We start from the raw sequence: 137,246 nt of genomic DNA, 5'->3' as shown, positions 1-137,246 counted from the left end.
AGGACAAAATATGTTTCGGAAGTTTGAGTATGTTTTTAAAAGTGTAATACACCGTACAGATGTATTCGATCTCTGCGTTTTTCTGATACAAATGTATATTGTAATTTGTTTTTATATACAGTACATCTTTTACTGGATGTATCGTTGTCAGTTGTTTCGTTTGGTATATGCCAAAGGGTTGTAGTAATAACTCACATGATATGTTATTAAATGATGACATTAAGGTTTTGATATTGCTACATCAGATGGGTGGCTATTTTCAGCGGCTTTCATTCACATGTGTGTCTTACTCATACCGATTTGAATACATGTATCGGGCATTATCATGAACACACCACATTGTTGTTTTCAATGCCATGTTGCTTTCATTTGATTTATCTAGGGATTTTTGTCTTTACGCTTTTACAGCCTATGATGATGTTTATTTGGTTCTAAGGTAACAACATTGTGTGTGGTGTGTATATGTGCTTTACGACTGTAGAGGAAAGACAGCTATAGTGTAGTGTTTATGTACATTCGTTCCAAATCCCAGCATATGTAGAAGAAAAGTGATTACAGCTGTATGTGCTGTGTTTAACAGTGTTGTAACAAAAGAGTGAATGAGAGTGGGGAGACCATGGTACTTACATGGTACGTAGGCCTACAGTAGTAGTGTTTCATACTGTGAGAAAAGGTAGAAAGTGAGGTAGCTACATGTGTTTGTATGATATTTGGTAGTTGACATTGTGAAATATTTTCTGTTTCATTTACACCGTAAAGTAGTTTGTTTTATTAAGTGTTGTTTTATGATTGGTAGAAGACGTTGTACAGGGTATGTATGAGGTTATACATGTATAGCATAGGTTATTGGTATTTTTGTATGGGCATGATTCTGATTGTTGATCCAGTGAGTAAGTACTGTATGATAGCAGTGCTTATCATAGTGTAATGTTGGTGTTTCATATTACTTGGTGTCAGTCAGTCCATCCAAGTTTCTAGAGACCGTGTCTATATGGGGATAATGTTTGTATTGATGTTATCAAATCATTGAGTGTTCGTAATGTGGTCTAGCTATCCACATCATTAGTCAGAAGTTTGATTGGTTTAATTCCACACACATTCTTGGCATATTGAATGTGCATGATTATTCCATAGCCAAGGGTTTCCCATTGTGTTATGTAGAAGAAGACAGAAAGAAGAAAGTGATCGCGCCAGTGTGTTGTACTGCCCTCTTACGGGCAGTGTTTGAGATGTATGTTATATTGTTGTTGTACAACCTTCGCCCCTTTTCGGCCGGCAGTTTGTGTTGCGTGAGCATAATAAAGTTTGCTTAAACCTTAACTATTGTGACTGGTTATCCATCCCCGAACAATGTTCTTTTAATGGCGCAGATAGTGATATTGATAGGGGCATTGTCGAATTGAGTGCCGGCCCTGGCATGGCTCAGCAAGGGCCGGGTAATGCTCCGCAATTGTGCGCTATGCCTCGGGAGGCGCTTGGGTCAACTATAAGCCGCGCGTTGCAGGTGAAAATTTGGAACAGCGAATATGTGGAAATGGGAGCATTGCTCAAGAATACCACAGTTTCGGAGAGCAATGCTCCCATGGTTTTGGCCTTATCGGGGTCTACTTTCCAGTTGCAACCTCAGCGAAATGTACCGCGCATAACATCGATTGAACAGTGGACGAGTGCCTTTTTGGTTTATGCATCAGTGTTTGTTGAGAAACACTTGGCTCGCGCGTCGGAAATGTTCAAGTACATGGACATTGTCCGTACCGCGGCTCGGTTTGGCGGCTACGGCTGGCGTGCATATGATGTTCAGTTTCGCCTGAGGCAGGAGAGGGAGCCTACGCTTTCTTGGGCCGTCGTTGATATGGAGCTATGGCTCATGACGGCTGCGGCGCATTACGTGCCCTCCCCTTCCTCCTACAGCGGCCGAGCCTTAGGCAGGGGCAATTTTCGCCGCTTTGAGCAGTCAAAGCAGCTGCGAAGAGGTGTCCAGTGCGATGCGCAGTCAAGTCGCAGGGCACGCAGGGCGCGCTCCGGCAGGGGCCGCGCCGGGTTTGCGCTACTGCTACGCGTTCAATGGAGGCAGATGTATCCGTCGGCCTTGCCTGTACGCCCACCGATGCCAGCGTTGTGACCAGACCTCTCACGGCGCTTCCCAATGCACACTCAAAGACCGTCAGCCTCAGGAGTCGCGCACCAACTCCAATTAAACTGGGCCACATGATCCCCTTTCTCAAGAGTTATGATAAGGAAGAGGCACAGTTCTTATGCGATGGTATCGCTGCGGGGATATGCGGCTTTTACTATCATTATTTATGTAGCCGGTGTATTATTTCGTTTGAGGACAGAAGGGATGTTTGATGCTATTAAACATTTTGTCATAAGTCGCTTGTTGGTTGGTTGTCGCCGTAGGCATTCTCGGGCTGATATGCGTTGTCCGATTACTATGTCCATTTTCACAAAGCTGTTGTCGGTTCTCTCTATAGTTTGTAACTCTTATGATGCCATTTTATTTAAGGCTTGTTTTTTGGTGGCCTTTTTTCGGGTTTTTGCGGATCGGCGAGTTTACAGCTTATTCCCAGGCAGCGTCCAGCATCAGTCTGGAAGCGCGAGACGTGACGGTGGATGGTATGGCTCCCAGGCGGCACATTCGGCTGCACATTCGCGCTTCAAAAACTGACCAACAGGGTCGGGGTGTTACATTTTGATTCCTGAAGCTGTCAGCAGTCTATTATGTTCCGTTCATGCTGTTCTCGCGTATCTTGCTGTCAGGCCGAAGCTCGGCAGCGCCTTTTTCTGTCGTTTTGACGGAAATAATGTGACCAGCCGGGAGTTCACTGCTAATTTGAGGAAGTGTTTGTCCTTTTTGGATTTTGTAGCATCACGTTTCGCCTCTCACTCGTTCCGGATAGGGGCTGCTATATTTGCAGCAATGGCTGGTTGCACTGCTGAGGAAATTAAGAAAATGGGTCGTTGGTCGTCTGATGTGCATAAGCGATATGTACGTACGAATATGTTACCTATGGTGTGAATTGTCATTTTATTCATGTATGCCCATTTACATTGTTAACAGTTTGCTGTATTGTTCGACACATTTCAGCGATTACTGTGTATAAGCTTGATGAGCAGTAATTGTTTTCAATAATATATGTAATTATATACCATAAGGAATCCCGAACGTAATTTCTTATTGTATATCGGGGGCTTTTAATTGCCTTTCATGCAATAGTAAAGTATTATCAAGTACATTGTATTCATATACCTGTTAATGGGCTTTATTGGACTATTTAACATGAATAAGAGGTCCCTACGAGTAATTTTTAGCTGCGAACAATGGGCTGCCGGAAGATTTCTTCGTTTTCAGTTGCAGGTTGCCAGCCACGCAGGATCCTGCTGGTGGGGGATTCCTTGATTCACTGGGTAGCCGTCCATGCAAGGTGTTCCGGGGAGCTAGACTTGGGGCTATCAGCGTCCGTCACTTGGAGAGGCCGCAGGGGGCTCCGCTTGGGTCAGCTCGTCGATCACGTCCGGCAAGTCCTCTCCCCTCTCCCAGAGTTGTGCCTGTCCCACATTTTAGTGCACGTGGGGACAAATGATGTGGGTCGAGGCAGGAAGCGTGAATTGATGTTGCTCCTGAATTCGACGTTTAGTGGGCTGCATGATCTCCTTCCCAATGCACGACTCATCTGGTCCAACATTTTACCTCGCAGGGAATATTACCCGTATAGCGATGACGACCAGCCAAGGATTGACCGTACACGCCTGACATTGAACAAGTGTGCCAGGTCCATATGCCGCAGAATGGGAGGCTATTTCGTGGAGCACCCGGAAATCAGGCATGAGCACGCAGCGCTCTTTCGCAGGGACGGAATTCACTTATCTCCAGAGGTAATGAACTATTCCTGCGCAGTCTTTTTTCGGGTTTGGCAAATATTGTCTAGATTTTGTATGGGGGTGATAGTATGGCTATTATAGTTTGTATGTTAATATTGACAGTGTTTATTTCATGGTATCCTATAGTTCTAGACACGTGTGTAGGTGCATTTGGATCTCATTTGTCAGGTCCCATGATCCCCCCGCAAAGTATGTGTTTTGATAAAGAATGGTACATACACGGGTGAGAGCCTTGTTATTAGAGTTTCCCAGAGACATGAAGTTTGACTTCACCTTGTTATTGTGTTAGCCCTTTTTTAATAGTGTTATTGTGTTAGTTTTTAGCTTTTAATAGTAAGAATTGTTATTGTGTTAGCCCTTTTTTAATAGTAAGTGTTATTGTGTTAGTTTTTAGCTTTTAATAGTAAGAATTGTTATTGTGTTAGCTCATTTTTAATAGTGTTGTAGTTGTATTTATTGCTCATCAGCATGATTGATTGGTTAAGCTTCATTATTGCCAGGTCATGTATGTGATTGTTATTCAGGAACATGTTGTGCAACATAGGTGGTCAAGCTCCGCTATGGCCAGGTAACTGATTGTGATTGTTATTCAGTTCACATATATCTTACATAGCTACTGAAGCTCCATTATTGCCATTGCAAGTGATTGACAATTTTAATTTTTCCAATTTACATTTAATATTATGTAATATGATTAAGCTTCATTTTTCATTTGCCAAGTAATCAATGATAATGGTAATGATGCAATTCACATGTGATCCTAAATGCTTTGTTAGGCTTCATTATTGCCAAGTAATTAACGCTGATTGGCATTATTCAATTCACAGATGATGTAAGGTACTTAGTTTTGTAAATCCCATCGCTGCCAAGTATTTGATTGTCAGTCAATTCGCATAAACTCATAGCTACGGGGTACTGCAAAGATGGTTAAGCTTCATTATTGCCAAGGAATTGATTGTTGGATGGCATTATTCAGTTTACACATGGTATACATATACATTGTAGCTTACCATCTGGAATTGTATAAAAGGTTATAAAGGAAATAACGTATATCGAGTATGTTGACATGTCATATTTCATTTGATGTTTAATATGTAGACCTAAGCAGCACATTGCAATTGCTTCGATGATGGTAGAAAACTTAATGAGTTCACCCTTTTTTAGTGAACAAGAAATTTGCTATTCATTTAGTTTGTTTTGACAGGTTGCCATTACATAATAGCCATATTGTTTTGATTGGTCGTCAACTGGTTATTTGGGTGCCTTTGTGATTTTGCCAAGTAATTGATCGTCGTAATTATTCAGATCACATACCATAGATAGCTAGGCAACAGAAAGGGTAAAAGGTGTTACCAGATATCCAGTATTTTAGTATGTAATAAGTCGTTAATATATGTGACGGTGCGACTCAAAACGAACATGAGTTCGCACGCACTGATTTTGCGTGAGGACTGAAAATAAGTGAAATGGGTCAATCTAGCCGAACTTGACCTTTTCATATTTTCTGAAAGAGCAGATCTTCTTTTATATTATGCTAAAATTGGGTATCATAAAACGGGCAGGAAAGTGTGTTTTTTAGCAGTTTATCTCGAACACTTTTGGTAGAATAGTGTGATTAGGTGTGTCTTTAGAATCCCTTTCTCATTTCTGAAAAACCTTGTCCACACTCTTCACTTTCAACTCTAATAACTTTTGAAAAGATAGTGCTACTGCTTTGAAAGTTGGCATTAATTATGGACAGAATGTGTTAATGAGGCGTTCCTAATTTCAGTCCAATCTGATAATCTCTTCATTGTTGTTACTCTGGTGGTTTACTTCCTGTTTTTGTCCCATTCATCGCACAGCCAGCACGGTTTGGTAAAGATTAAGCGCTTGAATAGACACTGTTCTTCAGAGCCTCTTTTATCAGTTCACACTTTTCCTGAGTTTGTGCTTTCTTTCCAATATTTAGACAGGTTAGGAGAATCCATTTGATTTGAGTTATACATCATTTTAAAGCTTAAAGTCTGTTCTTTCAGAATATGGTCTTAACTAGAAATTCATGTCTGGCGACTTTTTGTTTGTTTTGAGGTGCAGGGTCACATATTATATATAATTAAGTCCATGCTCAGTGGCGGCGGGCTATGCCCGTGTGGCGGAAAATTGTCATTTTTTCGCCCCTTCGCATTATTTGCATTTGTGGCACACCACAGTAGATTGCCTCATGGGAAGGTTGACTTTTGGAAACATGATTTGATTATTCTAATTGGCCATTGTTTCTTTACAGCACCAAGTGGTTTACCAGGCAGTTAAGTCCTGATGGCGGATAACCTGTACTCGCTGGTCGTATTTCTGTTCGCTTGTGTTTATTAAAGGCAGGGAACATTAGTGCATTTTTAAGGCCGGGGGGGGGGGGTTCGAACGCGTTATAACCTGTACTCACTGGTCGTGATGTTGTTCGCCTGTTTTTCATGCAGGGAACTCTATTGCATTTAATGGCCAGGGGGGTTATATGTATATTCGATATAGCCTGTAATCGCTGGTCTAAGTAATACTGTTCGCCTGTTCAATGCAGGGACTCTATTACTCAATGGCCAGGGGGGGCCGGAAGTACTCGACTGTTGGATGCAGTGAGTATCATGGTACGCACATGATGGTAATTCCATGTTGCGCATATGTATAGGTGCTGAAAGTTACAGGAAATAATTTTAAGAATGAAAAGATGATTTGGAAAAAATTTACCCGGGTCCTTCCCTGAGGGTAATCGTGGTAGTTTATATTCCGTACTTAAAATGAGTTAGGACAGTCATGCCAAGGATATGGGTATAACCTGGTTGTACCATGTGAAGTTTAAGTTGAAAATTGCTGATATTGTGAAGTTGATATGCACAAAGATATCCACCATTAAATCGTAGGTAAACGCACGAACATTGTTCTGTGTCATTTGTCACTGGAAACGTAAAATCCTCCAAATTTATTAGTGTAGTCATTCTGTATCTAATCAATTTGCATTTATCGTTTAACATTGTACCATACTGTCTTTGGAAATCAGTCTTTAACTTGATCCATCTTGTCAATAAGAAATGAATTGAAGATAATAGATATATGGTATTTTTAGTATGAAATATTTCTAATAAGAAATATTCGTCACATCGAGGTGATTCAAAAGATGGGAGTTTCAAATGGCTATAATCATTTTTGTTTGGATTAAAAAAGGAGTTACAGGGTGCGTTTTTTGTACCTTTGATTATGAGGATTGGTTTATTAATGTTATTTTATTCATAACATCTTTTAACGAGAACATTCCGTTCAGATCTGCTAATATCCAGCAGACCTGCTTTTCAAGGAAGGCATGCATGTGATAGGGAGGCACGTTTTCGATAACTTTTGTAATCATTTACATTTGGGGTTTGTTTGTTTGGTTTTTTTTTTTTGGTTTTTTTTAATCAATATTCAGTCATTAATAAAAGGCCAACTATCTGACATTTACTAATAACCCAGCGAAATAGGCGAAGAACGTCCATCTTACACGTACACATTTCGCTTTAATTATTAGTATCATCTTATTCTGACACACATGTACACATAATATACTCTCATACAAAGTCGTTGAGGCGTTGTTCTCATTTCTAAGCCACACGCTCAAGCACACACCTCAGGAGACATAGGCCTACACACATATACAATGTTAGATAATATTGCCATTCTGCGTTTTTCTTCTTTGCCTTTTCCTTCAGGATATATAAAAGGAATTGTAAAGGAAATGTAACAGTAGATGTTACCATTTTTGTATAGTTATTGTTGGAGCTGTCATTAAATCCAAACTCTTGTTATGATTAACCTCTCCTATATATTGCTACTTTCCCTCTTGCTATCGTTTTTTTTTTTTTAGTATGTCACTTTGCTATTTTTCTTTATCAGCAACACTCATCACCAGTCTGTCATGATATTTGCTATCTCAACATTATATCCCATATATTACTGTCATGCTTGATATTGTGTGCTTATCAATTCGAATGAATATTGTTGAGGGAAAGAGAACAGGAGTATCACAAATATCCAATTATTCAGACTGGAAGCCATGGCTTTATCCAAAGTCAGAATTTAGTCTGTTCATCAATTGGCGTGGAATGAGCAGAATGTATATATACAGAACCAACCAGCACAATCTTTGGCATTTGCCAGAGTTGCGTAGTTTGTCCGAAGAATGTAACTTAATCACGTAAAGCGTGCATGCCATGAACAAACAAAGCTGTGACAATCTGTCGGCCACTCCCTGGTGATGGTCTGCGCGTCATGATGCGCATGAAATATTCCTTATTTTGTCCTGTGTCACGCGAATTGATATGATGACCGATCATCGCTGCCCTTCTTGCTGCGAGAAATAAAAGTGAAACTTCACTCCGTGCTTTATATTGAGTTGTATACACCTACTCAACGAGGACGAATAAAGCAGTGAATGTCCCGTAGACTTGAGACAAAAGATTGGAAGGTTTTGCAGAACCAAGAATAATGTCGCCTAAAACGTTTCGCATTGGTTTACATCTTCATCTTTGACGACTTTCCATTGTAGTATTCAAATTTAATGAACAAGGAAGTTAAATCACGCAACAAACTAGTCTATAGGATTGCAATTATTTAGCTACAATGGCATCTCAAAGGGTTAGACAGTGTTACCACGCCATTGAATTATGCACATTTTATATTATATATATACAATAAATACCCACACACCAAAGAACAAGAAGAAGAAAATAATCATTTTTCCACTTCATTTTTTCATAGATTTTGATAAAAATGATAATGATAAAAAAGACCTATTCAACACGATTGGGAGACATGAATGAAATGGTAAAAATAAGTTCTTATTCCCTAGTATTTCGTTATAACCTCAAACAAAAACGAAGTAGGAAACTATGGGGGGGGGGGTTAAGAAGTTCATGTTAATTATGACTTCAGATGACACAGGAAGTAAAGCCACAAAGGTGATGACAAAATTTCTTTATTTCATTCTTTTTATCTAGGAATATAAGAATTCATGAGACAAATTCAAGAACCGAATAATATTTTCCAGGTTTTCAGATTTGAAATAACAATTCAAAGTTCTGCCATTTCTGTTAATATTGCTCCGTCTTGACAAAAGATTCTTCGTTCTCTTCCATTGTAATTTTTATCTTTTGGGCTATTATAGACATTATGGTGATCTTTTTTTTTTTTGCATGTTAATTCAGGTCTCTTGCTGCGTTAAATTTGTCTATTGTTCTCATTGTTATATGGAAGAGTATACACTTACGCAACAATGACAACTTGCTCATTTTTTGCAATTATTACTTTTGTGCCTTTGAAGGGAGAAACATGTGTTCACTCATGCATACAACTTCGTTCTTTTATTCACCTGCCAAGTTGATAGTCAATTACATTATCTTTAGTATTGTTGCGGGAAAATGTGTTGTTAGCATTGACTACTGGGTTTGTTTGTTTTTTTCAGGATGTAGGCCGAGCAGGAATTATACTCCCAATAGACAGGCAGATTTTCCGCAATGGAAGAGAGTAAGTTAATTATAAGGTGCAGATACATTCACGCAATTCGCCATCACGGTGACAAAGGTACAACATGAAGTTCAATTGGAAGAGCGTATTTCCGTGCAAACTGCTAGTTTATTGGCAAATACTTCTCGTTGACACACATGATCGACATGAGTTGTTACAGGACTTGTCTATAATGCACGACATAAACACTCTGTCGGAGTGTCCCTAGATGCAAGCAGTTCCAGATGCAAGAATTAATTCTCAAATGTCCCTTGCTTTGTCAGAGCAATCGATATTTATACCTCAATGCCTAATGTATTTCTTTAAACTTGCAAAAGTATTCGGGTGATTCAAATTATGTGGATGCTATGAGAAACATAAAATATTTGGGCGCATACCTTGATATAGGGTAAAACATAGAATTCTTCAGTGGACTATACACAATATAGAATTCCAAACGATGCAATTCGAGGAATGGTCAGAATTTACGGAATGGGCAAGGAATGTGTACTTTATCAGAGATTCAGGCTACAGCGGAAATCCATTTGTTTTGGAATGTGCCCTGCTTGATACTTTATGAGGTAGAGTTATGCCAGAAATCCTAATTTTTGGGGACAAAGGCCGGAAAGACGAGAAACCCTGAAAAGTGTCAACATGGAGGGGTGTGCTTAGCACGTGTGGAATGTAATAACATGGACCCCACGAGAATTTGCTGCGGAGGGCAAGGGTTTTCATATACTACAAGGCACAATTGTTCTGGTTTTTTGCTTATCCACATTCGTTACAGTATCTTTTATCATTGGTTTTTATTCAAACATTTCATGAGAAAAATTAACTTGAAAAAGTATGGGTTTTGTTTGTTTGTTTGTTTGTTTTTGTGGGGTTTTTTTGTTGAATGTGTAACATACACACACACACACACACACACACACACACATATATATATATATATATATATATATATATGAATAGTTGCACTTCTATGCATAGAGAAATTTGTCGGGAGAATTAAAGCATCACCACCTCAAATGGTCTTCTCCGGTCAGTAAGAATACAGGGTTTTTTCGAAGCAGACTTGAAAATCCACACTCTACAAAGAAATTCTATCGTGACTATAAGTGTTCATTATTCTACAATTGCAAGCTTTGTCCACTTCTCATAATCAAACTCTGCAAATATGATTGCTCCGCCTGAACAAAAAATCAGTTAGTTTGGGGATATAAAGACCTGAGCCTCATTTCCTAAAAGATTTTAGGATAATAACTCTTGCTGGAATGGCAACTTCCAACAGCATGGACAGCCAATCAGAAAAATGGATTATTGACCGGTAGTTAGTATGACAATTCCAGCTAGAGTTGCTATCAAATCAACTTTTTATGCAAATACGGCTCTGATGGGATTAAAAGTAATTGTTTGTGCCAGTCTACTATTGAAGTGACACGTGCATGACACCCTTTCAAGCCATTATTTACTATTTGCAGAGAAAACAAAAACCCAGCTGTAGTACGTCTAAAAAGTTCTTACAATATTTAAGGGACAAAAACAACCAGAGTAACATTATGTTGATCAGTATAATCAATGTCATGTGTTGTTAAACATGAAAAATGTGAACGATGATTACGATAAAATTGTTTCTAGCATAAACCGTCGATAGTTATGGTTTATTGAGAAAATAGTGATATTAAGTTTTATTGCGAAATTATGATGGGAATTATTATGATGTTTTGTGACACAACTAGCCGTACGATATGCATTTAATGTGATAACTCGAGCATTTTTTTAAACCACTGCGTCCAATGGTAAAAAATACCTTTAAGGATCCAAAAGCTTCATCACCCAGCTTGCTCTTATCGAATGACACTATTTGTATTTGTCTCTATATCAATTCAGGTTTGATTCATCCGCACAAGTAGAGCAATCAATATACCAGTAAAAACTGCGCTTACATATTCTAATGCATCTGCACTGAGCCAAAATTCATGAATGTCAGAATGACAATGCCGCGATTAATACTGTCATTTAAAGCTTCATCCAATAACTGGAGCTATGTTTTGGTATAAGGCAACGAAAATTGGCTAGTTGCATGAAGGACAATGTTCATTGACATTAATATCTAATAGTTCTGTAATATTGCACACGCACCCACACACACACACACACAGAAACAGAAGAGAAAGTAAGGTATCTGAAAAGAGGGTGAGAGTGATGAAACAACAAATTGTTCAAATTATCATGCAGGTGTAAAACATGTTATAAAAACATGCTCAGCCCCACATCAGACACCATGTGCCAGGTCACATCTCCAATGTACACATAAACAACATACTTATACACCTCCCCCATAACTAATCGTAATTCACAACAAACACAAACACATGCACACACACACACACACACACACACACACACTATGACGGGCCTGGAGTGACAAAATTCAACACAACCGTACAACTATACAGCCATGGAATGGATGTCAGGTTTTAACCAATCAGAACGCAAGAAACCGTACAACTATGCAACTGTGCAACTATGCAACTGTACAGCCCTAGAATGCCTGTATGGTTGTCACTCGTACGGGCCGAAGTGCCATTAACCGAACAACCATGCATCCCTACATGCATTACGGAACGCCTGTCGGGTTTTAGCCAATCAGGACGTGAAAAACTCGACAGACATACATAAATACATGAGTGTAGGAACGGCTGTAGGGTTTTAGCCAATTAGGACGCGAAAAACCTTACAGACATACAGGCATGGGTGTGGGAAAGACGGAAGGGTTTTAGCACACCAGAATACAATAAACTCGACAGACATACATACATGCATTAGTGAGGGACGGCTGTTGGGGTTTTAACCATTCAGCCTTTCCCTCTGCACGTAATTAGCCTTGGGGCTCTGCTAACCACTGAAATCCCCTGACAGATTTATGCCGTTGGTGCAATGGTCTCCATTCCTTTCCACATCAAGGGTTCATGATCTGCCCTCCTAAGGCAGGGACGTATACTCAGGGAGGTGCTTGGAGAGAATGAAACTATACATGTGTGTATATCTGTCGAGTTTATTGCATTCTCGTGTCCTAAAACCCTACAGCCATTCCCACACCCATGCATGTATGTCTGTCGGGTTTTTCGCGTCCTGATTGGCTAAAACCCTACAGCCGTTCCTACACTCATGTATTTATGTATGTCTGTCGGGTTTTTCGCGTTCTGACTGGCTGAAACCCGACAGGCGTTCCGTAGTGGGATGCAGGGACGTATGGTTGTTCGGTTAATGGCACCTCGACCCGTGCGAGTGACAACCATACAGGCATTCTTTAGGGCTGTACAGTTGCACAGTTGCATAGTTGCACAGTGGCATAGTTGCACGGTTTCTTGCGTTCTGATTGGTTAAAACCTGACATCCATTCCATGGCTGTATAGTTGCATAGTTGTACTAATTTTGACTCCCCTCGCCCGCCATAACACACACACACGCATGCACACACACACATTCACAGTTACGTAAACTATTCACAACCCAAACAGTCTCACTTGAAAAAGTGTTTTAGCACAGACATGCCCGGTGATATACAGCGCTGTGAATCTGACTTTTCTTTTATTGTATAATGTGAAGTTACCAATTGTATATAATCTTGTGTTGATATGCTCCTTTGTGTCTTTCTAATGTTGTTTACAGCGGGTCTAGGACTTGTCCCCCGGAGGACAACTCCCCCGGGGACTACTCCCACCTGACAACTCCCCCGGAGGACGTCTCCCCCGGAGGACGACTACCCCGGGGGACGACTCCCCCGGGGGACAACTGCCCCGGGGGACAACTGCCCCGGGGGACAACTCCCCCGGGGGACAACACCCCCGGGGAACCACTCCCCCGGGGGACCACTCCCCCGGGGGACCACTCCCCCGGGGGACCACTCCCCCGGGGGACAACTCCCCCGGAGGACAACTCCCCCGGAGGACAACTCCCCCGGAGGACAACTGCCCCGGGGACGTCTCCTGGGGGACAATCCCATACTGAACAGAGATTTGTGTGTGTGTGTGTGTCCTAGAAATTAGAATTAAATTCATCTGTCTAAAAACAGTATTCTTTTTAAATAAAATTTAAATTAAAGTTGGCGTTACCTAAGACACGTCCATCTTTATAACAAAGTTTTTGAAATCTCAGCACAAAGTTTTTACCATTTAACACGCTACATGTAATGTCGAAAAAAGTAGAAACGCAGGTCCATTTTATCACTGAAAATTGGTCAAGAGATAAACACGTTGACGGATACACGCTTTTGAGGGGAGAGTTCATTCCTTAGCATGTACCTGTTATTCTTCATTATTTTATAATATTTTAAGAAGTCCATTCTTTGATGATTTTCTTTTTCTTTTTGCAATTCATGATTATGAGAAGGAATATGTTAAATGAAAGAAAGATATCATTCAGAGGGGTGAAGGCTCAAGTTTTTGAGTTTCTTCAGTTTGTCTCCCTCTACAAAGGAATATGTTGTTAGAAATACCCTTTTAATGGGGTTATGATTTTTATCTTAGATTCTTATGATATATAGTTACTATTCTGTATGTCACTGTCAGTAATTTCATTGTGCAATTTTCGTTTGTTATGTTGACTGTGAATTTATCTGAACACCATTACAATTGTTAATGTCGGAGAAATAATTGACAGAAAAAAAAAAATATGAATATTCTGTTCCTGAAATGACTTGAACGTATTTAATGTAATATCTTCCAACCGGCATTAGGCACTACAATGCAGAAACAGTATTAGCACTGGTTGCACAGTTACCATGCATCCTGAATGCACCAGCCACATACCGGTATCTGCATGACACACGTATAACATAACCCTTGCTGTACTATTGTTGGTAGAAAACACCAAATTGATAGCTAGAACTTGTTATTAAGAGTATGGTAGTCAATACTACTTGAAAACATACAGAAAAAAATGCAAAAAATGGCAGTTGGGGTAGGGGTAAAAGGCAAGGAAATTTTATGCCTAAATATGGGCAAAAGGTTAGTATCATGTGGAAGATTAGGTTTTACACTAAAATTATCATTATAATCCATTTCCTTGACCCTCAAAACATGGGGTTAGACACCAAAACCATCACAATTGACCAAAAAATAGCCGAGTTATAACCAGAAATGTCTTTTTAAAGCCGAAACGGCGACCTTTCTTGGCCGCGGGGCACCCTGGATTTCGCATTTTTCGTTCTTTTTTTTTTTTTTTTCAAAAATGGTGTCAGTAGGCACAAAGTCATCAAACTAAGGTGTGATGAGCATGTTCTGAAAATGTCATCCTCTTTAGCCCATCTCTAAGAGATATCAAGGGATGACGACTGTAATATTTAGCCTGTTATTTAGAGAGTTCCTTAGTTGTTTCTTTAATCAGTCAGAATAAGCACACGATCTTGGCAGTAATTTGTGGAATCATGACGAGTTTGAACAATGCAAATGCTTTAGCGATATCGATTGCATCGGATGCCCAAGGGAAGAAACGGACACTGGTCAAAAAGTATATGTGCACATTTTGTTAACACGCAGGTGATAGGTTGATATGTTTTTATTCTTCTAGGTCTTGGGTGCAAGTAAGGAAGTTTGCTGAGGTAGCACATCTACCTCCGGGGTTTCTCGAGAGGGGTAACTATAGAGCATAGCAACAGCATCATCTCTGTGGGGATTTGTTGGTGCTGCATACCTAGGCACTAGTCTCTGCGTTCAAACTGTACTAATTTCAAACATTTGGCATCTCCTTTCTTTTTTTTTAGAAAAGTAAAGTTTCTCTTTTTCACACAGATTTTTTCATTTATCAACTACCACTGAAACTTAATTAATAAGCCATTGTCTTTTTAGGATTATCATGGCAATTATTTGATACGTTGTTCACACAATATACTTGTCCTATTCGAGTAATAATGGAAATACGTCTTGTATGGGCGTGTTTGACTTGCCATATCTTATATCTTACATTCAACTTTACTACATGTGTAATCATAGCAACACATCTTATAAACACAAACATTACTGATACTTGTAAAGTGAGTAACACTTCACTTCAATATTGAGATATCACGGCTTTGTATGACACATTACAACGCACTCTTATAACGGCGTAAGTTCAATCTCGCTCTTCACACTTGGAGGAACTATACTTGTGATTGTTTTGTAAACTGTACTTTTGTTCACTTTTAGAAATGTGTTATTTTTGTCTTTGAAGAAACGTTAATCATTGTTTCTCTTATAATAATCGACAAAGCTGTTACTTTTGATAATAAAGTTAGATGAAACACTATTATTGCACTCAAAATGTAACCAACTCTACTCTCCAGATGAATAGTTCAACATCTAAACATTATCACAATCCAGTGATCATTGCCATTTCATTTCCCGTCAAATTCCGGTATCTATCCTATAAAATAGATAAGTTTTTACACTGGTCCGTATTTTTGACCTGATCTTGTGATACGATATTATGTTGAGTCATCTAGCTTTGTTGCATTAAGGATTGTTTTCCGCTGTACCTCTTCTGATGTCAATTCTGTTTTGACAGGAGCATTTTTCCTTCACATTCCACTATGCAACTTCTTGGAAACTTTGTCTTTGAAACAACAACGCTTTTCGCTTCGATCAAAGTAATTTTACTGCACTGTTGTTTCTTGGTCAGCTTTGTTTGCACATTCTATATTACTTTGGTTTCAGCAGCTGACTAGCTGATGGCAGGGTGGTCCTTGTCCTCCTCTGCATCAACAATTGTGCAGGACTAGCATCTAGCCCATCGATCGGTGTGTTCCGATAGTCAAGAAATGCCAAACCTGGATCTGTTCCATCTCTCATTGCCTTTTTCATTAGACATTGCGATTTGTACTGTCTTTTCAACTTTCCCATTGCTATGTAGAAAGTGATGAAGACGTGACATGCTTGAATTGGTACTGACAAGCAAACTCTTTGAACTGGTCACTTGTAAACTGTGTACCATTATCTGATACCACAATATCCGGTATACCATTACGTGCAAAAGTGTTGTTTGCATACTTACTTCAATTACTCTTACGCTAGACATTTTTTGTTTGTTTTTGTTTTCCATGTTCAAACGTTATCAAATAAAACTGTGAAACAAAACTCAATTTTCAATTAATTGAAACTCGATTCATCCCATCTTTGTGGTTGAGAGATTTGTGTTGGTCGTGCGGGTGTGCTTTCCCAGGGCTGTTGGAAGATATTACCTTTTTACACGTTCAAGTCTTTTCAGGCACAGAATATTCACATTATTTTTCTGTCAATTATTTCTCCGACATTAAGAATTGTAATGATGTCAATTATTTCTCCGACATTAAGAATTGTAATGATGTTCAGATAAATTCACAGTCAACATAACAAACGAAAATTGCACAATAAAGTATTACAGACAGTGACATATAGGATAGTAACTATCATAAGAATCTAAGATGAAAATTATAACCCCATTCAAAGGGTATTTCTAACAACATATTCCTTTGTAGAGGGAGACAAACTGAAGAAAATCAAACATTTGAGCCTTCACCCCTCTGAATAATATCTTTCTTTCATTTAACATATTCCTTATCATAGTCATGAATTGCAAAAAGAAAAGGAAAATCATCAAAGAATGGACTTCTTAAAATATTATAAAATAATGAAGAATAACAGGTACATGCTAAGGAATGAACTCTCCCCTCAAAAGCGTGTTTCCGTCAATGTGTTTATCTCTTGACCAACTTTCAGTGATAAAATGGACCTGCGTTTCTACTTTTTTCGACATTACATGTAGCGTGTACAAAAGTAAAAAGTTTGTGCTGAGATTTCAAAAACTTTGTTATAAAGATGGACGTGTCTTAGGTAACGTTAACTTTAATTTAAATTCTGTATAAAAAGAATACTGTTTTTACACAGATGAATTCAATTTTAATTTCTAGGACACCAATAAGAAACATCTCTATGGGATTGTCCCCCAGGAGACGTCCTCGGGGCAGTTGTCAGGTGGGAGTTGTCCCCCGGGGGAGTTGTCCCCCGGGGTAGTGGTCCCCCGGGGGAGTGGTCCCCCGGGGGAGTGGTCCTCCGGGGGAGTGGTCCTCCGGGGGAGTGGTCCTCCGGGGGAGTGGTCCCTCGGGGGATTTGTCCTCCGGGGGAGTTGTCCCCCGGGGGAGTTGTCCCCCGGGGGAGTAGTCCCCCGGGGGAGTTGTCCCCCGGGGGAGTAGTCCCCCGGGGGAGGGAGTAGTCCTCCGGGGGAGACGTCCTCCGGGGGAGTGGTCCTCCGGGGGAGCTGTCAGGTGGGAGTAGTCCTCGGGGGACTAGTCCTCCGGGGGAGTTGTCCTGATACGGTTTACAGCACCTCAGTTTTGTTTGTATGTGTGATTAGGTAGTTATTAGAGGCCTATTTCCATTGTTTAAAAAACCTTTACACAGTATTCACTTTCAACTCTGATAACGTCTTGAAGCATAATTTTATTCCGGTGAATTTAAGTTCAGTCATGAGTGAAATACACTTAAGGAATGTGCAAAATTTTAGATTAATCTTATAATCCCTTGCATAGGGAAAACATGACTGGTCTAGTAGATGGTGATATTTGTTTTGAATTAGGAAATAAAAACATTCACAAAAAAAGCATCGTGTACTTTAAATATGTCTCCAGAAAAGAACATACGGGATGATATCATAAAAGTCCATGAGACTCTATCCAACCTGACACTGTTAACAGCGTCCACTTATTCTGACTGCCGAAATTCTAAGCCATCATTAATCACTTTTCTTTGCATAAGATAATAAGATCAAGGATCCAATCATGTTTACCATTGAAACATTGGTTGATAATTAAAATCATCAGAAATAAGCCAGTTCACGGTTGCAATCTGAACATGCGCAGATAAAGGTCATTGCAGAACTTTTCTTGAAATGGATTTGCAATTCAGGTATTCAAAACCTTGATAAGGCTTTATGACAACTGTGTTAAAAATGAACCATGAGTAGATTGGTATTTTCAGGTGAATGTGCATTCTTTTCAGGAACATTAACAAAAGCAATTCATGAGGGGGCGCTCTTCAGGCATTGTCGAGCATAATGTGACTTTCTCATCTCTTGCTTTGAAGCAAAATTTCACCGTGTGGTATAGTGATTAATTCCCCGGGATTTTCGCAATGGACTTTTAATGTGGTAAGGATTGTTTTGTTCAACAATGGACCCTCCAAAAGTAACTCATCAGTTGGAAAACACTCCAAACAAATCGTCCCCTTCCGCTAAGAAGCCGAAGATGTCTAACTGTAGTCCCACCGCTTGCAGTAGCCGTATGGAAACAAACGACGTAGCTGAAACTCCAGGTCAGTACGATAGCAATATGGCCGCGCCCTTGCACGGAGCCGAACCCACCGGCAATACACGACGTTCTCTAGACTTATCTTCAGAAGCACCCCCAGTGTGGTTTGTCACATTTTTCAAAGATTTCGAATCAAGATTTGACTCACGCATTGAAGCTCTGCTAGACAAAAAGCTCAAAGACATTTCACTGAAAGTATCTGATCATGAGGAAAAGATGAATAACATTGAGTTTGAAGTGGGCGCCCTGAAAGATTCAGTCAAACAGTTGGAGAAGGAGAAAGAGATCCTCGTAAATAAGCTTGATGACCTTGAGAATAGGGGACGAAGAAAGAATCTCGTACTCTTTGGTATCGCAGAATCTTCAAACCCAACAGCGGAAGATTGTATGAAAACAGTCACTCAATTTCTACAATACGCTGAGGTTCCAGAAGCAGATCTCTCAAAGATAGAAAAATGCCACCGAACGCCCACACATCAGCCTGTAGGCAAAGATGCGACTCATTCCAAGCAACCAAGAAGAATCCATGTCGCGTTTTCGACATTTGTAACCAAGGAACGGGTCAGGAAAGCATGTATCACGAAGCTTAAGCAGACCAGCTCCATGTACCATGATCTCAAGGTCTTTGTGGCAGAGGACTTGTCGCAAAGGGTTCTCCAATTACGCAGGAAGAAACAGGAAAAATTCAAGCGCCTGAAAGACGAAGGCAAGAGGCCGTTCTTCGCTTATCCTGATAAGATTCGATACAGAGATCAAACCTCCGGGAAAGTCGTTTCAGTGGACTAATTCCAGGCACTACTACGGCAGTTTAAGATTTCAAGAAATCTTTCACAACATCAGCTAATGAGAGAAAGAAATTATTAAGCAAAAACATTGAACTTTTTTTTTAGATAGGCCTAATGGAGTATACTTCGAAGACTTACCTAATAAGTTTATTACCATACAGCTGTAAGCTGTACCGGTATTGCTGAAAGAAAAGATGTATAAAGTAAAAACTAAATATTTTGACAAGTGGAGTGAACAAATGCCTTCTCCGAAATATCTCTCACTTTAACTATATGTACATCGTATTTACACGCAACTGTTGCCTTAGACCATAAGTAGTTGTAAGTGTACTTGAATGTAATACAAAATTTGGGGTTCATTATTATTTATTTTATTATAATGTTTATTACCAACTTAGTCATTTAAACTTCATCATGGCGAGTGATGTGGTTAAAAGGAAAAGAGTAAGAAAAATGTTTGAATCTTGGAGATTCATGATGTCTAGTTAGGACTTTGTTATGGTCCAGTCACCTTTTATATCTCCGGATTTCCTATGATGCTCGCTATATTCCGTTTTATTCTGAAAAGGGGATGTATACATATTTAATAGATGTGTGTGTGTTTTTTTTTTATTTTTTTTTATTTTTTTATATATATATATATTACTCAGCTCTCCCTCCTTTTTCTTTTTTTTTCTTTTTCTTTTTTTTTTTCTTTTCCGGGGAGGGGGGGGGTTCATTACAGTAGCTCATTGCGGAGAGTTGGGGGTCATCTGTTTTTAGGTGGTACTATTATACAGATGACGTGCCTTAGAGGTTTTTTTTTTTTATGTTCATCTAATTCTTCAGTTTGCTGTTGTAGCATTGTAACATTGCATTGCATGTATGGTAATGTGCCTTTTTGTTTTGGCTCTGTAGAAACTGCTTATTATGTGTTAAAAGAGGCATACAATAGTATTTATAGCCACACAGTGTTCTTTTGCTCAAAGTTGCTCTTGTTGTTGTTTGCACTTCCAGACCAGGGCTGAGGTTGATTTGAAGCCACTGGTCACCTATCTTGGTGCAATTGCACCCCGCTGTTGTTTTTGCTCAATCTAGCTTTTTTGTATACTGACTTTTTTTTCTGATCATGTTTAAATTCAAAGCAGCAATCAGTGCTTTTTGTTCGTTTCTTTTTATGTTTGTACATATAATGATATTTGATACTTTATATCAAGCAGCTCTATTCCTATATTTTGTTTCAACTACATGTATGTTATCTCCAGGCTACACCATGTTCTACAATGCAAATGCTTCTAGTGTTTGGTTTACGCAACTAGTGATATTATATCATGATTATCCATGGCACTAAAATTGAGTACATTTAATTGTCGAGGTATTCAAGATTTTGTAAAAAGAAGAAAGATTTTTCATTACTTAAGATCAATTGACAGTGATATCATTTTTCTTCAAGAGACACATTCCTCTGTTGAAGATGAAAAATTTTGGAAACAGCAATGGGGGGAACATGCATGGTTTTCGAGTCATACTTCCAATAGTCGTGGTGTTGCTATTTTGATTCGCAATCATGTTTCACCAGTAACTCATTCTTCATATTCTGATCCAAATGGGAGATTTTTGATTAATAATGTCACTATTAATGGTTTATCTCTCTTACTTGTTAATATATATGGACCTAATAATGATGACTCTAATTTTTTCCTTGAAGTTTTTGCTAAAGTAGAACAATTTAATTATACATCATTGATATGTGCTGGTGACTTTAATGCTGTGTTGGGCCCTCAAGATTACCGAGGAGCCAAACAAAGACATTCAAACACAAAAGTTAGTGAAATTATTCAAACTTTGATAGTAGAATACAATTTGTGTGATATTTGGAGACATTTTCATCCAAATTTAAAACAATATACCAGGCATCAAATAAACCCAAAGGTCCTATCCCGATTAGATTTTATTCTTGTTTCAGACAACTTTGTTAATAACTGTTTGCAATCAAAAATCATCTCAGGGATTCAATCAGATCACTCTGTGGTTACTTTGAATTTTAAGGATGATCAACCAAAGAAAGGACCTGGTTTTTGGAAACTTAATTGTAATTATTTACATAATGATGCTGAATTTGTGAAACTGATTAAAGAAAAGATAAAAGATTTTAGAATTGATAATAAAGATAGTCAATGTAATCCTAATATTATGTGGGATGCTCTTAAATGTACAATAACAGGTGTTTGCATAGAGTACGGTGCCAGGAAAAAGAAAGAAAGGAATGCCACTAAAAATAAGTTGTTTAGAGAGATAGATGATATTAACATGCATATAAATAATGATCCTGACAATGTTGTGTTTATTGAACGCCTTGAACATTTGAAAGCTGATTTAAATAAAATTTTAGAATATGAAACTCAGGGCCTTATTATCCGCTCAAGAATGCGTTGGATTGAAGAAGGAGAAAAAAGTTCCAAATATTTTTGTAATTTAGAGAAAAGGCATGGGGAGAAAAAAACCATTCATAGAATAAAAAGTTCTGATGATGAAATGATATCTAACCATAAGAATATATTAGAAGAAATTCATAATTTTTATCAGAATTTGTATAAAAATCAAGAAGGACAAGACAACAACAGCACAGATATTTTTTTAGACTCTCTTGAAATACCCAAATTAGAAGAAAATGATAAATTGTTTTTGGAACAACCTTTCTCTAAAAAAGAAATATATGAAACACTCACCTCAATGAAACACAATAAAACTCCAGGATATGATGGTTTACCGGTGGAGTTTTATGTAGTTTTCTGGCCTGATATTTCTGACTTGTTACTGGATTCATTTAATTTTTCATTGGACAGTGGGCTTTTGTCTTCATCACAACGAAACGGTATTATTACTCTTCTCCCGAAGAAAGATAAAGACCAGATGTATTTAAAAAACTATAGGCCCATATCATTGTTGACTGTGGATTATAAAATTTTGGCAAAGCTTTTGGCAAATCGATTGAAAAACTGCATTAATGAACGTATTCACTCGGACCAATCTGGTTTTTTAAAGGGACGAAATATTGGAAATAATATTAGACTGATTATGGATTTATTAGAATATACAGAAAGTCATGACATCCCTGGTGCCATTCTCCTCTTAGATATACAAAAAGCATTCGATAGTGTCAACCATGAATATTTATTAAAAGTTCTAAAACGATTTAATTTTGGGGATAAATTTGTTGACTGGATTAAAACTCTTTATTCCAGCCGAAAGAGTTATGTTGTAAATAATGGATTTTTTACTAAACCTGTTGTGATGGAAAGAGGAATCTTTCAAGGTTGTCCTATTTCTCCATATTTGTTTTTATTAGTTATAGAAACAGTGGCTTTAGCTGTAAGACAAAATAATGATATCAAAGGTATTCCTGTAGAAGGAAAAGAAGTGAAAATATCATTGTTAGCAGACGATTCCACATGTTTTTTAGATGGCTCGCTCAGTTCTTTTGATCATTTGTTTGATTTGCTTGAAAATTTTGCAGTATGTTCTGGTTGTAAATTAAATATATCTAAGTCGGAGGCAATTTGGGTTGGTGCTAAAAGAGGCTCTCAAATAAATCCATACTCTGAAAATGGTCTTATTTGGAAAACAGATACTTTCAAAACCCTTGGAGTTGTTTTTTCACTAGATGTCAGCAAAGTTTTTGCTCTTAACTACAAACCTAAATTGAAATCTATAGAAGCGACCCTAAACTGTTGGCGCGTCAGAAATTTATCCTTAATTGGAAAGATTTGTGTGGTTAAAACCTTACTATTACCTCAACTGTTGTATCTTTTTTCAGTATTATGTATAAAGATCCCAAAAAAATTTTTCAAAGAGTTAGACAGAATATTTTATAGATTTATTTGGAGTGGTGGAAGAGATAGAGTAAAAAGAAAATATGTTTGTAATGATTTCGCTTCGGGTGGGCTACGAATGATCGATCCATATGTTTTTGCCATGTCACAGAAAATGGCTTGGGTCAAACTTCTTTTGGACAAAAATTACAGTAGTTTATGGAAGGTAATTGAACTTTCAGTATTAGAAGATTTTAATCAGATGAATGATATTTTATGGAAATCTCATGTACCTGAATCTGTTTTGAATAAGTTACCATGCTCTCAATTATCCGATTCTATTAGAACTTGGTATTTTTTCAGGGAGAAAGCAGTAAATAAGGAGTTTGGTGTGAAATTTTCAGATTTAGGATCATGTCAATGTTTATGGTTTAACAGAAATATTAGATCCAAGTCAAAGCGATTCTTTTTTTATCAAGAGTGGTTTGATAGAGGTATAGTCTTTGTCAGTGATCTTTTAGATTCACCACTCCCTGGAAGCAAACTTTTTGAAGAACTTATTCTTGATTTCGGTATTTCGCCCACAGGAAGGAGAAAATTTAATTTTTTAATGAGCAATATTCCTCAAACATGGTTAACTGTATCAAATTGGGATCATAATGAAATTTTTGACACGATAGTAAATAACTTATGTTTAGCAAAGAAAGTTCCGAAATATGTTTACTCAATTATGTCAGAGGACTGTGCTCCAGCAAAACAAATTTGTTTTTGGAAAGACCTGTCGTTAAATCCAGATTCAGAATTGTGGGATAACATCCATCTGAGAAATTTTAAAAGTTCTGTTGACGCTCGAGTTCGTTCCTTTTATTTCAAGCTATATCATAGAGTTATAGCATTAAATGATTTTTTGCACAAAATCAAAAGGAAGGACTCCCCCAACTGCACATTCTGTCAGAGATTACCAGAAACTGTTATTCACATATTTATTGAGTGTCAGCACGTAAAAAAAGTTTGGGATGACATAATTAATGTAATAAATCAAAACACTAAGAAAAATTATAACCCCTCCGTTTTTGAAAAATTTTTCGGGTTTAAAGATGATAAATTTATAACTTATATTTTCCTTATCTTGAAATATTATATTTATTTGTGTAAATTCAGAGGTAACCAACCCTCATTTCAAGGATTTAAGATGTATTTAAAAACATGTAAAGATCTTGAGTATCGCATTGCTAATAAGAATGGAAAACTTGCACTTCATTTCCGTAAATGGAGATTTGACATATGATGTAAAGGTATGTTATTGCGGTGAACACTCTGAACTTAACATATTGAAGCGATATTATTGTTTATGACTGTACCATTGCATATGTACAACATTCTTATTGACTTTATTCTATGCTGCTTTGCTCTGATTCTCTTCATTTTTTTGACTTAATTTTTTATTATTATTTATTATTAGTAATATTTTTATCATTTCGAATTTTGTTGTGATATCTTTGTAATCTTGTTAATTTGATCAATAAAAACTCAATGAAAAAAAAAAAAAAAAAGCAATTCATGCAGCAGTGACATGTAAATTACCACTTCCTGCATGGCTGTTTTCAACTGCTCTTCTTGAAGACTATTCCATGTTTTGCAAAGTCTGTGTCTGGAGAGGTCATTGCAGAGTTGTGCTAACTGTGAACTGACTTATTTTTTTAGAATGGTATCATGTAAAGTAAGAATAAAACCCATATATAATAGAGAGAGAGAGAGAGAGAGAGAGAGCGAGAGAGTAAGAAGTACAACAGTTAATAAAATACCTGAAAGTAAAATGGACTAAAAATAAGATAGAGAAACAACAAAAATAAAAGAGTTGGTAGTAGATGAAAGAGGAGTAACAAATCATAGAATGATAAAGGTAAGGGGGTCAAAGCGTGGGAGAAAATGGCCAGAAACTCTGAATATATATTTCTGAAAATGATATTAGCAAATTATTCATTAGCACAGAGTTCATGCCATTACATGCCATTAAATAATGCAATTCAAAATACAGCTTCTTACTGCTTTCAAAATTCTGTGTAATGCAACATTGGGCAATGCATTGTATGAGTGGCGCATCTTTCCTTTCAAATTCAATCTTCTTATACTTGTACATGCATTTACATAATATTATCCTGATTAAAAAAATATTCAGTGTATGAGTGGCGCATCTTTCCTTTCAAATTCAATCTTCTTATACTTGTACATGCATTAACATAATAATTATTATCCTGATTAAAAAAATATTCAGTGACAAACGTTTACCTGTTCATGGGTGCATTAATGTCGGTTCGTGACACCTCTTCACATTCAAAATCATTGGCAAAGAAGTACACAGGCCTACAGACAGAAATGAAACTTTCCTCTATACTGATTATGAGAAACTCTCGAAGAGTTCTTTGCCACAAAAGTTATCTCTGATGATATCACTGATTTTCAGGTCCACCACAAGAGGGTCATGATGTTCATATCTGCCAACATTCGTGAACTAAGTGTGATCCTGTATTTCTTGATTTGTCACGGATTTGTCGGGAGTTCATCCGTACATGTCTGCTTGTTTCGAAAATAACATGGCCATGCGCTTCTACCGTTAGTGTTTCCCCTGGTTAGTTTGATAGCTGAATGCAGATTGTAATGGATCATTCAGACAAGTCGCAAAGGGGTAGCGTTCTTCATTTTCTACGGATATTCGCGTACCCAGGATAATCCTCCTTTGCTTGCTTCCCTGCGGATTGGTTGGGAGTTGCGTCCTCTGTATATGCTTCTAGAACAAGAGAGCCATTTTCATCCAACTCTGGCATTTCTTTTGGTTTGCTAAGGTAGACTAATGCAGAACGTAATGGATCATTCAGAGGAGTCGCAAGAGGGTCGTGTTTTGAATTTCTCCGGATATTCTCATACTTGGGATGATCCTGTGTTTCTTGGTTTGCTGTTGAATGGTCGGAAATAGTTTTGTCGGGATTTGCTTGAAGAAAAAGATAGGCATCTCCATCTATCAACTCGGGCATTTCTCTTGGTTTGTCAGGGTGAATTGATGTAGAATACAATGGATCATTCAGAGGAGTCGCAAGAGGGTCGCGTTTTTTATTTGTAGGGATATTCTCATACTCGGAATGATCCTGCAATTCTTGGTTGACTGCTGATTGGTCGGGAATCGTTTTGTCGGGATTTGCCTCAAGAAGAAGATAGGCATTTTCATCCAATTCGGGCATCTCTCTTGGTATTTCAGGGTGAAGAGATGTAGAATATAATGTATCATGCAGAGGAGTCGCAAAACGGACGCGTTTTCCATCTCTCCGAATATTCGCATACGAGGGATGATCCTGCGTTTCTGGGTTGGCTGTTGATTTGTCTGGAGTAGTTTTGTCGGGATTTGTTTCAAGAACAAGATAGCCATTTTCATCGAACTGGGGCATTTCTCTTGGTTTGTCAGGGTGAGGGGATGTAGAATATAATGAATCATTCAGAGGAGTCGCAAGACGGACACGTTTATCATTCCTTCGAATATTTGCATACTCTGCATTATCCTGCGTTTCATGGTCGAGAGTAGTTTTGTTTGGATTTTCTTCAGGAACAAGATAGCCATTTTCATCCAACTCGGGTATTTCTATTGGTTTGTCAGGGTGAATTGATGCAGAATAAAATTGATCATTCAGAGGAGTAGCAAGATGGTCGGGTTTTTCATTTCTTAGAATATTCGCATACTCGGGATTATCCTGCGTTTCTTGGTCGAGAGTAGATTTTTTTGGATTTGCTTCAGGAACAAGATAGCCATTTTCATCCAACTCGGGTATATCTATTGGTTTGCCTGAGTACATTGATGTAGAACATAAAGGATCATTCAGGTCTTTCGCAAGAGGGTCGCGTTTTTCATATCTACGGATATTCGCGAAATCATGGTAATCTTGTGGTTCCTGGATTGCTGTGGACTGGTAAGAAGCAGTTTCATCGGACTTTGTCTCCACAATGGGACAGCCAGCTTTATCTACCTCGGACATTTCTCTTCGTCTCCTTTGTCCGCGTTTTTCATTACTAACGATATTCATGTAGTCGGGGTGATCCGTTTCTAGGATGCGCGCGGACTGGTCGGACGTTAAGGACCTTCTATTTCTTTTGCCATCAGCGTCTGTCTCTTCACGACTTGCCTGAGGTTGACACGTCTTGACTTTAGTCACGTCGACATTGGGAAGCAGGTAATCATCTGCATCTAATTCATTTTTATCTACACCGTTATTTGTAGACCGAGGAAACTTAACGTCCACCTCATATTTCTTTGTCATGGTACCTGGCATGCTCACGTACAGCTCTTTTTCCCGGTCATCCTTTATCCTGACATCCTGGTGAGACAGCGAACTACAGCTCAAAGAAATTGAAGTACCTTTCTTGCTGCTCACTTTTCCCACAGTATAGTGATACTGATGAAGAAATGAATAAGAAAATGATACAATTTGCATGTAGAAGACTCTCCATAAAACTTCTGCTGGCATCATTTTCCTTAGAAACGAGCTACACACTGCCCTACTCTTAAAACTAGATCGGCTTAAATAACAAAACTGTTTTAACAAGTTGCATGTCGCAACATTGAGTAATCCTTTACGCACTTGAAGCATTCTCTATTCCCTTAATGGAATTTGCAATGAGGTTTAAGAAAGAAAAAAAACTCACTAGGTTTATAAAAAAAAAACATGAAACAAGAACAACAATATATGAATATAATATTCATACACACAATTTGAATATTTATATATGTGTGTATATATATATATATATACACACACACGCATATATATATATATATATATATATAAAGAGATGCACACTCAAAATATATGTTTCTGCGCTCATATGTTGCACATAACCTCACATACTTTGTATCATTGTATACACTTTGTCCCGATATCCTTGTTATGTACTTTTGCGTGTATTTCTCGTCGGTGGCTACTTTAATTTTGATTTCAATTTCAATTTAAATGGAGGTATTTCTTACTGGAATATTTGTGCTACGTTTCTTGATACACTTTCGAAGAATACCAGTACCAATCAGTACGAGAAGAAGAAGTCCCAAGACAATTGAGCCCGTAATAGTTGCTCTTCGCATGTACCATTCTCTCCTCATGGATCCACCCCATTCTGCAATATAGATGACATATTTTGTTATAAACGACTTGACTTTATGTGCCAATATATGCCGTTTTCCAACACAGGAAAAAGACTCTTAGAATACACAATCACGCACAAAATATAGACATTTTGTAGAAGAGTCATGAACATACATCCTTGTGTGATACCGGACGTTCGAATTATTATGCTCACTAACTTGACCCCCTATGAGCACAGTTGATGGCCGAAAGAAAACTGTAGATGTAAGATAATGATGCATATGATTTCCTTTTAAAAACTTGATGTAGTACCAAAGTTTCACACACTCTAAGGCTAATGGAAAATGTTAAGGCATTTTTTCTGATGTCCGCAGTTTAAAGGACGTTGTGTTTTTATATCCCATTCTGAATGTAAATATGCATGATTTTTTTTTCAGCTAGCTGTCTATCACTCAGTATCTTCAAAATTCAGAGAAGAAAACATCGTGCACATTTTGTTCTTCTTTTTTCTCTGAGACTAGGAGAAGCTCCCATTATCGTTAATTTGTTCATGATTGATGCGTTACACCGATATAAGTCCCGTTGCCATATTCAAAAAAGAAATCCATTCCAAAACTGTATAATTTCGCAAGAAAGAGAAAAAAAAACCCTCTAGAACTGTGAAAAATTATACAAATCGGATCAGAGATAAGGAAGTTATGAAATTTGTAAATTTGTAAATTTTGAGGAAACACTTCTTGAAGAGTCGTTATGAATATTCAAATAAGGAAGTTGATGATCCATGCTCTCACATTTCTTATTTATTTCATAAACAGAAATAACAAATATCTCATGTTTCAGCTTTATGATATGAAACTTCCCTTAACTCTTTATGTGCCACGTTCGCACCTCCGACTCAGTCGACGGCGTGCCAACTTCGCATATTCTGCTCAACAAACAAAGCCGCCAAGACCGATCGATAAACCGCTAATTACTGCTAATCCTGCGGCACAATGAAAGCGTTTCTCATGCTTTTGTTCCTCTCATATACTGCTTGCATTCTATGTGGTGATCGACTATCAAGCGACGTTCCCAACTAGATTTGCTCGTACATTCTAAGTTTCTCTCACGGTTTAATGTGCAAAAGTCATGCCTTTACAGTAATGTAGCAACTGGTCATTCAAAATAAAAATTGAAAATAGAGTCGTCATACAATATCGAAACAAAGCTTGGCATTCCTCTTTAACTTTGCCTACTATTATGCTCATCTTAACAGAAATTTGTAGAAGTTATACAAATTGGAAAAACATAATTCTTTCTCAAAGCATGACTACCTTCGTGTCTCAGAATAACGTGGCACTCAGGGGGTTTCCACCATGGCACATAAAGAGTTAAAGCCACCGGAAATATAAAAAAAAAGTAATTAAATGTTAACTTTGATATATTTTGGCATGGGGATATGCTTTAACTCGTATCACCTTTTAATAGCAATATTGCCGAATTTCATATAAAAACGTAGGATTATATAAAAAATTGTGAAGGCATGTCATCATCGACTCGCTCTTTTGTATATTCATAAGGACTCGTCAAGAAATATTATCCAAAGAAATGTGAAATTTCAAAATGTCAAATCTTCCGTTTTTCTATATTTTTTTCCTCCTTCTCTCAGAGTTTATTTATTTTTTGACTGGATTCCCCCCCCCCTTTAAAGCATGTTAAAGGAAAAGCAATGAGTAGTAAAAACATGCAATCTGCCTGTCTACTCACCTGCAGATGATGTTACAGTTTTTCGTATTCGCGTGATTCCCTGTGTAGGCTGGCTTGCACCTATTGATTGCAAGCAAACAGCAGGGTCTTAGGTCAGGAAGAAATAGCTTCATATATTTCACCCCCCCCCCCCCCATATTGCGTGTTTATTGGCAAAGCAATGTGCACACTCATTCTAACATAATGCACTCACTGTTCCAGAAGTCCAATTAGAACCAAATGTTTCATCTAAAATTCGGTGGTAAAAATCATATTCGGTGCCACAGCTATAGTCATCAGCAAGTTATGCAAATGCGATTTAAGTGAAAATACCAAAAACGATATCATTCGAATGTTGTTTACAGAAACAGAAGAATTCCAACTAAAGCTGGAAATCCTTGAAACCGCAGCCACTTATAGTGCAATTCTACCGGAAAAAAAAAAAGGATGAATCGAAATAATGAATTGCATTAGATGAAATCAAGCTTATGAAATGATAAATGTGTCAGCGTGATTGGTCTTTCTGTGATAGCCGACTTCACGACAGGGCCCGTCCTTACTTTTTTAGGCTGGGAATGTATTCCTGCTCACTTCAAAATTTAAAGGATGCAAAAAGACAAAAAAGTGTGTGGAATTACATACAGAAAAAAATTCCATTCGATTGTTGACTAGTATTAGATAGAACAGAGACAAGGATCGAGCATTTACCTTCAACTGCTATACAAGATGGGGTTGACGCGTTCCAGACTAGTGTGTGTGTCGATCGACTACCGCCTGGTGAAGTCACACAGAGCAATGTAGCACTACCGTTGAGGACATAACCTTCGTCACAATCCAGTGTTACAGTGGATCCAAGCAGCGTGGTGTTAATACCCCATGTTCCGTGCGATATATTACCAGGATGACCACAGTTCGATACGTTGCCTAGACGGAGGGAATAACGAACTAGACTTGGAATTTGTCAACACTGACAAATTAGGTGATTCGATCTGTTCGTAAATCAACGATTTGAGTCTCCTGATCCCAATAGGCATGACCATACCGGTTTCATCTGTGTTTAGTGGACATTGGCCGTGTGATGTTTGGATTCTCATTTAGAAAAGGGAGTCAGACCTGCCATCTATGGTACACAATTCCGTATACACTAACGAAGATACAGAATGAAGTATATTTGAACTTTGACCCACTTTGCACAGACAAGATGGCATCTGAGCAAAAAGTGGTTATTTTGTGAAATGATCCTTGTAACATGGTCTTTACGTGTGCAAAATATGGGAAAGATAGGACATGTATTCATTAAGATACAGGATGATACATTTATGACCTTTGACCCTAATTTACCTACCCAAGATGACGTCTGATCAAGTAGTTGTTATCTTATGAAATAATGTACGTGACATGAACTAAACATGTGCAAAATATGGGGGTGATAAGGCCTGTTTGTCTTGAGTTATTGTAAAGAAAGTTGCAGAAAGAAAGAAATATCTCAATACATCGAAGATAAGTTTTAATTTTAACCACGTTTTTTGACGTGATTCCGACATCGTATGAAAAATAGAGGGCACACTTTCGATAGCCCAAAGTCTCAGCTACAACATATTAAAATCTGGGAGAAATTCACCGAAGCATAAGTGACCTAGTGCTCGATAAAGACTATCATGTCAATTTTCACATCTACAAAAATTCCCTCCCATAGAGATAACACGTCATAACGAAGATAAAGAAAGAAGTACATATGACCTTTGACCCCACTTTGCACAGCCAAGATGGCATCTGAGCAAAAAGTGGTTATTTTGTGAAATGATCCTTGTAACATGGTCTTTACGTGTGCAAAATATGGAAAAGATAGGACATGTATTCACCAAGATACAAGCTGATACATTTATGACCTTTGACCCTAATTTACATACCCAAGATTACGTCTGATCAAGTAGTTGTTATTTTATGAAATAATGTACGTGACATGAACTAAACATGTGCAAAATATTGGGCTGATAGGGCTTGTTTTTCTTGAGTTTTTGTAAAGAAAGTTGCAAAAAGAAAGGAATATCTCAATACATCGAAGATAAGCTTTAATTTCAACCAAGTTTTTAGACGTGATCCCGACACCGTATGAAAAAACAAAGGGCACATTAACAATAGCTTAAAATGTCAGCTACAACATATTAAAATCTGGGAGAAATTCACCGAAGCATAAGTGAGCTAGTGCTCGATGAAGATAGTCAAGTCAGTTTTCATTTCCAGAAAAACTGCACTCCCATAGAGATAACACGTAAACTGGTCAAATTTGACAATGTTACTTTTAATCCCTTTTTACGAGGTGATGCCGTCGTCCAATCAAACTGTTGTTATAATATGACTGAAAGACCATTAAAAAAGCTACAACATATTGAAATTTGGATGAAAATCAACAAAAGAATAAGTGAGATACGCTTGAGTGAACTTAAAATTTGATGACGTCATTTTGAAAATTTACTTTTTTAATTTTATTAAGAAATTTGATATCTTTTAATCATTTTTCCAGCATCGCCAACCCATGAATTGACATGTACAACTCATCAGCTTTCAGAATATGTAAAGAAAATGGGGGGTCACCGTCCATCCTGACGAGTAAAATCGGATTAAAAATTGGCAGTTTTTTGGCATTGTTGGACTGTATATCGCCATTGACGCGCGCGCGGAATTTCAACTTTGACGGGTCCGTATGACGTCATATTGAGTCGGATTGACTTGAAACTTGGTAGAAATATTCCTTGATATCTAAAGCATCCGTTAAGTGCGAAAAAACGGGAAATTTCTATTGGGTATGAGCTGTGCGTGCGTATATGTGCGCGCGCGTACGCGTCCGTCCATTTTTTTCAATTTTTCAAAAAATGCTCCAAATGTTCTGAAACGTGTGCAAAAAAAAATTGAGCTCGATTTGAGCATACAAATATTTCAACGCGCGCGTACGCGCACGTTTTAAGAGAAAATGTGAATTGTGTTTATATGAGTAGAATGCGCTTGACCTGAAATATATGTGACGTAAATTTCATTGAAAATTTTCATTCCATTAAAGAGATATGATTGAGAATGTGTTTTCATATAATGACGTCATAGTGACGTCACGGTTGAATAATCACTATGATTTTATTATAAGGATCGTCTTTGGGACATGATACATGTATGGTATAATTTTGACATTGATAGGAAGAGGACTTTCCGAGATTAGCGTTACACAACTTTTGCGGAGAAAGAAGAAGAAAAAGAAGAAGAACAAAGAATCAGTACAGATACAGAAGGTGATCCGAGAGGATACTCGGATCACCTAACGAGAGGATACTCGGATCACCTAACAATGTGGTAAGAAGATGTAGGGAGACAAGGATTCGTATTTTGCTGTACTGCTACATCTTACTGCAAAATGCGTATATCCATAACAGCCGGTAGGGAATAACCGGCGTAGGGATACCATGCAGTACTGTAGGTTGACCCGACTCCGATTTCCGTAACGAATTGTGTAGGTGCCTGTATCTTTTAACTGATCTCAATGCAAGCACACAAAAAGCCGAAGAGTGTCGATTGTTGATTGTCGAACGTTACCAATGACCATGTATATATTAATTGGTGCCAGGCAATTCTATTCAATTCTTGCAGGCCTGCGTTTGTCTTGTTTTTTGTTTTTTTAATTTACCCCGATGGGCAATGAATAAAAAGCAATGGTATTCATTCAGGCCAACCTTCTCTTTATGTGTCAATCATAATCTATATTTACTCAGTGAGTGATGACTTCAATATTGTATTCATAGAACGTCGTATTGTTTAGACAATCATTTCTGAGGCCATTATCCTCCTAAAGCGTTTGCTTATGATGATGGTCTCCTGATTTTTTTTTTTTTTTATATCCAGAGTTGCTTAATTTGTCTTTTGAACGCAGATACAAAAGATCTTATGTTTGCATATATGCATAAAATGATACCTGCTTGTTTTCATTTTGCATCGTGTTAGAAAAATTTTGGATATCTGGATTAATTTTTTATCTGTTTTAACTGTCAGATTGAATTTATACTGTGCTCAATGAGTTTGTTCAAGTGACTTTGTATTACATTTATGCATGAAAAAGACATTCAGATATCAAATCAAATCAAGTAAGCATTAGATTTATTTCTTTTTCGTATTCTAAAAGTAAGACAAAAAAATTCCTACTACAATCTTTTTTGTTATCGATAATCCTAATCCTTATCATGATTGAGCATACTGAGTAAGAAACAAGTGTTACTGTATCTTGTTCCCTTGTTTCTAAGTGCTAACGTCATTAACAAACTCCCACATTCAGAGGATAGTGGTATTTCAATCTGGGAGACACGCAAAATCCTCAAATAAAGTAAACTGTTGTGATATATTAAAATGTTCACCGATATGAAATATCCTCCTTTCGTGCGTGTGCGTCGATATTTCTTTATTTCTCTCTCACTTTGCATGAAAAATGCATCAATAACATATATTTGAATATGTAAAAAATGCCATACTATTATTGGTCGCTTCTCGTTTTATGTACAAAACAAGAAACAACATGATAGCGATATTCAAGTCCCTAGAATTGGCTTCCCCCAAATCTTGGACTCAGCCTTGCCGTACATGGTTCAAACCCATCGACATCAGCGACAGTGGCTTTAAGAAAATGCACTCTGAATTATATACAACTGCTTTGAGATTTCTCGCTTTTCAAACCTTCGTTATTGGAAAGGTATTATTCGAACTAATTTAACTCTTAACGTGCCATGGTCGCCGAACGGCGACCTTAGTCCTGACGTGCCATGGTCGCCGATCGGCGACTAAGAACAGTGAGAAAAGCATTGATCATTTAAGTTCTTGTGGTACCATAATGTGTTACACCAAGCAACTGCCAATGATATGTACTGGTAGCTGATTAGCATAGCCATCGTTTCCACTAAAAATATGAGCCTGCTTACATTGGAAAATTTTGAGTAAATACACAATTTTTTAGCTAGATGTTTTTTTCTCACATCGGGAAAATCCGCAGCGGGCGCACCCTCTGCGAGATGTGTATGGATCAAAAGTCTCATAGGTAAACCACGCGTGTGTATGCTATTGACTCTGCGTGTATTGTCTATGCGGTTCCACTCGCATTGTTCCGCTTGGACGCTGTCCTGCGGGAAGCTGCTTTGATTTTGTCCCTCAAAGAGGGTCAGCTTTCGTTCGTCGGTCAAGTCTTTCATCCTTTTGTTTTGGTGAACGTCACTAATCATCCCCATGCTAGCATAGGAATTGCGCGTGGACAAAAGGCCTGCCGATTTCAATAGAGTACGCCCGCCCGCGGTCCGCGTAGACAAAAGGAGGATTAGCAGGTTCTTCCTTCTCAGGTGGACAAAAGACACTATTCCAGGGCCCGGGACAATTACTTTAGTTTCAAATACAGGATCTGGGACTAAAGGACTCAGATTTGGGAATGAATTACTGAGGCAGAAAGAGAAATTGCCAAGACAAAATAAACTGCTAGTATATTTGGAATCATACAATTCTAGAAGGCAATTTTGTTATCATTTGAAAGAGGAAATGTTGCTCTAAAACTTTCTCACAGAGTCAAGGGAGCGTTCCATTGAAGAAAAAACAAGACTGACTCTTTTTTTCCATACTACACAAAAATTTCTAATAATTTTTTTGATGTATCAAATATTTCTGCAATATTTCAGATTCAGATAGATATTGTGGCAATCTGACTGCATGGCACGAAAGAGCAAACATTTCTTGATATATGTTGTGTAGAACTCAATTCAAAACAGTCAATAGTTTCAGAGATATGGCGGTTTTAAATTTCATTGTCAGTCCAGTCTCGAAACGTTCTGGCGTTAGGTAAAAACCTCTGGCACGTTAGGGGTTTGGGGCCTGGCACATTAAGAGTTAAGGAACTCAGCAAAACAGAATATTATGGATGTTCAGGTTTTAATAATAATAATAATAATTGCATTTATGTGGCGCTTCATACTGACATTTCTAAGCGCACTTTGCTACTCATACAAATAAATTAGAAAACACAATAACATTAACAAAATCAGCGTTAACAGTAACAAAAGAAGAAGAAAGAAAAGAAAAGAAAAGAAAAATACATATGGTACAATGGTACAATAATTGATAACTGTGTGCGCCTCCAGGAGAAAAACAAATTACAACTGATTAAACAGGTGAGTTTTAAGAAGAATTTTAAATGATTCGACAGATGAGGCATTCTGAATATACAGAGGGAGTTTATTCCAAAGAGTGGGAGCAATGGAAGAGAAGGCTCGGTCACCATAACGGGTTTTTGTACGTGGGCCATGAAGTAATTGGAGAGAGGAAGATGAACGGAGGGGTCTGGCAGAAGAGGAGGAGCGGAGAGAGACTAGGTTTTGAAGATATATGGGTGCAAGATTACGTGTGATTTTGTACGTCAGAAGTAGGATCTTAAAAGTAATACGGGAATGGACTGGAAGCCAATGTAGTGAGCGGAGAACAGGAGATATATGGTCATGTCTCCTACTAAGGGAGACTAATCTAGCGGCTGAAGTTTGGATACGTTGGAGAGGGGATATGTGAGAAAGAGGGAGCCGGCAAGGAGGGAGTTGCAGTAGTCCAGATAGGAGGAGACGAAGGCATGGACGAGCCGCTCAGCTGATGATTGATCAAGCAGACGCCTGATCTTCCCTATTTTGAAAATACCCCATGATGCAGACTTACAAATGTTTGTGATATGGTGTTTAAGAGTTAGGTGTTTGTCCAAAGTAAAGCCAAGGTTTCTAACACAGTCAGAGACCTTAATAATCCCATCCCGAGTAGTTAGATCTGGTAGAGGAACTGTGCTCCTAAACTGTGATGAGAAATGGATGAGTTCAGACTTGTCTTCGTTCAGACGGAGTCTGTTGGCAGTGGACCAGGCTTTGATGTCATTGAGACATTCTCTCAGTGAATTAACAGCAGCAATCCTATCGCCAGGTGACATAGTTATGTAAATTTGAGTGTCGTCAGCATACATAGCGTAGTTGACTCCATGATGACAATTGATGATTCTGGTGAGTGGACCTGTATAGAGGAGAAAAAGAAGGGGGCCGGCAACGGATCCTTGCGGAACTCCGCAGCTGATAGGACTAGGACGTGAACAGGTCCCATTGATTATCACCCTCTGAGTGCGATCTTGAAGATATGACTTGATCCATTGGATGGCAGTGCCTGTGATGGAGTAGTCATTACTAAGTCGTTGTAGTAGCAACGTGTGGTCGAGCGTGTCAAACGCAGCCGAATAGTCAAGAAGAAGAAGAGCAGCCTCATTGCCCTTGTCGACAGCAAGAAGGAGATCGTTGAGCACTTTCAACAAGGCAGTTTCTGTTGAGTGGAGGTTGCGGTATGCTGACTGGTTTGTAGGAAGCAGATGATTACTGTCAACATAAGACATTAACTGTGTAGACACAATCCTTTCAAGAAGCTTACTCACAAATGGCAGATTGGCAATTGGTCGGTAATTGCTCAGGACATCGGGATCTAGGTTCGGTTTCTTCAACAGAGGGGAAACAAGAGATGTCTTGAAAGGTATTGGAACTATACCCGATGACAATGATGTGTTAATGATGTTTTTAAGAACCGGAAGCAGCTCATCAAGGCACTCTTTGAGCAGCCAAGTTGGAAGAGGGTCCAGAGTGCAAGATTTTGGTGGAGATAGCATGATGAGACGTCGAAGCTGTTCATCAGTGACCGGATTAAACTCGCTCAGGTTACAGTTCAAAGAGTTCTCAGGAGCCTGGACGGATAACTCCAAATGGTTCACGTCAGATACAAAGGAAGACACAATATCATCGATTTTCTTCATGAAGAATATACTGAACCTGTGCGCCAGTTCTGAATCAGATGAGTGTTCAGGATAAATAGAAGAGTCAGAAGGGGTGGACAGTTTCTTCACGAAGTTGAATAGTCGTTTAGAGTCAGCATTGGCGATCTCTTTTCTCAGGTACTGGGACTTTGCATCGGTAATCAGACTGTAGTACAGCTCACATTCTTGACGGTACAGGTCCATGTCAGTCTGCATGCCGGACTTCAACATGCGACGTTCAGCACGACGCCGACGCCTCCTGGCCTCCCTAATCTCATCAGAGAACCAAGGGGCATTGGGTCTAATTGTCACAGTCACGGTTTTAACAGGGGCATGCTTGTCCAACAGATTACTCAGCATGTCATTATACATTGAAATTGCTTCTCTAGGACAAGATGTACACTGGGAAGTCAACAAAGCCTGTTTAATATCATGGCGGAAAGAGTTGGTGTCAATATTGCGAAGCTTTCTAAAGTAACTTTCCTTCTAGGGTTTGGTGGGCTTTTAAGATTAATGGCGGAAAGAATGGCGGAGTGATCAGATGGCAAAGATGGCAATACAGTGATATGGGAAATAATATCTTCAGATTTCCTACTAAAGACTAAATCAAGTGTGTGGCCTGCTTGGTGAGTGGCACCCTTAACATGTTGATGAAACCCAAAGGCTTCAACGGCATTGAGAAAAGACTGAGCGAAACTATCAGCAGAATCATCTACATGTATATTAAAGTCACCAAGAAGAATGGTTGGATGAGCATCAACAGCAGCGCTCTCGAGGAGAGTTAAAAACTCATCAAGAAAGTCGTTGCTGGTAAAGGTGTGACGAGAGGAATGGGGTGGGCGATACATGCAATAAACCCGAACAGTAGATGAAGAAGTGAGATGAATCGTGAGATCTAGCAGTTCAAAAGACAAAAATTTGTGTGTGTCATTGACAACACAACGCGCAGCAGACCTATACAGGACGCAGATACCACCTCCTCTAGATGTCTTTCTGGGATGATTGATAATATTGAAATTTGGAAGGGATAATTTCAATTCAGCAAGGGTAGGCTCATCCCTCTGGTCACCTGAAAGCCATGACTCAGTGATGACTAACACATCAATATCATTATCTACAATCAGAGTTGACACTGCATCGACTTTATTCGTCAAGGATCTTGCGTTCCATAAACCAAATTGAGACCCACTGGAAGCATCACAAAGGGACTGTGACCTTGGAATCCTCCGCCTGCGGCGTCCCCTGTGAGTACGCCGCTGCTGCGCAATCCCAAGATCACATACCCTTCTCCAAACAGTCAAAGGAAGTAGATGACTGGGCTTCCCATTAAACTGATGGAGGGCATGTACATTATAAGTAATACGATTCGGTTGAAAACTACTGCAATACTCATTAGCATGTTGCATTACATCGACTTCAGTACATGGACCTGGGTTTGTTTGAATGTCACCGGACAGTAGGATGGCCAACTGAAAACATGCACATGTGTTGCTATAGTATGCAACAGGTTTACCACAGTGTCTGACAAGCCTGTGAACAGGAGAAAGTAGACTGTGATTACAGTTACAAGCATCAGTTGGCAGCATGAATACATGGTTCACGTTCAAGAGAGATACAATCAGAGGTATACAAAAGAATAGATTCCAGAGACGCCAGATCTTAATCCCCTCCATTCAGCTGTGAAGGTGATGCTATTGACATACACATGTGAACGGTGTTACAACAAAAGGTGCTATTGAAAGTACAAAGCAAGTACACATACAAGATGCATGAAGCAAGTGTACAACACTGGACTGGACACTGAAAATGGCAATACAGAGTAGGCAACAGTATCAAGATACAAAATTCATCTGCTTAAATATACAGCTAACTTACCAACAAATTGACTGGAAATGGTCTAGCAAGATCCTTGACACAAACAGAATACAATATAAACAACCATACTGCAAAAATGCAGCAAAAACCTGGTAAAAGAGACAATATAATCACAGCCCTAAATGAGTGGGGCTACCTATGGAGGCGCACACCAAAAAAACAAAAAAAAAATTGTATGCGGACAATTGCATCCATGACTAGATCAGCTTCAGAGAGGGAGACCTATCAGATTGAACATTTACCATCAACTTCTTGGCAAGATGGGGTTGATGCATTCCAAACTGGTAGGTATGCCAACGGATTGTCGTTGGATGACGTCACACACAGCAATGTTGCACTACCATTGACGACGTAACCATCATCACAATCCAGTGTTACCATGGATCCGGGCTGTGTGATGTTTGAATCCCATTTTCCGTGTGAAACGATACCAGGGTGACCACATTTCAACCTGTTACCTGAAAAAAGATAGAATGGTTTTAAAAAGACAGTTTAAGTAATGGGGATAGTCAGTAATATGGAAACATGTAAACGATTCTTTATTATGTCATGCTTTCCTACTCAATAAAAGTGTGCATCTATCATTGTCTATAATGGTATTCAGTCATCAGCTGGGCATCCTAATTCTTGGATTGGGACATAATTATAATAGAGTCACCTGTGGGTGGTGGAATACAATGACTTAGAAGTAAAAAAAAAAAAAAAACAAACAAACAGTGGAATAAATTTAAGTTTCATAGTTCAGATAAAAAAAGGAGAAGAAAGTACTCCAGGACATTGATTCTACACTCTGACAGGTTGGAAGGGATGCATTCCACACAGGTAGATTGCTGTCGGCAGAACTTATGCATCGCAAAGTGGCACTGCCATTGATGACGTAACTATCATCGCAAGTGAGAGTTATTGAGGAGCCAAGTGACGTCACGGTAGAGTTCTATTTTCCGTTAGAAATGTTAACAGGGAAATCGCAAAACCTCAGGGAGGCAGATATGAAAGAGGTAAAGGAGGGAGGGAGAGAAAATGATGGTGTTAATCACTGCCATTGCTTGCTCTAACAAAGGAACACTTACACGAAGTATGAAAACATATCATTGGCTTTCAAGGTTTGTTTTCTTCCATGTAGTCTTTGCGTGATAATTATAGATACCCTTTCCAAATTGCGCAAAGAGTGCAAACCCAATACATGCCCCCATGAATTAAATGGAAAAGTAAAGATTTCGTCCCTCATAAAAACTGTTGATTTGACCAATACGTTTCTGACCCCGAGAGTTGTTATAGTCTTCGTCATTTTGTTTTTAAGGAGAGTTTTGTCAGGAGGCATCCCAAGCTTGAGAAAAGGGGACACAGTGATTTCTTGGTGTCGATGTGCCCGTTGGTGAGTTTGTCAAGAATGTTGATATTAACATGCTGACCCTTACCTCTTATGTGCTACATTGCTGAGTTTGCCAAGAATTTTGATAATACATGCTTACCATTACCTATTGTCTCTGAGCTGTGCAAAGTGGTACGTTGTACCTCTTTGAATTCAAAATGAGAGCGCCATGTGATCAGTGAGTGCAATTCAAAAGAAATTAAATATGAGACTGGAAACGTACTGTCCACTTCTTTGCAAGTTGGTACCGACGAGTTCCAATCAGGAAAGTAAGTCGACTGTCCACGTAGTGTCACACACTGCAGTGAGGCGCTGCCATTGATGACGTAACCTTCCTCACAGGTTAGGTTTACAATGGAACCAAACCACGTGACGTTGGAATCCCATTGTCCGTGTAGGACGTCGTAAATTTGGTCGCAAAAGCCATAGGAAACTAAATTGTAGGCAACCAGAAATGAGCAAAAATTGTATGAAGTTATGAGGCACAAACACATGTTTTGAATCACCATTACGCAAGCTATTAATTTAATTGCCATGTCTAGATCCCACGTAGCCACACAAAGTTCTTCATGAATTAGAGTTCAGTGCTAAGGTATGTACTAATTCTAAACAAAGACATGGAAGACGGTATAGAAAGGTGAAGGTAAACGCGGTAAATGTAAATTAATATAAAAAGCTACAGAAATCATGAAGGAATCTAATTTGGAAACAAGACATCTAGTTTAAAATATTACATCCCTAAGATATAAAAAAAAAACACTCTTAAACGCCCCCCCCCCCCTCCCCGAAGAGAAAAAAATAGATTGATGACGGAAAATTATAGCCGTTACGTAAAATTTGAACATATACTCTCAAAATATACATTGTCTACAGTAAAAGCAGTGAAAATTACCGTTAAAAGCATAACACACAGCAGATTTGAATTCCAGTTCAGCTCTATCAGGAAATGTCCACTCATGAAGGTTGGTTTCTGAAGAGGATATGCTGGCAAATGACTTTGATGGGACGCACACGCATGCGCCTTGATGTAGAACAGCTACGTCCGCAAACTGCCTTTGTTCTCGGCAAATGGAAACACATTCCAGGTCGTGCTTGACGGTATGTCTGGAGAAATTCCGACTTAGAATATTGATCTGCGTACTTGATAGTTTCTTGTAACATCCGAGATAACCAGGAACTGAGGGGAGGAAGACCATAATTTTCCCGATAAAGAAATAGAAAATATTCTTCAAAATTAATTCGTGCTTAACTGATTTGTTAGGCATGAATTTGACGAATGTATTGTTTCATATTTTCGAGTTGTTGATTCATAAATTTCAAGGCAAAGGTGCTTGTAAATCTTCGCTGAAAGAAAAAAAAAACATTCGTTTGGGTAGTTTTGGCATAAAAAGTTTGTACGATTCCATAAACGAAGACGTTATGGTTAACGCGCTGCAACGTTGCTGAATAGTAAACATGTAATATTACAAGTTTCATGTTTGCCTTTAAACGCATTAAATCATAGTGTTAATTCGTTCATTAAATCGTTTGAAAAGAAAATGAAAAAAACTAAAGTACATGTTTTATAAAATTTTCAAGACAAGAAAACATTAGTCTGAAAGAGCTCACTTGCGTCTGATACTCAACTTTGTCGCAAGGTCTTGTGAGCTGTCATTAATATTCGAATGATACATTTTATACAAATTATGTTCATAAACTTACATAAAGGTTACATTTCTTGAGACTTCTCTTGAGTTGATATATATTTTATGGCACTCGTATTATCAAGGAAGATTTATAATGGAAGAAAGTATAAAAATGTATAAAATTTGTGCTCTTCTAACCGATGTTTCGTTACAGTGTAAAATCGAATAGTTATAATGTGGTCTTTTTTTTCCAAACTTGTTAGCACTCCATGGACTATTTTACTGTCTGCATGTCAAGATGATACAAACTTAACACATTCAGCCATAATCTCTTTTTTTTTTTTTGTTAACATTTCTCTCATGAATATTTACACAAATAAATGTTGGAATGACTGCTACTTTAAACTGAACTTGTTGAGAGTACCCGATACAGAATAAATATATCTCTCATCTGCATAATATTCAATATTTTTTTCTTTATATAGTCAAACCTAGGGACTTTGTTTTTGAAACTTTTGTACAAACAGTTGTTGCTTAATCAAAATCAAAACCAAAATTTAAAACCAAAAATAATATTTTCCAAACTAGATTTTATCTGTGCTCTAGAACCTTCATTCATCCATGTTTTTCAGTTTCATTCCAGATTGACTTACTAGTTTCACACTCATAAAATAAATGTACAATATCTTCCAGCTGCTTATTTAAAAACAAAATCCTATCTACTATTTTGTACTGAAAATATCTCAACCCAATGGCCATAGTAAAACGAAATATCATAATGTGATATCCCATTTCCATTTTGACAGTTTCAGGGGGACTATCCAAATGTCGTTCCTATTTAGAACATATCAAAGGTAAACATTTATAACGGGGTCCTGATTCCTTCCAATTCAAACTCGCTTCCCTAAGTGTAAACTTAAACTTATTAAACAACATTATATGCAATGTCATAGAGAACTGTAAATGACTTGTTTTCTAACGTAGGGCCTATTCAGTCCCATATGATTATCTAAGGCACTTTGGTCTGTGAATGTTTGTATGTCTGTTTGTTTAAGCATGACTATGTGAGTATGTCATGGATTTGAACACATTACATACGTCCTCTAATTTTTGTAATATGCTTCGAACTTGTAACTGAGAACACATTGTAAACAGAAATGGTGTGGATGAACAATTTGAAGCCTTTCTTGCCAAGTGTCTCTTGTTTTATAACGAGTGTTTTCCATTGCAGAAGTGGGTACACAGATTGAAAAAGAAGGATAAACCATGGTTTAATAGTACACTACGGAAAATGTGTAAAAAGAAATATTTATTGTATCGTAAGTATCTTAAGAATCGTAGTGTTGATAATGAACAGAAATATAAACAATATCGGAATATGGTAAATAAGGAAATACATAAGAGAAAACGTAAATATTATCATTGGGAATTTAACAACGTGCGTGGGAACTTAAAGAAAACATGGTCTATCATAAATGACGTCATGAATAAACAAAGACAGAGTAATTGTATAGATTCATTACAAATCAATGGTCATCTCATTGATGATAAAGAGTCTGTCGCACAACATTTTAATGAATATTTTTGCACTATAGGTAGCAATATTATTTCTGATGTATATGATTCATCTGAATCTATTCATACTTACCTGCACAAACCTGCACAAAGCCAATCCATGGAAAATGGTATATTCCCTCGGAAGCATAAAGTTGCGAAGGTAATTCCAGTTTTTAAAAAGGGGGATAAGCACTAATTACAAAACTATAGACCTATATCGCTGTTGTCAATTTTCACCAAATTGTTTGAAAAACTAGTCTATGCTAGATTGATATCTTTCATTGATAAAAATGATACTTTATATCATCATCACTTTGGATTCCGACATGGTTATTCCACTTTTATGGCGTTACTCAAATCAATGGAAAAAATATCAAATGCATTTGAAAATCATGAGTTTGTGGTTGGAATGTTTTTAGATTTAATAAAGGCATTTGATTGTATAGATCATAGTATACTTATTACTAAATTGGAATATTATGGAATAAGAGAGAGTGCTCTGAATTGGTTTAAGAGTTATTTATCATATCGTTCACAATATACAATTGTAAATGATATAAAATCAGATTTGTGTTATGTAAAAACAGGCGTTCTACAAGGCTCTGTACTGGGTCCCCTCCTTTTCTGTTATTTGTCAATGATCTGCAATTTGTAAGTCCTACTTTGTTGTCTATATTATTTGCAGATGACACAAACTTATTTTTCTCTGGTCGGGATGTTCATGAAGTCAATCATATGGTTAACACAGAAATGAAGAAAGCGTATTCTTGGTTTGCTGCAAATCGCCTGGTATTAAACATAGCAAAATCATGTTATATGATTTTTAAAACAAAGAAAAAGGTAATAGATGAAAATGTTTTACAAATATAAAAAGGTAATGTTAAAATTAAACAAGTGAATAATATTAAATTTCTTGGTGTGATAATTGATGATGGTTTAACATGGAAAGACCATATAAATGATGTTTGTATTAAAATAAGCGGAATTGTAGGTGTTATGAGTTATTTAAAATATGCACTTCCTTCAAAGATTCTTTTAACCGTATATCGCACGTTGATTTCCCACCACTTAACTTATTGTGCAATAGTATGGGGTCACACTTCATTGTACTTATTAAACCGTGTGTTATTATTACAAAAGCGTGCAATTAGAATAGTCTGTGACGTAAGCCCTTTTGAGCACACTGCAACATTATTCAAGAAAATGAAAGTTTTAAAAATTGATCAAATAGTGCAATTACAAGTGGCCATATTTATGTTTTCATATTTTAAAGGCGTTTTACCTGTAACCTTCCATAAGTTATTCGTTCAAAATAGTGCAGTCCATAGTTATAACACAAGATGTGCTAATAACATATGTTTACCTTTTTTTCCAATATCAGTTTTCACAGACTACAATTAGATATATTGGAGCTAAGTCCTGGAACGAACTACCTGTTATTATCAAAGAATGTCCTATATTATCATCTTTTAAACGTAGATATAGAATGTTTTTAATCCAAAGTGCAGCTGGATAATTATTGGGATATTTGCCTTTTTGTTTTGTTTTGCTTTGTATTTTGTGTGTATTTTGTCCTTTTTGCAATTTTGTGTATAATTTCTAATGGTATAGATTCATTCTAAAAATGTATATCTTTGATTGTAATTTGTAGCCTCATTTGTAAGGGAATCGGCCTTGATAAGTCCTATATGGTCTTTTTCTGATTCCCACACATGCTAATTATAGCTGTTTGCATCATTCCTTCTGTTTCTTATGTAAACCTATTGTGCAATATATGTTATATCCGTGTACATGTACTTGTGTTTTTTTATACGTTTTAGCATGTGGAATAAAATTGAATTGAATTGAACTGAATTGAATTTATAGCTTTATACGTAGATCAGCTTGTTTGACAGTGTGCCGTTTCAGACTTCCCGCAGTATTGTATTTGTTATAGTAATCAGAGTTGCAATTGTGACCCTGAATAACAAAACCACCAAAGTCGCCAATTATAAACAAGGACAGATTCCGAAAGAGCAGACTTAAAGCTTGAGAATTGCATGACCCATGGAAATGATTAGGGTAATCATGGAGTATACACACTATGCAAATGTATGTAATGAGAAGAGATGAACAGAAGTTTAGGGTAATATTCAAGTGCTTAATCACATCGAGTGGAGCTCAGTGCGATTTGTGGGACACAAAAGAATGCACGTATATTAAACTCCATTGCAATCAAAGTGAATATATTATCGTACTGGCTGAGTTAGGGAATCATTTTTTACATTCCTAAGTGAGATAATGTGGAGGGTAAATTGCTCTTTCAGAAAATGATAAATGAAAACGACAAAGATCGATTAGTTTCATCTATTTCACCAATACGAGTCCTCATTTAAAATAGGGTCCTGCACCACTTTGTTATTTTTGTGATGTTGTGTCATATCGTTAATATCTACCAAAGACGTAAAGAATCTTAACACTTTTCAACACGTTTCCTTACCTCGGCATTTCAAGTGTACGGCTCTCTGAGATGGACATTCGGTCCTTGTCCAAGAGCAATCCACCATACTTCGCGAATCTGTGAGACGAATTAAAAGAAACATAATTTTTTTTTTTCCTTCACCACAGATCAATCTTTGGATTTGCTTGTCATCTACTCTATTGACAGAAAAAAAAATGAATGTGCTCTGTAATACTCTTATATTGTCAGTGACTGTCAGACTGTTATAAGAGCTAGATGTGTATGCGGATACATTCAAATCTGAGAAGAATTCAAATATTGCTATTAAAGTCATAATGATGATGACAGGAGAGCATTAAACTGTATTTACATCGTAACATTTTAACTTTGTAAAGACTAATAACGTTACTATCACATCTTTTTGGAATTGTATATTTTGTTGATTTAAGAATCCAAAATGTGGTAAGGCATTATGTTTGCTTATAGAAGAAAACATTGTTAATTTTATCAGTCATTTCCCATTTGTTAGGACGTTATTTCATCTAATTAATCTAATTTTACCTAATTAAACTGAATACCTTATTACAAAGCATTCGTGATTAGTGACCACGAAATCATGAAGAAATTTGTTGCAGGACACTTTCCTGTAAAAGATAACTGTAATTATGAACAACAAAGAGTTTCTTGAAAGGTTCAAACTATCCAAATAACTTATGATGATTGCAAGTTTATAGTGATCACATACGTTTTTACACCAATCACTATCCTCTCTATGAATCGCAACCTGAGAAAACCAAACACAGCTAGAGAAAAGTTCACTTACGCTCGGGACAACTTTCAGCCTTCATCCAACTCCGTGCGTTGAAATAAGAGGGCAACTTGGAGCTAGTAATCTTATGATAGGAAGGAAAACCAAGTGCTCCACAGATCGAATCACCAACGTTTTCTGTAAAGTCATCACTGCAAACAAAGCTGTCCGTAGCAGATCCCCAAACTACCAGGCCTTCTAGAGGGGACTGTTCCCCGATGAGTTGCAGAGGAGGCAAGAGATGTGTACCTTAACAAAAGTGTATCACAAAAATAATAACTATAATTATACTCTATGAAAAACATAATTCAAGTTATGTAACGAAGATTTCACTTAGAGAAACTATATTATAGTCTCTCTAAGTGAAACCTTTGTTACATAAAATTAATCCTACTCGATGTTTATTAATCAAATAACTTAATAACTTAATTTACCAATTAAAATTCAATCGTTGTAGCAATTTATTTCGCACTCTGCCGAGTATCAGTGTTTAACTAAGGTTATTTTTGATGGGTGTTTTGCATTTATTATTGTTCAAGATTTTCTATAGAACGTGAACATAAAATGGTAGTTATCAATTAATGGCCATGATTCAATTTAAAATCAAATCATTTAGTGTAGATCATGACGGTACCAGCAATAACAAAATGGCACGTTTATTCATGACAAAAATGACAATGTCATTGTGTATCGCCCATGCCGAATGGAACAGGTTACCTTTTAAACACGTTGCGGTGATGTCAACTCTCACAGGATATGTGTATATGAATATGTCATGTATGAATATAATATATAGTCTAAGTCTCAGCATGTGGCCAAGTGAAAAGATGGGAGGAGATTTGCTGAAATTTTTAAGTTCAATTTCACTCTCTGTGGTAGATATTTCATCCTCTGTAGTAACCGTTATGTACTCGTTGTTGATAGACTGTATCCATACAACCATCCTTTGACCCTCGGGTGCTTGTATTTCCCACCTGTCGGCAATTACTCGTATCACGCTATCTGCCTGGATCGGAAAGATAGTGTAACCCATCGAACAGTCGAGAGTTTCTCCTGAAATCAGTGGCGAATATCAAGGAAATAGATATGAAAACATTATTTTACGTACCTACATGTAAGATATGTAAAATCACAACGATCACATTATCATTCATCATGTTGTCAGGGACGAGTAAAAACAAACAGTATCCGTTTTGACAAGTTATTCTGTATAGGCCTAGAACAAGGCGACATATTGTGTCAAGAGAGGCAACACCTTTGGCGGCATTGTGGTGTAAGGGATACACACATTTTTTTTTTCAAACTATGCCACCCTCTTGTGTGATGCATGTTTTCAGAGCGAGTATCTTACACGTGATCCACTTGTGGGTGTGGGTGATCCACCCCTCAGTGCACCTTTGGGATTCTTCGGGGTAAAGAATGTTTTCATTGTACGTGAACGGATGTAACAACTAGACAAAACAAATTTAAAAAAATTATGTACAGTTCTCCTGACACATATTTAATCTGCGAACTTAATAATCGTTCGTTTGGCATCGGATCATTGGGTGACGTTGTTCTCGCGTTGATGAATTTTCCAATTTGCGCTTGAAATCAGTGTCTTTAATACGAGAGGACAATTGTTATCGAATTGTGCGTATGTCCGCGCTTGGATTGACAAAAATACCATGAAAAAAAGAATTCTATAGCGTACGGTCTTACAGGATATGGGTGAAATTATTATCAATATCAATATTTTTTTTTTCAGGAGAATACTTCAGAGTTCAAAAGTAAACCATCGAAGAAAGTAAGTACTTACTCATCACGTCCGATGAACTTCGCGGAGGCAACGAGAATCCTATCACCATTGTCAGGAATATCCACTTGGCTAAACTGAGAGCCATGACTTTATTCTTCATGTTCCCTATTCAGAGTCAGACTCTGCTAAGCACATAACTTCTGTGATATATTAGCTTGGAATAAACAGCCTGTCTCCTCAAGCAGAATTTTCTTACCCAATATTTGTCTGAACAAGATAGCGTGATTTTAATATCCAGACAACAACTTCTCCCGGTGACTACAACGCAATAATCAGACTGTCACAATCTCTCTCCCGCTCGCTGTCCTGCGCGCGACAGTGCACGTTAAACATATTAAAGTGTCCCTACTCAAGATATGGGTCACTTGACATGGTATAATGACAACTCATTAAAGTGTACTGATATGAAATAACTATAGGCAACTAAACATTGATTAAAAGTAATTTTGTAACTTTATTGCGTAAGTTAACGGGAGGGGTTTTGAAAAGAGGATATCATTTGCAAAAGTGTTGATTACCGTCACTTATAAAAACGTGCGAAATACGAACTTACTTTTTTTGTTTCAGATTATCAGGTCTTAAGGGGATCAATTTTCAGAACGTAGCACAAAATCAAGTTCTTTTCAAGGTCGACTTGAAATTGACGCTATATGATTGTAACAAAATACAAGGCATCCATTATATCAAAATAACAAACGCTCATCACTTTAATAGTCAAAATCAAAAATAAAGTGTAATACTGATCCTTTAAAGAAATGTAAACGATTTTCCATATTAGAGCCTAAAAGTATATGCATTTGTTACTCCATTAACACAGGACCCTTCAATTGCAGCCAATTCTAGAATCTACTTAAAAACAAATGTCTTATGTTTCATTATTATGAAACCACAGTGATAACATTCTTCAAATCACGAACAATGAGTCCCTGGATTGATACTCTTGTCAGCACCATCACCCATCTTAGAATCTTTTCGAGTGCCATTATCATTATAAACCCACCATTGTATTCGTTTTTCACCACTTAAGTTTCACCACTTTGCTAAGTTCTTTTCCTTGTACAAAAAGTACATACTGTAGTGCTTGACCCTTGGAAGATAGAACTTGCGATCTCTTCGATAGGGTCACACCTGTATCACCCCTAAATGTAATATCGACCCTAAATGTAATAACAACCAAATGTAATACATGTTAACGCTAAATGTATTAATAATCGAGTCAAACCTAAGTGTAATACATTTTAACGCTAAATGTAATAACCGGAGACAACCATACATTTCAACCACGTCAACGCTAAATGCAATAACCGGAGACAACCGGTGAACCCTAAGTGTAATAGAGCGTGCAATCAACGCAGAATATTGGGCAAAAGATCAGGGGGTATACGAAGGGTATATGACGCAACTTTCTATAGCACTCTTGAAAGAGCAGCAATACTCGGTAGTTGCTTAGATTTGTTTTTGTTGTTTACCCAGTCTTATTAAATCCATTGTTTGCTGCAAGGTTAATTAGGTCCATGTGACATAGTTTTTAAATCTATTACCTTCATTATACAATCACACAAACATTTTGTATTCCAATCTGTATTTAGTATTCTTGATTGTTTACAGTTTTCTTGAAAAAAGAAAAAAAACGGGCAAAATTATGTCAGTTTGCTTTACTCATACATTCATATATCATAGGAAAGTCAATGATACAAATGGTGACTCAAAGGTGATAAAAAAGACATCTATTTCCTTTTGCTTTACGGCCATTTTCTAATTTATTTCGTGTGCCCTCCCCACGACCATTTGCCCCAGTTTCGTGTCACTAAGTATAGCAGTGATTGCCAGGAGTAGTGAACAATAATTATCATGAGGCTACTATTTCGGACATTGATTTTCTGCCATGTGAATGTGTGACAGATATTTCGTCATTGAAACATTATATAGATAATGATGGTTCATAAAAATTTTGCGAAATCTTTCTAACTCTTTCTAATTTCTAATTTTAATCTATTCGCTCTACCATCCCGTTTCATCAGTAGGCATATGTTGTTTTTTTCTTACAATATTATTCATATTCAGAATTTCCTTGCAAAGAATTTTTGCTCATTTTTTTCCTTTTCAACAAAACTGTAAACAATCATGAACACTGAATGAAGACTGGAATACAAAATGTTTGTGTGATTGTATGATAAAGGTAATACAATATATTGTAGATTTCGAAAAAAACAAACCTATGTCACATGGACCTAATTAACTGTGCAGCAAACAAAGGAATTAATAAGACTGCGTTATTTTTTACCTGGGTAAACAACAAAAACAAATCTATGTAACTATTGCTGCTCTTTCAAGAGTGCTATAGAAAGTTGCGTCATATCCCCTTCGTATACACCCTGACCTTTTGCCCGATATTCTGCTTTGGTTACACTCTATAATGAGGTTTTTAAATTTAGGGTCGTAATTACATTAAGCGTTAAAATGTATTACATTCAATAGGGTTGACCTGAATTACATTTAGAGTTAAAATGTATTACATTTAGTGTTGTTATTACATTTAGCGTTAAGATGTATTGCATTTAGGGTCGATATTACATTTAGGGTTGACATGTATTACATTTAGGGAATAAGGTGTATTACATTTAGGGTCGATATTTCATTTACGGTTAAGATGTATTACATTTAGGGACGATATTACATTTAGGGTTAAAAAGTATTACATTTAGGGTCGATATTACATTTAGGGTTGACACGTATTACATTGAGGGTTGTTACTACATTTAGGGTTGACACGTCATACATTTAGGGTTGTCTCCGGTTATTACATTTAGCGTTAAAATGTATTACATTTAGGGTTGACTCGATTATTACATTTAGCGTTAAAATGTATTACATTTAGGGTTGTTATTACATTTAGGGTTAAGGTGTATTGCATTTAGGGCCGATATTACATTTAGCGTTGATATAACATTTAGAGTGATACATTACCAACATGTCAACACGAAAAAAGCGACAAAATGGCAGTATTAACAAGGGAAAGATCTGTGCTTCGTCTTTTGCAAACTACACCTTTTCAGCAACAGCAAGTGATGTTTTGATTATCAAAATCATGACATCAATAAGATGAAACCAATAGTTATGGGGGAAAATGGTATGTGATCAATTTGTGAATTAGATCCTCATTATGAAACAGCGCCATGATCGGTGATGGACACGCAGTGGCAGAATTCAGAATAAAAGTAATGATTTGGCTAGTTTTCTTACCCATTATGATGTGAAAGTAACACGGAGAAGATTTATCTTGAACCTGGACAGAGTTTCTACTAAAGCGATTATTACAAAGGAATCTAGTACTGAGGTGCCATTATGTCAGGTACTTTATTTTCTGTGTATCCTTTTTAGTCTATGGGCCAGGCCAGATATTGGTGCCACCTGAGGTGGCAAATCCTTTTCGTTGTCATTTTGTTTGTCGGGCATAGATATGCTTATTAAGTTATGATAGCATTTCCAAATGAGTAGCTTAGTCATGATAAATGAATTCTTTACCAATTTGGTTTCGTTTTTATATCCCTATACTTCTGAATCGAGACTAACCGCTATACAAAGAAGAGCACTGTCTTCTGTAGGGCTCACACCTGTAAATAAAATGGACTGTCCCAGACCCCTTCACAAATTCGTACCAAAGATACCAAAATAAATGAATTTAAAAATTAATTAAAAATCAATGATGTAGTTTGGCAAAAAACTGAATAGCTGTAGATATTGAGTATGAATTCCAGTACAAACTGCATTTTGGTTGGAAAATGAAAGCTTTTCTGATGGAATTTGAGGGGACTATATTTCATTGGGTACGTGTACGGAAAACAGGTGATTTTTTGAGTGACAAGAACACGTAGTCTGGCTTTGCGGACCCTTGGACAGAATTTGAGCAGAAGAACCTACCCTGGAAATTTGATGGATGAATCCAGGTTAGTGAAGCTGAAACACCTCATTTCTCCCAGCTATTTTACAGAATTTTTTGACATTTGAATTTTAACACACGTCTCTATGGGGGATTATTTACCCGTGTGAGCCCTGTATGTCCCACAGAATAGAATTCTGTGGTATGCCCACAGGTGTTCTGTTGTAACCGCGGTGCGTTTAGTCTTTATTCAAGGCAGCGAAGGGAATATCCAAACGTTATGATGTCCATAGGTGTTCTGTTTTAAACGCGGTGCGCTTAGTTTTTATTCAAGACGGCGAAGGGAATATCCAAAGCTTATGATACAGTGTATATCCCTTTATTTAGAAACAAAAACAAAATTCCTCGTGGATTTTGCAGTATTTTCCAATTATTCATCATTTTCCGGTGAAAACATTATGGTGAAAATGCTAATGCCACGCCAATGTCGATTTATTTCCATCTAACAACGAAAGATAATGCAAAAACAATATACATGTACCGGTTCACTACAATGCATTATGATGAATAATATTGTAGATGACCCGAGTGATTTTTGTTTAAAACTGATGTATTTGTTGAGAGGGTAGAATAAAAAAGTATAGATAATTCCTTTTATTAGTAACTTTAGATGTGATAACGGTACATTGTTTTGTTTTTGTGTTATTCTTTTTGGCAGTGTTTACCAGAATATTGATGTTCATCAGGCAAAAAAAAAAAAAAATGATGAATAATTGAAAAATACGGCAAAATCCACGAAAAATTTTTTGTTTGTTTTGTTTAAAGATAAAGGGATATGCACTGTAGATCATAACCTTTTGGATATTCCCTTCGCTGCCTTGAATAAAGACTAAACGCACCGAGTTTACCCCCCCCAAAAAAAAAAAAAAAATAATAATAACTTTTTTATGTAAACGCGGTGCGTTAAGAAAAAATAACTTTTTAATGTAAACGCGGTGCGTTAGAAAAAAAAAATTAATTCAAATAAGCCGGAGAGTTTGTAAATGAAATTGTTATAAGATGTACGGAATTGAAATATAAAGTAATAGATATAAACTTTGAATGGATACCCAACCATTGTGGCATTAATGGAAATGAAGTCGCGGACAAAGAGGCTAAAGTTGCTTTGTGTCGAAATGGTATCGATATTGAAAATGGTTTGAATATGGCAGAATGTAAACATTTACTTTGACATAGAAAACGTTTTATGGAAAAATGACAAAAACAATGGGAAAAAGCAGAATCTCCACTGAAGTTGATACAAAAGACAGTTAAGGAAACTTTTCAATGTTCCCTAAGCAACTGGAAGGAACAGTCCGTTATGCATAAATTGAGAATGGGAAATATTTCTTTGAATTATGATTTGTTTAGTTTGAATATGCATAAAAATGGAATGTGTCCGAACTGTCCACAAATTTTTGAAACAGTCACTCATTTTGTATGTGAATGTCCAAAGTATATGATAGAAAGAAGTATGTTTTTAGCAGAAATAGATATCACTGATGTGCGACATATATTTTGCTGTTGGTAGGAACCACTAACTCAAAGCATATGCGTACTTTTGTTCAGTGTGTCCAGAGGACAAAAAGATTTACCGTAGCACATACCTTTGTTAGATAAGTATATGTTTTGATCTAATTATTCTGCACATTGCACACAGCCCAGATGTTTGCTTTATATCTTAGCGTTGTTTTGTTTTCTAATTTCATGCAAATTTGTGATGAAATTCGCGTTAAATACTCCCGATTAATCACGAGCACCGATGGAACCCCTCTCGTGTATTGGAGTGGCCTAGGCAGGTGGACAGCCAATCACGGCCCCTCCTTGCTGAGAAGTCTGCTCAAGGTACCAAGCCGGGCTGGCCAGAAAATACGATCGTCAATTGGGCAACTCGAACCGAGTCCAGTGAGGGAGATTTAGTTGATTTGATATGATATATTATTTTTCAATTATTTGTAATAAAATGAAAATATTATAGGGTAAAATTTGGAAATTGAAAGAAAATTTATGAGTATAGATTTGGCGTAAATATTCGTCCAGGAATGATAAACGCCAAATAAATTCAAATAACAACAACAACAGAACACCTGTGGACATACAGAAGACAGTGCTCTTCTTTAGCGGTTAGTCTCGATTCAGAAGTATAGGGATATAAAAACAAGACCAAATTGGTTTTTAAAAAATTCATTTGCTATGACTAAGCTACTCATTTGGAAATGCTATCATAGCTTGATATTGAAGCATATCTATGCCCGACAAACAAAATAACATCAAAAAGGTTTTTGCCACCTCAGGTGGTTACAATAACCCATTTTTCTGGTCTTGGTCCATGGACTATTTGGTTTTTGTTCTTTTTTTTTTTCTTGACCGGAGAATACGTGTGCTCTGATATGATTAATTCATACAATGTTCGTAGGAATAGTCAAACCATGTAAAGAAATTATGATTTCAGAAATCTGACCAATGATTCTCCCCTCCCCTCTTTTCTATGAAAACATTTCCGTATTTGTTTCAAAGCGTCCTGGACAATTACTCCTTGAAGGGATGAGTAATTATGATCACTATCTATCGAAACTGAAACGGTAATCCAACTCGTAATTTCGCTGTGTGGATAGTAGAGCCCGTGGTTCCGACACGTCTTCTCATAATTTACATTGCGTTTTTCATGTCTGTCTACTTTATGGCCTTAATGTATGGTTTAGGATGCAATATATTATATATATATATATATATATATATATATATATATATATATTACATATAAACACATATACATATATTATACATAAACATATATAATATCTATATATGATATGGAGAGAGAGAAAGAGAATTCATATATATCTATAAACTTTAAGAATTGGGCAGACCGCGGCCAGTGTGCAGTATTCACAAGAGCGTACTTTATTCAGATTTGTCTTTTTCTTTATTATTCCACTATCACAGACAAAAAAAAAAGAAGAAAGAGAAGCCGTGCACCAAGTCCTGAATTTTGTATTCTGCCATAAACAGTTGTGAAACTTAATTATGTAATATGTAAGAGAAATTCTTATGATCTATATACACGTATGGGGTAAAAATAAATAATATGTTTCTTGGCGATTTTACACGTGCTCTGCTTTTATTTTGATGGTTGTTGTTTCTTGATTAAAAGATACTTACTAACTTACTAAGTTATGGAATCAACCAGAATTCTCGCGAACATCGCAACTTCTAAACAAGGAAACATGCTGAGTATGTTGAGGATGACAGTTTGCTCTGATTTTGAGTAGAAAGAGTCACTGTACTTGGACCACTAGCAAAAACTGAAGCACTATTAATTATAAGTTTCTACGCTTTTGCTGCAATTATTACAGATGGAAATATCATGTGGAATGCACAAATACTTAAACCAAAATCTGTACATAAAATATGTGATAATTGAATGGTTTTTCCTCTGAAAAAAAAAACCTCCAAACCAAACAAACAATCTCGTACGAGCAATCGAACACACTTGACTCATATTTACAGCTTTATACGTATTATACAGGGTTCGGTGTCATAATATTAGAGGTAAAAATGTCAGAAGTAAAAATGTCAGAGGTAAAAACGTCAGAGGTGAAAATGTCAGAGGTAAAAATGTCAGAAGTAAAAATGCCAGAGGTAAAAATGTCAGAGGTAAAGTTGTCAGTGGTCGAATGTCAGTGGTCAAAATGCGAGAGATAAAATTGTGATTGGTAAAAATGTATAGCCTTAGATAAAAGGCATATGGGGTGTTACAAACCTTTCATCACCTGTCAAGTTTGATAGATACAGAAGGCTTGTTTACTATAGAAACAGCATCTTAACAACAAGTACATTCTCGAGACACAACTGAACGAGGTGTAGATCCAGAGGAGGGGAGGGGTTCGGCAGGGCAATTGCCTTTAAAGAAAATGTTGGGGGCTGAAATGTGTTTTTAAATATTCACCACTGACCTAGAAAATAATGGTAATAGTGACAATTTTGAGGTTAAGTCTCCTAAATGGAATATGCAGTAAGAAGAGATAAAACGACTTCAATTCATTAATGTTTACATCAATTTGTTAAAATCAGACATATTAATTTTTTACGCTCTGCACGCGCGAACGTATCGTTTTAACCATAGCTATATTGGCCCTGGAAATTACTTTCATTCAAGTATATAAAGGTCCAATAATCTCCAGTCATCATTCACATTTTGTTAAGAACCTTTTGTTTTGTATTCATTTACCATGAAAATTGTCCTCATGATTCACATAAAAGCAAAAGGCATATCTTCGAACCAACGAAGACATTCATTACAACTCCAATATTTCATGTTCATATTTTTCTATCAAAATATAGAAATTTTGTCGAACCGTTTGGTATGATTATGCAAAAGCACTTGTAAAATAAATTGATAATTGTTGATAAAGTGCATGCTTTTGCTGTTTAAAACGCAAACTATTTCAATATTAATCGTTCAGTGGATTGTAATTAGATAAACTTGGATAATCTGCCAAATCTATTTAGAGCTCGCTCACTGGTCACGCTCACATGGCTTAATTTTTCTTGACTTTGGTTATTTGCCAGAAGTTTTTCTTTTCTTATTTGTTTGCTTGTTTCACAACGTCATGCCATATGTTCTAGAAGGGAAACTACACCAAATGTTAAGACGTAACAAAGTAACCTGTAAGAATATAATTTAGAAGAGATCATTTATGTCTAGTTTTAGGGGGGAAAGTATTTGTCTTAAAAATCTATTCTGGTGTGTTCGCTCGCGCACAGGTACCTTGGCCAGGACACGCACCCCTAGGGTACTTATGATTAAAGACAATGATATATTTCTCCCTCTGACATTAACCATATACGATGATTTTTATTTTATACTAATAAAGCGCTGGCCGTTTCGCTCGATGACCCATAAACATTCATGATTCATATACAAAACGATGAGTTGCAATGGACATTGCTCTTATGCAGTGTTGTCATCAGAGGATAACCGCACATATTCAGTCACATTCCTTAGAAGCCCGCGTCGGCCGACGCTTCAAGTGACTGTCAAAACAAAACATGCCGACGAACCAGCCGTCCATGTACTATATCAAACGTAACCACAGACAGTAATCAAATTCCGGAGAATTCGCGCGATTCGTAGAAATTCGTGTCCCTCGATATTTCGATGCAAAACGACAATCTGAGATCAATACTGCATGCGATCAATACACCGTCAGGTGATTTCCAGCTGATACGGAGGAAGGAAAATAACATGGAAGTCATTGCATCCAATAAGGGTCGCTTGAAAATCATGCATGTCGGACACATGTACATACAAAATAATTTGAGGTCAAGAATTGATTATAAAAATATGTTCCTAAAAACCTCGTTATAACACTGTTTTACTTGATATAATGTATATTGTTTAGTAATTTATAATTGAAATTATTGGTTTTTGTATGCTGCTTTATCTTAATCTTTTTTCTTTTCTTGTTTATTTCTATTTGTATAATCATGTTTTTGATCTCTGTTATTTTGTTTGATGTTGTTTAATTAAAAATAATGAAAGATTAAAAAAAAGAAAAAAAAGAATTCAATCATTTGGATATGCGTACACATGGATGTAAGGGAACTATCAAAACTGATCTCAACCGGGCCCAACCGCGCCAAGGCAACCCACATAACCATGATGTAGACCTAGTCGGTGCTGAAATTGCAAAGGCACGACAAGAGATGAAGGCGCGGGCTTCCAACACTCGATCACGACACGTAATTCAACAAATATCATTTAAATCCGCAGTTTGGATTTGATAATTCGTTAAATACAGTTTGCTCTGGCTAGGTTATTTTATACCTATTCATATTTTAACCTCTTGACATAATCTCTGTCATTACTTCTGACATTTTCACCTCTGACATCTTTACCTCTGATATTTTTACTTCTGTCATCTTTACCTCTGACAATTTTACCTCTGACAATTTTACCTCTGACATTTTTACCCCTGACATTTTTACCTCTGACATTTTTACCTCTGACATTTTTACCTCTGACATTTTTACCTCTGTCATTTTTACCTCTGACATTTTTACCTCTGACATTTTTAGTCCATGGGCCAAGACCCGAAAAATGGGTTATTGGTACCACCTCAGGTGGCAAAACCTTTTTGGTGTCATTTTGTTTGTCGGACATAGATATGCTTATCAAGCTATGATAGCATTTCCAAATGAGTAGCTTAGTCATAATAAAAGTTGAATTATCCATTGGGCTTATGCCAGGTTTAAATGTGTCAAATGTGTCCATGTGTGTCACACACAGACACACTGCTATTGCTTCTGACCATCAGAGCATTGAGGATTTAGCGTTTCTGGGACGAACACTGAACTAGAGCTTTCTGTAGCTCAGTCGGTAGAGCACCGGGCTGGCATCCGGAGGTCTTGGGTTCGAATCCCGATGGAATCCCGTTTTCTTTGCTCGTTTTTCCACTGTCTGTATAAGGTGCCAGGTAAATAGTCCATGGGCCAGGCCAGATATTGGTACCACCTGAGGTGGCAAAACCTTTTTGGTGTCATTTTGTTTGTCGGGCATAAATATGCTTTCAAGCTATGAAAGCATTTCCAAATGAGTAGCTTAGTCATAATAAATGAATTTTTATCCAATTTGGTCTCATTTTTATATCCCTATACTTCTGAATCGAAACTAACCGATATGCAAAGAAGAGCACAGTTTTCTGTATGTCCACAGTTGTTCTGTTGTAAACGCGGTGCGCTTAGTCTTTATTCAAGGCAGCGAAGGGAATATCCAAAGGGTTATGAAGTCCGCAGCTGTCACGCGGTGCGCTTAGTCTTTATCTAGAACAATGTACCGTTATCATATCTAAAGTTCACAATAAAAGGGATTATCTATACTTTTTTTATATTACCCTTTCAACAAAAACATCAGTTTTAAACAAAAATCACTCTGTTCATTTACAATATTGTTTATTATAATGTATTGTAGTGTACCAGTACATTGTTTTTGCATTATCTTTTATTGTTGGATGGAAATAAAGCGACATTGGCGTGGCATTAGCGTTTTCACCGTAGCGTTTTCACCGGAAATGATATGTAATTGAAAAATACGGTAAAATTCACGAGGAACTGCTTTATTTTGTTGTTGTTTTCATATAAAGGGATATACACTGTATTATAAGCTCTGGATATTCCCTTCGCCGTCTTGAATAAAGACTAAGCGCTGTGGACATCATAACCTTTGGATATTCCCTTCGCTGCCTTGAATAAAGACTAAGCGCACCGCGTTTACAACAGAACACCACTTGTGAACATCTGAAGACAGTGCTCTTCTTTTTACAGCGGTTAGTCTCGATTCAGAAGTATAGGGATATAACAACGAGACCAAATTGGATAAAAATTCATTTATTATGACTAAGCTACTCATTTGGAAATGCTATCATAGCTTGAAAGCATATTTATGCCCGACAAACAAAATGACACCAAAAAGGTTTTGCCACCTCTGGTGGTACCAATATCTGGCCTGGCCCATGGACTATTTACCTGGCACCTTATACAGACAGTGGAAAAACGAGCAAAGAAAACGGGATTCCATCGGGATTCGATTCCATCGAAAATCTTGCAAGCAAAATTCCATCTTCAAATAAACATTTTTCTGAATTTTTAGGTCCACCAAATTTAAACTCAATGTTTTTTAGCCCAACATATAGTCAGGAGATAATCAATATTGTTTCTGATTTTCGTTCCAAAAAAAGTGCTGGACACGATGACATCAGTAATTTTCTGCTGAAGGGAGTAATATCTTCAATTGCGGATCCTTTATCTCATATATTCAATTTATCTCTTTTTTATGGTATTGTTCCTGAAAGTATGAAAATAGCAAAAGTTATTCCTTTGTTTAAAAAAGGTGACAAATTAGATGTTAATAATTATAGACCAATTTCTTTGTTATGTACACTGTCCAAAATTCTTGAAAAAATTGTTTACAAAAGAACTCTTACTTTTTTGAAATTCAATAATATACTCTCAAATACTCAGTTTGGTTTTAGAGAAAAACATAGCACCTCACATGCATTATTGAGTTTTGTAGAAAAAGTAGCACATGCTATGGACAAATCCTCACATCTCATAGGTTTGTTCCTGGACTTCTCCAAGGCCTTCGACACCATTAATCATGATATTTTATTTAATAAATTGCAACATTACGGAGTCCGTGGGAAGGCCTTGGAGTGGTTCAGGAGCTACCTCTTGAACAGGAAGCAATATGTCTCTTTAAATGGTTGCAATTCACAAATGTTAAATGTTAAATGTGGGGTCCCACAGGGAAGTTTATTAGGTCCGCTTCTGTTTCTTATTTATATAAATGATTTCTGTAAATCATCAGATATTCTTTCTTTCATTCTCTTTGCGGATGATTCAAATTTGTTTTTTTCGCATAATAATCCTTTTACCCTAGTAAAGACATTAAATTTTGAATTAGAAAAAGTTGCTCAATGGATAAAAGCTAATAAATTATCTCTCAATCTTCAAAAAACAAAATATATGCTTTTCAGCAACTCCATTGAGGCACTACCTGCTGATATTATTTTTGATGGCACACCGCTGGAAAATGTTTCTTATATCAAATTTCTGGGAATAACAGTTGATAATAAGCTTTCATGGAAATTTCATATTGATAGTATATGTAAGATTATTTCTCGAAACATCGGTATAATCAACAAGATTAAATTTTGTCTTCCTTTGTCGTCCCTGCTTACATTATATTCATCCCTCATATTGCCTTATTTAAATTACGGTATTCTTGTATGGGGAAATACATATCAAACTCTTTTGGATAAATTACTTCTGCTACAAAAGAAGTCACTGCGCATTTTATGTCACACTGCATATTTGTCTCATACTGATCCGTTATTTTTTGAAAATAAAATATTTAAAATTAAAGATTTGTATTTGTTTAATTTAGGACAATTTATGTATAATTACAATAAAAATAATCTTCCATATATATTTGAATCAATGTTTTCAAAAAATCAATCTGTTCATAATTATCCTACAAGGCAATCGAACGAATTTCATTTACCATTTTTTAGGACCTTGCTGGCTCAGCAAACCTTCATCTACGAGGGACCTAAGTATTGGAACTCACTTCCCAACGACATAATAACAGCACAAACTTTGAATTCTTTTAAAAACAAATTAAAATTTTTTCTGTTGAAATCTTATGATATACAACCAAATTAGGTTCGGTTTCATTCTCTCAATCAAGTCGTTTGTTTGTTTGTTTGTTTGTTTTTACAAGTATTAAGTTATCACACAGAAATCATCTTTTAAGGAAAACAATCTGTCTAACATAAGTTTACCTCAGATATTTCTTTTAGTGTACCAGTAACAGTGAGTCTATTCTCTTTCTCTTTTTTTATATCCGTTCCTATGCATTCATACCGGCATATGCACCCAATCAATCGCAATTTCAAACCAGGGAGCGTTGTATTGTTTTGTTATTGCATTTTTCATAATGTAGTACAGTATGCTTGTGTCCACGATGGCGCGTGTTGTACCATAGTCTCATTTCCCCCTTTTTTTTGTTCTTTTTTTTTGTTCTTCTTTTTTTTCCCCTTCCCAAGTTAATTTCATGTCAGTTGACATTGGTTTCTTTGACTTTGTGTACGTATTTTTAGAGGGTCCCATACCCTACAAGCTTTGCTTTTTAAGTGGGACCCTCCATTTCCATTCTAATCTTTGTATTAGGTATATACCTTAGAAACGAAATTCTGTTGTTACTCGTGACCACTTGTACGTTTTCTTTGAAATTGTTATAAATTTGTTCTGTAAATGTATTGTATATATTTTTTCTGTTTATTCAATGGAAATGGAAATAAACTGAATTGAATTGAATTGAATTGAATTGAACCCAAGACCTCCGGATGCCAGCCCGGTGCTCTACCGACTGAGCTACAGAAAGCTCTAGTTCAGTGTTCGTCCCAGAAACGCTAAATCCTCAATGCTCTGATGGTCAGAAGCAATAGCAGTGTGTCTGTGTGTGACACACATGGACACATTTGACACATTTAAACCCGGCATAAGCCCAATGGATATTTCAACTTGGGAATGAATGCGAGGGATTACCAAATACAAACACATATATTTCCATGTTGTTTCTATATCTTCTCATTAAACATTGAAGTAAACAAAGAAATTTATTTTGCCATCCATAACTATCTACCTATAGAAAAGAGACCATGGCATTATAGTTGATCAAGTCTCTCCCCCCCCCCCCATAAACTTACACACCGAGGCAAAAATAAAAGCATTGTCAGCGCAACACTTTGCTGATAGCTACATTCTTACTTATTGGGCAATTCAAATATATACACAGTGGTTATTCACTTACTGTACATCGTACTAGCTTGTAACATCTTGGCGATTGACAACTTGATTGTATCGCCTTTCACCTACCGCCAATTTTAATCAATTTATATTCCTCATCATTATAGGCGCCATGACGACCCTTATTTGTCATGCCATCGAGCATGAAAGCAAAAAATCAGGTGTAATTATCTGATAACATATTCCACATGAATATTCCGAAATTTGAAATGCCAGTTATATGATTAAGTAGACATGGTAGAAGGTATGGAATACACCTCTGCTCAACCTCTTTTATTGGTATCGCTTTTACTCGTCTTGATGATTTACCTTAGCTCTTAAATATATTTATAAATTAGCCAATGTTTGATCATTTTCAATTATGTCATGATTGTAAAGCTGCTTGGAAAAAGAGAGATAATTAAACTCTTTTTACATTTTATTCAGAACTCACACCCCTCGCCCCTACCAGCACATAAAAAAGATTCAGCTGCCCCTTATAACAAGAAAGGCTGGATCTCATAGGTTTCATCCTTTACATTATAGACTGTCCACTCTATAAAGAGAAAGAGACAAAAGGCACATCTTCACACATGCATGTGTCCGTATGTATGATCTTGGGTATAAAAAAAGTATTTACAGATTAAAATGCATTTGAAGAACAATCATTTATGAATATGAGCAGGAAAAAAAGAAACTTTTCTAAATGACCTTCATAGTTTTTATATACACATGCTCACTGTAAGTATGATTTTATAATAACCAACATCGTTCTAATAACCATAAACCTTACTGATGATACAAATTGCTTATTCTTTATGACAGTGCTTCTCAACCTTTTCTAACCCACGGCGAGCTACAGCTCTCGTTTGTTTTGTTATGTTTTAGGTCGATTGGATCAATTGCGAATCTTTTTAATCTATATTTGGCCGACATCAGGCTCCAACTTTAAGAGAACTACGCGGCCCACCGGTTGAGAAGCGGTACTTAAGGAGATGTTAACGTTCCCATGGCATTTGTCACTATACTGAAAAATTAGCCAACTGCATGCTAACCTAATGGACTTATTGGGATAATAATGCTTAACTGGTGAAATCATCGGCCAGTTGAACTACTCCCCTCCTCTCTAGTCCACTGTAGCATAGATCTCTAGAGCTGAGCTCCCCGAAACGTTTTCTCCTTCCGCGGTTCCCTGATGCCCGTCAGAGGAGCCATTTCCGTTTGAACGTCTATCTCTCTGCTTACCTACTTTCGCATAAAGTTCCTCGCACCCACGTGCCAACGGGAAACTATCCTCCTTCGGGAAATCTCCGTCTCGCTTATCCACATTTACATAGAGTTCTACAGGTGCTGTGTCGTCTCTCGTTGTCTCTGCCTTCCTTCCGATGGAACCGTTTTCCATTGAACGTCCGTCTGTCTGCTTGTCCACTTTGGCGTACAGTTCATCGAGCATGCATGATGGAACAGAGTTATCCTCTTCGAGGAAATTTCCTCCTCTCATATCCACATTTACATAGAGATCTACAGGTGCTGTCTCGGCGCCGTTTATGCTTGTTGCGGTCTGTTCTTGCCCGTCAATGAAACTATTTTCTTTTGATGTTCCATTTACCTGCTTGTCCACTTTGGCGTACAGTTCCTCGAGCCTACGTGCTGAAACAGAGCTATCCTTCTGTGAGAACTTATCTCTTGTCTTGTCAACCTTTGCGTATAGTTCTACAGGTGTAGCACTGGCGCCCTTTTCGTCTTCTGTGATACTTTGGCTGGCTTCAATGGAGCTGTCGTTTTCAGAAAGTCCATCTCGTCGCTTCTGCACACTGGCGTACAGCTGCGCGCAGTTCCCTAGTGAGGCAGCACAATTTGGGGCCATTTCGCCTGCACTCTCATCGCTCTTGTCGTAAACGCATCCTCTCCTCAGAGAGTCTAGGGGACGATTCAGCTGGCTGTAGTCATCGGAGTCGAATGCCGAAGAAAGATCCATCGCATGGCTGCTAGACGTGCCATGAGGCTCCTTTGAGTCAACCTGTTCGTAGAAGACTTCCTCTGGTGTCAAGGGGTTAATAGCAGTGCCAAAAGAGGGGATCATGTTGTCTGCAGACGAATCCTCTTTGAGAGTGTTTTGAACAGTCTTTTGGCACTGGGTGACTATTGGCATTTTCGCTTCACCGATTTTGTAACATTCACTTTCGCCGAAATAAACATCTCTTTCTTTCAGGGGGAAGTGCGGTGAGCCTTCTTCTGCTGTGTCTTGGGTATTCCAAATACTACTGGTGGGCTCAGCGCGTTTTCTCGTGTCTGGCCTGATCACACTGTGACCAATGACAGGACCCCTCGTAGATTCCAGCGAGTTGTACTCTGTTGCGTCAAACAGACGAGCTTGCTTCATCGCAGTCCCTTGGCCAGATGTGACAGTGAAAGGAAATTTCAGTTGTTCATATTCCTCAGCTCCACTTGATGGCATTAGATGAGATCTTCCAAGCTGGCATTCTGCTCCAAGTGATTGGTCACTTGTGAAAGGTAGCTGCTCAGTAGACGAACCATTATTCCCGTCTCCCTCTACCAAAACACTACTTTCCGATATTCGATGCATCTCGGCAACATTTCTGCGTACCTCGTCAGCATCTTGGTAAATATGATCTGGATCAAATGCAGAGTCTTCTGCTCCTGCAGGGACGGGGTATCCCTCAGCGCTGGTGGTCTGGCTGACTGAAGGCACCATGGTATAAAGTGGGACAGCCACATTGATAGCGCGACTACCAGTAACTAAAGTCAAGTCATTATCGATCTGACTAGGATTGGATGACGTTTTATACCTGCAAAAAAAAAAAAAAAAAGGAAGGAGATTGTGTTTACGTATTAACACGAATTCCTGTTTATATTACATGTGATTCCTCTCTTTAGAAACAAGCTCTCGCATGAAAAAGAATGCAAAATGAATATACTTTGACTTATTGCTGTGCGCATCATGTGAAGCAGATATCGCAATAGTTCATTCATCCGTTGCAATGATAGGTTACTATTAAAGGAACCTATATACCACATTAAGACCTACATAATCAAAGCAAATTGAATCAAATAAAAGTATGGCTTTGTAATCATTGCAATCAATGTTATCTCAGTAGTATAGAAAGTAAAATGTTGCATAAACATAATATACTAATGCAACATACGATGTTATCGTGTGATGCCATATGTATATGTGAGGAGACATTTTCTGATCTTAACCCAACATTCCATCTCCTTTTCTTTATCTCTTCACTCGATTTTATCTCCACGTAGTTTATTTAGAACTCCTGGGCAAGATTTGCTTTTTTTTTAAGACAATATTTTACTTTTTTTACGACTTAATTCGTTATTTTAATGAATCTTAAGCAGAAACTGGCATACCGAGCCAAACAGGATTTAACAAAGACTAACCTTTTTCTACGATACAGGCACCCAACTGTCGTGATGACGCAAAGCAAAATGACGAAAACTGCTAAAGAAGATGTTAGCGATATGAGCAGCAGAGAAACACCAGTGCCTAAAGGGTTTGGGAAATAAATAGATAACATAAGAATATATATATATATATATATATATATTATATATATATATATATATATATATATATATATAATATCACTGACTCTTTGTGTATAAAGTTAGTAAGACGAGCCAGTAAAACAAGTATCCTAATACTCTGTGTAGCTTCTTACTTTAGACGATAAATGAATGATAAGGGCATTTTTCATCATGAGTAAGTATTGATAATAATAAGTCTCTCTTTGAACGCGTTGGTTAGACGATGTGGAGTCTTAACTTACGAGCAGGGCGTTGTGCTTTCTAGAACGCGAAATTGTAGGTCGCATTTAGCATTTAATTCAATTCAAAGACAACAGTTTGTATGCATTCAAAAGATGTTGCAGTTAAATGGATTTAATTGGCAACTTTTAGATTTGTTGACATCAAGCGTGCGTCCATTGCCTAGTCATCTTACATTCGTCTCTTGATACTTTAGAGAGAACCAGAAAAGCTGTCAATCAAGCATCTTACCCATTTGTTACGAAACTTAAGATTTTCATTTATTTCGTACAAGCCCACCAGGTTCCCATAGCCGTCAGGAGAATTAATGGAAGAGTTCAATAGAAAAAAATAAAAACAGACGTCATAAACAGTAATACCAATGGAAGACCGATAGAGTATTGATAGAAGCTTCAATAGTGTATATTTCTTTCTAATACTTAATAAGGAAATTAACTTCCAACTGCTTGACAAATTGGGATGGATGCGTTCCAAACTGGTGGGTGTGTGGAAGGGCTTTCCACTGAATTTTAACAAAGCATGCAATTTGATCGATTGTCATGAGACAGCCTAAGTGCGTGAAAAGGAGATAAAGTAACTTCCTGGTTTCGACGCGATAAGTTTCACTCAAACTGGCTTGCTATTAGCAACAAAGTGTTACACAGAATCCGATTCACTTTTTTTTTTACTTCTTTTCTTCTTCTTACGATTTAAAGCACAGTACACCACACTTGTGATTGCAATGAACAGAAAGCAAAAATCAGTGCATAGGAGGATAATTGGGAAAGGATGATGATAACATTAGCAGAGGTATTTCAAAAGGGCTTGTACCGAAAGGGTGGGTTGGGTGGTGGCACGTCGCGTTAATAGGAACACCACCCTTCGTCCAACCCCCCCCCCCCCCCCCCGGTTTTGCCGAAAGGGTGCGTTGGTACTTTTTCTCATGTAATATTAAAAGACGAGTTTTGAATTTATATTTAACCTTCAAACAACCATTTCAAAGAGGCTATCGTCTGTTTAATATCAGTTGGTGTAATAACCAGTTGGTCTAGTCATTAGTTCGTCCAATTACTGTTTGGTCTAATTGTTGTTTGGTTTAATTACTATTTGGTCTACAGTCAATTCGTCTAATACTAGCCATTTGGTCTATTTTTGGTCTAACACCAATTTATATCATCAAATACCGATTTGGTCTATTATGAGTTGGTCTAATTCCATTTCGTCTAATCATCAAATGGTCTAATATAAAACCAAATTTGTCCAATATAAATTTGGTGTACACATCATTAATTTTGGTCCATTGCCCAGTTGGTCTAGCCTCTGTCTATCATCATTTAGTTTACACCCATTTAGTCTAATAACCATTGATCGTATTGTCATTTGGTCTAATAGCCAGCCTCCTGGTCTAATCAGGTACCATTTGGTCCAATCATCGTTTTGTCTATATGACCAACTGGGCTATTTTTTTTTTTTTTTTTTTGGGGGGGGGCCCTTTTTATTGATGTGTACACCAAATTTATATTGGACAAATTTGGTTTTATTTTAGACCATTTGATGATTAGACGAAATGGAATTAGACCAACTCATAATAGACCAAAAATAGACCAAATGGCTATTATTAGACGAATTGACTGTAGACCAAATAGTATTTAAACCAAATAACAATTAGACCAAACAGTAATAGGACGAAATGATGACTAGACCAACTGGTTATTAGATCATCTGATATTAAACAGTCTATTAGACCAACTGGCTGTAGACCAAGTGGTAATAAAGTGTAAACTGATCCGGACGTTAGCCTCTTTGAAATGGTTGTTTGAAGGTTAAATATAAATTCAAAACTCGTCTTTTAATATTACATGAGAAAAAGTACCAACGCACCCTTTCGGCAAAACCGGGGGGGGGGGAGGGCTTTGGACGAAGGGTGGGGTTCCAGTCAACGCGACGCGACCCAACGCTCCCAACGCACCCTTTCGGCAAAACCGGGGGGGGGGGGGGCTTTGGACGAAGGGTGGTGTTCCCATTAACGCGACGCGCCACCACCCAACTCACCCTTTCGGCACAAGCCTTTCAAAAGTAATACCTTACCCTCGACCTCTTCGCAAGATGGTAACGATGAGTTCCAAACAGGGAAGTAATTGGACCGTCCAGGTAGTCCCACACACTGCAACTTTGAATTACCACTGACAACGTAACCTTCGTCGCAGTTCAAGGATACTATAGATCCAAGCCACGTGATGTTTGAATCCCATTTTCCGTGTGAGACGTCACCAGGATGACGACATTTCGGTTTATTGTCTGGAACTGAGAGAATAATCATAGAAGACATTGTATGTCTAAAATAAACAATTAGGCCCTCAAGACAAGATTACATTTCTTTGCGCTCTCAGTTCTTATTTTCTTATAAGCCTATATAAGCATATGGGACATATCCAGAAAGAGATAGTCCTCTTTCGAGGGTCGGCGAGTGACGTTTACTTGTTAAGCAAAATAGTGGCTAGTAAAAAAAAAAAAAAAAAAAGTAAAGAGAGATTCAAGGTTCACCCCCCACAAAAATGTTTAGAAAGTGATTAAACGCGCATTGCTCTGCACTTTGCTTTGTAATGAGTTCTATCTTTATTTGCAAATATTACAAGTGGTGATGACAACGAAAGCAGCATATCAGTTCAAGAATTACAAATGACTGAAATTTAAGGGCCCCATGAATTCCTGCAGGATATATAGCGGCTAAACAAACATTTAACGGACAATCGAAGGTTCCTCAATTTCATAATATTCCAAGTAAGTAAAGCAAGACTCCCTTTTCTCCGTATGCATACTATAAGAATCATAAGTTGATTCTTGAATTTTAATAATCCCAAACGCCTTACTTTCATTGGACTATCTTACCCTTCTAGTCTGCATAACAGTGCTTTATCATTCGTAAATTCCACAGGTTTTTTTTTTTTTATAAAACTCTGAAATCTGGAACCTTGGCTTCTAAAGCGTAAGGTCCTCGGTCCAGCAGTAGAACCCTTAGTTTGACGCTCCATCTTCAACTTCAAGATCTTCGGATGAGAGTCAAAGATGATCGCCATATTATTGTTCACCTTTATCAAAGCATATCAAAGCGTCAGTGGAAAAGAAATGTGTTCGTACTCATGTAAAGAGGTAGACATGGCCAAGGAAACTACTCGTTCTGATGCAGAGAGTTAGACAAAAAATAGCAGACATAAAATCCCTTGATAATGCTTAAAAGCGATGCGATATGCGGCAATGATCCTGTGTGAAAATGTAGAGAAAAGATGCTATCTAGTTACAATAAGGACCAGGGCCCCATTTCATAAAAATTGATATGATAGCAACTCTTGCTGGAATGGCAATTGTCATCGTAACGACAAGAATCCAGCTTCCTGATTGGCTGTTGGTGTGGAAACTTGCCATTCCAGCATGAGTTGCTATCCTAAGATCTTTTATGAAATGGGACCCAGAACTATATGGATGAAAATAGGCATTTACCTTCAACTAGTTGACAAGTTGGGGTTGATACGTTCGAATACGATGAGTGAGAGGATAGACCACTGTCGAAAGGGGCGATACATAGCAATGTTGCATTGCCATTGAGGGTGTAGCCCTCATCGCAGTGCAGGGTGAATACCATGTTTCCATTCAGTGTCGCGTTTGAATACCATTTTCCGTGCGATACGTTACCAGGGTGATCACATTTTGACTTGTTACCTGGAAAGAAGAGAATGATCATACATTGCAAACAAACGTAATATATCTGGGTTAAAATCGTGTTCAATCTCTAAATGTAATTTTACAAGCTTAATTATAGTCCTCACGGATGTTCGTGATCTACACTTTTGATGACGAAGGGAAATAATCTAAATACCTAATAATTGCAAACCTGCATGCATAATGAAATCCATAGATTCCTCATCATGCTCATTCTTTTCCGCAATGCCTGTCATGACAGCAAACATTACCAAAAGACTTTGATTCAGCTTAATACTGGAATTCCGGCAACTCTTTACAATAATTATTTTAAGTCATAGTCTAGTTCCCCTATATTCCAAGGCCCCTTGTTGGTAAAAACCATTCTGTGTATTAGATCTGTGTGAACGTCAAAAATAAACACTACGTGCTACAAATTATTCATTGAAACTGTGCGGCATTATGAACTGATATTCAAGCCCACTTTCATTCGTTCCTGTGATTGTTTAATTCTAAGCATCCCAAAACGTCCATCCTTTTTAAACAAACAATTATGAAACAATAAATACTTTACTATGAAATCGTAGTGTAGTTTATACGGGAAGTTCACTTCGAGTCAAGACGTGAAACACAATGTGGGAGTAAGATTTGGACATTTACGTGCGACTGCTTGGCAATAAGGGGTTGATGCGTTCCAGACAAGTGAATGTGATGTTTGATCATCATCAGATGACGTCATACAAAGCAACGTTGCACTACCACTGATGAAGTAACCGTCATCACAATGCAGTGTCACTAAAGATCCAAGCAGCGTGGTGTTTGCATTCCATTTTCCGTGTGGTACATTACCAGGATGACCACATGTTGACTTGTTGCCTGGATGGGATAGAACGATTACAAAAGACAATAATGTACTATTTAATGTTAAATGTTATTTAGGGGTAGAGGGATAACAGCTATGTATATGTCTTTTGGGGGTCTAGGGTAATTAGTCCCTGGACAATTACCCGAGACCCTTCCCCAACCATAACCCTAATCCTTATCCTGAACCTGATAGTTCTTATCCAATCCTAACCCGAACGGTAACCCTAAATCTAACCCTCATCTTTACTCTACCGTTGTCACTAGCATCAATAGGGACGCACTAGCATTCTGCACTTTTAAACAGTTCTAAAACAGAGTGTTGAGGCTTTAGACAAAAATACAGTATCAAAGACTAACTTCAACTTCAGTTATCCGGTCTGTTATTCATTTTCTTGTCATAAACACCCAATTTGTAAACCAAGACTGAAACTAACGAAAACTATAACTAGACCGACTGGCCTGTCAGTGTAGCCAAACTATAGTAGAACGTATGGTTTTGACAAAATTACAATTACATGTATATACGTACCGAGGAAGCTCATACCATATCGTATTAGTATCATAATTATTGTATTATTATCATATCATTTCTTGATAAGAACTACGACATATTATAATCTCAATCATATCAGTCACTAGCTGTGAGAAGAATGTGTTGCCTTTTGATGTTTCTACATTGTATTGTTGTTTTTGTTGTTATTGTTTCATTATGACATACTCTGCATATCGTGGCTAACTGCTACAAGTGGTTACAATCGGTCAGGAATCATATGAAATGAAGAAAGCAAGCACCATGGGAGTTAGTCTTGATAGCATGGCAAGTTGGAACAGATGCATTCCAAGTAGGTAAATCGCTGTCAGGAGACGTCATACATAACAACGTGGCACTGCCATTGATGACGTAACTACCATCGCAATTGAGAGTTATTGACGATCCCACTGACGTCATGTTGGAATTCCATTCTCCATTAGATACGTCGCCAGGATGATCACAAAACATTCCAGCAGCTAATATTTATTAGATAAAGCAGAGAGAGAGAGAGAGAGAGAGAAAGGACGGTGTCAATAAAGGACTCGATCATGTATGTATATGTGTATGTGTATGAGTCTGTATGTAATTTTGTAGGCCTATATGTAAAAACTAAGTATATTTATGTATGTATGTATGTGTATTGGCAATATTATACATAGTAATTATATTCTATTTCGTTTACATGGCATAATTTAAATACAAAGAGAGCGAGAGAGAGAGAGATAGACAGACAAACATGATTATATCGGATGATATTTTTGATTAGGTTGTGATCAATAGACAATAGACAAATTATGGTAATGGACTGTGACAACCGCCGGCTGATGAAAGTGGGTTTACGAGGAGATGAAAGGAGAAGTTTGCGAGAAGATGAAGTCATACATAATCCGTCAATGCCACTTGTACTGTGGTCTGTAGGTTTCATTGTTCCCGTAAACTTTTCCATCTCGTTATTATGTTTTTATTGGTTAAGTTCTCTCGTTCTCTCTGCCATCTTTTTTTTCCTTTTTGTAACAAAGTAAGCAATTTGATCGATTGTAATGAGACAACCCAAGTGCGTGAAATGAAGATAGTAACTTCCTGGTTTCGACGTGATGAGTTTCACTCAAGCTGGCTTGCAATTATAGCAATACACTATTGAATAGAATCCAATTCACTTTTTACCTTTTGTCTTCTTGTTATAGAATTAAAAGCAGCGTGCCACACATCATGAATTAAATGATTACAATGATACAGAAAATAAACATTAATGCATATGGGAGGAATATAGGGGAAGGAGGATGGAAAAATTTAAAGAGTATTCGAAAAGTGACATCTTACGCTCGACAGCTTCGCAATATGGGACCGACGAATTCCAAACCGGGAAATAAGTCGACCGTCCAGATTGTCCCGCACACTGCAGTGTCGTACCACCCTTGACAACGTAACCCTCATGACAAGTGAGGTTTACCAGGGAGCCAAACCATGCAGTATTGGAATCCCATCTTCCGTTTATGACAATGTCAAATTGGTCGCAAAAGCCATAGGAAACTGTACGATAATGATAATCATAAAGGGTAAAGGTTATTATCCATTGGTAAAGACATCTAGGACATAAACTCCCTTTTATCACATTTGCACTGTAATGTGATGCATGTGCAGAATCAGCTTGATATTGTATAAAGTTGTACATATAACGCGTACTCACACACATGATTTTGCATGAATTCATTGTACCGAACTTTTTACTGAAAGAAGATCAGATTAATGGACAAATAGTATATATCATGTCTTGCCTCACAAACATATCAACAAAACTTATATACAGCATGTACAACACATTCAGCAAGGCAAGCCATCTCCGTGAGGTGTGTTAAAAAACAAAAAGAAAAAGAATCATTTTATATTTTGGTATATGCAACGGACGACTTTCACTCTAAGGAAATAAATTTGTACACTGGCTTATTTTCTTTCCTGAATTGTTCTTATGAAATAGGCAATGAAAGATAACCATATTATTGAACATATTTAAAAACAAATGTAACAATAATTCGTTTTTGCTTTTTTTTTTAAGTCAGGTATATGCCGTTACATTTCTGTACACACGCTCCTATCTTATTTGTGTGCAAAAAAAAAAGAAACAACTTTGCATCATTAATTTTCAAGCAGAATGATATTCCACATTCAACAATTATTCTTAAGTCTTATTCGGAAACGTACAAATAAAATATAGTGTATGGTACTATTTGAACGACATCAAAAGGATATTACAACACAAAGTGAAAGAAGTCATTTGGTATACTATCAATAACTCACCATCAAATGCATAATATACATCAGGTCTGAATGTCAGTTCCTCCATACGTGGGCATGACCAGTCATGAAGATATGTGTCAGAAGAGGACATGATGTTGAATGTATCTGATGGAACACACAAGCATGCGCCTTGGCGTATGACAGCCACACTGGAGTCTTGTCTTCGTTCTCGACATCTGATTGCACACTCTGCATTGGACCCCAAGTTATGTCTGGTGAAACTCTGAATGAGCGAATTTTCCGGTGAACTCGGTTTTTTCGTGAAGCATCCGAGAAACCCAGGTTCTGCAAAATAATAGATACTCCTGGATGAAATTGTAATTCCTCTAACAGGGGAATGCACATTTCCAAGTAAATTCGAGATAAACGATAACAACATTATTTTTTTCATAATAGTGTGATTGCCTTTATCGATGAGGGAATAGTATATTATTATTGATTGTTTTCGCATTCATTTAAAGGACAGGTTTATCTTCATAATTATACTATAAATTGTATGATATTCTCTTTATATGCCCCTCTGCGCCTCAGAATAGGCCACTAGATCGATGGCGCATTACAAACGCTGTACTTATTATCATACACAGGTGGAATGGGTGATTGCAGTAGGCCCAATATTAGTAGAATACGTCAGTGAAAGCTTGGAAATTGGAAATTGGAAATTGGAAATTGGAAATTGGAAATTGGAAATTGGAAATTGGAAAATCCGTTTAAAAAAAAAGACAAATTTGTAATATAAAGTATCTGTGCAGTCACTGCTTGATTAGAACACTATGTACTATAGTTTACGATGTCGCATGTTTAGACGATAAAAAGAAAATACGAGAGAATTTCACAAAGTTTTAATTTTTGGGGAAAAAAGTACACATTTCCTTGACTTGCTACTGACGTGTGTTATGTGTACTATTATTCCCCTTGCCTTCTGAAAGAGGCAAGTTATGTTTTCGTTTGTTATGCAAGAAGCGGGAAGATATGTTGAACTTTCTTTATATCATCTTTATTTCTTTCTACTCATGTGACATCACTAGCTATAGTAGTCTTCTCATCCTGAAGTTACTGAGCAGAAACTTCACAAATCATAACTTTTTTCTCAGAAGAGTTCCGTTGGAAAGATAATGATTAGAATGAACACTACAGTGTTGCTCCTAGAATAATATGCATTTTCATAAATGATAGTAATATATGTACTTATAATCAAACAGACATCATAAACATGGATGGAACCCAGTGTGATGTTATAATTGGGGAATATGTTGTTTCAGTCGTAAGAGGAATTGTCAACTACATGATTTTGCGAGCACAAGTAAATGAAACATAACATTTGAATGATTAAAAAATTGAACGTAAAAAAGAGTGTTGCAGTTGTAAAGGGTTCTTTAGAGGGTGATAATCAAAGACATCGATATATCTTATTAATATAATTTATTGATTTTTCACTTTACTTTTTAGGCTAATGATCTCATTCTTCAGGCATACTTTTGATGTTAAACTGCGAAACTGCCTAAATCATTTTTTTTATCATTATTATTGATAGTCGGTGCCAAAAAAACAAAGAAAATGAATTAGGTTCTCCTTAATGTCATCATTTCCTTCAAGGAGTCAGTATCATTATATTCCACGAACTGTAGATTTCAAAAAACAAAACAAACATTGCCCAATTTCCCTATCACAATGAACATATGTAACAAGACATTGAACACAGCTCGCACTTGATTGCATTCATGAGAAGTGTGATACATGTACTTGAATGCAAATCGCCATGGCGAGTATGTGTGTGTTCAATTCTATTTTTATGTGTTGATGACAATATCAAAATATGTACAATACGTGTGAGCATTTTCCGAAGCATTCTACTTTTATTGCCTGCTGTCGGATATCGAACCCATTTTCACAAGAAGCAAAGATAAAATTTGTGATAGATGCTAATACGAGTTTACTCACCCCGGCATTTCAGGTGCACGGTTCTCCGAGACGGACATTCGGCGTTTTTCGAATAGCACTTCGTCACACTTTTTGAATCTATCAAACGAAATAGGAATAAGAAGATTTTGATTGATATCTTTATAAACCAGTTTCCACGTCCTCATACAGTAAACACAAAAGAGCTACATGTATTTATTTCTTGGAATAACGAGCGAGTGTGTTTACGATAAATATATATTTTTTACTTATAGGTTTTGGTACCTTTGCTCAGCGGAACATTATATACCAATCCATTTTTCTGCCTCGTGAATGAATATATATATATATATATATATATATATATATATATATATATATATATATACTGGCATCAAAAGACTTGACCAAAACATGGCGGGCGGTGCAAGAACAGTAAATCTATTGACATCAAATCTTGCACATTAATAGACGTGGCTGGTGTTGGGTAGCACCCCTTTAATCATCGAGCTTTCGGGCGAAAAGCCCTTCTTCAGGATCTATACAGTCAATGACAACAACGTATAAATAAAATCAACCTAGGTGTAAAATCATACTAAACTCAACTAGCCTCATATACTATACATTTCAAAGTATACTCAACATAAAGCATACCTCAATTCAGCGCATTTTATAACAAAAAACAAATCAGCATACTATTACTAAATACAATCGCAAAACAAAACTTACTGTGTTGGTGCTGAGTGTGGTCTTGTAGTGTTGTCTGTGTGAAGATTGTGGTCGGGTGTATCTTATATGTATTTGTGTATATGGGGGGGGGGCGTTCCTGTACTAAGGCTCGTTCTCAATAATCAATCAAAAACTACCAATACTCAAAAATTTTTTCCATCCAACAATACAGAAAAACTTCCAAATTACCATTACAATTTCTACATATTAATACACCTCTTATAATACATACAAACATACATATCCGCATACATAATATAATTTATACACATGAATCTATTTATCCAAATACTTACATACTTACAACCACGTTACTTTAACTACAGTTCAACTTTCCCAAAATACATATACCATTATTACATTACCTATCATATATCTACCTACATGTACATCAATCACTAATTCTATCTAACTAAAAATTATTCTAACCTTCTCAAACAATAAACATATTTATCATATACTAACATTCAATTAATCTAACAAATATTGTAATAATCTAAAAAAATAACATATTTTTATACACTAACATTCAATCAATCTCCTCTCATCTATCTCTATATAATACACCCTCATACATCTATTCAATACTTTCCCATGATTCAAAAACAAAATATATATACAAACATACATACAAACTTACATTTATTTCTACAATTCCTCATACATATCTGACAATCAGTAAAAAAGAAAAAAAAGAAAAAAAAGCAAAAAAGACATTAAGGTTCTATGTTAATTCCGTTTGGGTGGAGGGTTTTTAACTTGTCAATCCAAAAGGATTCTCGGCGTAATGTTGTCGTGTGTGATTTGCTCTCGATAGCTTCGATGGCTGTAAGTTGTAGGTTGGATAATGAGTGTGAGGGTAGGTTGAAATGTTTGGTGTATGGGAGTGTTTTGTGATGTGGGTTGTGGTAGTTACGTATTTCTGATAGTGTGTTGTTGATTCTTGTGTACAGTGTTGTTTCTGTTTTCCCGACGTACTGTTTATGACAGAGTGAGCATGTTAGGAGGTATATGACGCATGTGGATTTGCAGTTGATGTGTGAGGAGATCTTGAATTGTCTACCTGTGGTTGTGCTTTGGAATGTTGTAGTTTCTACGATGTGTTGGTGAAGGTTACATTTTCGTGAGTTGCAACGGTAGAATCCGTTAGGTTTGTGTGATGGCGTGCTGGGGGAGGGGTCTTTGGCCCGAACTAAGAGGTCTCTTATTGTGCGTCCACGGCGGAAGGAGATGGTAGGGGGTTTGGGGAATAATTCCCGGGTGTTGTCAGATTGTTGTAGAGTCTGGTGGTGTTTGTGTGTGATGTGAGGTAGTTTGGCAGTGGCAGGCGAGTATGTGATTGGAAAGAATATGTCCTGTTTATGTGTGTCGCCTCCCTTTCTGTAGGAGAGAAGTTCATCACGTGGTGTGTGTCTTGCCCGTGTTATCTGGTTGTGGACCATTTGTTTGTTGTAGCCTCGTTGGATGAAATGTTGTGCGAGTTGTTGTAGGTGGTGTTCCAGTGACTCTGTGTTTGAGCATATCCGTGTGACGCGTAGGGCTTGGCTGTATACAATACCCTTGAAAGAGTGTGCTGGGTGACAGGATGTGGGGAGGAGGTATGTGTGGGTGTCAGTGGGTTTGGTGTAAAGTTCTGTGTGAAGTTGTGAGTCCGCGTGTTTGATTGTGACGTCGAGAAAGTGTGTTTGTTCGGGTGAGGAGTCAAACGTGAATTTGATGGTTGGGTGTATGTTGTTCATTTTCTCTTGGAGTGATGCGAGGGAGCGGGGGGAGCCGTTCCATAGGAAGAAGATGTCATCAATGTAGCGTCGCCATGAAGCCACGTCTATTAATGTGCAAGATTTGATGTCAATATATATATATATATATATATATATATATATATATATATATATAATATATATATATATATATTATATATATATATATATATATAATATATATATTATATATATATATATTTATATACATAATATATATATACATATTATATATGTATATATTATATAGATATATGTATATATTATATAGATATATATTATATATATATTATATATATATATATATATATATATATATTGTCATATATATATATATATATATATATATATTATAAGGGAGAGAAGTGGGAGGAGGCAGAGATGGAGCTGTAATATTGTGTGGCCTACACTGTAAACACTTTATGAACGCCAATCAGTGTAATTGTAAATTTTTTGTCTGCATCGATATGATATCAAAAGCATCATCGTACAATCGACTGTATCGCACTTCTGACGTACTGCGTTTAATACAACTGTATCACATTCAGATATTACATTAGATTATCAAACACAAAAGGAAACAAATTCACCCACCTCGAGGACAACTTCTAAACTTCATCCACTTTGTTACGTTGAAATGAGAAGGAAGACTTGTGCCTGATATCTTCTCAGATGTTGGGAAACCAAGCTCTTTACAGATCGAATTAGCGATCTGTCTGGTAAATCCGTCTCCGCAAACAAAGATGTTCGTTTCTGATCCCGAAACAGCAAACCCGTCCAGTGGTGAACGAACCCCGATCAGCTTTACAGAGGGATTGTCTTGTACACCACAGAGCAGAAATATTTTATTGTAAAGATGTTCGTTTTCTTATTAACATATTTTGAATCTTGAGCTATAACGATGAATTTAATCAATAATGACTCCAAGGTAAGCCGCTGCTGCGGCAGTCATTATATTTCAATGTTGTGCATAATTTCTTTAGACTTATAATGTATTTTTTTCGTGATAATTTGCAAGAATGCAATATGAATCCTATAAAATGTTATTTACATCTTTCAATGTAAACCATTATGTAATCCCATCATGATTTCACCATGATGTAATTTTGTCTTTTGGTCACATTCCTTTTTCAACTTTTTTGTACCTTTGAATTTAAACCGTGTTTACGTACTAAATACATCCTTAGAGGGAAACTTGCCTTGTCCACCATTATTTTGTGCAAGGAGAAATTGACTGTGTTATTCATATGTTGCTGTTTCTGTTGTTCTCTCAATTTTCCGTCATACTGAGAATAGCTGATATTAAGTTATCCAACTGTCTTTGTCTGGAGATATAGGAAGGTAACCTTCCCCTCTCTCATCGATGATCTTGGCAATAACTCTTAGCACTCAACTCCTAAATGATTGCAAGAAAATCAAAGCTTGTAAGACCGTAGACTCGTCGACTCTTTGTCATGATTCTTTCAGCTCTCCATTTAGTGAATGGATTGATGCTTGTTTAAATGCGCTTTTCGCGTGGGTTCTGGTCATCATGATAATAAAAAACAAACAAATAGAATATAAAAACTCAGTATTTTTAGAATTCAATGAAAAGCATGGTGGGCAAGATTATAAAATAAATGCCTATATGCATGCCCGTTCAAGAATACATAGAATATATAACATATTCTGGCATCAGTAAGAGAATAATGGCGATGACTGAAGCTAAATTTATATTGCAATCATTGATAATATCTTGCACCTTAGAAAAGAAAATTACCTTCCAAACATGAGACATTGACGTTCACCATCACTGGGTATATATATTGCCGGATCTGATGTATATAGTCCAAGTCTCAGCTTGTTGCCGAGGGAGATGATGGGCGAAGATTTCATGGCACCCAAAAGTACAACCTCGTGTTTGATTGTTGATATCTCATCCTCCACCGTTATTTCCACATAGGGATTGTTGACAGATTGCAGCCATATCATGATCCTCTGCTCGTTTGATGATTGTATCTCCCACCTGTCGGCAATCGCACTAACTTCGTTGTCTGCCTGGATCACGAAGGTAAGGGACCCCTTCGAACAGTCGATAGTGTGAGCTGTAGTCGGGGGTGAAAAGCAAAATACATGACACATCCTTTGATATTGATCGATAAATCTCCACAATAATTTTCACTGAAAACTGTCATTTTCGGTAATGCAGCACCTCAGCAACTCATCAGATAGAGGGCTTTCGTTCAGCCAACAGTTCATACATTTGTTTTTATTATGTTTTTATTAATTGTTTGATCAGTTCTACATTATTTGTACATGTATAGTTTGTACGCATATAATATATATCTATGAACTATATAGATTTGCTAATTACCCATTATGTTTTATGTCTGATTTTTCAATCACATCAGCTACCAAGTTTGATATTCCAGCACGTTAGCCCCCACCCCCACCCCTTATCAAATCAGTGTCATTGGCTTGTAATCCATTAGTTCCATGTTGGTTCTTGGGAAGACTTTATAGCTCTGAAGAAAGTTCTGTACAGGTGTTAACTGCTAACGCAAAACAATAATTATTCCTCCCCCATACAATATGAGTCTAAGATGCGATTAAAGAAAAAAAGTCTTTTAGAAAAACAATACGAATCTCAGGGATACTTACGAATCAACGCCGATGAGTTTGGAAGGGGCAAAGATAACATGGACATTACAAACATCCATTTGCCTAATCGGAAAGCCATAACTTCTTTCGTCGTGTTGTCGTCTATGTCGGACTTCACCAAGCGCATTACCAATAGCAATTCTTCTCAACCAAGAATCACGATTGAAAGCAACGATTAAGGGATGATATAGAATGACACAACTTGTCGAAGTGAATGGAATTCTTATATGTATTACTATGTTCACGCCTTTGATAAATCACATTGTCATAGTATGATATCGGTCGCTCCCTCCCCTGCGCATGACGATGCGCATTGACATGTGCCCTCTTCTGCACTACGTCATGTGACATGATGTATTACTGTTGCCAATCGTCGCTACTCTTCGACCAGCATCATATACGTGTACTCAAAGTCCGTGTACTACAAGTAATTTTCAGTAATACAGCACAACGCATATGATAGATGGCTTTGGTTGAGCAATCAGTTGGCATACATTTTTACAAGATAAAATGGCTTTTTTTGGCAATATAAATTGTTTAATCATTTATACCTTATGTATATATGCTGATAATGTATGTATAAGTATTTGTATGCATGTATGTGTCGGTCGCTCCCCTTCCTGCGTATGACGATGCACATTGACACACACATACACACTCACATACACACACAATAAAACAGCCAAAAGACAACAGAAAGTCTTCTGTCAGCTGGAAAACCCATAGTTAAACATCTATTAGGGTGAATTGATACATAGCAACTTGGAAGCCCACAATGCCACAATGTTAGAAATGTAATGATTATTGAATTCATGGGAGGGTAGCGGTTGTAAATTTTCTCATATGTTATGTAAATCTACTTGATTTTTATTAATGTTATACCTGAAGTGAAATATGATTTATTTTGATGCATTATTTTCTAACCATATCTTTTTTTATAAAACAAAGTCATTGATTTGTTCATGTTTTTTTCTTTATGTCAAGTTATTTATTTGTTGTACCCATACACTGCACTTTCCCAGACATTTATTTTCAGCTGAGACAATTTTTTCGGAAACTTGTTTTTCCCATTTTAGGTATTAATTTCGTTGTGATTGAGTATATACGGTGTACTTTAACCTTCATTTCGTCATAAATTCTATATGTTTCTTTCAATGGATTTTGTGAAGACACGTCGGCATCTTTTCTTTTCCCTAATTTACCTGTGTAATTCATTCTTCTTCACGTGTTTTGCATTTGTCTAATCAAAGATGACCCCTATGTATTGTCTATAATAGATATGTACTAAAATTCCGTTTCTTTTGGAGAAACGATGATAATCATCACACAAATACTCGTTAATGGTCAGTTCTTGATGCGGTATTAAAATGTGTAGTGATTGATTTACCGCATTTTTTGTGTATTTTGTTAGTTTGTTGTATTATGTGTATACATTTAGTATGGATGCCTTGAGTAACCAGCATTGTCATATTGGTGAAGCTGAATATGCCGAGCAAACCATTTGTGACCGTGCATCACAAAACCAACAAAAAGTCGCACCCCGTGGTTTTACGTAAGGACTCAAAAAAGGTGAAACGGGTCAATAAGTTAATCTCAGGTTGTTCATGCTTTCTAAAAGAGCTATTCTTCTTCTAACAATATTTCTAAGTTTTGGACCATAAAATGAATGGTAAAGTATGTTTTTAGCAGTTTTTCTAGAACACTTCTTTTGGTAAGTAGTATGATCAGGTATGTCTTTGAGGCCCCTTCTAATTTTCATGAAAATCCTCTGCACACTCTTCACTTTCAACTCTACTAGAAGTTTTGAAAGGATAATGCTACTGCTTTAAAAGTTGGCATTACTCATGGGCAGACTGTATTGACAGAACACGTACAATTTCGGTTTAATCCAATAATCCCTTCATTGTTGTTGCTACGGTAGTTTACTTCTTCTCTTTTTTCAATTCATCACACAGGTGGCAGGTACTTCAGAGCCTCTTTTCTCAGTTCACACTTTTCCAGAGTGTGTGTTTTCTTTCTAATATTTAGATAGGTTTTATAGAAGAGTCTATTTGAATTGAATTATACATCATTTTAAAGCTTAGAGTCTGCTCTTTCATAATCTACACTTAACTAAAGATCCATGTCTGGTGACTTTTAGTTGGTTTTGTAATGCAGGGTCTCATTTGTGTTCATTGTTTGATAATCAAACAAAAGACTTCTGATGTTATGTAATGGAAGAGCTGCCTGGGGTGTATATGAGCACCTCAGTCTTATTTGTGATTTGATTGTGATCACTGTTAATGAAAATATAGGTAAAGTGATCTTTCCTATCTTTGTTCTCTCTAACGATCGCATTTTATACTTTCAAAACAATCACAACTTAAGTTTTCATAGTCGACTCTAAAATTATGTAATAACGAAGTGCAGTTCCGTTGTAATATCAAATTATAAATCATCATATGAATAAACTATTGTCACTTCAAAATTCAGAGATTACAGTTGATTCTTTTCTTCTTTTCTGTCAATACCTATCATAATGATAATTATAATCATACATGATAGCCGTGTTGTTACTTTTATTTTAGAATACAACATAAACACGAAACATAATAAGGACACTTTTAGACAATTGTCTTTGTACCTTACTCTTCACTAAAGATGCGCATACCTTTAAGGCCTAATGTATTTTTGATTATAATGATATGCCTACAAAAATTGCTCTCTGAGTAAGTGGTATCCCATTGTACTATACAATATACCCGATACCATCTTTCGAAACTGAAGCAGAAATCTGACCCGATAGATGTTATCCCACATATCTGTTGCCATTTCTGTCTAGTAGCTTTTGAATGCAATGTTTACAGTCAAGCTGTCCTACCGTTTTCTATACCTACTTGTTTCCTGTGCACTAATTCACATGCCAAAGTCTATACTTCTAGATCTTGGAGACCATCTCTCCTTCATAGGAAACTTTATTTATCTTTGATGATACATGTGAAATTGAATCTCTTGGTAGTCTGTCAATAATCTCTCGTGTAACCCGTTCTTCATTTTATAATACCATATAATAGTAACAGTCTAATCAATTATTTTTCTGATGAAGATGACGATATAAAAGTAACTTTCGCACAAGCAGTGTTCCTTTTGGATAGTATGTCCTTACCTTCGATCCTTCAAAGGTTCAAGTTTATCAGTTTTTCTCTGATAGCATTTCAACAAAAGAGAATCCACAATTTAGGCGTTGTATTAACGAGCGTAAGTGATAACGCATCCTTTGCTAAGAAACATATTATCTCTTGGTAAAATAATGCAAAGCAAATAAACACAACGCCACCAGCAAGATATCACATGGTGTATGAATGGCATTTAAATGGAAGCTTATTTATTTACAGTTCATTAAAAAATCATTGCTCTGCCATGCGTTTATCCCTGTTCTTGTGAGAACGGGGATAAAAACAATCTGCATCTGCTCAAGAGATATACAGTAATGTAGTCTACAATGCAAGACAGTTTTTGATCCATTAGCTTACAATGACCGTATGTAGGTCTTTGTTCAGATCTCCACGCATTCACATTCTTCTCTCCCCCTTCGATGAATGTTTTATCAAACAAAGACATTGGAATTCCATATCATCAAAATTCCAAATGCATGATATTTCAATTGCCAATACTTACACAAGTGCATTCACGAAGAAATCTTCTCTACACCCTTTTATAGTACAATCACCCTCGTTCAATGTAGTCGTCTTCAAAGATGTATGTTCTCCAAGGTGGCAGTTAAGCATTCAATCACACGTTTTAATTGGAAAATCGATTTGTTTTATATCCTAATATCCACCGCACTTGGCTTTCAAGGAAACTCTGTAAACAGTGTTCATAAGCATATATTAAAAACAAACAAGTTATGTTTTTAAATAAACGTTCCTGTATATATCCTATATTTATGTTGTTATTGCTGTTTTTGTTGTTCAGATGAGAATTTTTTGAGAAAAGTAAAGAAAATTATTCATCCTATTTATACCTTCCTTGATTGTCTTTTCACAGCACAGATATAGGTTTGCAAGCATATCTAGTCGAAATCTAAATTATTGAGAACATTTGAATACATTCTCAAAGTATACAAGGGTTAAATTCATACGTAAGCAAGTATAACGTAGCAAGAGTCAATTGGGAGTGCTTTATATTATGCACAAATATTACAGAATACTTCCATGACACGAATTTTACACGAGACGTTATTCGTATTATATAAAGAAAAACTAAACACATAAAAAACTCAAAATTGATTTTGGTGACACATTATATGATTATGTGAAGCACGGTAACAGATTTCTAGAGAATTCTATTCCCACGCAGAGAAATCTCGTCTGCACACAAAAAGCTATAATTATGCAAATCAAAAGTTGTTTTCCTTCACCAATGGCTTCAGTGGTATTTTCTCCCTAGTATAGGGGAGATACCCAGCTACATTGTTGAGTGCCTCTTTTCTCATGGTTTGTTTCAATAGAATGGATAAGAAATACAAAGGATTATTCATTCAACATTTAAAAGAAACCACTTTTTATTAGTTGTATAGTATGAATAAACAGTCAGATAGTTTGTAAAATTATTGACGCACTCCCATACGCACACACACGTAGGGAATTTCTCTCTCTCCCTTTCTCTCTCTCTCTCTCTCTCTCCCTCTCTTACTTTACAGGAACAATATTCGTCGAAAGGTATGTAACTTATGTACGTACAGAGAACTCGACTCCATTGAAGGATGGTATATATTTGGCTTACATTTGGCTTCTGATTTCCAACTTTTTTGCAAGATAATGAGAACCCTCTTATGAAATATTCAAATATTAAAGTGACGAGTTTCATATCTCGATGTTATTGTATGTATTTTTACATGTATCTCGTTCTTTTTGTATCTATTTTTGCTTGTACCCGGGCCACACACCGGTTCTTCCATAGTAACGGATTAGTCCGGGGTAATCTCACTGGCATTTGCTTCAAGAACGAGATAGCCATGTGCATCCAACTCGGGCTTTTCTATGTGCTTGCTAGGGTCGATGGATGCAGAGTATAATGGATCATTAATGTCCTTCATAGGAGGGGTACATTTTTCTCTTTTACTGATTTTAGCGTTCTCGGGGAGGCACTTCGGTTCTCGAGAGGTCAGAGAATCGTCGGAATTAATCTGACCGGTATTTTCTTCGGGAACCAGATTGCCATGTCTGTCCGTCTCCGGTTCTTCTCTTCGTTTGCTTGAGCAGACGGCTGCAAGATATGATGGATCTTTATGTTCCTGTACAAGAGGGACATTTTCGCCCATTTTCGGATGTTCGGAAAGAGACTTTGGTTCTTGAGAGGTCCCAGAGTGGTCGGGGTTATTCTGAGCGCAATTTTCATCCAGAAGCAGATAGCCGTGTTTATCCACCTCCGATTTTTCTATATCTTTGCTTGAGTAGACGGATGCAGAAAATGATGAATCGTTATGGTCCTTTTCAAGAGGTTTTCCATTTCTTTCGATATACGTGTACTCGGAACGAAACTGCAGTTCTTGAACTCTTGCAAATTTCTCTAGAGTAATTGCACTGTCACTTGCCCCCAGATCCAGATATTCATGTTTAACCATATCGGGCTTTTCTGCCGGTTTACTTGAGTAGATGGTTGTCGAATATGATGAATGTTGAACGTCTATTTCAACACGTGCATCTTTTTCATTTCCTTCGAAATAGGTGTGTTCGAGGCCAGACTCCGTTTCTGTTTCGTTCGCGGATTGGTCGGGATTAATTTCACCGTCATTAGCTTCGAGAATCACGTACCCATATTTATTCACTTTTTCTCCTGGTTTGTTTAAATAAATAGACGTAGAATATGATGCATCACTCCCAAGAGGAACGAATTGGCCAGAATTGGCTGGAATTTCTTCGTAAATTGATGGAAAATCTTTGGAGGTATCTTTACCGCTGGGGATTGCTGGGAGAGTGGCACTCTCTCTAGCAATCGGAAAGCCACCCTTATATTTCTTATTCTTACCACCTGTCATAAATTCTTGTTTGTTTGCATCATCAACGTCTCGGAGAGGCACTGCTGAATTTGCAGCATTTTGCATCTTGCTCATTTCCGCTTCAGGGGTTTGGCCCTGTACAGATGAATAAGAAATCAATCACACTTATGATACTAGCAAACATGAATGCTTTCCTTGCCGAGTATACCAACAGGAGCAAAAAAAAAAAATGATATTGAAATGTTTGGTTTTGATACTGTTTCTTGGCACTGACGGAAACATCTCCATATTTTGTTTGTTTTGGGGAAAAAGTAACTTGGTAGAAATCTTTACATGTTTCGTGTTGGTGTGTGCACGCACGCGTGTCTGGATGTATGTGCTCCCTCGTGGTGTGTGTGTGCATGTATGTACATGTCTTTGTGAAACTTATCCCAACAAGCATCTGCTTTTTTGTAGTTTCCAGGACATATTATTTCGATCCAAGTTAGGGACTTGACATGACATATTGTATGTTTTATTTTTTTTTTTTATTCCTACCTTTGTTTAATTTGTAGATGCAGGCCACATGTATTTTGGGGAAATCCAGTATAAAATTACTGGTGGACTTACATCACAAAAATGGTATTTCTCATTTGGGGTATGTGTTTAAAACCATGCATGCATTTTACGACACAGACAAGTGAGGGCAGCAAACCGGTTAATTTACATGATGCTCCAAAAGGAAATATTTTCTATCAAGTGATATGGACAGCTAGTGTTATTACGGTTAAAGGGGATGGCTAGTAACTGATCAGTGGAAATCAGTGGGAATGCTGGAGGATGATTGTTCCAATCCATGTGGGATGGGATTCATTTAAGAGTACATTATACATCTATTGGTGTGTGAAAATTATTTGCTTCAGAATGTGCAGTTTAATGTTTCCAGGTTAGCGTGCCTGGTCAGTGACGGGGCATTTATCTGCACATTACCTGAATATGAGACCGTTTTGAAGCAAGTCATTTTCACACAACAGTAGATATTTAATGTACTCTTAAATGAATCCCACAAGGATTGGAACAATCATCCCTCGGCATTCCCACTGACTCCCACTGATCGGTTACTAGCCATCCCCTTTAAGGGATTCCAATTCAAATGAACAAAATATCAAAGATAGAGCGAATGAAGAGATTTCTTACACTGACATTGTTGCATCCACATTTGTTGATACATTTCAGACAAACGGTAGTAACAAGCGTTGCTAGAAGAAGAGATCCCACTACTGTCGTACACGCAATGATTGTTATTTGCATCGGATCATCTGTCGTCATGGACGCACTCACACGCCTCTCTTCTGGAACATTGATAAAAGCTCCAAAAATAAAAGTTGCCCCATCACCTTATACTCAAAGTTTAAGAGTAGAATAGCATACGTCTACACAATAATTTAAGTAGAATATATTTTAGAACACTTAAATCTTTATCCTGGGTTCCTACTCTCATGCGATCCGCTGCGCTCCAAACGAGTTGATCCTGGAATTTGTATTAATGTTTATCAAAATCAGCGCCACTGTCAGTTGAAATCCTCGTCTGAATCGGGGAGCAATCGTGGTGATCGTTATCAGATCTTGAGGCCAGACGTGTGTTATTTGTTTGTTTGTTTGTTTGTTTGTTTGTTCGTTCGTTTGTTCATTTCCATCTGATAAGACTGGATCGCCCATATTCAGCTACGCTAAGCTGATCTTCCATGGGGTCCAGTTGGATGTGAGGTGGGATCACTTCACCGGGTCAAACACCCTGCTCTTTGCGATGAATGAATGAAGCGGTATCTTTTACGTGCATATAAGGTGTGACTATCTCATACACGGGACCTCCGTTTTATGTCATATTCAAGGGACAGAGTGTTTTGCTTCTTGCTAGAGGGGACGGTATGTTTACACACAACAATGCTCAGTCAAGACTCGGGTTCGAACCCGGGTCCTTAGGATCGTGAGGCAGACGCGCTACCGACTGAGCCAACTTACCGGAAATGTGTCACTGATGGAAAGGACATACAATCAGAGCCCCGTGTGTGACAGAGTCCCAACTCATGCGCTTAAAGATCCCATTTCATTCATATTCATCGCAAAGATCAGGGTGCATAACTCGATGATGTGATCTCGCCTCACACCCAACTGGACCACATGGAAGACCAGCTTGTGTAGGTGAATATGGGCTATACACTCATCTTAGACGGTAAATGAAACAAAGAAACTGTAGGACCGTAGAAAAGCTGTAGACGGTTCAAAAAGTGTGTAAGATCAACGACTGACCAAAATGCTGACCGCACGCTTTGATACTATTACTCCACAATTCTGACCACGATTTCACGATGGCACGAATTGTGATGGACATGAATAAAAAAATTCACAATCCCCGTGGCGTGCCTATAGAACAGAAAGCCGCATAACAGTGGGAATCCAGCATTTTATTCATACAAGCCAGTGTGTTTCACCACAAGTTGAAATCGGTTATACAGCAGGACTTTACTTGAGTGACTCTTCAAAGCCAATAATAAAAGAAACTTGATGCAGGAAAATGGATCCTTATATGACCTAATCGAGGGACTATTCACTACAAAGTACTCACAATGTGAGAGCAAATTACGCTTGAGACCATAATTTTCAAAACCCGCGAGCATAATACTGTATTTTTTTCTTCCTCTTTTTAAATTAGGATATGAATGCAGTTGCATCAGGTACCAGCTTCTACACTTACAACAACGATTTGAATAAGCAGTGGTATGTTGAATCCATGACATCCACCACTGAAAAAGAAATCCAAAACATAAATCTGCTATTCTCGACATACATCTCACCTTTAAATATAGTTGTAAAGGTAGTTGTCTCTGGCATTTGAGTTGTTTTTCGTTCAATTGGCGTTCTCTCGCTTGTCTGTTGAGAGCCGATAGCACCTTATTTAAAAAAAAAAAAAAATCGTAAACTTCAGGTAATAAGTGTCAACCTGTTTCGAGCACCTTTATTTTGACAGCAACGCTACTTTTGTTTTGATGTTAAGAGAATTAACTTGCGTGATGTTCCTTTCTTAAGCAAATATTTTGTTTGCTGCATCCTCTTTATTGGAAGTGAAAAATCGTATCTGGTTTTGCAGATATTGTTCTCAGAAAAAAAAAAATGTTGACTCGTAGGGACTGTGGTGTCTAAAATACAATATCATTATTGACAATTGTCGAGACTGCAGTGGAAAGCGTGCTAGTTCATGCCATACTTTTATACAGGACCTGCATGTTTAGGATTTACGATCTCATAACTTGGTGCTTTTATAATCTTAATCACCGATTCAAAGCGGATGTCTAATTATATACATAGTCATATTGATAACTATGTGCACACATTTGAAGATGGGAACGACAAATTGAAATGGGCTTCTTTACAATGCAATGTCCACACGGCTACCAAAAATTGTCCAGTGGCGATATACAAGTGTACATCCTACCACTGTAGTAACAAATGTTTTTTTTTATTAACTCTAGAAAATTGCATAAAAGAAAAGTTTGTTTCTGTTTGCTTCTCCTGGAACAATAGTTTCAATAAAAGGAAAATGAAGTTCTCAGATTAATTATGTCTCAGCTATTATTATCGGCCTATGTCATTCAAATAGGCCAAAATGTTGAAAGCATACGGACAGTTTTCCATACCTTTTGTGTTTTGACACGTTGGGATGGACGCATTCCAGCCAGATATATTTCTGTCCAGATATCTCACACATCGTATAGTGGCACTGCCATTGATGACGTAATTATCATTGCAGGTGAGAGTCAACAGCGATCCTAATGACGTCATTGCTGAGTCCCATTCTCCATTAGACACGTTACCAGGGTAATCACAAAACATTCTAGGAGATGATACATTAGAATAATCTTGCAGGAAGAGAGAGAGAGAGAATGAGAGGCGGCTTCAAATGAAATCGCACAAATATATATTAACAGGAATTACCACATAGTTCTTATCTCTAGTATAAAGGTTCTTACTGTAAGGTAACATTTTTAATCATGATGATAACCATGTCTTTGTCTATTATGTCTATGTCATTGATACTGTAAAGAGATGTACTCGGGCTTTCTCATCAAAGCTATGTAATTCAATTTCCTTCTGGGTTTTTTTTTTTATTTAGTTTGTGTTTACCACGTCACATTCTCACAATTTTGGTACATTTCTATCAGGATTGTGCATCCACAATGTGAATTATTAATCAATTAAGAAAGAGCATTTCGCAAATACACAGGTAAAATGTACTAACAGCTCAGTCTTTTCTTTATGTTAACACTGTCACCGTATATGTAGGTAATACATACAAAATTCTTCGAAGAAAAGATTAGGAATGAAATATAAGAGAATGATAATGAACCTTTACAAGACGAATTCATTACTTAAATACACCTTCAAAACAATTTTAAAAAATCTTTATCGCCTAGCTATGTTTTCCTTTACTTTTACAAGAGTGCAATTTGATCGCTTGTAAGAGACAGAAGTCCATAAATTATATTTTAATACATTCCTTTTTTTCGGGGTTAAATGTAATAAACGATAAAAATTTCTAGGAAATAAAAAAAAATTTGCTTACGATATCTTAACCACCCTTGCTCTTTTTCCAGAGTTGTGCGAGATAACTAATCATTGTTTTTCTTCTTATTGGAAACACGCTGTAAGACAATTTTTCTCGACAATCTATAATGATGGAAGAACAACAGAAGTAGAAAAATATAAGGATTAAAACAAGGCAAGTGCCAAAATGTGTCTCGCCCATTCGCGGAGAAGAAATCAATGTTTTTTTAACTCCCACAAGTTCATTGATCCCGCCTATGACCTTTGACCTTGAAGTGATCTTCAACTCAGAGGGGACATTTACCAGCAAAGTTTGGACACAAACGGACATATGGATCAAAAGCTATGAGCCATAATCGAAACGCGTCATAAGAATTTAACACTGGGCCCTAAAAGTTTGTTCACCTCTGTCTTTGACCTTAGACCTGTGATGACCTTCAACTCCCCAAGGGACATCTCTCATCCAAGTTTGGTCACAAACTGAGATATGGATCAAAAGTTTTGAGCCATCATTAAAATGTGCCGTAAAAACTTAACACTGGGTCCTAAACGTTCGTTGGCCTCTGTCTGTGACCTTTGACCTTGTGATGACCTTCAACTCACCAAGGGACATCTACCATTCAAGTGTGGTCACAAACAGAGATATGGATCAAAAGTTTTGAGCCATCATCAAAATGCGCCGTAAAAATTTATCGTTGGGCCCTAAAAGTTCGTTGACCCGTCTGTGACCTTTGACCTTGTGGTGACCTTCAAATCACCAAGGGACATCTACCATTCAAGTTTGTTCACAAACCGATATATACATTAAAAAAAAAGTTATGAGCCATAATCGAAATGCACAGTAAAATCTTAACATCGGGCCCTAACGTTCGTTGACCCCTGTATGTGATTTTTGATCTTGTGGTGACCTACAAATCACCAAGGGACATATACCATTCAAGTTTGTTCACAAACGGATGTATACAAAAAAAGTTATGAGCCATAATCGAAACGCACCGTAAAAAGTTAACATTGGACCCTAAAGTTCATTAACCCCTGTCTGTGACCTTTGACCTTGAGGTGACCTTCATGTTTGGTAAAATGTGTAACTTTGTATAACCACTCTTCCCTCCAAGTTTAATTGAAATTGAAGTCCTCAGTAGAGAGTTATTCAAGTTTTTGTAGCGTTACGGACGGACAGACGCCGCAGGCGATCCCCAGTCTCCCCTCACCTCCGGTAGGCTCAACAAATATACTGTCGGCCACTTCGCAGGATGGTAAGGCAGAATTCCACACAGGGAAGTAATTGGACCGTCCAGGTCGTCCAACACATTGCAGTGTCGCGTTACCAATAATGGCGTAACCTTTCTCACAGACAAGAGTTGTCCTCGAACCAAACCATGTGACGTTTGAATCCCATTTTCCGTTTTGAACAATGTCAAGATTATCGCAAAAGCCATAAGAAACTACAAGATAAAGAGAGAAATATGATACCAAGATTACTACAAAAGCACGCACATACACATACACACACACCCACACACACACACCCTGCATTGATTCTCGTTATTCTGAAGGCTCGTTATACCAAGGTTTAACCATTCGAAAAATAGAAAGTTCGCCCGCCTATAAGTTCGTTTGTCCGAAATTTATATAAAGGGGTTCGTTGATCCGAATATTCGTTCTTCTTTCCAGCGATTTGTTTGTCCAAAGGTTCGTTAACCTGAAAATGGAATCAGGTTAAACATTTCGAGAGTTTGATAGTGAGAAAATAAAGTAAGGTTTGTCATTTAAGTTAGATAATTTTAGTTATTCCAAAATGTTTGTTAATTCGAAGGCTCGTTAATCCAAATAGAAATAGGATTGCCATTCCGAATATAACAAAATCAATGATAGGATTTGTTAGATCAAAAAAGTTTAAAAAGGACATTCGTTTGCACGAAATTGATTATGAGATTAGTATATATTAACTTTGGAAATGTTTTAGACAGTGTCACAAATTCAATGAGAGCATCCAATTTTCCTTGATCCACGAAACAGGCCTGTGAGTCATTTGTTTTATAAAACAAGCCCGTAAATTCATTCATTTATTGCCCCATCATACGTCTGGTACTCCTTCAACACTGTACAAGGCTTGATCCATGTGTTCGGATTTTGCCGGATGCATGGCTCAGTGTGGATCAGTATAAAAAATCAATACATGAATTCACTCAGATTGGAGAGAATCTCAAGCCTATTTTATAAAATGCGTGAGACACACGGACTCATGATACAGAAGGGCGCTGTAGCATAGTCCCACAGTCGTTTCTTCTGTCAATGTCAGAACTCATGCCAACTGATATCAATTTCATTTGATGTTTTCGACCCACAACTGAAATGCTCTGAACGTCCAAATAGAAGCAAATCGTAAGGTCAGTATTTGAAAATGGAAAAAAAAAATCAATATTTGTAATTTCATATATTGATACGGTATATAAACTAATGTAAGCGATTTTTTTACGATTATTCAACCTGCCTAGAAGAGAGCACAGGAACACGCGCCGCGACCTTCATTAATAGATTTAATTAAAAGTATTGTTTATTACCATTGGGAGCAGTGATTTATAAACTGTTCAAGATATCAAATTTCATGCATATTATGTGTATATAGGTCAGTTTTATCACGGGTCTAGGGCAATTGCCCCGAACAATTCCCCTGAGCCTAATCCTTATTCTAATCCTGAACCCAATCCCAACCCTTAACCAACTCCCTACCTTAAACCTAATCCTAACTCTAATCTTTATTCTAACCTTACCACCAACCAGTATTTAACCGGGAGTAAAATTGCCTTACTTAACATACTGATTCAATTGTTTACATTAGCTGTTTCTATTCTTAACTCACATTTAAGAACTATTTTTGCAGCACTAAAGCTGGCTTTTTGTTTTATCTGCATCTAGCATCACATTAATGATCTTAAAACATATTATCTGTATTTTTTTGTATGATTTAAACTTCAATAAGGTCTTTTCACCGCAGAAACGATAATGTGAAAAAAGAAAGATTTCTGAATTGAATTGAATTGAATTGATTGTTTTATTGTCAACAATGTGAATGTGGAAATGCGCCTTCCACCAGCGTTACATACAAAAGATACAAACAGATAACATTTGAAGAGTTTGTTTGCAAAAACCGATAAGTCCATATTTGTCAAATGGAGATATTTGCGAATAAAGGTCAAGAAAAATAAAGAGAATAATAAGAAAATTTTTGCTTCTTTTGACCATGTGACGTTTGAATCCCATTTTCCGTTTTGAACAATGTCAAGATTATCGCAAAAGCCATAAGAAACTACAAGATAAAGAGAGAAATATGATACCAAGATTACTACAAAAGCACGCACTTACACATACACACACACACACACACACACACCCTGCATTGATTCTCGTTATTCTGAAGGCTCGTTATACCAAGGTTTAACCATTCGAAAAATAGAAAGTTCGCACGCCTATAAGTTCGTTTGTCCGAAATTTATATAAAGGGGTTCGTTGATCCGAATATTCGTTCTTCTTTCCAGCGATTTGTTTGTCCAAAGGTTCGTTAACCTGAAAATGGAATCAGGTTAAACATTTCGAGAGTTTGATAGTGAGAAAATAAAGTAAGGTTTGTCATTTAAGTTAGATAATTTTAGTTATTCCAAAATGTTTGTTAATTCGAAGGCTCGTTAATCCAAATAGAAATAGGATTGCCATTCCGAATATAACAAAATCAATGATAGGATTTGTTAGATCAAAAAAGTTTAAAAAGGACATTCGTTTGCACGAAATTGATTATGAGATTAGTATATATTAACTTTGGAAATGTTTTAGACAGTGTCACAAATTCAATGAGAGCATCCAATTTTCCTTGATCCACGAAACAGGCCTGTGAGTCATTTGTTTTATAAAACAAGCCCGTAAATTCATTCATTTATTGCCCCATCATACGTCTGGTACTCCTTCAACACTGTACAAGGCTTGATCCATGTGTTCGGATTTTGCCGGATGCATGGCTCAGTGTGGATCAGTATAAAAAATCAATACATGAATTCACTCAGATTGGAGAGAATCTCAAGCCTATTTTATAAAATGCGTGAGACACACGGACTCATGATACAGAAGGGCGCTGTAGCATAGTCCCACAGTCGTTTCTTCTGTCAATGTCAGAACTCATGCCAACTGATATCAATTTCATTTGATGTTTTCGACCCACAACTGAAATGCTCTGAACGTCCAAATAGAAGCAAATCGTAAGGTCAGTATTTGAAAATGGAAAAAATAATCAATATTTGAAGAGTTTGTTCGCAAAAACCGATAAGTCCATTTTTGAAGATTTTGAAGTACGGTCTCTGTCATAAAGTACAAAATAATACCTTTTAAATGATACATTTGTCACTACATATAAAGGTGCATTTCTGAAGTTATGGTGAAAAGAAGTAATATTTTTCTTATTATTCTCTTTATTTTTCTTGACCTTTAATCGCAAATATCTCCATTTGACAAATATGGACTTATCGGTTTTTGCGAACAAACTCTTCATTTGTAATTTCATATATTGATACGGTATATAAACTAATGTAAGCGATTTTTTTACGACTATTCAACCTGCATAGAAGAGAGCACAGGAACACGCGCCGCGATCTTCATTAATAGATTTAATTAAAAGTATTGTTTATTACCATTGGGAGCAGTGATTTATAAACTGTTCAAGATATCAAATTTCATGCATATTATGTGTATATAGGTCAGTTTTATCACGGGTCTAGGGCAATTGCCCCGAACAATTCCCCTGAGCCTAATCCTTATTCTAATCCTGAACCCAATCCCAACTCTTAACCAACTCCCTACCTTAAACCTAATCCTAACTCTAATCTTTATTCTAACCTTACCACCAACCAGTATTTAACCGGGAGTAAAATTGCCTTACTTAACATACTGATTCAATTGTTTACATTAGCTGTTTCTATTCTTAAACATTTAAGAACTATTTTTGCAGCACTAAAGCTGGCTTTTTGTTTTATCTGCATCTAGCATCACATTAATGATCTTAAAACATATTATCTGTATTTTTTTGTATGATTTAAACTTCAATAAGGTCTTTTCACCGCAGAAACGATACTGTGAAAAAAGATTTCTGAATTGAATTAAATTGAATTGATTGTTTTATTGTCTACAATGCGAATGTGGAAATGCGCCTTCCACCAGCGTTACATACAAAAGATACAAACAGATAACATTTGAAGAGTTTGTTTGCAAAAACCGATAAGTCCATATTTGTCAAATGGAGATATTTGCGAATAAAGGTCAAGAAAAATAAAGAGAATAATAAGAAAATTTTTGCTTCTTTTGACCATAACTTCAAAAATATACCTTTATATGTAGTAACCAATATATCATTTAAAAAGTATTATTTTGTACTTTATGACAAAGACCGTACTTCAAAATCTTCAAAAATGGACTTATCGGTTTTTTCCAAACAAACTCTTCATTTGTTCATTGAACAACATATGTGTACGTTACAGATTACGAATAACATGAAACATAAATGTTTTGCAATACTTGTTGCAGAAAAATGAAAATAATAACCATTATATTCATGATACATATTACATATATCTCATTCAATTCATTCTTTTAAATAAATTCTATAATCATTATACTTATTCTCAAAAATTCAACTTTCAGCAGATCTTCCACTTCTAATCACCATTTTTTTTTCACATCTATACCTCAAGGCCATAATGCCTATCAAATTGAATTTCAATTACTTCAAAACTGTGGAAGTTGTTCACTCCACTAAATTTAAAAAAAAATAAATAAATACTCACCATTAAATGCATAATATTCAAGAGGTCTGAATTCTAGCTGTTCCTTGCTTGGACATGACCACTTACGAAGATGAGAATTGGACATCGAAGCAAAACTCTCTGATGACATGCACACACAATTGAGTTGGTATATGACAGCTACGTCAAGGGCTAATCCTCGACACAAGGTGGCGCACTCTGTATCTGACAGCTCGCCAAGCTTGGTCAAGCTGTCCTGTGGGCCTGACGTGCTTTCGAAGCATCCCAAATATCCAGGTTCTGCGAAAATACAGATCAAAGAGTAAAAAAAAAAAAAAAAAAAAAAAAACTTAAAAGAATACACATTCGTGTTGAACAGCTATGACAGCTTTTTGATGTATCTGATCGCAGTATAGTTTTTATCACGTACTATAATTTTGACTTATTTTTACGTTCCTTCGAGGGGCTGTATAGGATTTTGCAAGCTACACTTAAAAGAAAGAGAGTGACAACAATTCTTTGGAGATGTTGTTCAAATATCCAGAATGGCATGAACGCCATTATTCAAATGAGATCATGACATTCAACTATGAATGTAACATATTGTGAACTCAAGATACTTATTTTGTGTATAAATATCCTACATTTCCACTTCTCTTGAATAGGCCCACAAATGAACTCCTTCTGAAAAGGAGTCTTTTAAATAAAAATATGTCATGTAGATATACTACAGAGGAACATTTTAGCACAATCCTGACCGATTCAGAATTGTAATTCTGATGCTAACTTCCTGAGCAAAACGAAAAAAAAAAAATAATTAAGGAAGTTCAATGTAGATTCTTTTTTGTTAGGCTGTAGTGTTCGATATATTTTTTTTTTCACTCTATGTTGTTTGTTTGGATTTTTTGCAATGGACATTATTTGCTTAAATGTTCTCAGATTTAACTCCTCAAAAAAAGTTCTGCAAGTCCAATTTTACGTATCATATTTCTCTCAAGACTATATCATTTCATTCAAATGTGACATCATAGGAAAGCCTGATTACTTATCTTAAAAATGACAGCTCACTTGCTATGATTGGGTGTTCTTGGGATGTGCAAAACAGCTGAGTATGGGGACAGATCAAAAGTGAAAAGTCGCAACAATTCTGCTATTGACAATGTACAGTTTTGATGAAAAAAGATCACTGGAATAAGGCTATGGTCACAGCCCCAAAAATCAGCCTGCTTGGGGACCGGTCGGCGAGTTTTAGCCAATTTCGGTCGGACAACGACCGGTGACCGACCGGTGACCGACCAGGAACTAATGATTGTTAGGGCATCGGTCGATCACCGCTGAAGTTTTAGGCTACTGTCAACTCAGAGTGGCGACCGACCGATTTGTAGCCTGCTCGGTCGCTGCTGAAATTTTGGCACCGCTCAGCAGTTTTTGGAGATGTTGAGCAGGCTGTAAAACCCTAGCGATGACCGAGCAGTGCCCTGTCGATTTCCCGTCGGTCACCGATCGATTTTCAGTAAAATTCTGGCGAAATATGGGGATATGCAACGCGCAGAGTCCGAGCAGTCACCGAGCGATGCCCCATCGGCAACTGGACGATCTCCCACCGGCCACCGGCCGATTTCTACGAAATCGCTCAGCGACCGACGGGTGATCGATAGGTCATCTACCGGTGACCCGTAGGCTTACCGACGGCCACCCTCCGGTCTCTGCCGGAAATTTCTCTCGAGCTACCTGTGTTTATTAATGTACCTATGTGATTTGTGATGTGTTAATTGATTAAGATAAAACTCGAGGAAAAAGATCTAAGAGTTAAATTATCAACTAACAAACCTCACCTATGTGATACCACAGATAACTAGAAATCAGGAAACAAAACAAAAGGGAGGAACACCCAAGATAGAACAAAGATTAGAATGGATTAGAATTTTCCAAAATATATTGTTTGCTTCTATATTTTACAGTATTTTTTTATTGCTATTTATTTTCATATTTTAATTTCCCCATCTCTTGTTATTCATTTCTTCTTCAATCAATAGGCCTTCAATGAATGATAAGATAACCAAACCATATTTTACCACGTCAACATATCGACACTAACTTTTAGCTTTCATCTCTTTTGCCCCAAAGCGGTTGCCTCTGACCTCCATGTCCCTCATGTCGGTTGCCGAGATGTTGAGATGCTGAGATGTTGGTGGGGTTTCCTTGCCTCTTATCCCTCCCCCTGCTTCTTCCGCATTGCGCTAGATTATCTTCTCCATCTAGTCCCTGGTTTCCTTCAGTGCTTCTGTTATTTTCATCTTAACATTTTTAGTCCCTAAATCTCTCGACGGCGACCGCTCGATCTATTTTCTTGGTTTTCTTCTGTGCTGTTGTCATTTTTGTCTCTATTATTTTTGTTCCCTAAATCGCTAGGCAGCGACCGCTCCATTAGGTCAGTGCCTGGGCGGTTCCCGCTCGGACACCGAGCGTATTTTGGGCAGCGAGTGAAAACTGGTCGGTCGCCGCTGAAATTTTAACTCCGCGTTAAAACTTCAGCGGCGACCGACCGATGCCCCAAAAATCAGTGGCGCCTGGTCGGTCACTGGTCGGTCACCGGTCGTTGTCCGACCGGTTTTGGCTAAAAACTCGCCGACCGGTCGCCGAGCAGGCTGATTTTGGGGGTTGTGATCGTAGCCTTAACGCGGAGTTAAAATTTCAGCGGCGACCGACCAGTTTTCACTCGCTGCCCAAAATACGCTCGGTGTCCGAGCTGCAACCTCCCAGGCACTGGCCTAATCGAGCGGTCACCGCCGAGCGATTTAAGGAACAAAAACAATAGAGACAAAAATTACAAAAGCACAGAACACCAAGGGAATAGATCGAGTGGTTAGGAACTAAAAATCACATTGACATGATCACACACATACACACACACACACACAAATAATAATAGGAGCACTGAACGGAACCAGGGATTAGAGGGGAAGAGAAGCCAGGGCAATGGGAAGAAGCAGGGGGAGGGATAGATATTAAAAAACAAAACAACAACAATATCTTAGCATCTCAACATCTCGGCCTCAAATATGAGGGACATGAAAGACAGGGACAGCCACTTTTGGGCAAAAGAGATGAAAACTTAATGAATTAAATTGAATTATGAAAGCTTAGTGAATTGAATTGAATAAATTGAATTAAGTGAAATGAATTGAAAGCTAAAAGTTAGTGTGGTTATGTAGACTTAGTAATATATAGTTTCGTTACCTTACTGTCTTATCATTTATTAAAGGGCTATTGAATGAAGAAGTAATGAATGACAAGAGGCGGGGAGATGAAAATATGAAATTAAATAAGGATAAAAAAATACTGTAAAATATAAAGAAGCCAACTAAGATACTTTCGAAAATTCTCATCTATTCTAATTTTATTCAAATTCATGAAAATTCTTCTGTCGAGGTGTTTTCATTGCAACTGATTGACAAATTGCCCTACATCGACGTAAATAAGCACTGAATTGATCAGTGTTTTAGTAGTAGCCATGATGAAAAATCATGGGCGTACATACTCGAGCAGGATTCGAACCTACGACCTCCTGATCACCGGACAGGCGTCATCTCCACTAGACCACCGAGCTTTCGCCCGACAGCAAGTGTTGGTTCTAATCCTTATAGCATGCAGCGGGTACTGCTTTTGTTATTCAAATTCATGAAAATTCTTCCGTCGAGGTGTTTTCATTGCAACTGATTGACAAATTGCCCTACATCGACGTAAATAAGCACTGAATTGATCAGTGTTTTAGTAGTAGCCATGATGAAAAATCATGGGCGTACGAACCTACGACCTCCTGATCACCGGACAGGCGTCATCTCCACTAGACCACCGAGCTTTCGCCCGACAGCAAGTGTTCTAATTTTTGTTCCATCTTGGGTTTTCCTCTTTTTTGGTTTGATTTCTTAATTTCTACTTATCTGTGGCTTCACTCCTGATAGCTGAGAATTGGTAGTTGGTAATTTAACTCTTAAATATTTTGCCTCGAATTTTAAGATCTTTAAGTAATCAATTAACACATCACAAATCACATAGGCTTATTAATAAACGTTACGCCTACGGGACACCGGTAGATTACCTATCGATCACCCGTCGGTCGCTCGCGATTTCGTAAAGATCGGCCGATGTTCAGTCTCTGTGCGGAGAAATCCCCCATATTTTGCAAATTTGTATCTAAATTCTTCCGGTGACCGACGGGAAATCGGCAGGGCATCGCTCGGGCATCGCTGGGATTTTACGGCCTGCTCGACATCTCCAAAGACTGCTGGGCGATGCCAAAACTTTAGCGGCGACCGAGCAGGCTATAAGTCGGTCGATCGCCGCTCTGAGTTGTGACCGTAGCCTAAGCAATGCTGAAATGACAGCGCTTTCCAAAACTCCCATTTCCTAGACATTAGATGACTGTTTGGTCAACCTTTATGTTTAACTTTAATCTGCAGATACTACTGAATTTTTTAATTTATGAATGAAGCCTGGAATCTAATGATAATCTCACAATGCATTCTTTTCAAGCACATTCCTTCCCTGAAACAACAAAGCATGTGGGAATTATACTGTTTGACATAACATGTTTGCTCTATTTAGCAACATTTCACATTTGGCCTTTCCTCATACTCAGTCATACTGCGCATTCCAGGAATACCCAATCATAGCAAGTGAGGTGCTATATTAAAGATAAGTAATCAGGCTTTTTTATGATGTCACATTTGAATGAAATGATGTAGTTTTGAGAGAAATATGATACGTCAAATTGGACTTGCAGAACTTTTTTTTTGAGGAGTTTATTACTACAGTTCGACCTCGATTATCCGGCCTCCTTTTGTCCGGAAATCTCCATCATCCGGACGCTTTCACGCAGTGAAGGACTTTTTGTTCATCCAAAAATTGAGTAAAAACAGTGACTTTAAACTCAATTAAAGTTTCTATAAAACTCACACGATTTACCTACAATATTCCCGACAGAACTAATATAAATTCACACCATATTATCATCATAAAAGTAGGCAGTCATGATCTACAAAGATATACTTTATTTTTGTGAAGAAGGGACAACAATTTTGCACAGGCTAGCATAGATTACACCACCGTTGCGGGGTACGCTAGCTACCTGCCTAGCTGCCAGTGCACTAGGACGTCAGCTTAGACGGCAGCTATATACATTAACATTGTGTCTTCCAATTTGCTTATCCGGATGAGCGTTGGTCCCGACATGGCCCGATAATCGAGGTCGAACTGTTCATCTAGAATACAGTTTTAAGTTCCCTTACATCTTAATTTAACTCCAACATTGTACACCAGAGGAAAGGATTTGTAATGTGTATTCGCATTTTGTATTAGAGCACCTGCCTCTCAATCCTAGGAGAAAATGTCAGGATTTAACGAAAATGAAAAAAAAAAATACAAGCAAACAAACAAACAAACAAACACATCCAACTCCAATAGAGGCAAAAGCAAGAACCAAAGTTACTTACCCCAGCATTTTAGCTTCAATGCTTCTTTAGAAGGGCATATGTTGGTCGGCCTCGAGCAGTCCATTACGCTTTGCGAATCTTTGAATTAATATTAAGCGATAAACAAGCAAAATTTGATTTAAAAAAATGTGTCTTAGTTTATTTTCTCAGACATTCAATCCACACTCTCACGGTATAAATAGGTTATCTTATGAAAGGAGTAGAATCGATTTATGGAATACAGGAATGTTGTTACATTTCTGTTTGGTATGATAATACAAATTCAATCATCTTTATAGCATAATAATAAATAATGATAACTGACGTCTATTTTGAAAAAAAAAATGATGTAATGAAATGTTAATTGTGAATATCAAATTTTGATTTTGGTATTCGGTATTCGGTATTTGGTATTCCAAACCTCCCACAGCCAGCAATAAAGAACTTGAAAAACTATAGAGTACTCGGCCGGGGGACCCGTTCGAGGACATGTAGACCCTATCCCCGAAGCGAAGCCCCCCCCCCCCCCAATCCATTAAGGGTACTTCTTAGGACAAAATGTTGTATAACATGGTAATTGTCGCGGAATACAGTCACATGCAGGTAGAAGAAATGTGGCTGATAGAGCACATACAAGAAATCTGACGCGCCGTCCGGGTCGGAACATTGAGGGCGCCGCGTCAGGACAAATTGTTGTGTAGAATGACCAACTATTCACGTTCTTAGCAAGTCTCAAGAAAATGAGTTCAGTAACAATCAAGTTATTGCATAATTAATATAAAAATATAATTAATTAATATATAATATAATAAAAGGTGGAACAGTGGGGGCAGCATTATCAATAGATTAAAGTATCTAGACTTGACTATGATAGATTTACATAAGAATTGGTGAAAAAAAAAAAAACAATCGGTCAAGAAACACTGCCAGTATCACGCAGACAAGCAGGCCCTGAAAAATTAATGTTTTGCGTATAAAGACGGAACAACAACCAAATCCGACAAGCGTCTTCGTTTTTCCATAATGCACCTTCATGCCAAATTTGAATATGATCCAAGAGCAACTAAAGCCGGTAGAGCCTTCATAAGAAAATCTATGCAGCGCCGCGACGTGGCCAAATCCATAGTGTTTTCCGAACTCTGAAATAATATTTTCACACTATTTTTTAGCCTAGTGGGATTTTCTGACACATAATTTAAATGCCAGAGTTGTTCTTTTTTTTTTCTTTTGTGCCCATAGAAAATCTAACTTTTTAACATAATATTCGGGAATGCTAAAGGAAAAAACATAAATTGTTCCTATGCAAAATCATAGGCTTAAAAGTAGTTAATAATGAATAATACTTATGCACATTTGCATGCTAATTGGGAAAGCAAGAGGATTCACAGAAATAGAGATCTTTCGTGGTCTTTCCATAAAATCTGAATCTGAGTACTTCTGCATAGCGTACTGAGTAGAACTTTACAGTTCTTTTCAGCAACACGGCAAAGTATGATCTGACTTAATTATCGTCATTAAAAAAGAGTACTTTTTACAACCTTCACTTCCATTCAATTCAATTCATTAGTGTATTTATTACCATCATCAAAAAGAAAAGAAAAATTTGACATAATCCAAAGTGATACAATTTTTCCATTTTTCTTACACTCGTCTGATAAAGGATTTTTTTTTTCAAATACAATATAAAGTATATGCACGAATGATGTCATAAAAAAAGAAACAATGCACTTTGTCATGGCAACAAAAATAGTAAATCACAATTTTTTTCCCCTTCCACAGGGTGTTTTATTCATACACATATTCAGAAAGTCACATTTACAAATAATTTTTTTAAATACAAAACAGAATAATAATTTGGTTATCGACAAACAGTGGCCTACTGCACTTGTACATATAATAACAAAATTTCTTTAACTTTTTTTACAACATGTAACTTATATCATTCTTTTATTCTATTGGCAGAAATAACCCTGAAAACACTATGAATATCATGTAATTTTAATATTCAAAAGCACTTAATAAATAAAGCCCATTTTTTCACAAATTTTTTTTCTCTACTATTCATTTGACTTATACATTTTTCCATCTCAAAATAACATTTTATCTCAGATATTATATGTTCGAATGACGGAACGGTCTTTTTTAATTTCGCTGAAAAAATTTCTCTTCTTATAACAATCATCATACAGTTTAATGCACTGTTGTTGAGACCATAGAATCCGAATAACTTGTGTTGGTTTGTAAATACAATTTGTTTATCTATCTTCAAAAGTAAAAACCGCTCAAACTTATTCCATATATTATTTGAATAAGGACATGAACAGAATATATGCATTATGGTTTCCTCACTGTCATTACAAAACGTACACTTTTTATCTGTTACAAAACCAAATTTTAAAAGAGCGTCTTTCATATATAAAATTCTATTGAGAATCTTAAATTGAAACCACCTCATATTAATATCAATAGTTGATTCAAAAGGAATTAAACAGTATAATGACCATGTTTCATCATCAAGATCCAACATACTACTCCACTTAACAAAACTGTTACAATGTTTTGACGTGTGTCTTAACAACGTTTGATAAATATCAGAACAACCTTTCTTATGTTTCAGTATTACATTTAAACCATGAGGAATAAAAGGGTCTGCTATTTTCGATATGCAGTTTTTGCAAATGATTGGATAGAATTACACAGTCCACCGTGCTGAAGAAAGTTAGTTTGTATACCAAACTTCCTCTGAAATTCAAAATATGAAAGAAATTTTCCATCATTATCTAACAAGTCATTTATAAAACGTACACCTTTTTCACACCAAGATTTAAAATATACAGTGTTGTTATTCATTTTAATCAAAGGATTATTCCAAAGAGGCTGGCTTGCCCAATTATCATTTGTATTGATTTGTAGAAATTCTGAAAAAGCCAGAAGTACCTCTTTCCAAAAATCATTAGACATTACATTGGCAAGTTTTTTGTAGTACAGTGACCCCATAAATAAATGAAACGATACTGGTTGGGGCAAAAAAGAACGGAACATGTGGAACGTATAATTTTCAGTCTGCGGATCACAAATAAACCTTCAGATCCAGGATATTTTAAGAGATTTAGCATGCATGAAAACATCAATCATTTTAGTACCACCATGACAATATAGCTGGCACATTTGATTTCTATTTATTTTATCGGGTTTATTTTCCCATATGAACGAATAAACACAACGATTTATATCTGTCAATGTTTTAAAATTTGGTTCAGGAAGTGATAACAACAAATAATTTAATTTTGACATCAATAATGATTTAACTACAGTAATTCTTCCTAAAACAGTAAGTGATCGTTTAGACCAAGAGGTCATTATGTTTGTAATATCTTTCATTTTTTCAAAATAATTTTGTTCAACCATTTCATATAATTTAACTGAAAATTCTATTCCCAGGTACCTAAAGTACCTACCCTGAAAAATCCAGTCAAAATTACAATCTTCCAATAATTTAATTCTACAATTCCGATTCTTTCCTATCCATATTATTTTAGTCTTTCTGGGGTTAATTCTTAAATTCGATATGTTAGCAAAAGTATCAAAAATCTCAAGAGCATCTTTTAGATCTTGATCTGATCCGTTAAGTGTTAAAAGTGTATCATCTGCGTATTGTAATACTTTAATTTTTTTTTCATTAATTTGCAACCCAACCACAGAATTCGTGTGCCTAATCATAATTCCAAGAATTTCACTGACCAACAGAAAAAGGTAGGGTGACAAAGGATCTCCTTGTCCACAGCCCTGTTCTATTTTGAATCTATCTGTAAAATAACCGTTCACTAAAACACTGGAAGTAGCATTGTTGTAAAACAACTGAACCCATTTTTTCATAGATTGGCAAAAGTTGAAAAAATCTAAAACTTTAAAAGAAACTTATGAGACACAGAATCGAAAGCCTTTTCGAAGTCAATTAAAAGTAACAAACCTGGTATATCATGTACCTCTGTATATAAAAGTATATCATACAGTAAACGAATATTTTCACCAATGTATCGACCTTCCAAAAATCCGGTTTGATTTCCATGTATCAAATATGATAAAAATTTCTTAAATCTGTTTGCTATACAACCAGATGCCAGTTTATATATTACATTCAATAAAGAAATTGGACGCCAATTCTTCTTCAGAGACTGTCGGGGTTGATTTACTTTTGGAATTAATGTGATTACTCCCATTTTTTGTGCTGCCGACATTTGTCCTGAAAAATAAGCATAATTTAAGGAATTCAACAAAAAAGATTTTATTTCCTTCCAAAAAAACACGATAAAACTCCACGGTAAAACCGTCTAATCAGGGAGATTTATTACATTTCATATTTTTTAACACAGAGTATACCTCTTCTTCATTTAAGGGACCTTCTAATGATAACGACATTTGTTGTGATAATTTTGGTATGTCAGAAGATGACAATAATAAGTCTAAATCTACATCTGTGATTTCTTTTTCTTCATACAAACAGGAATAAAACTTAAACACTTCTTTCTGTATATCGCACTGATTCATAATAATAATATCATTTTCACAAAAAAGTTGACGAATTTGTCTATTAACTTTTAAATTTCCAAGGTTAAGAAATACTTTGAGGGCTTCTCTCCTAATTCCATCCACTTAATCCTGCTTCTCATTGCGATTCTTTCATTTTCTTTTGAGCGTAATATTTCAAATTCTTCTTTCTGTTTATTTATTTCATCTAATATTTCACTTTTATCATTACACAATAATAATTTTTCTTCAAAATCTTCTATATTTTTCTCCAATTCCTTTTCTCTATCAATATTTTGCTTTTTAATATAAGAAGCGTAAGAAATAGTTTCCCCACGTATTATCATCATTAAAGTTTCAAAAAATAACTGATCATTAACAGTCAGCTGACATTCACCAATTACGTTGTCATTGTGATCAAACTGGACATTTCCCTTTGCATAAAATATAATTGTATCTTTTATAATTTGTTTAATTTTCTGAACATATATTTCATCTTTCAATAAAATATTATTAAATTTCCAAAACCCTGGTCCCCGTTTAAACTCATTAAGATTTAAACTAAGAGGAACTTTAGCATGGTCAGTACGGTAACCTGAAGAAATATCAGTGTTACTAACTAAAGAGAGCAATTCGGAGGATATTAAAAAGAAGTCTAATCTACTTTGTTTAAAGGGATTTTGTTGCCGCCACGTATAACATCTTTCATCCGGATTACATATTCTCCATGGATCACATAAACTTAAATCATTTTTCATTGTGTCTAATTGTTTTTTGGCCCTAGGGTTATTTACATGTACATAATTATATGTATCGAGGGTTGTATCCTGAACTAAGTTCCAATCACCACAAAGGATAGTATGTGGGTTTTCGAATTCTAATATAATCTTTTGAAGGTCAACAAAAAAATCAGGTTTATCAGTATTCGGACCATATAAAGATATAAATGTCAGATTATATTCGTATAATTTCAAATCTAATATCACAAAGTTTCCTGTTTTATCTATCTGAACTCTATTAACTTTTACTGGGATTGTGTCTTTAAATAATATGGCGACACCTCTTGAATTTGAGGTATTACATGAAAGAAAACATTCACCTTTCCATTCCTTACGGATTTCTGCCTCAGTGCTCGGCATAAAATGAGTGTCTTGAATACAACAAACATCATACTTTTTTGACTTCAGATACGACAAAACATCTTGCCTTTTTTGGCTATTCGCTAGGCCACGACAATTCATCGAAATAAATGTTACATTATCCTGCATTAGGTAAATCACAATGATGGAAAACAGTGTTCCACTAAGAAAGCCAAGCTTGTAAGACGTGGAACACTGGAACAAAACACAACAGCACCAATTTGTTATACCAATAAAACATATTGATTTTAAATTCTTCTATATACTATAATTGTACATTTACTCATTGATATATGATGCTGATACTATGAACGACACTTACTAGAATCTTAGAATGGAAACATATAAACTATATAACATATCACATTTGTGGCACAGACACTATGGGGCCAGGCATGCCAGGAAAATTGAACGGAAAGGAAGATATGCAATCGGCCACAAAAAAAGACCAAAAACATAACGACAACAACAACAATAACAACACAAAACACAGAAATAACAGAACTTGAGGAAGTGCACTCAGACAGATACTGGACAACGAAGAACGAGGAAAGAGGAGCAGGGAAGAATAGAGAAGGAAAAGGAGAGGGAAAAGGAGAGGGATGGAAAAAGTCTGGACACACTACAAAATCTCAAGGACTAGTAAAACATGACTTTTTTTTGCATTAAACAAAATTAACTAGTATATCTAGAAAACAAATATTTTTTTTTAAGTTTATACTTAAATGTAATTAACTTCACAGATTCTTTTGAATCATTATCTAAGCTATTCCAAAAATCTGGGTCCGGTATAAACAAATGTATTTTGAGTGTGTACAGTTCTCACTAAGGGAAGATGATATTCTTTAGATTGTCTCGTGGGTTACGTGGCTGTTATGGTGAAATAAAGTATAAAATATTTTGGGTAGATGGTTGTAGATGTAATTAAACATAAATTGACCAAGTTGAAACATATACAACTCTTTTATTTTCAGAATTTTGTGTTCAAGGAAGAGCTTGTCAGTATGTGCTCGGATATGAAGGTTAAAAACAATTCTGAGCGCCATCTTTTGCAAAAGAAAAAGTTTATCTAACAATGTCGAATATGGATTCCCCCAAGCAAGAATTCCGTAATTCAAGTACGGCAATACCAAACTTGAATAAAGCGTAATCAAAGCCGAAGAAGAAAGATAATATTTCAATCTATTCATTATGCCTATGTCACGTGCAATTACATAACAGATATTGTGTATATGACACTTCCATGATAACTTGTTATCAACACAAACACCTAAGAATTTAATAGACGAAACCTCTTATAGGGCTCACACCCATAAATATTTCCCCATAGGGATGTGTGTTAAAAATCAAATTTCAAAAAAAAAATCTGTAAAATAGCTGGAGGAAATGAGGTGTTTCAGCTTCACTAACCTGGATAAGTGAGATATACCCTTTCATCCATCAAATTTTCAGGGTGGATTCTTCAGCCCAAATTCTGTCCAGGGGTAAGCAAAGCCACACTACGAGTTCTTGTCACTCAAAAAATCACCTATTTTCCGTACACGTTTCCAATGAAATATAGTCCCCTCAAATTCCATCAGAAAAGCTTCATCTTCCAACCAAAATGCAGTTTGTCGAGAAATTCATACTCAATATCTACAGCAATTCAGTTTTGTTTTTTTGTTTTTTGCCAAACTACATCACTCATTTTTTTCTTCATTTATTTTGGTATCTTTGGTAGGAATTTGTGAAGGGGTCTGGGACACACCATTTTATTTACGGGTGTGAGCCCTCTAGGGGAGTAGTGTCAAATATAACATTACCTGGTAATCTATCTAAGGAATTATTGAAAAAACATATACTTTGTCTTCTCAATATTTCAGTGACAACAACCTTAGTTGCATAGTGAATGTTGCGATGTTATTCTACTTTATTTGGCAATTTGGCAAGGTACATACTTTTTTTTTCATTTCATTTGACTTCTCGACCATTGTTCCACGTAATGCTAAAGTACTCTTTGTGTAAAGACATACTAACATTACACCGAATGTATGCAAAAAGTATACCAATATTTAAGTAATCAAAGATTATCAGTTCATAAAATTGAGAAAATATTCATGATTATGAAAATGTGAATTTATTTTCATTTGAAAACCATTGTGTGCAAGGTGTAGCCCACGAATCCAACAACCCATGAGTTTGAAACTAAGCAAACAAGGCCCACGAGACCTACACATTACTTTCATTACATTCATGTCGAACTCGTGGGATGTTTTAATCTTGTGTTGAACTCATGGGTCTTACTGGATTTGCCTGTAGTGTCCAACTTATGGACTATATGACTCGTGGCCTGTATGACTCATTGACCAATCTTTTCTGTATGACTCGTAGGTGTCAGCCTCGTGGGTGTCAGCCTCGTGGAATGACCCTTGTTGTTTTTACAAGCCCCTATTAAACCAAATGCTATCAATGTACAGAGACTCAAGTTTCCACAGGAATTTGTATACATTCGAGTCCGGGTTTTCGAAACAACATCTCTGCACTTTTCAGACTAAGAAACTGCATGCTGTCCACTGTTGTCCCTTTTTATTTCAGGCTCTTGGCAGTATCTGCACCATCACTTATTGATGAGTTCTAACTGAGCGGCAGGTTTCCTTTCAATAATCAAGCACAGTTCCATTAGATTTTGATTGATTCAATTGAAGATGGCTTGTGTCATACCGGGAAGTGAAACATTCTACTTCAGTTCAATTACTACTTTCGCCCCTTTCAATATAGGTTGTATTACACGATCACAGTATCATGTACAAGGTTTATTATGCAGTATTTATGTATGCATGCATGTGAGAATACAGGTATTTATGTATAGGCCTTATATGGGTAATAAAAAAAAAATATTCAAGGCAGAGCAGTATAATCCCAATACAAGGACACATAGAAGATTTTCAAGTAAGTCATGCATATTGGTAATCAAAAAAATTAATCAATTGAAGAAGTAAAACAATCCCCACCAGAACCTATATCAATAGCCATTTTCTACACTACACAATCAGGAAGTGAAAATGAGTTTACTTACATTGTAGACAACTCTCAACCAATATCCAGTTTGTTGCCGTCAAATATGGGGGCAAGCTGATTTTGGAAATCTTTTGAAATGTCGGAAAACCAAGTTCCCGACAGACCGCCTCAGCAAACTTTTCAGTAAATCCGTCACCGCAGACATAGCTTCGCGTATCTGAACGCAAAACCACGAAGCCTTCAAGAGGAGAACTTTCGGCGATGAGTTTCACAGAAGGCATACTTTCTGTACCCAAGGATCAGAATTATTTCGAGAACATGAACAGAAATCTAGATTTGCATAAAAGATTTGTTGCTAATGTGGAAAATAATTTAAGGGCATACGGTACAACTCAATACATTGTAACCTCGACGGTTTGAGATGACTAGATAGAAAAATTTTATATTAACGTCTTTATTGGATGAAATCATGAAATCGGTGATTATTAGTAATGACGTCAACAAATGTGCTAAAAGACCAGCAGAAAATTATTCCAATTTGACCGTACCACTATACTCGCAAGTCCCTTTATTGACCTTACGAAAAGAAAAAAAAATGCATTTATAGTGGCGAAATGCGTTTCAGCCGTTAAGAAACCGGTTCCTTTTCCAGTCTATACTGCAATTTATGTACACAATGTATTGCAACTGTCGCAGTGTTCTCTTCCCCTACATAACGGTAGGCAGGGAAGAGATGAAAAGCCCAACACGTAGGTTTAACATTTTACTGTAACAAGGACAGAAAAGCATACTTGTTAATTATTACTACTGTATAAACTAATTATACACGATTTTATTTCGAAATATAACTATAGGTCTACATCATTGTTCAGTAAACGTCTTTCCCATGACTTATAAGAGGTTCTGAAGCTCCTCAACATGCGAGAGAGAATATTCGAGGAGGGGTAAGGTGTGTATGTGAAGGGGAGGGGGTTGGAGGGAGAGAGAGGGGTACACCGGTCGTACTGGGAATATAACCACTGAAACGCTAAACAGCGTTTTATGCTTATAAAAATTGTTAATGTTTTTTTTTAATAATAACCAGCTCACTTCGAACGAAGACTTACATTGGGGCAAATAAGCATTGAAGTTTGAGCCTTTTGATAACCTTTAATTTGCCATCTTGGCAATAATCCTGACCCGGAAACAAAAGTACAGTTTTGTATGTTGGAATGTTTTGTCCACCAAGCGACACTAGTATTCTCAACATGATACAAGAAAATCGTAGTAGGTTGTGTTCACGAGCGTTCCAAAGTTTTGCCATGTTTAAGAATTGAATGTCATGCTACTTCTAATTTCATTCTTTGAGATTTAGTAGGGATGATTATTACATTATGTCTTTCGAGGAATACTAGTTACCTGTTAAACATGACGCGTTGACACTGACGCTGATCGGATAATGTCCTCTATATAGGGCCAGATCCTTAGTAGTGTGTAGTCTTAGCGTAAGTTTGTTACTGAGTGAGAAGATAGGCGGAGATATGTCGCGATTCCGAAGCTCAGCCACGCTTTTTATTGTCGATATTTCATCCTCTGCACTGACGTTCGCAAGTATTACAGACTCCAACCATATTACTATCCTCTGGTCGTCTGGTGCGACGAACTCCCAACTTTTGGCAACAAGATCAAACTCGTAATCTACTCTTAGATTCATGATGAGAGGAGCTTTCTTCGAACAGTCGAGATGATGACCTGCAATCAATGGGTTAAAAACAGATTCATCAACTGGTTTGAAGGGATTTGAACACCATATTTTCATACTAGAGCATCAACAGTATACCAGGTAAGATGTGACTGACACAACGTAACAACGCCGAAGACAGATATAGCTGTAGGTTTGTATGGTTTGACAAGCTAAGAAACAGCTTCGTCAAATACACGGTATGCTGGTCATTTCATTATATCTTCTTCTTTTTTTAAATCTTGGCAAAATGGTATTAAACTTGGAGATTGTCATGAGATAAATTCGACGAAATTGCATTACACATTTCAGTTTTTAAAATATGGTAGAAGAATTTGAGACATAGGGATATACTCACTGGATAGTTCGGATGAACTTGGCAGGGCTAAAGATAGCAATACTATCACATGCATCCACCTGGTCAATCGGAAAGCCATGGCTTCTTCTTCAAGGTGGTAATTGCAGTTCACAGTTCAGTAAGAGCATCAGCATCAGGTATTTCCCCAACTGAAAGTAGTATTCAAGATTGTTAGTAGCGACATATAAGAATAAACGCCGCAACATGTTACAATGAATTTGATTTAGCCAAGTATGACATGTACGTGTATTACGGAGACAAAACCAGACACTGTTGGCCGCTCCTTTTACCGGATTGCGAGAATATTACGTGCCTGTTTGTCTCATGCGTCACGTGACATGATAGAACGACCTTCGACTTCGAGGAAAATGAAAGTGAAATTCTACTCATTGTTCAAGATTACTTAAATGCGCATTGTACTTTGACAGCGGACAAAGCAAAGAGAGTTTTACAACTGGGTTTCACACGACCATGTAAAGAGTCCAGATCGCTTCTGTACTCCTTTTGTGTTTGCGGAAGAAAATATACGCGTAAATATATGTTCATTTCATCCACAGCTTTGGGTATTTAGCACTGATAAAATTTTAAAGGGCAACTTAATGTTATTGACAAAAGAAACCCGATATAAAAAGTTTGAAATAATACCCACAAGTTAAAATTTTTAAAAAGCAACTTAATGATATTGACAACAGATATGGCTGAGATATGGCCAGATATCCAAAGTTTGAAAGACACAAATTTTCATTCAAGTAATCAACAGTTCTAACCCCTTTAGATGACATATTCAGTTGATTTTATATTTCTAGCGAAAGTTATCATTGTTCAGGTTAATCAAATAATTAAAAGTAGACCCTATCGTCCATTTGAAGAAATAACACGTAATTTCTGTAGTTGTAGCACATGCAATGGTTTGAAAGAAAATATACATAAAAAAGTGCACACTACCAAGTCCTTAAGAATACTGTTTAAATCTGACTTTAAATGAGCGTTTATTCCATTAGCTCAATACAAAACATGACAATACTATGTCATGCCATTTTGATAGGTCTTACTAATATCTGAGTACGACTATAATTCCAAATTGGCTGAAAGGTAATATTGTTCCGATTGCCTTTTAAACATATTTCTTGCATTTAAAGCTCCTTAATTCGTACAAGGGGAACAGTCCAAACGATATCGTTATTGATAATTCTTTGTCTTCATTATTCTTGGTGAAATATGAATCATGACAATTCATTGTGTATCTGTCATAATAAACGTCACGGATTTCTGGATTTCAAGAGGTTCAGGGAATACACTAGTTATATAGTTATAGCCAGTATTTGAAAGAAAAGTTACTGTACACAAAGGTTGTCTAATATCGTCATGATCGACTTTCCGGGAGATGCCGTTATCTTGGCATTACATAATCGCATAACATAAGGCGCATCATTCACATACGAATATTTACGCCTTCATCCGCGTAATATCATTATTTTGCATAAAATTAATTTCTCAGGATATAAAAGAAATACATAACAATTATTTTTAGGCGCGGTATCTGTCTGCTGTAGCAGGTTTAGCCTTCCTCTCAGCCGCAGCCGTTGTCCTTTTTTTTCCATGCAGTAAAAAAAAAGAAAAAAAGAAAAATGTGTGTTCCCAAGAGGGAGGGAGAGAGGGATGGGAGAAGTTTTACTATATCCAGTTATTATGCGTCGCACAAAGTTGGCATTTCGCCTGCTACAACGTCATGGTCCCACCTGAGCAGCTATGTTCTTTATTTCTTTCTTTTTTTTTATTTCATCCTTATTTTAACACAAATAGATCACTGCACATAGCTCTCAAATATCTCTAGAACATGAACATTTATCATTGCACTACAGCATGGCTATGACGGGCTCCAGAACCAAATGCTAATGCACGCACTTTACATACACCACTTACTCAAGACGAGATACACAGAATTATGAGGTTTCTGTACGAGCATGTCATCTTCTTCACGACATGGTTTAATGGGTCCAATGATATGACTATGTAATTTAAAGAGAATGTTATACTTTATGTCAACTTGATATTCACCCCCTTTTTGTGTGTGAAGTGAAATTCCAACTACTTTAAGGACTGTATGCTTGTCAATCAAATCACATTTTGACCAACAGACGAGTGTACAACCATATGCTGATAGAGGCCGGACAGCTTTGCCTTTTGTGCAAAGCGAGTTATTGGAAAATCATTACAAACACACAAGCACACACACACACACACACACAAATATATATATATATATATATATATATATATATATATATATATATACGTGTTGGACTGCGAACGTTATGATTATAAGAAGAATGAGTCTTACATACGTCATCTGTAGATCAAACAAGTAGGTGAATAAAAAACCTTCTTGCTGGATCTACATATGGCGTGTTTGAGACTCATTCTTCTCTTATATATATGTGCTCTGTTTTAATGCATCGAACACTTTTCTTCAATCCTTAACAAACTATACCCAACAGATATACCCAACGGATATACCCAAGACCCACACACCCAAGTGCTACAATGTTATTATATCGACCGTGCATATCATAAACACCAACATAAAGTCGTGCGACTTGATTACAGTAGGTCTCAAAATTGGTTCAAAGCTTCCACCTAGTCAATTTTGACTTTTTTTTCATATTTTATGAAAGAGCACATATCTCTTATATATTTCTGAAAGCTAGAATCATGAGCAAAAATGAAACTGTCTTTTCGGTAGTTTAGTGCTTCTAAAAACTCTTCATTTTGGTTAGGGCTTCTCAAATTCGGAGCACGAAAAACCCTTTAAACACTCTTCACTTTCAGTTCCAATAGCTTTTGTAAGAATGGTACTTTAACGTTGACAGTTAGTATCACTCATGAATGGATTGCATTTAAGCAATGGGCAAACTTTCAGTTTAGTTTAATAGTCTCTTAATGGCGGTTGCGGTGGAGTTTTTTATCCTCTATCCTTTGATATATTCATGGCAGAGAGCAACGCTGGATGAGATTTGGCACTTGAAAGACACTTAACTTCAAAGAATCTCTTCTCAGTAAAAACTTTTCCAGAGTGGGGTTATACAGAGGGACTTTGTACTTTTGTAATATTGCAGTGGTGGATCGGGGGGGGGGGCGCACCGGCTCCTCTTTATTTTTGGTTAAAACAAAAGAAATAAAAAGAAAAACATGGGGGTGCGTGCGCCCCTCCTTTGATTTTGCAAAGGCCCATCTCCTTTCCGGAATTCCTGGATCCGTCCCTGCTTTCGTATAGTATTGAATTAATCGGCATTTTTGAAGAGTCTGCTCTTTTCAAAATCCATGTCTTGAACTTTTATGTGGTTTTGTTATCCAAGGTCTTATAGTCCAACAAATACATAACATACGTTCGTGCAATGCGCTTTGTTTTTACAAGATATCGATAAGATAACCAGATGTACGATTTGGTCACGACTTTTTCATTCTGTAGACTTTCTCAATGTATTTTGAAATGGTGCTATCATGAAATTCAGAAGACTTGCCTTATACCTTTCGAGAAGCACGTGAACAATTAATATTCAAATGCATTATGTTGGCATAAATAAAGTTTAATGTACCCATTCTATCTAAGGAGCATGATATCACGTCCAACATTCAATCGCCGCAATATACGCTTGACAATATTCGTGTTAAAAAATATATATCTTAAATTCGTAATTGGCTAACATTTGCTTGATGAATTTTATGTAACATTTGTTTATGTTTAATATCATGTTTTTGGTTGCCAGGACGTAGATAAGTTGGACCAACAGCACATTCACTTCCGAAGTCGTAAGCTGTATATTGAAAGACAAACCTGTTACAGGGTGAGGACAGCGTGAAAGCAGTAAACAGATACACACTTTAGGGGCTACAAAGAGGGGGTACGGGATGAGACGGGGCTAAATATTCACCTCCCCCCCCCCCCCCACTTGGACAAGGAACTTGAATTCGTTTTCATTGACTGCCTACTACGTGAACTACGTGAAACAATTCAAGCAAAGGAGGGTGTTATGGGAGGAGATTATCTCCTTTCCTGCAACCTTTTGAATATCGTGTTTCTTTAGAATGGAATTTCAGATTTGATGCACATTTTAAGAAGAATATTTGTGACCCTGCACCACAGAACAAACAAAAAGTCGCCAGACATGAATTTTTATTTAAGACCATGTTCTGAAAGAGCAGACTTTAAGCTTTAAAATGATGTATAACTCAAATCAAATCTAAATATTGGAAAGGAAGAACGAACTGAGGAAAAGTGTGAACTGAGAAAAGAGGCTCTGAAGTACAGTGTCTATTCAAGCGCTAAATCTTTACCAAACCGTGCTGGCTGTGCGATGAATGGGACAAAAAACAGGAAGTAAACCACCCGAGTAACAACAATGAAAGGATTATCAAATTAAACTGAAATTAAGCATGCCTCATTAACATATTCTGTCCATAATTATTGCCAACTTTCAAAGCAGTAGCACTATTCTTTCAAAAGTTATTAGAGTTGAAAGTGAAGAGTGTGTAAAAGGTTTTTCAGAAATGAAAATGGGACTCTAAAGACACACCTAATCACACTATTCTACCAAAAGTGTTCGAGATAAACTGCTAAAAACACACTTTCCCGTCCGTTTTATGATACCAAATTTTAGCATAATGTAATAGAGAACTTTCTCTTTCAGAAAATATGAAAAAGTCATGATCGGCTAGGTTAACCCATTTTACTTATTTTCAGTCCTCACGCAAAATCAGTGTGTGCGACTTTTTGTTCGTTTTGTGATGCACGGTCACGTTTGGAACATTTTCAATTAAAGAAATAGTCTGCTAATTTGGTTAATCATTTGAGTTGCAATGCGAAAGATACAGTCATCTAATATTATTGTGTAAGTTACAAAGCAAAAGAAAATGCAGACATTTAAATTGTGCAAGTTATGCATGATTTCTCATTTTATAGTGATGAAATCATTTGGAAATCTAATATCTAAGCACAGCCAGCAACGGGGATGAGCGTGCGGCAGAGTGTGTATGTCTCCTTCAACACGACCGAGATATACATCTTTATATACATTTTTAGAATGGAAATCAAACGATCTGGTACACACTTCTGTTGAAATCTTGAACATTATTGTCAACCAATTTAGTAAGAAAGTAGATATTCAGAATTGTGACGCTAGCTGTCGCCCCTTATTAATACTTGTATTCTCAATACATTGAGTCTATCAATCATGTTTAAATTCAAGTCTGTTAGTTACAGATATGGTGTGAAATGTTATTTCAATTACATTTAAGATAAATGCTTTAAAATAGGCTAGGTCACAATCATGGACAAAAAAAACATCAATTAAACAAACACAATCAAAATCCCTCTTTTCCTTTAGAATGGTATAACATTTTCAAGTTAAATAGTAAAGTTAATGAGAAATCGTGTTTAACAAGTAAATAATAATAATAATAATAATAATAATAATAATTTTTCTTGTCCTTATCATACGACGGGAATAAGCATGGCACTATAGTTGTATTTGTCACAACCCCCACTCACTTCAATATATATTGCCATTGCCGGTGAGCGATATATCCATCGCCACAAACTTAAAAATGATAAAAGAAATAACTGATTCCATAACCTAGCCATTCTCATAATTCCAGTATAAGGCCTATCTAATTGCTGACAGCAAAATGATTATCTACAATGTATTTGTTTCAACCAAATTGTGCACCAGAAAGTTTAATTTCATTTCCGGAAATATATATCCTACGGCCTCCAGAAATTCACTGCACTTTTTTTTTCGTTGATAATTTTTCTAATATTTCGTGTAATGGTATATCAGATCACTGAATTTTAGTTATGAAAAGTGTAAAAAGCTGTCTTGTGTGGAAAGGAGATACCCAACCCCCGTCCGATTTGCAGATATTCTTCCAAAAGCTCCAGATCGTTGAATTTAATTCAAAAGTTCCTAAATATTCTACAAAAAGTGGACATCAGACCGTAACATTTCAATTCTTTAAATACAACAACGGAGGCGGATATCACACACTCACAAACACACACACACAGGTGTATAATATAGAGAGAGAATACTTATTCCAGATACACAGGGTTAAGATTTCTGTACCGATAATGCCATGTTTGCTTCCAAGGGTCTCAGAGGTCTAGAAGCTCAACAAAGCACACGATGGAAAGAGAGAGAGAGTTTGGTTTCAAACTTTCCTTCCATTGCTTTGTGTGTGTCTCCCTCTCTCTCTCTCTTTCTCTAATCTTCTATTTTGTGTGTGTGTTTGTGTGTGTGTGTGTGTTCACACTATCTTTGTTGTCATTTGAAACTGGCCCATTCGAACCAGCAATTCAATTGCATTATGTAGAAAAGTTTTCTTTGAAGTAACATTCATTCATTTAGGCATTCACACATTATTTCATCAATTTCATTTCATTTGTTCAGCAAAATCTAAAGTACTACAAAACAGCAGAAGAAAAAGGTAGGACATCTGAGAAGTAGCATGTAATTACAGTGCTTATTCTTTGAAAAAAAAAACAACAATAATTTCGACTGTGACCATGACAGCACAGTCAACCAAAACCCATGCCACAACAAATAGATAAGACTAACTGGTGCGTACATCAGTTGAGATAGAGACAGAGAGGGAGGGGGGGGGGACAAAACTTGTTCTTAAACTTAGTTTAACACACATTCACACACGCACATCACATACGCGCTTAGAACGAGATGAATGAAGAGCAAAAAGAAGACAGGGAGACAAGTGACAATTATATTTCGTCAGTCATCGATACCATGTCTTTTCATACACCCTTAACTGTAATTATCGAGCTTTATACGTGATAGTAGATTTGCTATTACCATATCGATAAAATTCTATTCCTTGGGGCCCTTGCCGGAACATGACATTGATGCTAACAAAATAGAACAGAACAGAACGCATAAAAAACAGGATGGACGAGATTATTCAACTTGTACACACCGCTTCGTAGTGCCATACCAGTAACCAACTAGCAGTAATGTCAATGTATGGAACTGAGCCAGAACTATACATTGCTGATCCTCAGCTACTCCATTCAGCATAATCTGCATATCATAAGCATTCTGTCATACTCTCAGTTGTGCAGCGCTATAAATGGCAAAAAGTATGCAACCTTCTGGTGCCGACAGTAACCTACTCCAGAGCTGTTTTACCAAGTTTTCCACCCTACAATGATGATTCTTGTAGAACCGATGACTTCAAGATCCGATATTGTTGTATTTTGCTTAAGATTTCCTTTTATTGATTGCTGATTTAATTTCTTTAGTTCTGATTTTTGATTTTCTTTCCTCTTTGTTTTTTTTTTTCCGCTATTGTGTCCAGAAACGCTTGTATAGCGGCTGTGAGTCTATGTCAGCTGTTCGTTATGTTGACATCTTACGCTAGCAGTGCTGTACACATAAATGGAAAACGTATTCATCCTTATGGAGACACCTAGTGCCTGCATAACCGCATCAGTCAAAATAATGTGTTGATGAGAACGTATCTGCGTTTCGTGTGTATGGAAATAAACAAAATGGGAATGATATGATTATTTTCATGCGCTGAAACAATATGATTGCATTGCCTGTCATAGCACTCTTTATTATAACCTATCACTTTGTTTTATGTCTAATGCTTGCCATGCTTGATTCATACTATAGGCCTATAATGTCTCCTTGATTGTTGATTAGCATCAACACATGCATCTAGCATCTACAGGTTTCATCCACAGATATAAGCATCGACAGATTTTCTGGTAATTTGTTTCCATGCATGCACAGAACATATCAGTATACAAAGTGATATACCCATATACAGAACACAGTTATAACAGATTCGTAGACCTACAGCAGATAGAAAAACAATATGATATCAATATCAAATTCAGAGATACATCGAAGGAAATAAAAATATTGAAATGTATTGAGTCAAATTCTTGTAGGGTATGATATGCTTGTATGCAGGTGTGTGTTCAATTAAGTGATTTACAACAGTTTTAAAAGATATTAGTGAGTGTAGTTTTGTGTCTAAATGAGTGATTGCTGTATAATAGTTTTGAAGGTTATGAGTGTGTGTGTGTGTGCGTGTGTGGGTGTGTTTGTGAGGGGATGTGAATAAAAGAGGATGTATTTTGACTCAAGTATATATACCACATCACGGTCATAATCAGTCTTCTATCTGAATCATAATTACGAAATTGTCATGGCATTGATAATGATTCATATCTTTATTTCAAAATAGATAATCGCCATGACCGACAAAAATGCTATACGCCACAGATTAAACAATTCGACGGTCTACATTTCCTCAAAGTTTGCATTGTTCAGATTAATAGATAGTGAAAAAATAAACAATATCTATTTGAAAAATTGTGCATTAGATTCATTGTATCTATGGCTGTGAAGTTAAACAGTTTTCATCGGGATTATGTTTGGAGTATGCGAGGAAAATGCTAAATTGTAAACATAAACATAGAAAATATATTTCACCACACCCGACAGGGAAACTACACGAATCTTCGAGAGAAAATCTAAACGACAAAAAAAAAAATCATTCTATTTTGGAGAAAGTTCGTGTCCATCTGCCAAAGAAAAAGAAAAATTGGACAGATGCAATTGTAATTGTACGTTCATGTGTTTTAGTACAAAGCGTATGCGAGGACAAAAAATGCCTCCACACCTTGTTTCTCCACATCTGATCATTTTTTTTTTTCGCTTTGCAAAGGCATAAGCCAAGTCATCCCTGTTTGTGCCTCTGTGTTTTTCTGGTTATTCTTGTAGTGATTGTATTCAAATTGCCCTAAAAACGCCACAAGATGCCTTTGTGCTGAAATGAAGGTCAACTCTGTCCACGGAGATCACACCTCCCTGCTCTGTCATTCTCCTGATCAACTATATAGGCCTTACAATTTGACACAATTGGTAAAATACAAATCCCACAAGGTTTAACTTATCATTATGCTCCATTACTCGAAATGTCTAAATTTCGTTACAAGTCCCTTTTTAACACTTTTTTCCTCTTTTATATATCTTTGCGTAGAATTTTTCGACAGGCCCATTTGCGGCGGCGCCGTTTGTGTCATTTGTGGTGCCCTGGTGAGAGACAATCGATTCCTTTTCATTTGAACGCCTTTTGCTCTGTTAAAGGCATAATTTACCATTTGCAGATGAAAGCATTAGTGCTCTAAAATAGTTCTAAAATGTGAGTTAGGGATAGAAAACACCACTGTCAAAATTTGAATCCGTATAATTGATGTTAAGTGTTGTTAAATACACAAAATGTGAACAATAGTTATAATAAAAATGTTTCCAGACTAAACCGTATACAGTTACGGTTTATTGAGAAAACCCTGATATCTCCTTATATTTTAGGTTTCATTGCATATATTTCATATGGTAGGATGTTTTATGATACAACAGACCTACACATATGCATCAAATGTGATATCTTGAACATTTATGAAATCACTGCTCCCAAAGGTAAACTGGACCTTTAAAGGGATGGTATAGTTTTGGTTGAGACCTAATTTCAGGTTTCTAGCATTTTTGGTGAGATAATGAGAAACCTCTTATAGAATATAAAAAATCATGTAATTCTCTGAGGAATTCAACGTTTATTTGGTGAAAATTGGTTTTTCAATTGCTCAGATATCCAAAACAGAGCGATTCTAATAAAGTTTGGGTCCGATCGCTTTGTTTTACTTTGTTTTTGGATGTTTTAGTCATTCCAAACCTGATTTTCATCAAATACACTATGCATTCCTCTCAAAATGGTATGTTCTGTACCATTATTATTATAAGTGTTTTCTTGGTATCTCGCAAAAAGTTAAAAGTCCAATTTTCATCTCCACCAATACTGTACCATCCCGTCAATCTACTTTAGCATACAATTCCTCGGAGCTACTCTCTGTGAGATTTGAATTTACTGCCGTATCGTTGTCGTTGTATTTGTGACCTCCTGAGATTCAACAGTCATCCGAGTCGAATGCTGACGGAGATCGTGGTGCTTGGCTAGTGGTGATGTCAGCAGCCTCACTTGAGTCCAGCTGGTAGTAAAAGACTTCCCCGAGGTTCCCCAAAGGTTGGCGATTGGTGCGGAGAGGCGACATAGTGGGGTTTCTCAACGAATCTTCCTCTGCCATATTATTGTCAGGAATCATTGGGTAGCACGGTGTGACCACAGGCAGTTTTCGTCCGTCGTATGCTACGCTTCCGGCACCGGTGATGTCATAATCACTTCCGCCGTCAGTAGTGTTCCAGTCAAGGCTTTCCACAGGCCCTCGTTGTGGATGGAAGTTCAGAGACGTTTCTTCACCTTCGATGTCAGCATCCCAAGTACAGCTAGTATTCTCCGCACATTTAATCTTCTGCGATACCATGGCACTATGGCCAACGGCAGGATCCCGTACACTATCAAGAGTATTGTAGACAGTCGGGTCAAACAGTCGAACCTGTTTAACCACAGTGCCCCTGCCAAAACCGCTGGGGACCGCGTGGTGGTATTTATATTCCTCGATTCCTCTCCGTGGCTCTGGATCTAATGTTCCCGAATCCCCACCACTGTCCATCAGATAGGGCCGCTCTGACATTAGCGGAATCTTCGTACCACATCTGCGTACCTCTTCAGCATCCTGGTAGACATGTAACGATAGATGTGGATCACTTGCAGGTTCATCGAGGACAGCAGGAATCGGAGGGACAGTTCTCTCTGTGCTGTTGACCCAAGTATGCATCGGGTATTCCAAATTGGTAGAGGGAGTACCAGGGACTGGAGGTTGAACGTTATCGTTATTCATGTCACCATCTGTCTGATTTCGATGTGATGAAGGTTTATATCTGAAGTAAGTAAGACGAAACACCTTTGCTTATGAGCTCTAAATATTTATGTTTAAAAAACATTTTAAACTGAATTCTGTAACATATACACACATAAACTGAACATTAAAAGCAAAACCAGTTTCTGTGGGCTAAATACATCAAGTGCATAGAAAGTGATAGATAAAAGAAAAATAATCCGCAAAACTTTCAATTTATTTATATTTCCTGAAGTGTTTAGCCTTCTGATCCGTAAATCACAGAATTTTCGAGAAGTATACAATTTCAGCCGTATAAGCAAATGATAGCGTGACAATTATATCTTTATATCACATCATTTCATACTCGATAACTAGGAAATGATATGGAGAAATCAAACTCTCAAAATTGATATCTTTGTATTGAGTTTGACTTTCTTAAATCCCACTTTCCAATGCCGAGATTCAATGAAACAAAAATTCATCACGCACTTCTCTCATTTTCATTTTCATTTCTGAAATTAAACTAAACATGACAAAGTGATTTCCCTAGTAGGCCTAGTGCATACAATGTATTTACATGTACTCCAAACTGTATTGTGTTTGTGTGTGTGCGTATGTGTGTCTTTTTTCTTCAGGTTGAAGGCACAGCAGGGTACATTACATACTTACGTGAACTTGGTTTCCTATGTCTTGATGTGATTTAAAAAATGTACATTATGGTGCAATTTTTTTTTTCAAGGAACTTTACCAAAAAAAAATCTGTCTAATAATCATGCTATTCACTGTACAGCATTATTGTTTATGCAATGGACCAGAAAATAATGCGTGTGTCTAACTATCTTTCTGTTGTTGAGGTTTTGTTTTTGTTTTTTGTGGGTGTGTAAAGTGCTGAATAAACATTCTTCTAGACATACAACAAATCTGTATCTTATTCATTTCGTATTTAAACGTAATCTCAACAGATTATTGAGCAGGGAGCCGTTTCATGGTTTCACCATGTGATACCATCAAATAAAATCGGAAGTATATTGGTAACTAACAGTTGTTTTAGTTCCATTTAAATCTCTCAACCTCAAATACTGTATCTCTGTTCAAGCTCTCTGCCATGTCTGCTATACAGAATTTGCAGAGCTACCAGGAAATGGTTGAAACGAAAGTGCTACTATGGGCAAAAAAAAAAAAAGAAAACAAGTTGTGATCTTGCTTATCCGTGTTACCGTTTGGAGTATTGATCCCATTTTATATATTCTGGGAAGAAAAACGTGATCTAGCTTATCTTTTTCCATTCCCATGCTTAATGAACTTGTACTTTATGCATATGTATATATTTTTGAAATACAATTGCATTTTCTCCATTGGTAACTCATTTTCACATGTACTATGTTAAATCACGTTTTCTGAAATTATTACAAATATGCTGTACTCATACATTGTATACAATTTCTCTGTTTATTTGATGGAAATGAAAATAAATTTGAATCTTGACTCTTTGTTTCCGTTTAGAGTATTTGTTCCACTTATTATCATATAATACCAGCATTCATCTCATGAACTGGCTTTGAAGACATTTTTCCCAGTTTGTAAAATGTTCGTAGGGACTCCAAAATATGAAACCCTGACTTTCTTGAGGCTTACTTCTTTCTCCGATGCAGGTACCAGGTCGTAATTTCGATGTGAAGCAGCATGATAAAAGCCACAAATGACACTGCCAGTAAAATCAGAATAAATTCCCTCTTGTGCGCAGGAGTAGTAACTGTGCGTGAAGTGGAATTGGTGAAGAAATAATACACGGCAGAGTAAGTGAAATGATACAATGATAGCTCTTGCATGAAAGAAAGCAGCACAATAACATGTATCTATTATTTACTTTTTTAGCAATCTTTGGTGTGTTTTTTTCTCTATCTCCCTGTGGAGAGAATTGATTCACGTCTATGATAGTGTTGATGATTTTGAACGTTACGCGATACATTCTACCTGTCATGGCTATACACAGCGTGGGGGAGGGGGTATGGGCAGTAGCCCCCCCCCCCCCCCCCGATTTTAAAACTCCTTTTTTTTTCGACTCGGATATATTTTAAGTAATTTGATCATTAAATGAGAAAATTAAACAACAATTAAGGAATTTACGTTATTTTTATGTTTTGTGTATTTTTGTATAATATATTTCTGCTTATTATATAGTGTCAGGTTACGTATGGCATTATCGTTCACTGTCTAATTTTCTAATTGCCGATGAGTGCTATCCATCTTCATAGTACATCGTGTAGACGGTAGTAGACCGAAAGTGTACACCAGATCGTTGCATTAAAATCATAAAACTGCAAAATCTCCCTCGTGTTGTAGGGGGAAACCCCCTCTTACACCATTCCCTCGCTCCACTCCCTGCGTGTAGCCCCCAACATTGAACATTATCTAGCACTCTTGAAAAAAAAATGCATATATGGCCATGTAACCTCTTTATTCACTGGTCCTGGGGTCCTTATGTGATCGTATAGTTTTGGTTGAGACCTAATTTCATTTTTCTAACATTTTTGGTGAAATAATGAGAAACCTCTTATGAAATGTGAAAGAGCATGTAATTCCATGAGGAATTCAACGTTTATTTGATGACAATTGGTTCTGGAATGGCTGAGATATCCAAAACAGAGCAATTCTGATAAGTGTGGGACCCACGCTTTATTAAGATCGCTTTGTTTTACTTTGTTTTTGGATGTTTAAGTCATGCCAAACCCGATTTTCATCAAATAAACTCTGGATTCCTCTTGAAATGGTATGCTCTGTACTATTCCATACGTGTTTTCTTGGTATCTCGCAAAAAGTTTTAATCGCTACGATCAGTTCTAAAGTGCATATTGTTTGCAGTTAGCTTTACAAAGATCATGGTCACTAGCACCATTAGGTGGCATTTCTAAGTCAGGCTTTTTTTTCTTATTGTCAATTCATTCTCTATGGAGACCATGATTCGCAGATACAATGGTTGCGTGTTAAAAACATTTCATTCCTTCCTTGGTGGTGATCACACGTAGCTGAAATAAAAACTGTATATCAACATCTCTTAGTAACATTTCTTAGCAAACATACTGGCGCAAAACAATTCACAAACGCTTCAGACACTAATCCACATCTGAGTGATATTGTAGACAATTTTTTTCTCTCACAATGTGTGACATGTTGTTGCCCCCCCCCCCCCCCCCCACCAGGATTTCCCTCATTCCGCAATAATTGGGGGCTTGTCCGGGAGGAACTGGACATTCAATTCATGTTGTGTTTGGAAGTTGAAGTTCGTCGACGGTATCGTCGTTGCGGAGACGTTGGCTTAGTCCCAGCTACGCACTTTTGATGCGGTGAGTAGATTGCAGTCACGTTTGTGGTCACTGGTTATATGCATGACAATCGTTTGGTAGGGCGTTTGGTGTAATTTGCCTCCGCGTCTAGGGTAAGGTGAAAACTTTATGACCTGGAGTTGATTGCGTGTTTGCTGCAAAGTTTTTACAAGTGACGTTTTGTGACTTTGTGTCTTTTTGTTTGCTCTTCCGGACCTATTTGTGGTCGTTTGCATTTGCCTTTCGTTTGCTGTGACATTCGATTCGGTGGTGTGCATTTTGTGCGGTCGTAAGGTAATACGTAGCCATATCATTACTCGTACAGTATTTATCATGGCCGATTTTGATGTGGAAGAATTCCTTGGTCAGGATTTGACAGTGACCGGGTTGAAAAGGCTGGTCAAGGCCAATTTGAAGGCTGTAGCTAATAGGCTAGGAGTAGATTTGACCGGTTGCACACGCAAGGCAGAAATTCTTGATGCTGTAGTTAAGCATGCAAACTTGAGCACTGTGCCTCCTGTCGAATTTTCAGGCAGTGATGGTGAGAGTAAAAAATCACAGAGAGATGATTTGGGTGAGAAGGAGAACTTAGAAATTGAAGAGCGGAGAGATAAGCTCAGAGCGGCAGAGCATGAGCGTGAGATGGAAAGGAAGAGAATGGAGTTGGAAATGATGCGGTTTGAAGCGGTGAATTCGCAGGCTAGAGACTCCATGCAGAATAGAGGTCAGAGGTCGATGGGATCTGATTTGGCAAGTAGAGTTAAGTTGATGCCAAAGTTTGATGAGAAGGATTTAGATTAATTTTTCTTAACGTTTGAGAGGGTAGCATAAAATTAGAGTGGCCGAAGGATGGGTGGTCATTGTTAGTACAACAGGTGCTGACAGGAACTAGGCCCAGGCTGTTTTCTCCTCTCTGAGTTGCGAACATGCATTCGATTATGAGAAAATGAGGGATGCAATTCTGCAGTCCTATGAACAGGTGCCAGAGGCATATCGGCATCAGTTTCGTAACATCAGACAATCTGAAGGTGAAACTCATGTTGAGTTTTCAAGGAGATCTTACTTACGAGGCATTGAGAGAAATTATCCTAGAAGAATGCAAGTATTGCATGGCAGTTGATGTGCGGACGCATGTCAACGACTCCAAAAAGTCCACCGTAAAAACTGCTGTGATGGTGGCTGACAGTTATAAGCTTACGCATAAGGGGAAGAGGTCATCCCCTGTTAGGCGGAAACTTTCCCAGGGAGAGAAGTCTGGTGAGGCTGGTGGAAAGTCTAAACCCAGTGCACATTCAGCAAGTGGTCGTGCTAAGCAGAGCAATGGTGTTAGGAATGAAAGAATGCTCATTTGCTACTACTGTAAGTCGGAGGGATATGTAAAAACTCAGTGCCCTAAGCTAAAGCTGAAAAATGCTGAAAAACAACCGAAATCAGAGCCAAATGGTTTTGTACGTGTGTCAAGTGGAGTGCATGGAATGAGTCAGAGTGTAGCAACTCAAACTCAGTGCATGAAAGATGATGAGATTGATGAGAGGTACAAGGATTTTGTGTCCTGTGGTGTGGTCAGATTCAGTAGGGGTGATGAGATTCCTGTCACCATCTTGAGAGATACAGGGGCCACACAAACTCTTCTCGTCATAGATTAGTCGTCATTGGCTGAAAGTGATTTCAGTGGCAAACAGGTTCTTATCCAGGATGTCAATGGGTGATATAAACCCATCCCGCTGTACAGTGTTGAGTTGAAGAGTCAACTTGTGTCTGTGTTGGTGACAGTTGGCGTAGTTGACAATCTGCCGATGAGAGGTATTTCTCTTTTCTTGGGAAATGATTTGGCTGGTGGTAAGGTAGTGCCATCACCCGTTGTGTGTTCTCAACCGGTTAGTGATTCAGCTACAGAAACCTTGGAGCAGAAAATCCCAGCTATTGTTCCATTGTGCGTTGTGACAAGAGCACAAATGGCGAGAGAGAAAGAGAACAAGAAAGGAGACAATGAACCTGAAGTCACATTGGGAGATACATTTCTCGCCGAAACGAGTGAGAGTATGGATGAAGCGGTTCATTCTGAGCCAATTTTCAGTCAGTCTGCTTTGATTGAAGCACAGGCAGAAATAGATGCAGGTGATAAGAGTATGAATGACTCCTCTGGTGTTGCTGCAGTCCATCTACAGGATGATGTACCCAGTGGTGCAGAGAGTCTGCCTGAAGTAGACCTCAAGTCAGGAATGATTCCCAGGGTAGACAATTCCAAGGTGATGTCTAATCCAGCGATATTGCTTGGTCATTTGCCGGAATCAGAGAGGAAGGATGTGGTTGGAATTTTTCAAGATTTTCCAGAGGTGTGTAGGGACAAGTTAGGTTCCGCAACTAACACCGTTCACAAGGATGACGTAGGTGAGAGCGAACCAATAAAACAGTACCCATACAAACTTCATCCTGACAAGAAGGCTCTTGTGAACAAAAAAAAAGTAGAGTATGCATGCTTGAACGCTTGAACATGGTATCATAGAAGAAAGCAACAGTAGTTGGAGTTCACCAATAGTACTGGTTCCGAAGCCAGATGGGTCGACAAAGTTTTGTATTGATTTCCGCAAAGTCAATGCGGTTACGAAGACGGATTCTTTTCCTCTTCCTCGTTTTGAGGATTGCATAGATCAGGTTGGAAATGCAGCCTATGTGAGCAAGATAGATCTCATGAAAAGATATTGGCAGGTGCCACTATCAGAGGAAGCAAACGAAATCTCAGCGTTTGTGACCCCACAAGGTCTCTTCCAATGTCGAGAATGATGAATGGTGTGATCTCATGGCATGGAAACTGTGTAGTCTACCTAGATGATGTCTTGGTATATAGCAGTAGTTGGAAGGAGCATGTAGCTCATCTGAGAGATCTGTTTGGAAGGCTTTCCAAGGCAGGACTAGTCGTGAACTTTGAAAAATGTGAATTTGCCAAAACCACTGTGACCTAATTGGGTCATGAGATAGGTCAAGGTCGTGTGTTTCCACATAGTGCCAAAGTCCAGGCAATCGTAGATTTCCCCTCCCCCTCCCCCAAGAAAGAGCTCCTCCGTTTTCTTGAGAACTTCAGTGATGAGGTACCCGCATTCCGGCATAGGTAATGAGGGTGTTGTGTTACAACGTAGCCAGTGCTAGGTCGTTCTCTTTCGTTTTTATGCATATCTATTAAGCAAACTGCGTACACGTACCGTCGCGCACGTAGCATGGCACTGCCGTCATGAATATTCATATACACGTGAATGTCGTTGCAATGATTGTTCGTCTGCACCAACCAGTGCAAGTTTAATGGTGTCAAAGGCGACGCACGTACCACGGCACTGCCGTCATGAATATTCATATACATGTGAATATCGTTACAATGATTGTTCGTCTGCACCAACCAATGTGGTGTCAAAGGCGGTACCATGAGTTTTACGATTGTGAATACGTCGAGATCTTTAGGTCGATCACGGTAGAATTGGAATAGATTGGGTGCAGTCGCCAGTTGATATAAGATCGATGTAAAGTGATGATCGATCAACGTAATTAATCGATTTCGGCAAAGATCGATTCTATGTGTTTAATCTTATGGTTGAAGCGTGCACAGCTTAGTTTTGCTAACGATTTTATTCGTTTGAAAATCCGACTGGAAAGACCAGTATATACATACATACCACAGTGTAAGTAAGAAAAAGTAGTGTAGTTATTTTTGTTAGAGAGTGTTGCCATCAAAGACAGGCACAGTTTTCTTCTGTTGGGGGAGATATGTCATGAATATGCATATTGGTAAAAAGGGGGGTGGCCTGTTCGGGCCACGGTGGAAGACAAGATGGCTCGAGGCTGGGACCATGCCGTCTGAGGAGGCGAGGGAAGAATAAAATGTTCATTACTTGCTGTCGGGCGAAAGCTCGGTGGTCTAGTGGAGATGACGTCTGTCCGGTGATCAGGAGGTCGTAGGTTCGAATCCTGCTCGAGTGTGTACGCCCATGATTTTTTTATCATGGCTACTACTAAAAAACACTGATCAATGCAGTGCTTATTTACGTCGATGTAGGGCAATTTGTCAATCAGTTGCAATGACATGGGCTTCTTTATAATGCAGTGTCCACACGGCTGCCCGACATTGTCCAGTGGTGATATACATTCTGCATTCTATTACATTAAAAAAAAAGATGATTTTTGATTACCTCTAGAAAATTGCATGAACGAAAGTTTCTTTCTGTTTGCTTCTCCTGGTACAATAGTTTCAACAAAGGGAAAATGAAGTTCTCAGATCAATTATGTCTCAGCTATTATAATCGGCCCATATCATACAAATAAGCTAAAATGCTGAAAGCATATGAACAGTATTCCATACCTTTTGCCCTTTGGCACGTTGGGATGGACGCATTCCAGCCAGATATATTACTGTCCAGATATCGCATGCATCGTATAGTGGCACTGCCATTGATGACGTAATTGTCATTGCAAGTGAGAGTCAACAACGATCCTAATGACGTCATTCCTGAGTCCCATTCTCCATTAGACACGTTACCAGGATGATCACAAAACATTCTAGGGGATGATACATTAGAATTATCTTGCAGGAAGAGAGAGAGAGAGAGAGAGAATGAGAGGCGGTTTCAAATGAAATCGCACAAATAAATATTAACAGGAATCACTACATAGTTCTTACCTCTGGTAAGGTTTCTTCCTGTAAGGTATTAAACATTCTTTTAGTCATGGTGATAACTATGTCTTTGTCTATCATGTCTATGTCATTGATACTGTAAAGAGATGCACTTAGGCTTTCTCATCAAAGCTATGTAGTTCGATCTTCTTCTGTTTGTTTGTTTTTTTATTTCGTTTGTGTTTACCCCTTCACATACTCACAATCTTCGTATATTTCTATCAAGATTTTAAATCCGCAATGTGAATAGATAATGAATTAAGAAGAAGCATTTCGCCAATACATAGGTAAGATGTACTAACAGCTCAGTCTTTTCTTTATGTTAATACTGTCACCGTTAGGTAATACATACAAAGTTCTTTGAAGGAGCGATTAGGAAGGAAATAAGAGAAATATAATGAACCTGTACAAGACGAATTCATTAACACCTTCAAAACAGTTTTATAAATCTTTATCGCCTAGCTATGTTTTCTTTTACTTTTACAAGAGTGCAATTTGATCACTTGTTAGAGACAGAAGTCTATAAATGATATTTGAATACATGCCTTTTGGGGGGGTTAAATGTAAACGATAAACATTTCTATGAAATAACATAAATTTGCTTACAATATCTTAACCACCCTTACTCTTTTTCCTGAGTTGTGCGAGCTAACTAATCATTGTTTTTTTTTATTATTATTATTATTGAAAACACGCTGTAAGACCATTTTACTCGACAATCTATGATTATTGAAGAAGAACAAAAGTAGAAAAATATAAGGATTCAAAACAAGGCAAGTGCCAAAATGTGTCTCGTCCATTCGCGTAGAAGAAACTAATGTTTTTCTAACTCCCAGAAGTTCATTGACCCCGCCTATGACCTTTGACCTTGTGGTGATCTTCAACTCAGAACGGACATTTACCAGGAAGTTTGGTCACAAACCAGGCGCGGTGGAGCACCCCAATTTGCATCTCATTATCGCCCCGTTCTATTTGAATTTCCAACGGGCATCCACGGCTGCCCGAAACTGTGTGCATGAAAAAGTCAAATATTTACCTTCTCCTTGTGCCGCTATGCGTGCCGCTGGAAAACTCAAACTTCCCACACTATCTAAGTTTTTAAAAACCTTCCTTTTGATGAAAAAATTATGAAATTTGCTGCACTAGAACTTGAGATATTAAAGCGTTTTGAAAATCACCTCTCGCAAAAACATGCTCTCTGTTTTTTTCCGACTGGACTATGGCCGGGCTCCAATGTGTCCGAAATTGGCAACATAAGTTTATCAGGCCTCAATCCATATATGTTGAAAGTTTTCGCTTGTTTCCACCCGTACTTTTTGAGAAATCAACATGTTTCTACAGGGTTTGGAATAGAAAATTGTAGTAAGCGAAACAATTGAAAATGACGTCATTCCTTTTCCCGTAATATTGGGCATGCGTGGTACGTGAGATTCAGGATTTCGTGCTCATTGTTGGTTTGCATGTGACGCAGTCAATTTTGCTGAGTGTCGCACGGCGGTGACTGCAGCTGAGCTGCTGCCGCGCACGCTGCATGCAGCAAAGCGTTGTGTGTGCTGTGACATGCAACGCTACAGTCACGCGATTATATATACATGGGACCGACCTGTACGCTTTGCGTTCGTGTCATTTTTGACATCACCTTCTGTTTTTTTTCCGACACAACCATGGCCGGGAATATTACGGTATGACATTTAAAATGCAAGCAGATAAATAAACTTCGGTGTACTTTGTTTGAATGGCGCTTTGTTTCCGCAATCACACTTCGTGAATTTTAGGATGATTTTCGAGGCATATTTTTGGTAATTTTGCTCGCCAGGTTTTCGCTAAAATTTCACATTTTATCATTGTCAAATCCTTTAATATGTTATATGTGCATATTCGGACATTTTTTCAAATTCAAACTAACTCAATTTTAATCCGAAAATAGGTTTCCTTAAATTGTTATTAGCTTGAGAAGTTGTTTACTTTTTCTCAACTACGCGAGTACATGTTGTTTACTTTATGCAAATGAGGCTCGGCTGCCGATGGATTTCTGCGAGATAATTGGGGTGCTCCACCGCGCCTGAAACGAACATATGGATCAAAAGTTATGAGCCAAAAGTTATTGGACCCTAAAAGTTCGTTGATCCCTGTCTGTGACCTTTGACCTTGTGATGAACTTCAAATCCCCAAGGAACATCTACCATCCAAGTTTGGTTACAAACAGAGATATGAATCAAAAGTTTTTAGCCATCATCAAAACGCGCCGTAAAAACTTAACATTGAGCCCTAAAGTTCATTGACCCTGCCTGTGACCTTTGACCTTGAGGTGACCTTCATGTTCGGTAAATGTGTAACTTTGTATAGCCACTCTTCCTTCCAAGTTTGATTGCAATTGAAGTCCTCAGCAGAGAGTTATTTAAGTTTTTGTAGCGACGGACGGACAGACGCCGCAGGCGATCCCTTAGTCTCCCTCACCTCCGGTGGGCTCGATGAATATACTGTCGGCCACTTTGCAGGATGGTGATGCAGATTTCCACACTGGGAAGTAATTTGACCGTCCAGGTCGTCCACCACACTGCAGTGTCGCGTTACCAATAATGGTGTAACCTTTCTCACAGACAAGAGTTGTCTTCGAACCGAACCAAGTGACGTTTGAATCCCATTTTCCGTTTTGAACAATGCCAAGTTTATCGCAAAAGCCATAAGAAACTACAAATAAAGAGAGAAATATGATACCAAGATGTACAAAAGCACACACACACACGCACACGCACACGCACACACACAAATCCTGCATTGATTCTCGTTATTCTGAAGGCTCGTTATACCCAGGTTTAACCATTCGAAAAACAGAAAGTTCGCACGCCCATAAGTTCGTTTGTCCGAAAATGAAATAAAGGGGTTCGTTGATCTGAATATTCGTTCTTCTTTCTAGCGGTTTGTTAGTCCAAAGGTTCATTAATCTGAAAATGAAATCAGGTTCAACATTTTGAGAGATTGATAGTTAGAAAATGAAGTAAGGTTCGTCATTTAAGTGACATAAGTTTGGTTATTCCAAAATGTTTGTAAATCCGGAAGCTCGTAAATCCAAAATATGATTGCCATTCCGAAAGTAACAATAATCGACAATAGGATTAGTTAGATCAAAAATATAAAAAAAGGACATTCGTTTACCCAAAAATGATTATGAGATTATTAGGACCTATATATTAACTTTGAAACCGTGTTAGACATTTTCGAAAGTAAAATGAGAGCATCCAATTCTCATTGATCCACGAAACAGGCATGTGAGTCATTCGTTTTATAAAATAAGCTAGTAAATTCATTCATTTATTGCCATACCATACGTCTGGTACTCCTACAACACTGTACAAGGCTTGAGCCATGCGTTTGGATTTTACCAGACGCATGGCTCAGCTTGGATCAGTAAAAGTAAATGCATGAATTCAATCAGATTGCAGAGATTCTCAAGCCCATTTTATAAATGCGTGAGACACACGGACTCGTGATACAGGAGGGCGCTGTCTTCTGCCAATGTTAGAACTCGTGCCAACTGATACCAATGTATTTGATGTTTTCGACCAACAACTGCCATGTTCCGAACGTCCACATAGAACCAAATCGTAAGGTCAGTATTTGAAAATGGTTAAAAGAATTCCAATGTAATTCATATCTTGAGACGGCATGAAGTAAATGAACTAATGTAAGCGATGATTTCACGACTATTCAACCTGCATAGAAGAGAGCGCAGGAAACACGTGCCGCGATCTCCATGAATAGATAATTAAAGGTACTCTTTACCATTGGGAGCAGTGATTTATAAAATGTTCAAGATATCACATTTGGTGTATATGTGTATATAGGTCAGTTGTATCACAAAACATCCTATCATGTACAAATTTCACGGGTCTAGGGCAATTACCCCCTGGGCAATTGCCCCGGACCCTTCCCCTGGCCCTAATCCAAATCCTAATCATGAACCTTA

The 137,246-nt window shown here is 37.2% G+C and overlaps 4 protein-coding genes and 3 pseudogenes across 4 annotated transcripts; 3 read left to right on the top strand and 4 right to left on the bottom strand.

Moving 5' to 3' along the window:
• Positions 1–3,321: 3,321 nt before the first annotated feature.
• LOC140227320 (uncharacterized) lies at positions 3,322–3,929 on the top strand (annotated as a pseudogene).
• A 14,648-nt stretch (positions 3,930–18,577) lies between these two features.
• LOC140227494 (uncharacterized) lies at positions 18,578–19,501 on the top strand. Its single transcript, XM_072307892.1, has one exon. It carries the CDS (start codon positions 18,578–18,580, stop codon positions 19,499–19,501), a length of 924 nt encoding a protein of 307 aa, XP_072163993.1.
• Positions 19,502–22,773: 3,272 nt separating this feature from the next.
• On the top strand, positions 22,774–24,579 carry LOC140226767 (uncharacterized). Its single transcript, XM_072307196.1, has one exon. The coding sequence runs from the start codon at positions 22,774–22,776 to the stop codon at positions 24,577–24,579; it is 1,806 nt and encodes a 601-aa protein (XP_072163297.1).
• A 1,408-nt stretch (positions 24,580–25,987) lies between these two features.
• LOC140227318 (uncharacterized) lies at positions 25,988–46,951 on the bottom strand. Its single transcript, XM_072307735.1, is given in 9 exon segments — positions 25,988–27,730; positions 28,303–28,445; positions 30,161–30,220; positions 30,848–31,063; positions 40,094–40,309; positions 40,620–40,825; positions 41,443–41,656; positions 42,116–42,400; positions 46,885–46,951. Coding segments are annotated over 9 exon segments (3,150 nt in total).
• Positions 46,952–47,802: 851 nt separating this feature from the next.
• LOC140227314 (uncharacterized) lies at positions 47,803–49,551 on the bottom strand (annotated as a pseudogene).
• Positions 49,552–64,846: 15,295 nt separating this feature from the next.
• Positions 64,847–100,418, bottom strand: LOC140227313 (uncharacterized). The gene is made up of 13 exons (XM_072307731.1): positions 100,361–100,418; positions 98,447–98,562; positions 86,884–88,030; positions 81,063–81,359; positions 74,888–75,076; positions 73,915–74,122; positions 71,844–72,110; positions 70,999–71,225; positions 69,657–69,804; positions 67,958–68,031; positions 67,135–67,240; positions 66,026–66,530; positions 64,847–65,725 (listed from the first exon to the last, which is right to left on the bottom strand). The coding sequence occupies exons 1-13, from the start codon at positions 100,416–100,418 to the stop codon at positions 64,847–64,849; spliced, it is 4,221 nt and encodes a 1,406-aa protein (XP_072163832.1).
• A 23,049-nt stretch (positions 100,419–123,467) lies between these two features.
• Positions 123,468–133,098, bottom strand: LOC140227495 (uncharacterized; annotated as a pseudogene).
• Between the last annotated feature and the right edge of the window lie 4,148 nt (positions 133,099–137,246).

Source organism: Diadema setosum, chromosome 4, assembly GCF_964275005.1.
Source record: "Diadema setosum chromosome 4, eeDiaSeto1, whole genome shotgun sequence".
Classification (NCBI taxonomy): domain Eukaryota; kingdom Metazoa; phylum Echinodermata; class Echinoidea; order Diadematoida; family Diadematidae; genus Diadema; species Diadema setosum.
Note: the sequence above shows the minus strand (reverse complement) of the source record. Positions and strands in the feature narration are given on the sequence as shown.

What these genes read in the sequence shown, in the direction of transcription:
- LOC140227494 (XM_072307892.1), top strand. Translation starts at nt 18,578, where the DNA reads ATGGACCCTCCAAAAGTAACTCATCAGTTGGAAAACACTCCAAACAAA.
- LOC140226767 (XM_072307196.1), top strand. Translation starts at nt 22,774, where the DNA reads ATGGAAAGAGGAATCTTTCAAGGTTGTCCTATTTCTCCATATTTGTTT.
- LOC140227313 (XM_072307731.1), bottom strand. Translation starts at nt 100,418, where the DNA reads ATGAGGGACATGGAGGTCAGAGGCAACCGCTTTGGGGCAAAAGAGATG. An exon ending in AATATATATACCCAGTGATG is followed by an intron (nt 75,077 to 81,062) that starts GTGAACGTCAAT and finishes GGTCCAATGCAG; the next exon opens with AGTGTGCAATCAGATGTCGA. An exon ending in GTCGCACGTAAATGTCCAAA is followed by an intron (nt 71,226 to 71,843) that starts TCTTACTCCCAC and finishes GATCATTCTCTT; the next exon opens with CTTTCCAGGTAACAAGTCAA.